General features: G+C 37.2%; 10 protein-coding genes across 15 annotated transcripts in view; 2 read left to right on the top strand and 8 right to left on the bottom strand.

The window, feature by feature from the left end:
* The window catches only part of LOC132848894 (protein mono-ADP-ribosyltransferase PARP14-like), a 12,444-nt gene extending 2,131 nt beyond the window's left edge, over nucleotides 1-10,313 (bottom strand). The window contains exons 1-12 of the mRNA XM_060874961.1: nucleotides 10,115-10,313; nucleotides 9,782-9,915; nucleotides 8,091-9,581; nucleotides 7,710-7,943; nucleotides 7,377-7,601; nucleotides 6,964-7,021; nucleotides 6,702-6,845; nucleotides 6,536-6,595; nucleotides 1,522-1,698; nucleotides 995-1,177; nucleotides 441-808; nucleotides 40-277 (exon numbers count right to left, since the gene is read on the bottom strand). Of these exons, the coding sequence (XP_060730944.1) occupies nucleotides 40-277; nucleotides 441-808; nucleotides 995-1,177; nucleotides 1,522-1,698; nucleotides 6,536-6,595; nucleotides 6,702-6,845; nucleotides 6,964-7,021; nucleotides 7,377-7,601; nucleotides 7,710-7,943; nucleotides 8,091-9,581; nucleotides 9,782-9,915; nucleotides 10,115-10,286 (3,484 nt within the window). The 5' untranslated portion in view covers nucleotides 10,287-10,313. The remainder of the gene's footprint in view (nucleotides 1-39; nucleotides 278-440; nucleotides 809-994; nucleotides 1,178-1,521; nucleotides 1,699-6,535; nucleotides 6,596-6,701; nucleotides 6,846-6,963; nucleotides 7,022-7,376; nucleotides 7,602-7,709; nucleotides 7,944-8,090; nucleotides 9,582-9,781; nucleotides 9,916-10,114) is intronic.
* Nucleotides 10,314-14,116: 3,803 nt separating this feature from the next.
* On the bottom strand, nucleotides 14,117-29,981 carry LOC132849241 (butyrophilin subfamily 2 member A2-like; the record flags this gene model as incomplete). The annotated part of the gene is made up of 7 exons (XM_060875498.1): nucleotides 14,117-20,302; nucleotides 22,973-22,999; nucleotides 24,137-24,163; nucleotides 25,162-25,188; nucleotides 27,055-27,081; nucleotides 29,315-29,416; nucleotides 29,672-29,981. Coding segments are annotated over 7 exons (1,083 nt in total), but the record flags the coding sequence as incomplete, so codon positions are not given.
* Nucleotides 29,982-40,028: 10,047 nt separating this feature from the next.
* LOC132848893 (butyrophilin subfamily 1 member A1-like) lies at nucleotides 40,029-54,043 on the bottom strand. Of its 3 annotated transcripts, XM_060874960.1 has the most exons (9): nucleotides 53,958-54,025; nucleotides 53,505-53,561; nucleotides 52,192-52,545; nucleotides 51,275-51,625; nucleotides 50,341-50,619; nucleotides 49,993-50,094; nucleotides 49,594-49,620; nucleotides 48,949-48,975; nucleotides 40,029-41,603 (listed from the first exon to the last, which is right to left on the bottom strand). In XM_060874960.1, the coding sequence occupies exons 3-9, from the start codon at nucleotides 52,241-52,243 to the stop codon at nucleotides 41,059-41,061; spliced, it is 1,383 nt and encodes a 460-aa protein (XP_060730943.1). In that variant the 5' UTR covers nucleotides 52,244-52,545; nucleotides 53,505-53,561; nucleotides 53,958-54,025; the 3' UTR covers nucleotides 40,029-41,058. The 3 variants fall into 3 exon arrangements, with proteins under 3 accessions (XP_060730943.1, XP_060730942.1, XP_060730941.1); XM_060874959.1 differs by lacking the exon at nucleotides 52,192-52,545 and having other exon boundaries at nucleotides 53,958-54,043; XM_060874958.1 differs by lacking the exons at nucleotides 52,192-52,545; nucleotides 53,958-54,025 and having other exon boundaries at nucleotides 53,505-53,639.
* A 3,998-nt stretch (nucleotides 54,044-58,041) lies between these two features.
* On the bottom strand, nucleotides 58,042-77,802 carry LOC132848892 (butyrophilin subfamily 1 member A1-like). The gene is made up of 8 exons (XM_060874956.1): nucleotides 77,716-77,802; nucleotides 76,951-77,007; nucleotides 76,044-76,394; nucleotides 75,385-75,663; nucleotides 74,989-75,090; nucleotides 72,071-72,097; nucleotides 71,332-71,358; nucleotides 58,042-58,858 (listed from the first exon to the last, which is right to left on the bottom strand). Exons 2-8 carry the CDS (start codon nucleotides 77,000-77,002, stop codon nucleotides 58,317-58,319), a joined length of 1,380 nt encoding a protein of 459 aa, XP_060730939.1. The 5' UTR covers nucleotides 77,003-77,007; nucleotides 77,716-77,802; the 3' UTR covers nucleotides 58,042-58,316.
* A 2,925-nt stretch (nucleotides 77,803-80,727) lies between these two features.
* On the bottom strand, nucleotides 80,728-88,163 carry LOC132848891 (uncharacterized). Its single transcript, XM_060874955.1, has 6 exons — nucleotides 87,964-88,163; nucleotides 86,024-86,169; nucleotides 85,875-85,919; nucleotides 84,733-85,785; nucleotides 84,568-84,612; nucleotides 80,728-83,703 (listed from the first exon to the last, which is right to left on the bottom strand). The coding sequence occupies exons 2-6, from the start codon at nucleotides 86,037-86,039 to the stop codon at nucleotides 83,441-83,443; spliced, it is 1,422 nt and encodes a 473-aa protein (XP_060730938.1). The 5' UTR covers nucleotides 86,040-86,169; nucleotides 87,964-88,163; the 3' UTR covers nucleotides 80,728-83,440.
* A 559-nt stretch (nucleotides 88,164-88,722) lies between these two features.
* Nucleotides 88,723-95,387, bottom strand: LOC132848004 (protein mono-ADP-ribosyltransferase PARP15-like). Of its 3 annotated transcripts, none has more exons than XR_009648695.1 (2): nucleotides 95,246-95,387; nucleotides 88,723-89,458 (listed from the first exon to the last, which is right to left on the bottom strand). XR_009648695.1 is itself a non-coding variant. In XM_060873507.1 (2 exons), exons 1-2 carry the CDS (start codon nucleotides 91,190-91,192, stop codon nucleotides 89,193-89,195), a joined length of 327 nt encoding a protein of 108 aa, XP_060729490.1. In that variant the 5' UTR covers nucleotides 91,193-91,475; the 3' UTR covers nucleotides 88,723-89,192. The 3 variants fall into 3 exon arrangements, 1 of the variants encoding a protein (XP_060729490.1); XR_009648694.1 differs by lacking the exon at nucleotides 95,246-95,387 and adding an exon at nucleotides 90,415-90,959; XM_060873507.1 differs by lacking the exon at nucleotides 95,246-95,387 and adding an exon at nucleotides 91,132-91,475.
* Nucleotides 95,388-96,753: 1,366 nt separating this feature from the next.
* f13a1b (coagulation factor XIII, A1 polypeptide b) lies at nucleotides 96,754-110,960 on the bottom strand. Of its 2 annotated transcripts, XM_060874953.1 has the most exons (15): nucleotides 110,803-110,960; nucleotides 108,427-108,620; nucleotides 107,516-107,704; nucleotides 105,867-106,115; nucleotides 105,557-105,675; nucleotides 105,168-105,275; nucleotides 104,653-104,830; nucleotides 103,954-104,092; nucleotides 103,649-103,752; nucleotides 99,487-99,575; nucleotides 98,594-98,747; nucleotides 98,167-98,442; nucleotides 97,579-97,739; nucleotides 97,284-97,420; nucleotides 96,754-97,130 (listed from the first exon to the last, which is right to left on the bottom strand). In XM_060874953.1, the coding sequence occupies exons 2-15, from the start codon at nucleotides 108,608-108,610 to the stop codon at nucleotides 96,989-96,991; spliced, it is 2,229 nt and encodes a 742-aa protein (XP_060730936.1). In that variant the 5' UTR covers nucleotides 108,611-108,620; nucleotides 110,803-110,960; the 3' UTR covers nucleotides 96,754-96,988. The 2 variants fall into 2 exon arrangements, with proteins under 2 accessions (XP_060730936.1, XP_060730937.1); XM_060874954.1 differs by lacking the exon at nucleotides 110,803-110,960 and having other exon boundaries at nucleotides 108,427-108,640.
* Nucleotides 110,961-113,761: 2,801 nt separating this feature from the next.
* Nucleotides 113,762-121,328, top strand: si:dkey-185m8.2 (trichohyalin). The gene is made up of 3 exons (XM_060874952.1): nucleotides 113,762-113,959; nucleotides 114,774-115,538; nucleotides 115,812-121,328. Exons 1-3 carry the CDS (start codon nucleotides 113,923-113,925, stop codon nucleotides 121,178-121,180), a joined length of 6,171 nt encoding a protein of 2,056 aa, XP_060730935.1. The 5' UTR covers nucleotides 113,762-113,922; the 3' UTR covers nucleotides 121,181-121,328.
* Nucleotides 121,329-138,376: 17,048 nt separating this feature from the next.
* ankrd53 (ankyrin repeat domain 53) lies at nucleotides 138,377-141,332 on the top strand. Its single transcript, XM_060875497.1, has 6 exons — nucleotides 138,377-138,390; nucleotides 138,537-138,654; nucleotides 139,660-139,859; nucleotides 139,989-140,153; nucleotides 140,565-140,685; nucleotides 140,781-141,332. Exons 1-6 carry the CDS (start codon nucleotides 138,377-138,379, stop codon nucleotides 141,330-141,332), a joined length of 1,170 nt encoding a protein of 389 aa, XP_060731480.1.
* Nucleotides 140,721-144,179, bottom strand: part of tex261 (testis expressed 261) — a 7,496-nt gene continuing 4,037 nt past the window's right edge. Inside the window, exon 6 of the mRNA XM_060874951.1 lies at nucleotides 140,721-143,833. Coding sequence (XP_060730934.1) covers nucleotides 143,718-143,833 — 116 coding nt within the window. The 3' untranslated portion in view covers nucleotides 140,721-143,717. The remainder of the gene's footprint in view (nucleotides 143,834-144,179) is intronic.

Genomic DNA, 144,179 nt, shown 5'->3' with positions numbered 1-144,179 from the left:
TGTGAATTTTGTTATTTGTAAAATCAAGTAGCCACATACCTGATGAGTTCTCCAGTCTTTTGAGCTTTGCCACAGCTGTAAACCCAATTGCTGTGGCCTCCATTTTCGTAAGATTTACAGTCCATTTTTGTGCTTGTGCATCCAGTATCCCTCCTGCAACATTTTTGTTTTCCAGCTGATGATGAGCCTCTTTAGGTAACCGCTCCCAGATTCCTCTTAATCCCAAAATGCACCAGCTGACATTGGAAAAAAGTGTGTCCTGCTCCTTTTCTTTCATCTACAATGACAGATTGATGAATGATCACACAGTAATCAGGCATTCCATAAATAAAGCAGACAGAATAACACTGAAATAACATTCCTACTGCTTGATAAATAAACAAAACCAGAAATAGAGGACATATATTTTTATTTTTGTTACATTCAAATCTACTACATACCTTTCTGACAAGAGCCCCTCGTATCATTTGCATGAATTTATTTACCCCTTTTGTCAGTCCATTAACCTCCATCCCATTAGGGCCTTGCTGGCTTATCTGAATACCCAGAGAATTCACATTATTGAGAATATCATCAATTTCAGCTGAAGTGAGTTGTTTAAGTTCATCTTGTGAAACATATTGAGAAGAGCATTGGCTTTGATATGCCTGTTGAAGCTCTTGACATGCCCTTGAGACATTATCATTAATTATCCCCACTACAAGAAATTCAGCTTTGATATGCTGATCTGGAAGAGACTGCAAAAGAGAGGTATGGTCTAGGGTTAAGGAAGATGGAGCTGCTCTGAAAGGTGTTAACGACAAAGGAGCTGGTAAAGAAAAAAGAAAAACAATGATCAGACAAAAGCATTGAAAATGAAGGTATTTCTGTGCATTTGTTCATGCTATGGCAGCTTTGAAATATAAAATATAAAATAAGACAGTGCTATGAAGACAGACATGTTTAATCTCAAGTTAAAAATTCTAATAATTGTAACTGATGTGTTTTTTCTCACCTGTTTTCTGGGTAAATCTTCCAAAAATCTGTTGTGCCATTGCTTTAAACTCCAAAAAGACATGGATTTTCTTCAGAACAATGTGAATTCTTTTAACATAGTTGAGGTTAGCTTGTACTGTAGCATCCTTCACTCCTTGGAGAATAGCCTGAGCAACCAGACGGGCATCTAACCCTCCTTTCCCTTCACAGAACACAGTATTCAGATAGTTTAGTATTTTCCACCAAGAGTTATATGTTATGCTTGTCTATGCACTAGTAGATCTATTACAACAAATTTACAATTTTTCAAACTAATTACACATGCACATTTTTTAAATAGAAAATAAACTGAATTGACCACAAGTGGATTTTAATTATAGTACTTATTAGTAAATAAAAAATCTTAAGGAAGATGGAAAATAATGGAAATTGAATGTATGGAGTTAAATAGATTTTTTTGTATGTCTTTGCAATCTAATCCAGCTTTGTTAATTTTTTAAATAAATATCCTTTAAAATGAAGATTTGTTAAAACATGAATACTGACCAGCACAAATAGCAGGAATGGCTACTGACTGGTAGCCACTTTGTTCACATTTAAGCAGGATATCTCGGGCCAGTGTTTTAATAATGCCTGTATCTTTTTCTCCACACACATGCATAATCTCCTTGCAAGGGAAATCTCCAGGCTGGGTGATAAAGATTTTTCCTTTCTCTACCTGCACTAGAATTAGGAAGAAGGAATGAATGTGAATGGGAAAGATCTTTGCCTCTTTACTCAAACACACTAAACTGTACCACTCACAATTTTGTGAATCACCTTCCCTACTTTGACAAAATCAGCCATATTACATGAAACTTACAGTGGGGCAAAAAAAGTATTTAGTCAGACACCAATTGTGCAAGTTCTCCCACTTTAAAAGATGAGAGAGGCCTGTAATTTTCATCATAGGTACACTTCAACTATGAGAGACAAAATGAGAAAAAAAAAAATTGTCTGATTTTTAAAGAATTTATTTGCAAATTATGGGGGAAAATAAGTATTTGGTCACCTACAAAAAAAGCAAGATTTCTGGCTCTCACAGACCTTTAACTTCTTCTTTAAGAGGCTCCTCTGTCCTCCACTCGTTACCTGTATTAACGGCATGTTTGAACTCGTTATCAGTATAAAAGTCACCTGTCCACAACCTCAAACAGTCAGACACCAAACTCCACAATGGCCAAGACCAAAGAGCTGTCAAAGGACACCAGAAACAAAATTGTAGACCTGCACCAGGCTGGGAAGACTGAATCTGCAATAGGTAAGCAGCTTGGTGTGAAGAAATCAACTGTGGGAGCAATTATTAGAAATGGAAGACATGGAAGACCACTGATAATCTCCCTCGATCTGGTGTTTCACGCAAGATCTCACCCCGTGGGGTCAAAATGATCACAAGAACAGGGAGCAAAAATCCCAGAACCACACGGGGGGACCTAGTGAATGACCTGCAGAGAGCTGGGACCAAAGTAACAAAGGCTACCATCAGTAACACACAATGCCACCAGGGACTCAAATCCTGCAGTGCCAGACATGTCCCCCTGCTTAAGCCAGTACATGTCTGGGCCCATCTGAAGTTTGCTAGAGATCATTTGGATGATCCAGAAGAGGATTGGGAGAATGTCATATGGTCAGATGAAACCAAAATAGAACTTTTTGGTAAAAACTCAACTCGTCAAGTTTGGAGGAGAAAGAATGCTGAGTTGCATCCAAAGAACACCATACCTACTGTGAAGCATGGTGGTGGAAACATCATGCTTTGTGGCTGTTTTTTTTTTTTGCAAAGGGGCCAGGACGACTGATCCGTGTAAAGGAAAGAATGAATGGGGCCATGTATCGTGAGATTTTGAGTGAAAACCTCCTTCCATAAGCAAGGGCATTGAAGATGAAACTGGGGCTGGGTCTTTCAGCATGACAATGATCCCAAACACACCGCCCGGGCAACGATGGAGTAGCTTCGTAAGAAGCATTTCAAGGTCCTGGAGTGGCCTAGCCAGTCTCCAGATCTCAAGCCCATAGAAAATCTTGGAGGGAGTTGAAAATCTGTGTTGCCCAGTGACAGCTCCAAAACATCACTGCTCTAGAGGAGATCTGCATAGAGGAATGGGACAAACTACCAGCAACATTGTGTAAAAACCTTGTGGAGACTTACAGAAAACGTTTGACCTCTGTCATTGCTAACAAAGTGTATATAAGAAAGTATTGAGACTTATTTTCCACCATAATTTGCAAATAAATTCTTTAAAAATCAATGTGATTTTCTGTTTTTTTTTTTCTCATTTTGTCTCTCATAGTTGAAGTGTACCTCTGATGAAAATTACAGGCCTGCTTCATCTTTTTAAGTGGGAGAACTTGCACAATTGGTGGCTGACTAAATACTTTTTTGCCCAACTGTACATACCAGAAACCCCTAAAGCATGTGAGAAATACAGAAAGGATGGTGCATAGAAGGTAAAAAGAAGCTGAATTAAAGTTTTGGGACTGTAAGATGTTCATGAATATTCAAGATGTCATTAATAAAAGATAATGCTACACTAAGTTAGCAGGACACTTTTAACAGAATAAATCTATAAATTTACTATAAATGAAAACAAATGTTTAGACAAAATCTAAAGGGTGGCATCTAAAAGTCTCTTAAAAACAACTAGTGCTTGAAGATTGGGGCTTATTTTATCTACAACCTCGACAGAGACACCTGAACCCTTGCAATCACTACTTCTACTAATGAGTATACACTCAGTAAGCTGCTTGACCTATTCTGGGTTTGTACTTAGAAACCAGGTTTCTGCTTTTTACTGGTATTTTTGTATTTTGTCCCTTTCCCAGCTGCCTTATAGCAATCATTCCTCTTTCCAACAAAACACAACATGCTTCTTCACCACACTCACTTTTTACCAATCTTTCCACAAGACAGTATTCTATCTCTACTGATCAACACCAAGATTATGTTACCAGGCATGACTCAAACACCACTATTTAAGTTTTTTGTGACAGCACAACTATTGGCAAGCATAATGAGAGAACATGGAAAATGAGATGAAATGGTACACTGACAATTTCTTCTGTAATGTCAACAAAACCAGTGGAATACCTTAGAAAGATTGTGTTTCCCATAAACGTCATTTCAGTTACACTTACAGGTCACTTACTGTTGACTTTTTGTTCTAAAGAACTGCTGCTGTATTCATAAAGACTGAACTTTAATATTCTTCATGGTATCCAGTAGAGAAATTATTTATAATCCAATTGTACAGTGTAGAATAACCAAGAATATCTCAAGAATGGTTTTCTTTTGGATCTGGTTCCTATCAAGGTTTCTTCCTCATGTCATCTTGGAGATTTTTTACCTTGCTCCTTTAGCCTCTAATGGATGTAGATATAAATCTACATCCATACAGTGGGGCTTGAAAGTTTGGGCAACCCAGGTAAAAATATGTATTAATGTGCATAAAGAAGCCAAGAAAAGATGGAAAAATCTCCAAAAGGCATCAAATTACAGATTAAACATTCTTATAATTTGTCAAAAAAAGTTAGATTTTTATTTCCATCATTTACACTTTCAAAATAACAGAAAACAAAAAAAATGGCTTCTGCAAAAGTTTGGGCACCCTGCAGAGTTTATAGCATGCACCACCCCCTTTGGAATGCTGAGACCTGACAGTGTCATGGATTGTTCTCAATCATCGTCTGGAAAGACCAGGTGATGTCAATCTCAAAGGTTTTAAATGCCCAGACTCATCTGACCTTGCCCCAACAATCAGTACCATGGGTTCTTCAAAGCAGTTGTCTAGAAAACTGAAACTGAAAATAGTTGACGCTCACAAAACAGGAGAAGGCTATAAGAGGATACCAAAGTGTTTTAAGATGCCAATATTCTCTGTTTGGAATGTAATTAAGAAATGGCAGTCATCAGGAACAGTGGAAGTTTAAGCAAGATCTGGAAGACCAAAGAAAAAAATATCAGAAAGAACAGCTTGCAGGATTTTGAGAAAAGCAAGTCAAAACTCACGTCACGATCACTCCAGAAACATCTGGCAGACACTGGAGTTGTGGTACACCATTCCACTATAAAGAGATACTTGTACAAATATGGTCTTCATGGAAGAGTCATCAGAAGAAAACCTCTTCTACGTCCTCACCACAAAAATCAGTATTTGAAGTTTGCAAATGAACATATAGACAAGCCTGATGCATTTTGGAAACAATTTCTGTGGACAGATGAGGTTAAAATAGAACTTTTTGGCCAGAATGAGCAAAGGTACGTTTGGAGAAGAAAGGGCACAGAATTTAATGAAAAGAACCTCTGTCCAACTATTAAGCATGGGGGTGGATCAATCATGCTTTGGGGTTGTACTGCAGCCAGTGGCACAGGGAACATTTCACAAGTAGAAGGAAAAATGGATTCAATAAAATTTCAGCTAATTTTGGATGCTACTGTAACTTTATGCCATCTGTGAAGCTGAAGTTAAAGAGAGGATGACTTCTACAAATGGATAATAATCCTAAATGATCCTCAAAATCCATGGTGGATTACATCAAGAGGCGTAAACTGAAAGTTTTGCCACGGCCTTCACAATCTCCTGACCTCAACATAATTGAAAATTAATGGATAGACCTTAAAAGAGCAGTGCGTGACAGACAGCCCACAAATCTCAAACAACTGGAAGACTTTTGTAATGAAGAATGGGCGAAGATACCTCAAACAAGAATTGAAAGGCTGGCTACAAAAAGCGTTTACAAGCTGTGAAACTTGCCAAAGTGGGCAGTACAAGGTATTAACTATGCAGGGTGCCCAAACTTTTGCAGATGCCTTTTTTGTTTTCTGTTATTTTGAAAGTGTAAATGATGGAAATAAAATCTAACTTTTTTTTTGACAAATTGTAAGAATGTTTAATCTGTAATTTGATGCCACACTGCAGCCACTGGCACACACTGCAGCCACTGGCTCTAATATCTGGGGAACAATACTAATGGGTACAAGCCTAATAAATATCACTCTGGATAAGGGTGTCTGCTAAATGCTATAAATGTACAGCAGCAAATGAATCTTGGTGTTCTTTTCCAGTTATCAGTAAATATGTACATCGACAATAACAGGTGATTGAAGAAATTCAACATCACCTCTAATATCTGGGAAACAATACTAATGGGTACAAGCCTAAGAAACAATTTCTACCGCTGTAGACACACACAGGGCTGCAGCAAATGAATCTTGGCCTTCTTTTCCAGTTATCAGTAAATATCATTTATCTGTTATTTATCTATATTATATGTATTTATTAAACTACTTCCATTTCTTCACACACAGCAAACACTGATCCTTATAATATGACTTGCTATTGTAAGTTACAAAGCTAATTTTCACACTTTGCCTACTTTTTTTATGCCCCGGGGAACAGGTTAAGCATGTTTCATCACACTGTACAATTATTTTGATACATATTGAGAAGACTTGAATTATAAACACATGAATTCAAAGATCTGTGTATTAAGGTTTTGTTGTTTTTCTTTGGTTTTCTTTTACCTCCTGTTATAGCAGCCCTGAGTTGTGGTCCAGCAATAGTCAGGATGTCATTGCACACATCTGAAATAAATTGTTTAGACATTTCATAATTAAGCAGTATTAACCCCATTTTTCAGCAAAATAATGTAACAAATGGTTGAATGCAGAGTTTAGGGTAAAACAGCACCTGTCTGTAAGTCAGTAAAGTCTGTGGTGTTTACAATGACATCAGTAGTCTCATTGCTAATGTCTCCAAATATCAGATGGACCTGACATCTGGCTAATGGGATGGTGATTTCATCAATTTCGGAGCTTAGAGACTGTAAGGCAGCTGTGGAAGCCAGTGAAATATGTTTAATGTAGTTAAATTTATATAGTAAAACATTCTGCCAAACATGCTGGAATAGTATGCCTAATAATAATAAAGATTCTTAAAACTAAACACTTACCCTGTCCTGTGTGATCCACCATTATTGCAGTTAACCCAGAACTAACTACCAGGTATATCTAATCGTGGAAACCAAAGTGAAAAAAAAAAAAAATCATATTTGTGACTTTAGTGTCACCTTGTGGTGGTATTTAGTAAGTTTCTTATGATATGGGTTGCAGAATATTATGACAATATCAAAATTTTAAATTCACTAATCAGTTGGATTATCTAACTTCATCTTGAATAATTTGCCATAGTTTAAAGTGTGTATATTTAGAGATTATAATTGAATACTATTTGCCATTGTGTTTTTGAAAACACTAACTGGAAAGAACAGGAAGTTAACAATGATAAGGAGACACAAATGTTGCAATTAAAACAGATCAAAGCAAAATAATACCCATGCCAAATGGACAAATTATATTCTCTTACCTTTTCGGAATCTGGGTAATTAGGCATTATTACAATTCGTATGGTCCTGAGAGAACTAGTGGATGCAGCCCGGCCAAAAGTCTCAATCTCTCCAACCAGAATATTAGAGGCATATTGTACAGGCATAGCCAGTGGCTCTCCAGTTCCAATTACCGGAAAAGCAACTGAGCTCCATGCCTGCTGTTCACAAAGTGCCAAAGCTTGTTTAATTCCACATCGTAATGCCTATAAAAAATAATTTGTGACAAAGGTGTCATATACAGTGTCTTAAAGCTTCATGAATTGCTGTAGCATTGTCACTGACAGGTGCTGAAACTCTTTCACTCTTCTGACCTGTTCACTGTTGTGTGCATGTCCAGCCCAAGATAAGCATTCAATAAAGAAAACCTTTTTGCACCCTAGTGGAGTCCCATCTACCTCCAGCACATCTCCAGGTCTAATTCTGAATCTTCTTTTGGCAGAATCAAAATTTCTCTTCAGTTGTTGCCCTCCTTTTTTAAGTAAGGCTTTCCCAACATTTGTTGAGGTCAAGTGTGTACTCAACATGGGGGCAACAAGTACATCGGCCTGTTCAGAAGAAATTGTAAATGTTATTTTGATACTCAGCTGTGTGTACAGATTATAGTAGATAAAAATTAAAACAAACAAACAAAAAACATAAACTACCAGATGATGTTTCATGATAGGGTTTCAATAATTAGTTATTAGCTTCACCTGCTGAACTTCAAGACCTCCAAATACAATTTCCACGGCCACAGAGTAATGTGGATGTGACACAGAAGCAGGTATGGTAGGGAGACTGCTAAATGCCATGCTTCTGGCTGTTGCAGCACTTGTTTGGACATTATTTTTGAGGGTTATCAAAACCTGACAGGAACTCTGTAGTGATCTCTGTGTGTTTAAACCTTCCTCTTGAAAGAACTGCAGGACTCCAGGACCATTGACTGAAGTTTTCTTCCATGTAAGATGGCTAAATAATGACTGCAGTTTCTTCTTCATATCAATTACTTTACACCGAGGTCCTGAGACATTGACACATGGGGACGGTGAGGATGAAGCCATTAGTTTTACACCAGATGCTTCCACATCTAGTAGTGACAGAAGTTCAGATAAATTATCCACTAGTTCTGCTGAAAATAGAGGCACAGTGTCGCTGTGTTCTGCATAGTTTTGCTTGTGGTCCTGTATAATATCTTTTAATTTATTGACTTCAGGGCTGTAGCCCACCAGTTGAACCCTCATTCTGGGGTCAGACACTGGTCCTGGCTCGTAGCTAATTTCCACTTTAGAAGTTCCATGATTAGCCTGTTGTAATGCAGGATTCAAAGCCTGTATCAAAGCATCGATTCCTGGTGACTCAGATTCAGCTTTCTCAAGCACCAGCATCTCCATACACAGATCTCTCTGTATTGCAGTTGCTGCTTCCTGAAGTGCACCTGTGGACAAACTCAGCAGAACCAAATCTGAGCCAGAGCCTGTGGCCTCAATCAAAACTGGACTGCAGAGATTCTCCTGAAATCGTGTCTGAAAGATCTGAATAGCACCACTAGATGACAAAAATGCTTTAATAGGATGAGGCAATGGGATTCTTTCCTTTTTAATCTGATTCAGCAACTCATTAAGCTTTTTTTCTGCTGAATGGACTTGATCTTCAGGACCCTTTAGGACATGAGTGCCAGGTCGCGCCTGTGTAATCCGGATCTTTGGATAATCGGACTTCATCTTCTGCTCAAACCGCTCCTTCACAAGTGCATAATGTGTCTCAAACTCTTTATAGGTTTGCTGTTGCAAATGAAAAGCATCTATATCATTTAAAAGCTTCTGCACTTCATTTTTTTCTCCAACTATCACTGCTAAACCTTTTTCTTTATAAATCCCAAGGTTTTGTGTGAATTGGAAAGATTGTTTTTGTAGAATCTCTAGCCTCTTAGGATCCACCTCAAAATGGATCATATAGCGATGCTGCAGGTCTGAGAACACTATATCCATCTTTTCTTCCCACTTCTGCTGGACATCATTTTGACCGGTTTGAACTGCATCCCTTATTACCACTACTGTCTCAGTAACCATGTCTAACTTAAAGCTGCTTAGCAAAGAGGAGAGCTGATCATTTAAATCTGACTTTGTTTTTGAATTGTCTTTCAGAAAGTTTAGTAAGTATGGGTCCAGTTTAAAAATTTTCTGCATAGGTGTATCTCCGGTGACCTGTAAAACACACAAAAGTACATAACCACACCACTTTTCTATGAGCGACTACAGATATAGATATTTTAAGAAAGCATTTCACCTTCATACTGTGATAAGTACAGTAGTTTTAAATGTTTAATTTCTACACATTTTTGAGTCAGGACTTTGCATTTCCTTACTGTCTTCACCAGACGTACTATTAGCAAAGCAGTACCTACTTGTTTTTCGGATGCGGAATGTAGCAGATGCTGTTTTTCTTTTTTAATATTATGGTGTTTTATGACGATGTGTACATCTCCTCGTCCAGGAAGACTGATTATGTGATCGGTTTTGCTTAATACTCTGTATTGTGCTGTAATAATAATAATAATAATAATAATAATAATAATAATAATAATAATAGTCATCATCATCATCATAATAATCATAATAATAATAATCATCATCGTCTTTTACACTACTTTCTTAAACACACTCTTGCGTATCTCTAATTTAACTAGGGCAGAAAAAAAAAATAATAATGCATTTTTCTCATAAAATTATTCACCCACCTTCTTTTTCCAAGAAGTTTATCTTATAGGTGTTGTCTCCCACCTTTTTCACTTCCCCACAGTCTCCTCCGCCAGACTGCCGCTTGATCTTAAAATAATTTCTAATCTTTTTCATTTCTCCATCTGAGAGGTTGTTTGCCTCAAAAAGCACAACATACTGATATTCTGCCATGCTGAATGAAAATGTTCAAACATAACACTTTGACTATGGCTTGGATATTTTTCATTCACTCCCGGATATAATGACAAACACTTTCACTTTCTGTCAAATTTTTTCTCTGCCGCAGGTTTGTGTGAGAGATCACACTCTTCTTTTGTATCTGTCTGTATGTAGCTTATTGCTGTAGTTACAAATAGTTAAAATACAACTTAACAAAATCTTTATAAAAATCTAATCTAAGAATGTGCTTTGACAGTTCCGCGATTATGTGGAATATTGTAATAAACAATTTACAAACTGACAAGCTGTTAAATTAAAGTTCTCAAGCTGAGAACAGAATCAGTCTCATCGCGCGCACACACCCACACCCACACCCACACCCACCCACACACACACACACACACGCACAGTGGGTTTAGTCTGAACTGAGGGTTTGCTTTACTAATGTCTCACTTCACTACAAAACAGATTAAAGTTACAGTGACTTATTGTCTTCCTCAGCATTTACCCCTTTATCACCTAATGACATTTTCATTTTTATTTAGTGAGGGAACTTTACTGCATATCTAGCTGGCTATATGGCTAAAATAAAATGTATATTTCCGGTTGATTAATCCTGTGTCTTGCTCTGTTCACTGTAATCATCTCACTGTAATTTTCGCAGAAATAAAAAAAACGTCAGAGCCGAAACGTCTCATTGGTCAATCAGGTAGCGTTTCCTTTATCAATATTAATGAGGCTCCCTCTGATGTCTAGCGCTTAAAAGTACAACATTGAGTCGAATGTTTTCTGATGGACCACGTAATTTCCCCCTTTCGACCAGGAGATGGCACACATTTGCTCGGTTTTGATCAAAACAGACATCAGCAGCTGAACTTAAAACAGTTTATTGATCATGTTTCCTTTTGCAGTAAAACTCAATGTGGACTCTGTTTTTATTAATATTTGATTAGCAACAAACGTACGCACGTACGCACATCTGTGGGTGATGTGATTTATAAAGGGAACATTGCTTACAGGAGTGCGTACGCACGGTTTTATAAATCGGATTTTTTTTTGGCGTACGCCATTTTTGGCTTTTGGGCGTACGTAAACTTTTAGTAGAGATCCTACGCACAGTTTTATAAATGAGACCCCTGGTCTTTCACTGTCATCTAGCGGGCAAAAATATAACAACTACTTAAAACTTTACATTTAAAAAAAAACTTCTCACAACTTAATTTCATTCATCATTTAAATTAAAAACAAAAAGATAAATAAATAAATAGCTCGTGGTGTTTTAAAACATATAACAACAGAAAACTGATAAAAATGTGGATATATTTTACTTATTTGGTAATATAAAAAGCGATTTTAAAACAATCTGAGAAATAAAATCTTGTTAAAAGGTTACATTTTCTGTTAGGTGAAAAAACCCACAAACTTAAATGTCCGCTTCATCATCATTGTCTTTGATAGATTGAACTTCTTTAGCTGAAAGTCACATCATTCAGTGGTACACCTGTTTAATCAGAGTTAATGTTCAACTGGGTTCTTCCTAAAGTCTGCCACTATCTCAACTGCATTGAGCGCCAGGTTGTTCTGACTGCACCAAGTCACCAGATGGTCAATCTCCCTTCTGTAGACCCATCCCGCTTAGAGATAAACCCTATATGTACTAAACAGAAGAATAAAATACTTATAACAACACTTTACTGCATAGCTATTTGGCTTTTCAAGCAGAAAAATGAAATAAAATGGATATTTCCAGTTGGTTAACTCTGTTTCTTTCACTGGTCACTGGAATCTTCTCAGGGTGACAATTTACATCAGTCATAAGATAAGATGGTCGTGTGCAGCAGCATGAAGCATCAGAGCTGAAACGTGTCACTAACAAATCAGGTAATGCTACATTATGAATATTAATAAGGCTAACTCTGTCATCCTACGTTTAAAAAATATGCTTACAGTGTGGAAAACATTTACACTTTTCTTTATAACAATGACATTTTTATTTCAAATAAAATATGGTTTTAATTGTTTGATGATGTTTTGGGGAGAAATATAGTTTTTCAGTTATATCTACACAGACATCAGCAACTTAACTTAAATCATTTTATTGATCATGCATATTTTTTGAAATGACAAAGTTCCACGTTCAAAATTAGTTAAAAAAAGAAGATTACAATGATAGGTTCATGAAAATCATCCAACCAACCAAACTAACAAGGTATTATTGTATTATTACAGTATTATGATGTATATAGCACTTTATGTATTATGGATTTTGCATACTTAAATTTACAGAAAAATCGATACATTCATTTATATTCACACTCTAACAGATGATTAAATTTCTAAAGGGAAATTCATTTAGTCTTTAATTATAGGAGAGATGATCAGTGGTGCTGAACTTTTCCCTCCTTCATTGGACCTAGGACTAAAAAAAGGGTAGAGGCTCTCAGTAAATATCTGACCAGTGAAAGAGTAGATATGAGAGCTGGAATTCGCATCATAGAAGGAGACCAGACCCTCCTCATGATCCACAAACACCCCCACCACTTTCACCTTCTTCTTCAATTTGAGTGGGAAAATGGGATATTCATGAGCCTCATAATGAATCTCACTCCACAGAGCCACAGTCCGCAATCCATTATGAGGATTCAGTGTAATCTTCTCCTTCTTGTTAATGTTTTCTCTCACAACTCTTAATATCCACTCAGTTTTCCCTCTGACCTGGACCTCGTAATAAAATCTCCCTGAAGAGAAACTTTGCTTTGCCAGAACTCAGAGATCTTTAAACCTCTGTGGTGTATCAGAGAGGTCCTGTTGCTTGTCTCCACATGTCACTTGTTTTCCATCATCAGACATTATGAATCTGGGAAAAGCTGTATCAGGATCAAGAGTCACATCCACTGAAAAAAAACACAGTGTGCAATAAGAAAGCAGGAAAAAAAAGATTAAATAATCATCTAGCGGATCATATTCCTTAGAATTTATAAGTATTTGTAGAATAACTTATTAAACATTTTTAATTATCTCTAGTAAAGAGAGATATCTTAAAATGATGATAGAGCCTGTTTAAAATGAGAAATAATTAATGGTTACCATCTAAAACTTTAATTTTGTCATTTATATGTAAGAATATAAATATAGAATTTTAGATTGAATTTTGAATTGAATTTTAGATTGAGATACATTAGATATAACTCAATTCAAGAAGCTTTTATTGTCATTTCAACCATGTATCCACTTGGTTATATATCATATCAACTTTTCTCCAGGATCATGACACTGTTTGTTTAGGTGATTTCAAATGTCAACATTGGCTTTCAGAGTTTGTGCACCCGGCCTTTAACAGTAAGAGGGTTGTAAACATATTTACACATGCAGTAGCATGCCTTGCCTTTCTGATTGCTCAGGACAGTTTGGCCCGTCTTGTCCCCTGAAGGAAAAGTCTCAAGACTTCAGCAGAGCGCACACCTTTGAAGTTATCCATGGCTTTTGGTTGAAGCGTGTGGTGATGATCTTGGAGACGGTCCTGTCATTGGCTCCATCAGATGTGGCTCCATCTGGCCAGGTTTTCACCTGTTTCAGAATCAGTTTAGAGTGATTGTTGATTGGTTTGTATGCTGGAATTAGCATATCCGAGATATGCTCTGAGTAGCCGAGGTGGGGGCAAGCTCCATGTGGTATGCAAGTAGGATGTTTATGTTCAATTCAATTCAAGTTTATTTGTATAGTGCTTTTTACAATTGACATGTCTCAAAGCAGCTTTATAGAACATAAACATAGAACAAATGGTTAATATAAAGAATAATATTGTCAGTAACGTGGGGGTAAAAACAGACCCAAATGCAGGATAGCATAAAAATAAACCGGTTTTAATGAAATAAAAACATGAAACAGGGACACAGGCAATACCAGATCGGACACGAGATGACATAAGACGACAACAGAAGACAAGGATTCCAAGGAACAGAGAACAGAAAAGGAACAGACAAGGAACAGAAGACACGTCACAGTTAAACAGAAAAGACAATGAACACATGAGGAACAGGTGTGCAGAGATGGGGAGGAGTAAACGGAGGGGTTTGGGGGGCTGGCAGACATATGACAGGGAACATAAACAAGCGCACGTGGCCAAAGTGCAGGCTGAGTCCTGACAGTACCCCTCCTCAAGGTGCGGCTCCCGACGCGCCAATCCAGTATCCATAGCAATATCCGAGGGGACCACAATCCCGACAAGATGGGGGGACCATACACGGCGGCGACGCGACATCCACAGCTGAGCTGAAGGGCGACGCGACGTCCACCGCCGAGCTGAAGGGCCAAGCAACGTCCACAGCTGAGCTGAAGGGTCAAGCAACCCCCTACATGAGTCTAGAAAACCAGAAAAAGGGAGGGGGGAAAATCCTCCACCATGGGGCAAATAAATAAATAAATAAATAAACAAAATCCCCCTAGGGCAAAACATGCGGGCCTGCAACCCCCAACCCCCCCACCCCACTTCCATGGGAAAACCAGGAAGTGGAGCGACGTCCCCCACTGGACAGGTGCGGGGCGATGTCGCAGGACACCGAGAAAAACAAAAAAAAATCTCGGCCTGGTGACATGAACCGCAACCAGGAAGTGAGGCGACGTCTCCCGCCGAATACCGGAAGAGGAGCGGCGTCCCTAACCGGAAAAAATGCGGACCCATATTACACACAAAACAAAAATCCAAAGCAAAAAAAACAGTCCTAAGAAAAAAAAAATTACTCCCACAGAAAGCCGGTCCAGGCTGACGCTATCCTGCTGAGTCTTGATGTTTCGGAATCCTTCTGCAAGTAACGCGGGGGTAAAAACAGACACAAATGCAGGATAGTATAAAAATAAACAGGTTTTAATGAAATAAAAACATGAAACAGGAACACAGACATAAGACAACAACAGAAGCCTTGATTCCACATTGCCTATGGCACAGTTAAATAGAAAATACAATGAACACATGAGGAACAGGTGTGCAGAGACGGGGAGGAGTAAACAAGGGCGGGGCAGACATGTGACAGGGATCGTAAACAAGTGCACGTGGCCAAAGTCCAGGCTGAGTTCTGACAAACATAACGATTAATAGAATACAAAATTCAAGATTAATATTAGCTCTATTTAGTTCACAATGTGTATGTATTTATCAATGAGCAAGTCTGAGGTGACTCAGGCAGCAGTGGCAAGGAAAAACTCGCTTAGATGATAAAGGAAGAAACCTCGAGAGGTACCAGACTCAAAGGGGAACCCATCCTCATTTTTGTGATTATAAATATACAGTCAATCAAATGTTGTAATGATGCAAAAGATCACATGGAGTTCACATCTCCTCTTTAGTATAGCAGAGTCCCACTGGAGCTGGTAGATCTCTAGATGCTTCAGGACTCGCAGAGTCGGCCTCATCTCAGTGGAGGTCCAAAATCTTCATCGCATGGAAGACGATCGGAGCTGGTACAATTTCTGGGTGCCTCGGGATGGGTAGAAAGAGAGAAGCAGTGGAGAGGGTTTAACATATCTGCTGTCCATGAAATGTGCAAGTCTGATGTAATAGAGCACAATATTATGGGATGTACAGTATTATGTGTATGCCTGACTAAAGAGATGAGTTTTTAAGCTACATTTATACTGGGAAAGTGTGTCTGAGCCCCGAACACTCAGGAAGATTATTCCAAAATTTGGGAGCTAAATAAGAAGAAGCTCTACCGCTTTTAGTAGACTTAGATATTATGGGAACTACCAGAAGTCCTGAGTTTTGTGATCACATAGAGCGTGAAGGATTGTAACGTGTTAGAAAACTAGTTAGATACATGGGAGCTAAATCATTAAGAGCCTTGTATGTTCGTAGCAGCAGTTTGTAATCAGTTCTAAACTTAACAGGTTGCCAGTGTAGAGATGATAAAATTGGGGTTATATGATCATACTTTCTTGTCCTAGTTAGAACTCTGACAGCTGCATTTTGGACTAACTGTAGCCTATTTTTTTAAAGATGCAGGACAATCACCTAGTAATGCATTACAATAGTCCAGTCTAGAGGTCATGAAAGCATGAACTAGCTTCTCAGCATCAGATACAGACAGGATGTTTCTCAGGTTGGCAATATTTCTAAGAAGAAAGAATGCTATTTTTGTAGTATGGCCGATAAGATTTTCAAAAGACAAGTTGCTGTCTAATATAACAAACAGGTCTCTCACTGTCGAGCTACTAGTGACAGAACATCCCTCTAAATGGAAGTTGAATTGTGAGAGTTTCTGTTTACGGGTTTTTGAACTGATAAGTAGTATTTTTGTCTTATCTGAGTTTAACAACAGAAAATTACAGCTCATCCAATCTTTTATCTCTCTAAGGCACCGAGTTAATTTGGACAATTTATATATTTCATCTGGTTTTGAGATATATAACTGTGTATTGTAAGCATAAAAGTGGAAATTAATTCCATGTCTTCTAATAATGTTCCCTAATGGAAGTATGTATATCGAAAAAAAAAGCAGAGGTCCTAGGACTGACCCTTGAGGGACCCAATAATTAACTGGCAATAAACTGGAGGATTCACCGTTTAATTCTACAAAATGGTATCAATTGGACAGGTAGGATTTAAACCAACTTAAAGCCTGTCCATGAATACCTGTGTAATTTTGTAAGTGATCTAGGAGAATGTTGTGATCTATAGTGTCGAATGCAGCACTAAGGTCAAGGAGAACTAATAGGGACATACAGTCTTGGTCCGAATGCTAGGAACAAGTCATTCGTAACTTTCACAAGTGCAGTTTCTGTGCTATGATGGGGCCTAAAACCTGACTGAAACTCTTCAAAGATATTGTTCTCCTGTAAGAAGGAGCTCAGTTGAACAGACTAAACGTTTTCTAGTATTTTAGACAAACGGAAGGTGTGAAATAGGTCTGTAATTTGATAGTTCATTAGGATCTAAATTAGGTTTCTTAATGAGGGGCCTAATAACTGCCAACTTAAAAGATTTAGGGACATAACCCAAAGATAGCGTTGAGTTAATAATGTTAAGAAGAGGCTCACCAGCTTTATGTAATACTTCTTTCTGTTATTTAGTTGGAATGGGGTCTAGTGAACAAGTTGTTGGTTTAGCTGTAGTAATAAGCTTATCTAACTCTTTCTGTCCTGTACTTATAAATTACTGTAGTTGTGAGTGTAGAACTTTAGGTGAGACTGGGTCACAAGGTGCTCGCACATGTTGAACATCACCTATTTTTTTCCTGATGCTTTCAATTTTATCAGTGAAGAAGCTCATAAAATCCTCACTACTGAACTGTGATGGAATAGTGTGTTCAGATTGCTGTTGTTTTTTTATCTAGCCACTGTGCTTAATAAACACCTGGGATTGTTCTGCCTGGTTATTTTCTATGAGTTTGCTCAGGTGCTCAGCCCTAGCAGCTTTTAGAGCCTGTCTATTCAGTACTGTAGCTGGACATACTGTTCTTATATGCAATTCTAAAAACCTCTAATTTAGTTTTTCTCCACTTTCACTCGAGGTTACGGGTTTCTCTCTTGAGGGTGTGAGTATGACTATTATACCATGGTGCAGCATTAATTTTGCTTAATTTTCTTCATCGCATTTTTCTTCACTTGTTTTTGCCTTTTTTGTCACTCTTTCCTCACTAACATCTGCCGGTCGTTTTAATAAAAACCTGTCCGGTCGGCATATCAGATGCGGTGTAGTCGCACAAGTTCAAATTTTTAACGGATCCAACGCTCAAAACGGATCCGAAAATTACGGATCCGCAGATGGTCGGCACCTCACGCAGATGGTCGGCACCTCACGCAGTGCCTTTGAGACTCTACATAGGAAATGAATGACTTCCTGTTTATCGGCCGTCGTTTGTCGTGTGCAGTGGAAAGGCGGCTTTAACCGAGTGAGACGCGGGAAGCTGAGGCGGGAGAAACAGAGCACACGTGGTTGTTGGGGATCTTTGTTTCGGCGGCGGCGGCGGCGGCGGCTTGGATGCTCGTATCTCAAAAATTTGCTCCTACAGACCGCTTTGTTTCTTTGTGCTTGGGTGTCATTCTCTCAAATAAACATTCAATCCCAAATTCTCATCTATTTCTTATTTTTAATTCATAACTGTTGTATGGCTAAATGTACTGAAGGTATAAGATATGAGGATAAGGTTGAATATGGACCTATGTTATATATAGACCCATAGGTATATGCTACCTATGGCATGACATCAACCTTTGTCTGAATCTGGCTCAAATCAGTATAGCGAAATGCTCAGCCATGAGATTCTGCAGGTTTTACAAGGCCACAACTTGCACAAATTTCAGTGGCCATAAAGTGAAATCAGGTCAATTTGCTGAGTTCAATATAATATTTCATAATTTCCCAAATTTTTAGCAGGTTGCCGTACAATATTCCTTTCTTCTGGATCAAAATGTACACCAAATACACCAAATTTAGTGTATATGACAAGAATCTATTATATTCTGAGTCTAGAAAGCCTGTGTATGTTTGTAGAAAATTTTTAATTCCCACCCGATTCTTTGGTCTAAAAGACCAAAAGTTTTCTCAGGTATGTTTCATGAAACAATTTAGTGCTATACAAGTCAGTAGTAGTATTTAATAATCTATGCAAAATTTCACATGAAACCAACAAAGTGTGGATAAATATGTTGATTAATATCTAACATTTTTAGAGAATGACTACTTTCATCAGCAGTAGGGTAATGTTAGCATTTTTAATAACTAAGTTATGGCTTGTAAATTAATGCTTGTGCTACAGAATGTTACACTCCTCATAAACTGGTAATAATTGTTTAAAAGCATCATAGTAAATTGAGGTAAATGTGTAAGAATCACATATGATAGTTTTGTTAGCTATAATCACTATCCTTTATACAAGTGAGTCAAATTCAAAATCAGAGATTTCAGCTGCTCTAACAGCTGTGAAAGCCTCCTCTCTCTAAAATCACTTTGGATTTCGGATTTGGATTTAAATGTAGCTCAGCATGTGTGTGGTGACTGTTAGTTACACAATTTATATTAGATTAGACAACTCTCAATGTGGGGTTTTCGTGTGAAGACGATGAGACAACACTTTTAAACATCACTGTACACTAAACCAGTAACAGTGAATAGGTTTTCTCTCTGTCTCTCTCTCTCTCTCTCTCTCTCTCTCTCTCTCTCTCTCTCTCTCTCTCTCGCTTTTTCTCTCAAAAACATTTAGACAAGAAAAAAACAAACAAATAAAAAATAATAATTAAAAAATCAGCAACTAAGAGCTGCCTTAACGGATGAGCCACCACTTCCCTGCACCAGCAATTGGCAGATATCAGATTTATTCATTTTTTTTTAAACAGTGCCTTTTTTATCTACATAGACATCAGCAGCTGAACTTAATACATTGTATTGATCATAATAAAATCTGAAGTAAAACAGAGGATTAAATTTGTAAGGCGAAAATTCATTTAGTCTAAATTACAGGAGAAATTTATTCAGTTATATACAAGATTATAGGAAATTATAGGAGAGATGACCAGTGGTGCTGAATTTTTACCTCCTTTATTTAAACCAGGACTAAAGAAAGGATAGAGTTTCTTCTCAGTGAATGACTGGGCAATGAAAGAGTATATATGAGAGCTGGACTTCACATCATAAAAAGATACCAGACCCTCCTCATAATCCACAAACACCACCACCACCTCTACATTCTCTCTCAGTGTGAGAAGCACATCAGTATTAGCATGAGTCCTGTACTGATTCTCATTCCTCAGCCCCAAAGTCCAGAATCTAGTCTGAGGTTTCATTGTAACCTCCCCCTTCCTGCTAATGTTCTCACTTACAACACCTAATACCCACTTAGTTTTCCCTCTGACCTGCACCTCATAATAAAATCTCCCTGAGAAGAAACTCTCCTTTCCTAGAACATAGGGATAATATGTAAACCTCTTTTGTGTATCAGCAAGATCCTGTTCTGTATCTCCATGTGTTACTTGTTTTCCATCAGCAGACAGGATGAGATATGGATGAGCTGTATCAGGATCCAAAGTCACATCCACTGAGAAAAATACACATTGTGTGATAAAAAGAGATTAAACAATCATCCAATAGATCATTTTCTTTTGGATTTATAGGAGGATTTGTAGACAATTAAATAATTAAATATTTTTAAATCTCTTTTAAATGAGAACTTGTTCAGGACATGTGTGTGTATATATATATTTTCAGCATTATGAATATGTTATGGTCTTCATGCCATATTTTTACCAAACATAACTTCTCATGTCAAGAAAAAAAGTCAAAAAAGATACAGAATGGAAGACTCAAACTTAAACAAAAATTAAAATAGCTAATGTCACGTTTAGTTCTCATCATCTACTAGCACTTTTAAAATTAATTCTTCTCTATGATTTTTGACTGGCAGTTTTTGTGAATAATAGATGGTGTAAACCTGGTCACATCACTATTAAAGAACAGATCTGCTGTAAGGACATTGAACTGTTAGCCGCTAGCATGAGGCCGTACTATCTGCCCAGGGAATTCTCGCATGTTATCGCGATAGCTGTGTATATGAATATATATGCTGCATATATGCTGACGGTGAATCGGCATGCGATGTCCTGCATTCTGTTGTTAACAGACTGTTAACACAGAGCCCAAACGCCCTTCTCATTATCTCTGGAGATTTCAATCATGCCCCTCCATCCTCCACTCACATTCACCCAGTACTTCTGTGTGGAGAATACTGTACCCACCAGGACTGTACAGTGTTTTCCCAACAACAAACCATGGATCAACCCTGATATAAAGACTCTCCTTAAAGAGAAGAAGAGTGTTTTTAAATCGGAAAACATGGAAGAGCTGAAAACAGTCCAGAGAAAACTGAGAAATAAGATCAGGAAAGGAAAAGCATGCTACAGGAGGAAGATGGATCAGCTGCAGCAGAACAACATCAGTGATGTGTGGAAGGGGCTCAAAAGCATCAATGGTCAGCCAAGGAGCCAAGCTCTCAGGCTGAGGTTGACCAAAAGTGGGTGATTGATCTAAATCTATTATTTAACAGATTTGATCAGCTACCCTCCCCTGCCCCCATCCAGTCTCCTCTGCTGCAACCCCCTTTCTCTGCTTCCACAGCAAGCTACTCCAGCCCCACCTCTCTCTGCACTGCTGTCAGCTCAGAGCCTACACACAACACACCTAACTCCCAGCCTGCCAATTCCCTCCAGACCACACTCCAACCAATACACACTGCCCCTTACAGAAGCCCAGGTGAGAATGGAGCTCAGGAAGATCAAAGTGAAGAAGGCTGCGGGTCGAGATGGCATCAGCTCCAGGTTCATTAAGACTTGTGCAGACCAGCTGAGTGGCATATTGCTGTACATGTTTGACCTGAGCCTGAAGCTGGGGAAGGTGCCACAGCTATGGAAAACATCCTGCGTGGTGCCTGTACCAAAGACGTTGCGCTCAAAAGACTTTGATGACTACTGACCAGTAGCACTGACCTCGCATCTGATGAAGACTTTGGAGAGGCTGGTGCTCACTCATCTCCGACCTCTGGTGAGCCCATCAATGGATACTCTTTAGTTTGCCTACCAACCTGACATTGGAGTGGAAGACAGATGATGATGACGGGGATTACAGAGGACTGATCCAGGACTTTGTGGACTGGTGCCAACAGAGCTGCCTCCAGATAAATGCGGGGAAAACCAAAGAACTGGTGGTGGATTTCCTAGGCACAAACAAACTTCAATACCACCAGTGAATATTCAGGAAAAGGACATTGTGAGAGTGGACTGAAGACCTTTTTTGACTCTGTGGTGGCCTAAGCCATATTCTATGGTGTGGTATGCTGGTGCAGCAGCATCTCTACTGCAGAAAGGAAGAGACTAGACAAGCTGATAAGGAAGGCCAACTCAGTCCTGGGGATTCCTCTGGACACTGTACAGGAGGTGGGAGAAAGGAGGATGGTAGCAAATCTATCATCATTGCTGGAGAACGACTCTCACCCCTGTACAGTTTCACCTCTGAGCAGCTCCTTCAGTGACAGACTGTTACATCCTAAGTGTCTGAAGGAGCAATCAGACTTTCTTTTCTCCCTGCTGCTATTAGACTTTACAATCAAAGCTGCTCCCAGTGAACCACTCACCATAATACACACTGGTATTACTGTTTAACTGCAATAATAACAATAACAAAGCATTTTAAACAACACGTGCAATAACAGAAATTTTAAAACTGTGCAATATTACCTGTGTGCAATATGTCTGTTAGTGTAACTACTTACTCGTGGTCTCTTTTTTCTTCTTTGTATTTATACATTGTGTTGTGTATATACTGTATACTATATTATTTATTTATATCTTTATTCTTTTAAATATTTGCATTTCATTTTCTTTGCTGCAGAAATTTCTTTGCACAGAAATTTCCCCATTGTGGGACGAATAAAGGTATATCTTATCTTATCTTATCTTATCATATCTTAATTCCAAATTAAAGTCCCATCTTCCTTACCACATTAACTGTAAACACACACAACATTATCATCCCAAAAATGTTTAAAAAAATGTCCTGTGCCATTTTTTTTTACTGTCAAGATTGTTTTAGTCTTAGGCCTTGCTACACACACAAACACACAAACACATACACCCCCCCCCACCCCCCCATACACACACTCACAATACAGTAGAGATTCAGATTAAACTGTAATAAAAATGAAAATTGTTTATACCTGCATACTGCTTTTTCTTTCCTAACTCTGTGAAAACAAGTAAAAGTAGAAAATATCAAAATTTACATTTACAGCAATGTAGCAGATGCCCTTATCCAGAGTGACAGACATTGATCTGATTTACATAGCTGAGCACTTGAGGGTTAAAGGCCTTGGTAGCAGTGGCAGCAGTGATGGCACTAGGAATCCAATGAATTAACCACTGAGCTACCACTTTTTTGTAACTCTTAATACAAATATGTTTATTAACCATTTATTATTTTTTTTATAACCAGATATTTTTTAGTAACCATTAATGCATTTGGGTTTGAGATCCAAAGGTAAATATGTAATGATAAACCAGAATTTCAGTTTTAATTTCCTGATGTTTACACTAGGATGTGTTACAAAATTTAAAACAACTTCTAGAACAACTGAAGGTAGGAGGAATGTTCACCAAAAACACACAGTCTCACAGTAAATTAAAATAATATACACTTAATATTTGGTTGCATATCCCTTGCTTGTAAAAAAAACTGCATCAGCCTACTAAATGTCATTCATAACCAAACTGTTGCATTATTCTTTCATGTCCCTTCCAGGCTTGAACTGCAGCTTCTTTCAGATGTTGTTCGTTTTGGGCATTTCTCCTTTTAGTAATTTCTTTCATCATTTTGAAGGTCAAATATTACTAAACTGGTTTTAGGGTTGGGGATGGACTTTAGTGGTCTTTAGTGATCCAAAACTTTTTAGCAGCTTAAGTTCTACCAGATGAAGTCCAGATGTTGAGTTGGCGGTATGTTTTGGATAATTTTCTTTTTGCATGATAAAGTTTCTACCAAAAACACTGGATGCACTGGAAACCAAAATTAAACATTCAGAGCTTTTAACTGTTTTAAAAATCTAACAGGACCCACCTGGGCAACAAAAAACACTTGACAGTCTCTGTCATGCACCAACATTTAAAAACATAACTTGAAATTGGTGGGTACAGACAAAATGTACATTAATTGAAATTCTGATATATCACCTCATGTTCATGTTTTTGATCGCAATCTTAAATGTGTCCATTGTTTAAAAATAATAGGAATTGGCCTTGCATTGCTATTCCAATACTTTTAGATGAAGACTATAAATTCCACTTACAGAAGGTCGTACAATTTTTAGAAACTCAGTTGTAATTACCTTGTTCCATGTTCTGTCTCTGCAGCTCTGAAAAGATAAAAATACTGATATTAAAAACACTACTTACATACTTGTAGGCTACTTTTTAATCAATTGTTATTTTATATTCTCTTTCTACAAGTTGTTGTGTAAAAAACATATTTGTCTCTACTTAATTTCTAACATTCTTCTCAAACGTTTTTGTAGACAGTGTGATGTGAAAGTATGGTGTTTAACACAGTATGCTTACCTGCATGAATTCATTATCAATCCCACTGACATGTGACATTATTGAATTGTTTGATGTTGTTAGTATTACAAAACATTCAAGTTGATTTGTTCAGCTTAGTAGTGAATTATTTGTAGTAGCATTTATTTGTGTTGTCACTACCACTGCACTAGAGTATTTGCTCTTTGTGTTCTTTAGTGGATTATATGGCATCTCTTCACAAGTTAGCAGTAGATAGTTTGCCATATATGACATAGTGGTTCTAATAAGTCATTTGTATTGCCTTCTAACAACACTCACACACCTGGAACATTTTAGTTATTAGTGTCTTAATCCTGTTTAAAACACTTTTTGTGTGAAATTGTCACACCGGGAGGAGGAAGACAGACCCAGATACAGGATAGCTTCAAATAAACAGGGTTTAATAAATAATAAACACAGAACAGGAACACAGACAAACTAGACTGGACAAAGGACGAGGGTACACTGACGATGATTCCGCACTGCCATCGGCAATGCGGCACTATTTAATAGAGAGGACAATGAACACATAGGGAACAGGTGTGCAGAGACGGGGAGGAGTAAACAAGGGCGGGGCAGACACGTGACAAGGAACATAAACAGAAGCACATGGCCGGGCTGAGTCCTGACAGAAATCTACATCACTACAGCAGCATAAACAATTTACAAACCCACCCAAATACATGTTTGCGATTAAATTTATTCAAGATTCACTGTTGGTTGGACTATGAATGTTTCATAGATATTAATCTAGAGTTTCCACAATTAAATAGTCAACACAGAATTTCATTCTCACCTGTGTACTGCTTCTCTTTCTGCATCTCTAAGGATAAAACAGATACATTTGTATTAAATATTTTTTGTAAATTCAATATAAACAAATGTGTAAAAAATTTTTTAGGTTGATTTAAATTTAAAACCCACAAAAGAAATATATATGGAAAAATTCCTTTTATAGAATCCTAGACGTTTCAATGTCATGCACTTAGTTAATGTTAAACATTCATATTTGTTATTACAACTGTTCCTTTAATGAGCAGAGAGCTCATGTGTCATTTTGGTATTGTATGATTAGTATGAATAGTCTCTGCTGTCATCCAGTGTTGCACATGTAATTTCACACTACTACTGACTACATGAATCTTTACAATGCACTGCACATGTATCAGTAAGGCCAGACAAAAAGTTTGAGGAAGTCTGGAATAGAAAACCACTGGAAATTGAGAAGTTGAGTTTGCTGATCTATTGAAAAAGGGAGCCTGCTCCTGTCCCTGTGTCCTTATCTTCTTAGGTATGGTGGCATTTTACTGTAGAAAATGAATTCCAGATTATTTAAAAAGAGAACCACCCCTCTACTACACTATAATGTAAGTGCACAAGACAAACAGAATTGAAATGAAAAAGCAAAGTTTTTATTGACATGAAATCTTTTGTCCCCCACTGTAGGATTGCCAAATCCTTACTTGCCCTTTATACAGATGGTTAAACAGAAATGTGGCTATAGCAATTGTAGCATAGTACCATGGTAGCAAACTGTGACCTATTGCCTATTGTTGTTAAGCTGCATCTCGTGTCAGCCTGCCTCCCTCGTTGTCTGTTAGCTGTTGCTGCAGTTGAATATCTGATGTTGTCCATTTCCCCATATAATCCACCCATTTGCTTATTTCTTAGTTCTCCAGGCACCTTTTGTTTGGTCAAAAGGTGGTGGAGGCACAGGCTCAATTAGACACCCTCATCCTTCTATAGCTCCATGTGAAGATGCTATGTTGAGATATTGTGCCAATTTGTCACCAATTTATTTTCAATATTGTGCCAATCAGTGTAAACATCAGTGTCACTACCAAGTCTTGATCTGTGATGTAACTGAACACCTCACTTGTTCAATGTAGCAAGCAAGAGAAGGGGGAGGTGCATTTTGGACAAATGTGATACTTGCACAAATGGTCAGTAAAAGGCTTGGGAGGCTGCAATGTCAGACTCATTGTTGAGCAATGCTCATTTGGGCCAAATCATGGCCTCATTATGGGAGCCCAATGCTGGAGGATACCTGTGGATCTCTAGCAGTCTCTGCATTGGATGCTGAATGGATGATCTCTGGCTATGGCCCTCCAGGTGGGGCTCAAAAGCAGAGGCCACCATGTTAGCCTCGTAATAGCTGATAAACAAGTTCGAGTTTGACACACAGTCAATTTACACATGAAATCAGATTTACAAGTTTTGTTCCACCTTCATCCACACCTTTAGTTCACGGAGACAGAGAACAAGACTTGCCAATCTAATACTGATTATATTTTTGTATTTATCATTTTAATTTAATGATAACATTAATGACAGTTATACACAATATTGAAATATTTATTATTGTAAAGCTGTATTATTCTATGCAGATACTGTGTTCATACAGTATCTGCATAGTTTTGTAGCTCACTTACCTTAAAATATCCAGTGCTACTACTCTACTGTTACAGCAGACACCTACTGTATTACCTCACCAGTCATAGCAACTAATAAGATTGAGGTAAAGGTGCAGCTCTCTCACAAACAGATTTCTTATAACTACAGTAACTCCTGATGAAGTCTCAGCATTAAAAGCAGTGGTATAACATACAGTACAGTGCTGACAGACAGAAACTATACTTATAGAGCTTTAGACTTTGTATAAATAGGTAATACGTTCTAGTGTAATTACCATATTCCAGCCGCTGTATCTGCATCCCTAAAAAAACAGACAATATTAAGATGTTAGCATAAGGGTTATTAATCAGCTATAGTTGAGGAGGTGACAGCAGAAATGTTTTGTCTAAAATATTTTGCTTACCTGATATGCAGTGCTATTATAAAATACAATATGTATTCCACTAACTAAGATGCAGGGGAAGTATTTGCCCCCTTACTGAGTCCTCTGTTTTTTGATGCAAGACAATTATTATCTATTGTGTGCTTCTGTTCTGTTTACTTTTATGGCATTAAAATAATTTCATTTGGCTGGCATAAGGACTTCATAAATAAATAATAAAAAAAAAACTATAGTAACAGTAAATGAAACATGAAATGAGTTACAAATATAAATGCAAATGTATTCCTGTTTCCTATTAATATTGATCAGATCCGCCAAAATGAAATGAAATTAAAGAATTCCTTTTTGTGGTGCAAGTTTCAAACTCCAGGACAAAATAATAAACTCTCTTTAACTGTACACAATGCTATTCAGCTAACCTATGACAAAAGAAAAGAAAAGAGAAATACACCTCCTTTCCTTGCTAACCAAAAACAGGAGAACCTGTTTTTCAAGATTTAAGGCTGCCTGGAGGTGAACATTTGTAAAAACAACCACATCATCAAGGTAGACTTCCCAGTTATCCACATTACTAGGACCTGAAACATTGAAATCCATGACTGTATACTGGAGGAGCATATATGGTGTAATGAAAGCAGAAATTTCAGATGCACATGAAGTGAGTGTTACAGTGTTAATTTTGTTGATGAATAATTTTCATCATAGTTTTTGTCAGCAACCTATTTTAAGACAAAAACAAGATGACAACTGAAAACTAATAACATTAACTAAAAACTAATGCACCAGGACAAAAACTATGACAAAATCTATTCACATATTTGTCAACAAATAAAAATTAGTGTCAGAAATGAGATCCAATCATAACTAATTTAGTCTGGGAAAGGTAGGGATTAGTCGGAGAATACAATACGGAGAATCTTTTTTCTTTCAATGTCTTGAACCATGATGTGTTTCATACTCCAATCCAGTAAGTGGCAGAAAATGCACCTTACAGGTGGTTTACCAAACGACATTTAAACAACAAGTGAATAAGAAGAGGACTAGTCGGACAAAGATGGGACAAGTTGGGGCCTATCGAATCACACCTGTACTGTATGTGGGGTGGAGAACTAGCCCTCATGCATACTATTTCTGAATGACAAAATGTCCATGCCTGGAAGGGAGAGAAGAGCGACCATATTTACACAATTTACATATAATGTCAGGGAAAATAAGACTCTTTGAATTTAAGCTGAAATAATTAACAGGGAACAACATCACTAATGTTGAAGCTTACCATTTCAAAATAATAAACAAAACTCCCAAAAACTATACAAAAAACTACTCAACTATAACAAAATAAAATAAAAATACACCACTTTCTTGTAGCTTTTTAGTTCTGACAAGGACTGGGTTCTATGAGGGGTTTTGAACTGTGGTCTCTGAAATACTAACTACTGAGCATTGGTTATTGGATTTCTGGATAATTGTAGTACTGTAGATTTGTTTGTGCACAAGGATTTGGAATTGCTTAGTGGACTTCTCACCATCAGTGTAATTTTGCAAAGTTTGATTTCTGATCTTTCCTCTCTGTATGTGTGGAGTGTTTTTCTTCTGCCCAGTGCACATCTGCTACTCTGCAAGCAAATATCTAAAAATTCATGCTTAACTGTTGGTTCCATTCCCATATATTTACCTGTGCTTCCCTTTCTCCTTAGAGCCTTCCTGGCTTCATACTCACCTGTCCACTCCACCACCAGCTCCCATCCCTTATAATTCTCTTAATAAATATAAACTTACACATGCTTATGCCTCTTCATTTTGATACTTTTAAACCAGCATTACATCCTGATCATTTACCCTGGTTTATTTTTTTTTCTTCAAGAAAACCTGCCATTTAAACAGGGTAGTGCTGTCTTGTATGTCCTTTTGTATATTATTATATAACAGTATATAATAATATACAAAAGGACATACAAGACAGCACTACCCTGTTTAAATGGCAGGTTTTCTTGAAGAAAAAAAAATAAACCAGGGTAAATGATCAGGATGTAATGTTGGTTTAAAAGTCACTTCCAGATTATAGGGAAGTGAATAATTTTATAAAATAATTCACTTCCCTATAATCTGCAGTATAACTTCTGTTATTAGAGAAAGTTATTTAAATTTTTACCTTTTTTGTGACAAACCGCTGCAGTAAATATCAATCCAACAGCAATAAGGCATGCTGAACCTAAAATTCCACCAATCCACTTCCAAGCATCAAAGACTTTACCTAAAATTAAACCACATTATAGATATTTTTGAGAAACCATACACATCTTTATAGTTACAAATCATCCTCTTACACAGAAGACTGTTGCAGGATTACCTGCATTATTTTTGCATATTTTATTTTGATTAAAATAAATAAATAGAATGTTTTCTTAATGATCATGTCATTATTAATTGCCTTAATGTGTAATGATATAGTTTTGTTAGAATTTAACAACCTAAATAAAGTGTAAAAGTTTTAGAATCAAACACTTACTATTAATGATAACCTCTGCCTCCATCATGTGATGTTTTTGAAGAAGTCTGCAGTAAAACCTGTTGGAGTCACTAGAATCATAAACAGTGATGCAGCGTTTCACACCGAAGCCCTCAGTGTCTCTGTGTATTAGCGTATGTTCAGCAGGCAGAGTGGCTCCTTCTCTGTCCAGCCACAGAACCTCAGGTTCAGGTTTCCAGCCTCTGGACTCACACACTAGATTAATCCCTCTGAAGTTATCATAACTCTCCATCACAATTACTGGGTGACTTCCCTGAGCTTTAATCAGCAAACACACACACAATAAATATTTATTTTTTTACCTTTCCAACAACTTCTAATTAGTGTAAGATCAAATACTAAAAACAGACAAGGCCTTTTTTTTTTGTAAAATTGCAGTTTGCTGAAAAAAGCATATGAGACAGTTTATTTGAACATTTATTTTCAAATGTTGTAGCTGCTCCTTTGTGTAAAATCAATGTGCATCAAAATGTACTTGAACAATCTGCAGGTATTGTGAGCTGTTATCATTTCAACATGGACCAGATTCTTAAAGGAAGGTTTCTGACATGTTATTGAACCCATGCCATGAAGATGCTTTAAGGGCAAAGACCTAGCCAGTATTTGTATAGTGTTCCTAATGAAGTGCTCAGTGAATGTATATCTGCGTGACTTCTTTTGGTAGACATTTAGTCAGAAAGTGGATTCCCACTCTAATGCCTGTTCAAATGCTACAGATTTAGAGGAGTAGGTAGCACAAACAGATCAATAATGTTAAGAGGATAAATGTTTATGTAATATACCACCAGCAGATTTGGAGCAGCAATCCACTCGGACAACATCTGCAGGGCGCTGAGCACCATCAGATATCTCAAATTGATACAAATGCACTGTTTCCCGAGTAGCAGGATCCAAGAGTAAATTCATGAAAAGTTCCATAACTTACCATAATTATACTATAAAAATGCCAAATAAATTAGCAAAAATAATTTCAAAAAGACTAAATGAGTCTACCCATTGGGATATATCTATAAGCATGAGCCTCGTCAGACTGTTCGTGGAGGTAATGTTGCCACTATCTTAGCGATTTTCTTAATGTTACTCAGAAAACTTCCTTTCTGAAAGCAGATTTTCTTTTAGACCTATTGGTTATTTTTTTGAAAGTGTTGATTGTAAGAGATTTTAAGGTTCACACTGACAATATAAACAATGCTTTAGGACTCACATTTATGGACTTACTAAACTCATCACTTGACCAACTCATCGATTTATTAAAAAAAGAAATTTAATAATATCTTACCTATAATACCTCAAAGTGATACCTCATCACAGACCATTACCTCATACTTTACACACTACCTGTAGAACAGACTAACTGTGTCTCACCACGTTATCGACTTAATAAAAATATTATTCTGACATTAATGACAGATTCACAAATAACCTACAAGATTTGTCTCAACTTCTTACTATATATAATATAGAACTGCGTTCAAGGACATTATGTAACAATGAGCAGTTAAAATGGGCATTATGTCATTAATTAATAAATTAACAATTGTAATCTTTGGCAAATTGCTGTTGTACAAAATAAATACTCAGAGTTTGTGCAGTAGAAAAGTCTAAACTGGCAGTGGGTCCACGTCTCATCCATCCATACTCTGTTTGTGTGTCCACAGTGTGTGATCTTATGTGCAACTTAAATCAGCACATTGGCTAAGGAAAAGGAGGAAGCTGACATGTACAATGTCAACTTTGTCATGAAAATAATTTTTAGAGATGTTATCAAAGATTGTGATTCAGAGTTTGAAAGCAAATGAATGGGTTAAAAATTGCACTGTAACTATCTAACCCGTCTCAGATACATTTTACCTATACCTTTGACTCCCTGTTAGGACATATACTAATATATACAATAAGTGGTCTGGGCATTGTGAAAGTGGATAGTGATCATTTATGAGCCATGTTCTGTGGTTCATAGGTGTTCCTTTGCAGAGGAATAAGGGAAGTGTAGTTCATTCTATCAGTAGTGTTGAGAATATCGTCGCTGTCGGGCAGAAACCTCGTATGTCCAAATTTTGTCAATTTTATATTTTTTCACATATCGATGCTATTTGTCAGTCCCCACGTGGGTCTGTTATTTTTACAAGTTATTAACCAATCTAAAGTCTTGAAAATAGCTTGAGCGCAAATCTCTTAACTCCATTGGACACTTCAACTGTCTGAGAAATCTCGTAACTCCACCTCTTCTTCACTCCGCGATAGAGCTTCGTGGCATATTTCTCCTCAAGATTAAGAGTCGCAACGAATCAACACTTCTTCTGCAACAAATCAACACGTCTACAGTCATTAGCTTTGGTTAACTATTGAAGCTTTGTCTCTTATCAAAAAGCTCATCATGACCACAGACTTTATTGAACACTGCTGGCTGCAGCGACTTCTGTGTCCGTACCATTCTTATCAATACAGCATAATCTCGTTTCTCCCTGCTCCCAAGTCATAAAGCTTGTATCTCCGATAAAACGTGACTTTGGGAAAATGTTGTGTTAATGTTGGTATACAAGAGTATATGATAGCAATATAAGGTATAATAACAACTTTAACGATACAATGTTTAATAACTCAAAAATATATGCCGTTTTTTTAATTTCCTGAAAAATATTAGTTTTGGAGATACGAGGATTCCGCCCGACAGCGACGATATGCAATAACAGTCTGCTGCTGGTGCTGCTGCCAATGATGATTATTATAAAATTTTCATGTAAAGGGCCTTTTTTCATTTAAAACACAGCACAGGTACTGGAAGCTTTGGCACTGTGTGCAGGTGCCAAGTCCTGTTGGAAAATGAAATCTGCATCTCCATAAAGTTGGTCAGAGCAGGAAGCATGAAGTGCACAGACAGCATCAGAAGAGTCTTGCCTGGGCTAAAGACAAAAAGGACTGGACTGCTGCTGAGTGGTCCAAAGTTATGTTCTCAGATGAAAGTAAATTTTGCATTTCCTTTGGAAATCAGGGTCCCAGAGTCTGGCGGAAGAGAGGAGAGGCACACAATCCACGTTGCATGAGGTCCAGTGTAAACACTGAGTGTTTCCACAGTCAGTGATGGTTTGGGGTGCCATGTCATCTGCTGGTGTCTGTCCACAATTTTCTGAAGTCCAAGGTCAACGGAGCTGTATACTAGGAAGTTTTAGAGCACTTCATGCTTCCGGCTGTTGACCAACTTTATGGAGAATCTGATTTCATTTTCCAACAGGACTTGGCACCTGCACACAGTGCCAAAGCTACCAGTACCTGGTTTAAAGACCATGGTATCCCTGTTCTTAATTGGCCAGCAAACTTGCCTTACCTAAACCCCATAGAAAATCTATGGGGTATTGTGAAGAGGAAGATGCGATATGCCAGACCCAACAATGCAGAAGAGCTGAAGGCCACTATCAGAGCAACCTGGGCTCTCATAACACCTGAGCAGTCCCACAGACTGATCGACTCAATCCCACGCTGCATTGCTGCAGTAATTCAGGCAAAAGGAGCCCCAACTAAGTATTCAGTGCTGTACATGCTCATACTTTTCATGTTTGTACTTTTCAGTTGGCCCAGATTTCTAAAAATCCTTTCTTTGTATTGGTCTTAAGTAATATTCTAATTTTCTGAGATAATGAATTTGGGATTTTCCTTAGTTGTCAGTGATAATCAAAATGAAAAGAAATAAACATTTAAAATATATCAGTCTGTGTGTAATGAATGAATAGAATATATAAGTTTCACTTTTTGAATGGAATTAGTGAAATAAATCAACTTTTTGATGATATTCTCATTATATGACCAGCACCTGTACTTGTCAGTATAAAATGTATAACTCCGGCCAGTCTGCAGTGCCCCCACCACAGATAAGAACAATGCACCCTAGATCCACACAGGCAAAGAGCAAGACAAACACCACAAGAACAAGACCAACAAATGAACACACATTTTATAGTCAGTTTAGCCATCTTACGTTGTTAAAAGCCGCTGAGAGACTGAAGCAGGAACTCAATGCATTTGCGAAGCATAAAGTATCAGTGAGGCAAACAGCTGTTAATAGTCCCTTTTTATTACACAGACAAATATTTCTTCATGTTTGAATGTTTGCATATATGTGTATATGGTCAACAAAGAATACATCGTCCTGACTCACCCCCTCTCTCCACCACACTAAGTGAGCAGGTGACTAATATTCCTATTCCCAGGTAATCCCGTGACCCTCCACCATGATCAGCTGACATTAATTTAACTCTTTCATGTCCCTTTCACAACTTTTTTGATCTATCAAATAACTGAAGGACACAGTAATATTTCAGTAGTGAAATGAGGTTTATTGGATTAACAGAAAATGTGCAATATGCATCAAAATTAAATTAGACAGTTGCATATATTTGGGCACCCTTGCCATTTTGTTGATTTGAATACTTGTAACTACTTAGCACTGATTAATTGGAACACACAATTGGTTTGGTGAGCTCATTAATCCTTGATCTTCATAGACAGGTGCATCCAATCTTAATAAAAAGTATTTAAGGTGGCCAATTGCAAGTTGTTGACTCTCCTCTGAAGTGTGGCAACATGGAGGCCTCAAAACAACTCTCAAAAGACCTAAAAACAAAGATTGTTCAACATTTTGGTTCGGGGAAGGTTACAAAAAGTCACAGAGATATAAGCTGTCAGTGTCGACTGTGAGGAACATAGTGAGGAAATGGAAGACCACAGGCACAGTTCTTGTTAAGGCCAGTAGTCAATAGGCCATGTAAAATATTGGAGAGGTAAAAAAAAAAAGGTCAAAAACAGCCCACCTCCAATAACCTACAACATCAACTTGCTGCAAATGGTGTCACTGTGCATCGTTCAACAATTCAGCGCACTTTGCACAAGGTGAAGCTCTACGGGAGAGAGATGCGAAAGAAGCCTTTTCTGCACACACACGACAAACTGAGTCTCTTGAGGTATGCAAACACACATTTGGACAAGCCAGCTTCATTTTGGAATAATGTGCTGTGGAGTAACGAAACAAAGATTGAGTTATTTGGTCATAACAAGGGGCGTTATACATGGCGGCAAAAGAACACAGCATTCCAAGAAAAACACTTGCTACCCACAGTAAGATTTGGTGGAGGTTCCATCATTGTTGCGAGGCTGTGTGGCCAGTGCCGGTACTGGGAATCTGGTTAAAGTTGAGGGTCACATGGATTCCACTCAATATCAGCAGATTCTTGAGAATAATGCTGAGGAATCAGACACAAAGTTGAAGTTACGCCGGGGCTGGGTATTTCAACAAGACAACGACCCAAAACACTGCTCAAAATCTACTCAGGCATTTATGCATTTATGAACAAGTACAATGTTCTGGAATGGCCATCCCAGTCCCCAGACCTGAATATCATTGAACGCGGGCTGTTCATGCTCGGCAACCATCAAACCTAACTGAACTGGAGATGTTTTGTAAGGAGGAATGGTCCAAAATACATTCATACAGATTCCAGGCACTCATTACAGGTTAAAGGAAGCATCTAGAGGCTGTTATTTCTGTTAAAGGAGGCTCTACTAAATATTGATGTGATTTTTCTGTTGGCATGCCCAAATTTATGCACCTGTCTAATTTCGTTCTGATGCATATTGCGCATTTTCTGTTAATCCAATAAACCTCATTTCACTAATGAAATATTAGTGACCTTCAGTTATTTGATAGATCAAAATGAAATTGCTGATCCAAACCCCAAATATTTATATAAAAGAAAATCATGGAAATTGTCAGTGGTTCCTAAACTTTAATGCTCTATCCGCCTTGAAATACAATTTTATTGTAACATTTCTTGCTCTCTTGTGTAAGTGGGCACAGCAGGTCTCTGATGAAGTGTATGTCACAGCCGGTCAAGATAACTAAAAAACCTTCTGCAACTCCATAGTTGATTTAGAAATATTTTAGAGGCCATTAAAGCCTTCAAGAGTTTAACTTTTTGTTTCAGTTGTTGATCTTACTGGTTCTCAAATGTTTGTTTTCCCAGAATAGAAATGATGACTTTTTATTTTGGTAGCTCCTCTAAGTCATCAACAAGAAATTTCTCATGCTTTAAAAGGGATTTGTAGAACTCTTTCTTATAATTTTGTTCTGCCTTTCTGTAATGTCGTAAAGCTGCCTCTGTTGCACATACTCAATTTTAGCTTGTTGAATCTTGTCATATTTATGTTGGCCAACATAATGTTGGCATCGAAGGTCTCTTGATATGTAATAGGACCAACGTTTATGTCCAGGTCACTTGGTGCCGGGAGTATTGAATTGGCGTTCGAGAAATTGGAATGAACATTGAGAAGATCTCTAAAGTAGTTACTCCACTCATCTCGTAGATCCTTTTTGTTGTTAATACTACTTCCGTCTGCTCTTTTCATTTTATATTGATGTTTTGACATGTTCTTCCCGCCAAGTTCATTAACGATCTCCCATGTTGTTCTAAGGTGACCAGAGGCTGCTGCTGATTTGAGTTATTGTAGCTTGCCTTCGAGATGTTGAACTTGGTCGTTTGCATAGGCCGATTCCAATTCTTGATTATGGTTTTGCTAAATTTCCTTATCTCTCTCCAGACGACTACTTTTAAAGGCCTTTTTCGCTCGGTTTCTCTTCTCTAGTATGCTAGTTGTTGCTTTTGAGACCCAATGCTTGGCCTTGGGTTTTCTTAGCTTTCCGAGCAGTTCGCTTGCTGTCTCCTCCATGGACCTTTCGAAGATGTTGTATTTGGTTTGTAAGTTGTTGACTTTGTTTTCTTCGTAGAGAGCATCGAATCGGTTTCTCACTGTTATGTTGAACTGGGCTTGAAGCTCTTGACTTGTTTTGAGCTTCTCTCAATCAAATTGGGATATACCCAAATATACCCACCTCCTGGTATAAAGTACTAGAAAGCAATACTTGAGTAAAAGTATCGTACAAGTATCGTACTAGAAAAAGACTTTGTTAGAAGTGAACTCAAGTAAAAGTCTTAAAGTATCTGATATATACTGTACTTAAGTATCAAAAGTCATTTTCTGATATTTAATGTACTTAAGTATTTGAAGTAGGGGGCACGGTCGCTTAGTGGTTAGCACGTTCGCCTCACACCTCCAGGGTCGGGGTTTGATTCCCGCCTCCACCTTGTGTGTGTGGAGTTTGCATGTTCTCCCCGTGCCTCGGGGGTTTCCTCCGGGTACTCCGGTTTCCTCCCCTGGTCCAAAGACATGCATTTAGGTAGGTTGATTGGCATCTCTGGAAAATTGTCCCTAGTGTGTGAGTGCGTGAGTGAATGAGAGTGTGTTTGTGCCCTGCGATGGGTTGGCACTCCATCCAGGGTGTATCCTGCCTTGATGCCTGATGACGCCTGAGATAGGCACAGGCTCCCTGTGACCCGAGGTAGTTCGGATAAGCGGTAGAAGATGAATGAATGAATGAACAACTTTTTCCAAAGTTGAGTAAACTCAAAAAGCTGTCCAGCAAGTTGCCTTGAAATTTTAAGTTGAGTCAACTTTTTTTTTTTTTACAGTGCATTTCACATGCATGGTCGATATGGTAACTGAACCACATTTACATTTCTGACATTTAGCAGACACCCTTATCCAGAGTGACATTTTATTTCAAACTGAGCAACTGAGGATTAAGAGCCTTACTGAGGGGCCCAACAGTGGCAGCTCGGGGGACCTAGGATTCAGTCACCTAGTCCGATCAGTAGTCCAGTGCTTTGACCATAAGGCTACAACGTCCGAACCACAATGAACATGCCTCAATGCTTGTTTTCATGAGGGAGTGTGGGTCAAGGTAATGCTGCTTTGAAGAGTTTTGGAACTTATTTAAACTCAAATGGGAGATTTTAGTCATTCTGGGGCACAGCAGATCATAAAATGGGTCTAGCCACACCTGTGCTTAATTATAACGATTGTTCTCTATTGCAGTGAGCTGGTGAGCTGAAGGTCAAGGAATGTAATAATTATTGATCTTACTTTCCTGTATCACATCAGTGTTTTGTTTATCTACAGTAGGCACAGGAAGTGTAAATACATAAAGCATCTAACTAGAAAATAAATCTTTAGTTTTATACATTGTGTAATTCATTGAGAAAAAAATTATATCACAATGGTCAGTGAAATCCAAAATCATACCCATTGAGGGATATATAAAACATGATCTTAACTATTCTTGTATATTCAATTTTTTTCCACATAGCCATAATCATTTAAGGCTTTATATGTCTAATATAAGAAGCACAGTTTCCTTGATCAAATCAACGTCAAAAATCTTATGAGTTATTATCTAACAGAGAAACGCGCTAATCGTTGGCGTGGTGAAGTTTTGTTTGTTTATGGGTCTTAAGTTTCAGTGCTTTTTGAAAGTTAAAAGGTTTCCTCACTTAACCGCAACTCTGCTTCCTGTTTGTGTCTTTTACATCAGTCTCTGTCATTTCCCACAACATTTTTAACATTTTTTCCTTCTCCAAATTAATGTAAAAGAAGAAACAAACTGTGTCTGTATTTTTTGTGGACTGCTCCTTTATGTCCTTGTGTACAGTACATATATATGTAATCTTTACATCTATGTAAATGTAAAGCCTTTTACCGTAATAATGAATAGATAGATGCTATTGCATTCTTCTTTCCTTTTTTTAATTTATTATTCACCGAAATAAGGGATTATCTTTGCCCCACCTTTTTTTAATTGTTAGGCTAGTAGCATCTTTCATCTACATGAAATCACAATAATCTGAAGTGAGACTAAAGCTGGGAGCCTAGGGTATGAAACAACGGTTATGGTGAGGTTGGGTTTCATATGCTGCTCCCCTTCATGGCGCATGGGCGAAATCCTCAGCTGAGGGGATAGTGCCTGCGTTATTATTGCGTACTTTGTACTTGTCAACAAAATAAATAAAATAAAGTATATAAAGTATATTTCACGTATATTAAATAAACAAAATAAAGTATATTTCACGTTCTTTGTTTAATAGCGTGGAATTAAATACATTCTCTTCTTCCAACATTTATCTATTTATTTATTTATCTATCTATCTATCTATCTATCTATCTATCTATTTATTTATTTATTTATTTATTTATTTATTTATTTGTTCAGACAACCTAAAGTTCTTTGCAGTCACAAGTAAAGTATATTGCACAGCACAAAACACAATCTGTTGTTGAAGGTTACTCATCAGTGTAAGAAATTACAGAAATTGCACCCAAATTCCACTCCAAGGTACACATCTAAAAGAGCTCATCCCTAAAAAGGTTAAGTATCATAAGGTAATACGTTTAGGACTCTAAATGTATAAACTTGATTCAATTATAAACATGGGAATGGCAGCAGGACATTAAGCATCACCAGTGGCGTGCACAGACCTGCAGTGGGGCAGGGGCGGAAGGACCAAAAAGGGCACTAAAAAAAAAAGACAAAAATATTACTTCAAAAAACATAACCAAATGTATTTTTGTACAGATTTTAACTTATTTATGAAATTATCTGTATTTAAATCAGTATTCGTCCATCTGTTGTCTTTTTCTTTTTTATTTGAATGACTTCACGATTAATTGGAATGTCTCGCTCAATGGAGAGCAGCAGTAGGTCAGAAAGCCTCTCTTCATTACACAGACATCGAAGACTGGATTTCACAAGTTTTAACTTAGAAAATGACCTCTCAACTGTAGAAGTGGAGACAGGCAATGTTGCATAAATTTTTAGGAGTTCAGAAAGAGATGGGAAAACAGACTCAATCTCATTGTCTTTTAGGCACTTTAGGATTCCTTGTGGATTTTTTGGAAAGCCAGCTACTGGCTGACATGGGCCAAGAGAGCAGCAGAACTGTATGTAGTTCTGCTGCCTGTATTTATTAACCTGTATTTTAAGCTGATCAACATGAGCTGGGTCTGTTGGAAACTGTAAGGCCAACAAGGATTGGTTAATGTCTTGTTCACTTGTACCCTGAATCTGGTATTCAATATCTGCTCCTGTAGCTCCTTCCTCTGTTATCTCTCTATCCTTTTCTTGACTCATCTCTTCTTGTACCTCCCTTTCCATCTCTTCCTCTTCCTCACTGAGCCTAATGTCTCCTTGTATTTCCTCACTTTCTTCCTCATTGGCTCTAACATCTCCTTCATCTTTCTCACTTGTCTCAACTGCTTTCCCTTGAATCTCTTCAATACTTTCCTTATCTGAACTGCAGCTCTCTATGAACTACAACAAGCTCTCTACAACATTGAGTCGAATGTTTCGACCAGTAGATGGCAAACATTAGCTCGGTTTTTATCAAAACAGACATCAGCAGCTGAACTTAAAACAGTTTATTGATCATATTTCATTTTGCAGTAAAACTCAATGTGGACTGTAACTGTTTTTATTAATATTTGATTAGCAACAAACATATAAATAAATACATAATGTATTTCAAATAAAACTTTACAGCACATTAAAAAGGAACATGCATATCTAAATTTAAACAGAAACAGTAGAAATTCTCATTTAATAGATTAATACATTTGTAAATGTTTTAGAGGTGAAAAGAGTGTCAACGTGATCAGTTTGAAGTAAGAAATTGAAGGGGTGATGTTGAATGTCGTCAGTGGTTATGCTACACAAGTAGGCTGAGAGTTAGAAGAGCAGGAGAGATTGTGGAGTGAGTTATAAAAGGTGATGGAGAGTATTCCCAGATGGGAGAGAGTAGTGATTGGAACAGACATCAACAGGCATGTTGGTGAAGGGAATAGAGGTGATCAGGGGCAGATTTGGTATTAAGGAAAGGAACCTAGAAGGACAGATGGTGGTGGACTTTAGTTAACACTTATTTCCAGAAGAGAGAGGAACACAGTTACATATAAGAGTGAAAGTAGGAGTATGCAGGTAGATTACATTCTATGTAGAAGAGGACATCTGAGCGAGATTAGTGACTGCAAAGTGATGTTAGGAGAGAGACAGCATCAGATGGTGACGTGTAAGATGTCTCTGGTGGTCAGGAAGAAGAGGAGAGGAAAGATAGAAAAGAAGACCAAGTGGTGTAAGAATGTTGTGAGGAATTCAAACAGAAGCTGAAACAGGCTTTGTGTGATCAGGAAGAGCTTCCAGCTGACTTGGAACCTACAGCAGAAGTGAGGAGGGTGCTAGGTGTGTCATCTGGAAGGAGAAAATAGGATAAGGAAACATGGTGGGGGATCAAGAAAGTACAGGACAGCATTTGGAGGAAGATGCTAGGAAGAGTGGGATGTAGAAAGCAGTTTTTATCTAGATTGCTCAACAGGTGAGAGAGTGAGAAGGTGCCTGAGGAATATATTTGTGGAAACAGATGATTTGCTTTGTCGACCTTTGACGGTTAAAGCCGAAAGTAGAAGAAGACATTTGTGAGGTGAAAATTCATTCAGTCTTTAATTATAGGAGAGATGATCAGTGGTGCTGAATTTTTACCTCCAGCATTGGCCCGAGGACTGAAGAAAGGGTAGAGATTTTCCGTAAAAGACTGATTGGTGTAAGAGTAAATACAAGAGCTGGACATCACATCATAAAAGGTGACCAGACCCTCCTCATAATCCACAAACACCCCCACCACCTCCACCTTCTTTCTCAATGGGAGGGGGACAGAGGGGTCTTCATAAGCCCAGTAATGATGCTCATCCCACATAGCCACAGTCCACAATCCATCCAGAGGCCTCATTGTAATCTTCCCCTTCCTGTTAACATTTTCTCCAATGACTCCTAATATCCACGCAGTTTTCTGTTTGACCTGCACCTCATAATAAAATCTCCCAGAGGAGAAACTCTCCTTTCCCAGAACATTAACAGATTCATTAAACCTCTGTGGTGTATCAGGGAGATCCTGGCACTTGACTCCACATTTCACTTCTTTTCCATCAGCAGACAGGATGAGTTCAGGATGAGCTGTATCAGGATCCAGAGTCACATCAACTGAGACAAAACACACATTGTACGATATGAGTATGCAGGTGAAAAAAGATTAAAATCATTATCCACTCTCTCACTCTCACTCACTCATTTTCTACCGCTTATCCGAATCATTATCCAATGGATTATATTTATTAAGATTTCTAATAGAATTTGTAAAATATTTATTTCTTAACTATAACTATATTAATTCAGTGGCTTAATTCAAATCTACGTCATCTTTTTTACTTCGACACAGACAGAAGACTTCTTGTATGAACAGAAAATTTAGAGAAGGAAACAAAACAGAAGACAATTTAAAATTAGATTTAATACAAGTAGCCAAAAAAACCCTACATATTTATTTTGCTTGTACAACTTTGTACAATATTTTACATTGTATGCTATTTTGTTTTTTAATATATACAATATTCTATGTGCAATAAATTATGTATGTATGTATGTATGTATGTATGTATGAATAAATAAATAAATAAATAAATAAACTCTACATTTATTTTGCTTGTCCTACTTATTGTTTTGTAATGTTTTTCAACATCCATTTATAATGGTTTATCAATAAGCTTTTATTTATTAAACTTACAGTCTGTACTTACTGTAGTTCATTATTTAGAGTCTAAATCCAATTCTGTGAGAAATAAATTCTCACTCACTCACTCATTTTCTACCGCTTATCCGAATTACCTCGGGTCACGGGGAGCCTGTGCCTATCTCAGGCATCATCGGGCATCAAGGCAGGATACACCCTGGACGGAGTGCCAACCCATCGCAGGGCACACACACACACTCTCATTCACTCACGCAATCACACACTACGGACAATTTTCCGGAGATGCCAATCAACCTACCATGCATGTCTTTGGACCGGGGGAGGAAACCGGAGTACCCGGAGGAAACCCCTGAGGCACGGGGAGAACATGCAAACCCCACACACACAAGGCGGAGGCGGGAATCGAACCCCCAACCCTGGAGGTGTGAGGCGAACGTGCTAACCACTAAGCCACCGTGCCCCCTGAGAAATAAATTATGAATATAAATTCCTGATAAAATGTATGATGAGCCTGACAGGTATGGGTTTTTTTCACCTAACAGAAATATAACCTTTTAACAAGATTTTATTTCTCCCATTGTTTTAAAATCGCTTTTTATGTTACCAAATAAGTAAAATATATGCACATTTTTATCAGTTTTCTCTTGAGTTATATATTTTTTTTTGTTTATTTAAATGATGGATGAAATTAAGTTGTGAAAAGTTTTTTTTTAAATGTAAAGTTTTAAGTACAGTGATGCCTTCGAGATACGAGTGCTTTGACATACAAATATTTTGAGATACGAGCAAATTTTTGAGATACGAGCACTCGAGTCCCCGCCGCCGAAACAAAGATCCCCAACAACCACATGTGCTCTGTTTCTCCCGCCTCAGCTTCCCGCCTCTCACTCGGTTAAAGCCGCCTTTCGACTGCACACGACAAACGACGGCCGATAAACAGGAAGTCATTCATTTCCTATGGAGAGTCGAAAAGGTGCTGCGTGAGGTGCCGACCATCTGCGTGAGGTGCCGACCATCTGCGGATCCGTAATTTTCCCATCCGTTTTGAACGTTGGATCAGTTAAAAAATTTGAACTTGTGCGACTACACCGCATCTGATATGCCGACCGGACAGGTTTTTATTAAAACGACCGGCAGATGTTAGTGAGCAAGAGTGACAAAAAACAGAAATTGTAGCAATTAAGTTCAGTTAAAAGAATTTCGGTTAAGTTCGTTAATTTTAGTGAAGTTTAGTTAAGTTCCATTTAAGTGTAAAGTATCATTAAGAGTGTACAGTAGCGAGTAAGTGAACGAAAGTGAGTGTAATTTCTCCTAACGCCTGTTTACTCCTCCCTCAACCTCCGTGCGCATCTTCCGTTAAATAAAACCAGTTTATTTTTTTAACATTCTCTTTTATTACTGTATGTTTTTATACAATATTTGTCATTTATAAATACAGGTACTGTACATTTTTCATATTCAAAACACAAACAAGACAACTGGAGTGAAATTTTGTGAGCTGGAACGGAGTAATGGGATTTCAATTCATATAAAATGGGGAAAATTGCTTTGAGATACGAGCAAATTGAGATACGAGCAAGGTCACGGAACGAATTAAACTCATATCTCGAGGTATTACTGTAGTTGTCATATTTTTTGCCCGCTAGATGGCAGTGAAAGACCAGAACACTATACACAAACATCAGGTAATAAAAAATCACTGCAAAATAAACAGATCAATCATTTACTAATCTGCTAATAAAAAAATAACATATATTATTTAAAATCTTATAAAATGTAAAGCCACAAATTCGCTGTGAGCTCTTGACAGCAAATATAAGAAAAAGAAGACAGAAAATTTCTTTCCTTGTCCGAATGTTTTCTTGTAACATGTGAGTGTTTGAGAGAAAGCATATACACTTTACTGTGATTATTAAGTCAAAAACTAAAAATAAATATATTTCCTCACACACATTCCATGAAATCACACAGTTACCGATACAAGTAAATTGCTTATCACATGCAGACAAACCAATAATAGCAGCATATAAAGGATTAAAACCACAGCCACAAACACCTCTAGCTGACCTGGAATCAGTAAGTCTGTTAATATCAAGAGGTTTTTACTTCCTTGCAAGGCAGCTTGAGCCAGGTTCATTAATATGATCCAGATTTTCGGTTCATCATAAGAGTTGAGCCATGTGGCCATGTTAAATATATATTGAACAAACTCAACTGTTGTCATTAAACAGATCTTTTTTTTAGCAAATAATATTTAGCACAGTATCCCACCTCACATTTAGACCTACTTTCACGCTTGTGTTTCATGGATGAATTTGTAATGATAAACCGTTTTTCAAAAAATGAGTCTACATAACCAGAGCAACAGTGAAGATCTCACACAGCATGTGCACATCAGGCTCTGCCATATCATACTAATTTTGAGGTTCTCTGCTTTTTCACTGACACGGTCCTAAACTACAATCTGGGCTTAACTAATCTTCATCATGTTTTACATATCTAAACCAGAAGTGTACTGGTCTCAACCCTACATGAATCCGAAAATGAAGAACAAAGGTTTCTCAAACTTAAATATCTAAATATTTTAATTGCTCAGGAACAGCATATGTGAGTATATCCATAAGCGCAGTGAGAAACAAAGACTTTTCATTCTATATCACACATGACTGCCATTGCGCCCTTTGGAATTGGCAAAGAATTTGACAACTCTGGACTACATAGTCCAAGGAGGGCATACAGTATATAAATAAATGAAGACTTCGTTCATTTGTGGTTGAGACCAATACTAGTACCACTGTGGAGGTTTGGATGTTACTAACATCCTGTGTAACCTTGTTGGATGTTGCTTCACTTGCAGATAGTTCTGACTTCCTTCAAATTCTCTTGTTCCTTTGACTGTGGAAGCTTTCCCATTCTCACTTTCACTTGGTTTTAGATCATAGGGATATCACTGGATTGCAAGCAATCTTGGCTTTTCTTGTAAGACACTTTACAAACTGGCTGAAACTAGGAAATGTGTTTGTTTCTTCTTCAATTTCCATGACCTCGCAATTCCATTTTGCAGTTAACCAGTCAGAAATGTTCATTACATTCATTGAGGACTTCATCAATGCACTATCTTTAAAATATTTGGCAATGAATTAAGATTATGTCTGAAAGCCTTAGCAACAATGAATGGGTTTCAGTAGTTTAATAGGATACACTGCTTTATCAATGGCCACTGTTAAATCTACTGCTGTGTCTCCACACTCATTGATTCTGCTCTGTCAGTAAAGATATAGGGCAGGGGTTGTGTGTTGCTCCTGTGTCTTTGCAGCTTTTTCAAATTTAAATTTTGTTTATCACATACACAATTATACACAGTACAAAATGTAGTGAAATGCATTTAAGGACTTCCCTTAGTATTAAAATCACTGAAGTAAAAGAATAAAAATAAGACACAAAAAAGTACAATAAAATAAAGTAGAACATATAGGGCATATAGAGAAAATATGGGGTTAAATTACAATAAAAAATAAATAAATATATGATTTTTTTTAAATGCTCTCATCACCATGTGTCACTTGGCTAGGGTCTGGTTGCTAATACTGTATATACACTGACTCTGATCATGGCATGTGTCATCAATTTGATGCTGTTTGTAAACAGGTTTTTGGAAGAGTGATGGATCCAGCATACCAATCAAATAGTTCAGTTGAGATCTTCCATGATTTATCTAACACAACTTACCATTGTTCAGTGTTAGGCTCCCAAAAAAGGTAATGGCTATTATTAATGGAAACAATGCTACAGATGTGAAAGCTAAAATGGCCTCAGGATGCCATGAGATAATTATGCCCCGATGGTCACCATACAACCTGATCCTAGCTTAGACAATCTTGTTCATATTCACTGACAGGCAACCCCTTAAAATAATTCAGTTTGAAGTCTAGGGGGATGTAAATGGTGTGTGGCATTCACAGAATTATGTAACTATCCACAGATGAGATGCTAACAGGATGACATATTCTTGTACCTTATCTTAGGGGTCCTTGCAAATGGAGCTAAGAGTATATATGCAACTACTAACTTCTATACATGAAGACATCTATTTACAGGATGAGAACAAACAGGTAAGACAGGAAGCATACGCTCCCTTTCCAGTGGTTCCTGGAGATCAAGTGTATATGAAGGTCTTTAGGAGAAAGTGAAAGGAGCCCAAAAAGGAAGGAGCTTACAAGGTATGTGTAATCCGTTACACTAACAGCTGTACAGAAACGTAGGGCTTAAAAGACAAGAAGACAATAAAGCTGTTGGCAAAGTGGGGAGTCAAGAAAGCACGAGTCAAGAAGAATGTACAAATGAGAGAGAAGTGGCAGGCCCAAGTCAAAAAAGAGAAGACGACTCAGAATGGCATAGAGCCTGATCAAGAGAGTGACTCTGGTGATAAGGATGATTCTGACATACCTGCTGCACATCTTGAAAGAGAAGAAGATGAACTGCTGCACACCCAAGAACCAGATTCTTTAAGGGGGTGGGACTTAGTAAGTCTTAGAGAAGGGAATGTATAGGTATTTCCAGATATTGTATGCTACTTTCTAACATTCTAATTACTGGATTTTCAAAAACTTCAGCACTGTTGATTTTGATCCCTGACCTGTGCTCCTGATCCCCCACCACACAATGTGCAGCTTGGACGATTGTTGTTAGAGTAGTGGAGGCTACAAGGCTTGCCTTAAATCTACAAGTTTTTCCAAACTATATTTCTGTTTTTGTGGCAAAATGAGCAAACAACTTTAATAAGTCAGTAGATCCTCTTCTTTCACCCAGTTCAATCACAAATGACAATTACTGGTTCATTCTGAAAGTAAGGGATTTGTTCAATATGTCCAACCAATGGTATTGCCTGGTTTTCAATTTAATTGGTGAATTGAGTTATATTGACTGGGATGTGAAAGGTGAAAGTCTGTGTGTGTGCGTGCGTGCGTGCGTGCGTGCGTGCGTGTGTGTGTGTGTGTGTGAGAGAGAGAGAGAGAGAGAGATGCAGAGACTGTGAAAATTGCGTGTAAAGTGTGGAAATTCAGTGCACATTAATTTCATATCAACCTCAAAAACAACTCCATAACATCATAACATTCCTAATTACAACTAAGATAATACAATAATTTATCTGATATGATAAATGACATACTATCCATCAAACATACCACCTTTTTAATGAAAATGCATAGATATGTATAGGGCTGGAGCTAAAAAGTTTACCATCACTATAATGTGTCATATCAGTCGATATCAACAATTATTGATACATTTTATTAACCTTTTTAAACAATGACCAATAGTAAAAAAGTTTCAATTTAACCACTGATTTTTTTTTTATTTACACACTTTATTAAGGCAAACAATAAATAATTTTAGTTTAACAGTCAAAATCAAATTAAACAAATATCTTTCTTATATCGTACATGAAGATCAAATAAGTATTAAACAAACTCAATCAATGTGAAATAACTTATAAGAACTTATAAAAAACTTATAACTTAAGATAATAACTAACACACTTTACAAAAATAACTCTCAAACTGAAATATTCCAGCTACATGGCTTCATTGTAAATTGTGATCTAGGAGGTCAAGTTGGTTCACTCTCTCTGATTTGAATGCTGCCCTTGTGCTGTACATGTGACCACATTACCCACTTTTTTGTTATGTAATGCCAGAGTAGCGAGCAATGTTCAAACCGGTGTTAACCAACAAAGCTGTTAAACCTACATGATCTTAAACAAACAAAACAATCCTTGTGTTAAAGTAACAGTGCAGGGTAAAGATTATATAATCTTTGTTAGTTCAGAACAAATACAGTATTATGTTTTGTGTGTCAGACACGAATGTCTGAGCAGGCAGAAGAACAACCAGGCCAAGACACAAACTGTGCACACTGAGCAACCAAGTAAGTCTGCAGATAAATTATGGCATCCTTAAACTTTGGGTTGCCACATTTTAGAAGTCACATTGCTAATTCCATGGCAGTAGAGACTGGATAATAGAAAACTCTCTCTATTTTAACTGTATGATCACAATCTACAATTGATAAAAACATGGTTTCACTGAATTCCTGAAAAGAAAATAGCTTCGCTGACCATGACACTGCAAAGCTTGCTGAGAGCCATCACCAAGGAAAGAAAAGGAAATCTGTTCAACTAAGAAAAAGAGGTTTTCAAAGTCCTCAATAATGCAGTCATAAATCAACTGAGAACTTCTTGAACATTCCAACAAACAACAAAATTTCCAGTATCTAGAGATTAGCGTCACTTAAGTTTTCTTTAGTATTAAAGCTTTGAGTTAAAGGTTATAAAATTGTTACATGTGCTGTCAGTGCAGACTAGACCTCTTTTCAGGATCAATTAGACACCAATAAGATTGTAAGCTTTACAGATATACAAAGTTATACCATTTGAAACTGAGTTTAGCTGACAAGCACTCCCTGTATTTTAGTGATAATACATAATAACGGTGGATACAGTGGATAACATTTTAGCTAATGACAACCACGAGCCTACTGGATTCATCAATCACATTATAACAAAGTAGCATCAGGTTGCTAGGCTACTCAGGCCTTATTGTGACCATTGTTTTGTTTGCAAATACCAAAGTGGTCCATATACTGTATAGACAACTACATCCCTCATCACAGCATGCACTGAATAACACAGGAGTAAAAACCAGGCCTCACATGGCAATGCTGTCACACACACTGACACACAAATACACAAATTACAGAATATGATTTCACAGTAATAGTAATAAAAATCTTTCTTACCTGCATACAGCTTTTTCTTTACAAAGTCTGTAAATTAGGTAAGTCAGCAATCATTTATATTGTTTTCAAGACTAGACATAGAGGTTTAATTCATTGCCTTTTTGTTCATGAGTTTTAAAAATGACCTTTTTTATTTATTTTTTCATATTTCTACTTTACTACTCTACATTTTTTTTTTTTTGAATTGCAGTGTTTAAAACATGAATTTTACCTTCGTTAGGTGAGTATTATTTGATAAATTAATGAATTAGCCTTCCAAATGAAATCTGTGAAATTACTGTTTAATGATGATTAGAAAGATAATTTTATAGATTATAATTTTTTTTAGTGAAATTGTTTTTTAAATTAGTAATTCGCCACCACCACACTTCAGTATTATGTCTATTTTTCTTCTTTATTGCCATTAATCAGTTATTATTGTCCAAATCTTGTTTCAACCCCCTTTCACTACAGCAGTCTAAACAACCTAACAAACCCCCTGATACCTTTGTGATTAGATTTATTCAGGTTGAAGCCTCAGTAAACTCTCACTGTTTAAAACATTTTTATTATGTCTCTAGGTTGAAGGTGGTCTGATGTTCTTTCTTTAGTTTGCCCAATTAAATAGTCAGCATGATCTTAAAAGTACAAAATGTTAATTCTCACCTGTGAACTGCTTCTCCTTTTGAATCTCTGTGAACAAAACAGATATTATTTTTACATATTTTGTATACATTCTATATAAATACACATTTTTAATCAGGGTATGATTTATAAGGTAAAGGGACAACAAAAAAGGATTTATCAAATATCACAGTCCTTTATATGTACATACTACCTCACCTGTCATAGCCATTAATCAGACTGAGGTAAATGTAATGGAATGGAAGTAATTGTTCCCTTCAGTAATCTTGGATTGTTTGAATAATTCCTTCATATCATTTTTTTCTGAATGTCAGTAATTTTTCATTTTGCTTTCAAGACGTATGCCACAATTTTCTCAGATATGGCAGAGGTAACAACTAGGTTCTACAGTGTTGTTAAAGAAAGTGATTTAAATTTTACCTTCCTTGTGACAAATAAATGCAGTTATCATCAATCCAACAGCAACAAGGCATGCTGTAACTGAAATGCTGACAATCCATTTCCAAGCATCAAAGAATTTACCTAAAATGAAACCACATTTACCTCATAGATATTTTTAGGAAATAATTCAAGAATTAATTTATAGGTACAAAGATCTTACTTACAGAAGTACTGTATTGCCAATAGATAAAATACAAATAATGTTGATGCAGAAATTGTATATGTTAATCATGCTCATGTGTCATTATTAATCACATTAATTTATAAGGATTAGCATAAAATAACAGTATAAACCTAAGTGTAAGTATTTTTGTAATGAACACTTACTATTAATGATAACCTCTGCCTCCATCATGTGATGTTTTTGAAGTAGTCTGCAGTAAAACCTGTTGGAGTCACTAGAATCATAAACAGTGATGCGGCGTTTAACGCTGAAGCCCTCGGTATCTCTGTGTATCTGTGTATCTTCAGCAGTCAGAGTGACTCCTTCTCTGTCCAGCCACAGAATCTCAGGTTCAGGGATCCAGCCTCTAGACTCACATACTAGATTAATCCCTCCTGAGTTATCAAAACTCTCCATCCTGATCACTGGGTGGCTTCCCTGAGCTATAATCAGTTAAAAAAATGTAAGCCTTTAAACAATCAAATACAAGTAACATAATCTGCCCAAAAGAGGTTCTAATTTGTGACAAAACAAATACTATCTACAAAAGCTTGTTTCTACAGTATACCAATTTTAATAAATTTATTCTGCTGTACATAGATCTCTATAGGTTTCTACAGAGATTTGGACAACTATGGTATTTGTGTTGGGCACAACAAATAAATATTTACTAAATTACAAACAATTATTAACATTTATACTGTATCAAATTTTCTTGCTGCTTCAGTGTGGAAAATCAGTGTGCCTGAAAGTACAACTGAAAAATCTGATTTGCATCATGAAATCATATCAGTATGGACCAGAATAAAAGGAATGTTTCCAATATCTGGAATCCATGCCATTTTGAGAGCAAATGGCAGCCCTAGCCAGTATTAGCATTAGTTCTGTAAAGCTGAGTTGAGACAATGTCCATTGTTAAATGTGCTATACAAATGAACTGAATTGAATTGAATAGTATACAGTTCCTAATTAAGTGCTCATTAAGTGACTTTTAAATATGAGATTAAAATTGTATTATGTATGAACAAACAGAATAATAAAAAAATTACATAGTATAATTGTTATTGTATAAACCTTAAGTGCAGAAACAGATCTTACCCTCAACAGTGACATTCACGGTGATGTCATCAGACCAGGATTTGTCCTCAACAAGACACTTGTAAAATCCTTCATCTGAGACCCGGAGATCTGAGAGTTTGAGTGAAGCATTGCCTTTCTGTAGCTCCTCTTTAAACATTGATGTTCTTCCTCTGTAGGACTGAGCCTGATTTTCATTTCTGTCTTCATGATCCCTATAGAGATGCACTAATGAATCCTTTACATAGAGTTTGAACCACTCCACTGTCATGTCCACAGCACTGGTGGTGGGTTTGATAAAACAGGGCAGAATCATATCTTCACCAGTTACAGCAACAAGAGATGCTTCTGGACCAACCACCTGTAATTGTTCTGTATTGTGGGGGGGAAAAAACAACAAATATTGTATGTCATTTTTCTATATTATATGTATACAAAAAAGGACTTTAAGAATGAAGGTCATTATTTTAAAGTCAATACTAATGCTGAATACATGTTAGCAGTAACAGCTTCTTATAGGATTCTGGAGGCTGAATAATGTTCTTTTATAGCCTATTACATAAACAACACCAGAGAAACATACTAAGTTAATAATTTATGGTGATGTTTTTCATGTAAAGATGTATAATAGAGATAAAATAAATCGACAAAATAATTACTGTATGTACAATCTACATTACATCTAAGACTAACTTCAACAATAAAACAATTATTTTGACTCCTCATGAATGTGTTGCAGTGTAACTACCACTATATACACTCACCATCAACTTTAACAATAACATCCGTCCAACTCAAAAATGCAGTTATCCAATTAACACACAATGCATAAACTATTATTATGGTTAAAAATTTCAATTAATGTTCACATCAAACTTTACAATAGCTAAAATGTGATCTCCACAATTTACCAAGAAGTTTAATGAAATAGAACATGCCCTTGTGCACGCAGCTGAAACATGCTCCTCGCAGGACTGATGCAGCACACATGTATACACATGCTTGCCCGCTCCTCAGGTAATATCCACTGATGAATGTGCTTTCCAGAGCTTGCTGAGGAAAGTGAAGGTGACCCTCCCCACACCTGCTGTGCCCTGTGAAGCTCCCTAGGTCCTGCCTCGTTTGCTCAGCCCTGCTTGGAAGTCACCTCCACAGAAAATGCTGCCAAAGACCAACGACCATTTCACCTACACCTCATCTCCATTCACCTCACCATTAACAATATGTGTAAAATAGCACTCCTGCAAGTCTGTAGCAGCTGTGAGCCCGTTGCAGCCGTGAGTTGCTACACCCTGTAAGATGTGAGGGATACATTGTAAAATGACTATATGATAGCTAAAAATCCCCCTTTAACGATTTAATCTGATTTAAATAAAAAGCACACAAGACATATATTATATCAGTAAAAACATTAACTTATAAGTTAATATATTTTAAAAATAAAACCATGAAGCAAAAGTGGTTGAATTAATTAATTTATTTATATACTTCATTGCTTATTTATCTCTCCGTGGAGGTTATCTATGAATTAGTAATAGTAATGTTAGTTCAGTCATACATGATCCTTTCACTGTTTTACCCACCACCTTTGGACACAAGCCGTAGTACATGGCAGAAATTGTCTAAAGGTACTGGCTAATCAGGTACCTCCTGATCTTCTCTGAAAGCTTCCTGAAGACAGAAGTAACCAACAGAGAGGTTCTCCATCACTCCTGCCTCCTCACTTTTTTCCATAAAAGGGAATTTACATGGCTAATGCAAGGAATAACATTGGAGTGGACTGGATTGGACATGACTGCTCAGGCTATATTTGCATTTAATTACACTATGGTAAAATGATACTCCCTTTATATCTTTCAAATTTGCAGCTGCTGTTTCAGAACGTCTATAAGGGTGCTGCCATTTTAATGTCTGTTTTATGCATTTTTATTTTGAAAGATCCTGCCACCTGTTGGCATCTGTTGTATCTTGTATACAATAACAGAAACGTGAAACAACTGAGCAACTGAGGGTTAAGGGCCTTGCTCAGGGGCCCAGCAGCGGCAGCTTGGTGGACCCGGGGTTCGAACCCATGACCTTCTGGTCAGTAGTCCAACACCTTATCTTTTTTACCTAATAATTTTTTCAGAATTGTGCGTCTACAACACACACACAACACAGAGACAGAGACAGAGAGAGAGAGAGAGAGACAGAGACTGAGACAGAGAGAGAGAGAGAGAGAGAGAGAGAGAGAGAGAGAGAGAGATCATACCTGATTTAGAGTCCACGCTGAAAAGAATCAGGAGAGTCACACACGACAACATAATCCCTGAAACAAGGGAAGAAACCATCTGTATTTTTCACGCTCTCGAGACTCTGAGCACAACTCGACCTCTGCAAATGGTCCAAAAACTGCGTCACTAGTTTTATGTAAGCTACACTAGGGCGTATGTAAGCATACAGGGCGTGTGCAATTGGACTGAGGCCGACGCTTACATTAAATGAAATAAAATTAAGAGGACATTAAAAGCATTGCAATATAGAGACAAAGCTAGTTAAAAGTAATGAAGTTCTCCTGTCTCCCTTGCGACATGAACATTGTATTCATTAATTATATTTTAATATCATATGACAAATCAAAAAGTAAATTAACCTCTACATCAAGTAAATATACATTTATATAACATTTAGCGACATAACAAAATATTTGCAAGGAGAAACGTACAGTTTACAAGCTCTTCAGCTTCAGACGCTTGTGGAATAAGCACAAAGCCCAAAAATCCTCCCCTTAACTTAACTGTTTCGTGAAAGGTTCATGAGTTGAGACTTTACAACACGGTGCACATTAGTGACATCTTGTGGTAAAAGGTTTGAATAGCTGTATTTGCTTCCCAGAGGAAAGTAATAACTCATCCGCTTTGAAAACCATAAAGGCGATAAAAATAATTAGTGATTCATCTGTGTTGATGTGCTACTTACTGGGAAGAGAGTCTGTGATTACATTTCTGAAAAAATCTTGAATGAATCCTTTCAGTGTGGCTGTTAGAGGAAAACAGAGGCTTTGCAATAGTGGAACAATTTTGTATGAACCTCTGTATAGGTTTACCATCCCCAAGAATTATTTTCCTCAGATTTTTTTTTTCAAATCTGACTCTTTTACTTCTCCAATAGTGTTGGCTTTGTCTGGGTCAGTCACCAAACCTGTGTTGTCAATGGTGTGCTGGAGAAATCTTCTGGAGAAATCTTCTGGAGAAAATGGCACTTTTTGGTTCCAGCTTTCACCCATGCACTCTGAATCTATTGAACACCATCTCTAGTCTCTTAATCGCTTTTTATTATGACTATTCTGATACCCAAAAATATTCATCATCAGGTGTAAGGAACTAGCAGGACTGTTGCACAACCTGTAAGAAAAAATAGGGTGTTAACGATCTTAATAAACAAGCAGTTTATTACAGCATAGCAGTGACAAAATACATGAAGTGATTTAGGTCAGAGTCAAAAAACTGTCATCAGAGTCAAAAACAACACAGGAAAATTCCAAACATTTTATACAGAGTGGCCCACTACAAGACATCCAAATTATCTCTTACACCTTCATCTCTGATAGCATTTCTGTATATCTGAATCATTTCATATATCTGAATCAACTGCAGAAGCTAGCCTTTCCAGTATCTGGTCACTTTGCAACCGTCAACATCACAGAGACCAAGCCTGAATACACTAGTAACATTAGGATTGGAATAACCCTTTGTACTAGTGATAACAGTCTGGGTTTGCATGTCCATGGGCTCTCTGAGACCATTCCCAGGCTGCACAGCCAAGGCTTCAGATGCCAGAAAAGGAAATCTATCATCAATTTTAGCATTCTATCTCCAAGTGAAAGATTTGGGTTGATTACTTTAACTCGTACCCATCTATCACCAGTTGATGTAGCTATAACAAACCCAACAACAATGCTTTTCTGTTTGTTTGTGCCTTGTGCATAACGACCCGAGTCAGCTTATCACTGACAACAGTGGAAGAAGTCTCTGAAACCTATAGTAAACTCATGCTCATCAAAAGCCTCTTGGACTTCCTCAATGACCATTTGCTTATGAGTTTCCCCCGAAACATTTAGGAGAGATCAGGATTAAGATTATTCCTGATGAATTTCATTGCAATTTCTGAGCTCATATTCTATATCTTTGATATCGATATCCACTATATCTTTGGAGGTGAGAATCAGCTTGTATAGAAGATAGCCAATGGCTGGCATGAACCAATTATCTCACTAAAATTGCTCCACAATTCATCACAAATAATATCAGGATAGAGTTTTCAGCTGAGATACTTTTCAGCTTGTTTTTTGCTTTACCAAGGAAATGGTTTAAAATTTCTTCCATGCTGTCTGTTTTAACAAATATACCTTCATTGGCTCAATTCATTCCAGGATGTAAAATTCATTGGTACCATCCCCTCTGAACATGGGGTTCTTTAACGTCAACATTGACAACAAGATTGAACTTGAATAGCTCAAGACTCACATATGGGTTGCTGCCCTAGATTGTTGCTTCTCAACTATTGGAGTTCAACCTCACGGTACAGGAGTTTGATTGGCTAAAAACCATATAACTCACTCAAAAATAACAAATATTTAGGTCAAATGTCATTTTAAAGACTGACTGTTGATGTACTAATACGTTGTGAATCCTTTGTTCTCCTGTGGGTCTTCAAGTACATGTGCACTAGAAGCATACCACATGAATGCATCATGTTTTTGTATAAGAATTTGTCATCACTATTTTATGCTTTGCTTTGTCCATAAGTTGGCAAATGAAGGATATTATAGGAATGAAAATGAAAATAAAACACACTCATCACCGGATTTGTTTATAAAAACATAGTTTAATAAATAATAGTTGGCTAGGCCCTGGTTGGGGCTGGCTAAATTTAATCTGAGTCTGATAGTTATAAAGTGAGGAAATGTGCAGGACCGGAAGGACTGTAATCAGTGGGACTTGGCACAAAGCTGTAGACAGATTTGATGAGGAGTCCTCACTTTAAGTCAGAACAACAGGCTTGGCGGGTGAGCCAGAAGGTGTGAGAGAGGTATAGCCTCTCTATGCATGTGCTACATTCACAAGTTGCAGGATATTAAGTCTGACGAAGTCTGTTAGTTTGACGGCCAGATGAGCCAGTAAGTGACGTAGGTAGTATAGTGGAAATTTTAAATATCATGAGTGTTTTTTGTGCTTTAATGGTAAGTTCTGTGTGTCAGACTAGGGAGAGAGAGAAAATGAACAAATGTCCCTACCAAAAGCAGTCCTACAACAAATGGTCCTGCCATAAAACACCCCTGCCTTAAACATTCTATGTGTTAAAAGAATGGGAACTAAGGGGAGTGTGGGTACACATGCTTGATAAGATCTAACCTTACTGGGGTGACTGAGAGGTCACATAAACACAGATGCACACACACATTTTAACACACACATACCAGGCTACACAAGCACACACCTAGGGTATAAAAGGAAGAGCTGAATCACTAAACCACAGTAGTATCCAAGATTAGAATGAGACTGCTAAGTGAAAAAGACCCAGTGATCGAAGCTGGTAGGAGATAAACAATGGGACATGTTACTAACTTACACAGAATGACTATATATAAAAAACCTGCAAACAACTCAAAAATAATGAGCAAAACATAATGTAATGCATGTGCGTGCGTGAGAAGGCCATGCCACTCACTAACACAATCTAACTCTAAAAATAGTGTACAATAGCAGACATTGACTAAGTTTTAATAAATACACAAATATAAATACACAGATACATTATAAATAAAAGAAATTATATTATGAATTTAAAAGGGAAAAGAGATGGGAAAAATAGGAAAAAACATACACATGATCCAAAAAAGGAGATTGTCCAGAGAAAACCTGCTCAATTTTGGGGTTGGATAGAAAATGCTGAGTAGAGCCCTGTTTCTTTTTTTGGTAATATGATAAAAGAAGTGAGGACAAAAATAAAGAGCTAATAAAGGAATAATAATAATAATAACGAATGGAATGAATAACAAAATTAATACAGAAAATATTGTAAATTTACAAAAAAAGCTGAAAACTTAACATTTTCAGGTAAACAACTTATGAGAGGGGCACTGGAGGCACATCTGTGGGCATACAGTACTGTATACTGTATATGCAGGGTAATTTCAGAGCTTTACATGTACAAGGAATCTGTCTTGGTGTACTGGTGCATATTAATAAGGAATAACCATTAAGATAAATATAATATAAGCTATGAAACTAGGTATAAACATAAAAATATAATAACAATTTAAGATAACAAAAATAGCAACATAAATTGTATATTAGTGCAGGATGTGCAAAAGTTGACCAGTGCAAATGCTATATATAATATATATAAAATATAATACATATAATATATACAAATTAAATACTAACTGTATATTAGTACAGGATAGTACAGGATTAGTACAGGATATGCAAAAGTGTACCAGTGCAAATGTTTAAAGTTTGAAGTAAGAAGGTGCATAACATATATAAAACAGCAAAGGGGGCTTATTCGTTAATATCAAAGATATGAGACAATGGTGGGTCCTGTTAATTGTTGATGAGGTCATATGGAACAAATCTGTTTTTGGGGCATGGGTTTTATACGTTTAAAAAATATGCTTACAGTGTGGCAAATATTTACCCTTTTCTTTATAACAATGACATTTTTATATCAAATAAAATATGGATTTAATTGTGTTTGATGACATTTTAAGAAGAAATAGTTTTTCAGTTATATCTACACAGACATCAGCAACTGAACTTAATTAATTTTATTGATCATGCATATTTTTTGAAATGACAAAGTTCCACATTCAAAATGAGTTAATAAATATAGGATTACAATGATAGGTTCATGAAAATCATCCAACCAACCAACCAACAAGGTATTATTGTATTATTACTGTATTATGATATATCATTTATTATAATGGATTATGCACACTAAAATTAACAGAAAAATAGATATATTCATGTATATTCACACTCTAACAGATGATTAAATTTGTAAAGGGAAAATTCATTTAGTCTTTAATTATAGGAGAGATGATCAGTGGTGCTGAATTTTTTCCTCCTTCATTGGACCGAGGACTGAAGAAAGGGTAGAGGCTCTCAGTAAAAGTCTGACCAGTGAAAGAGTAGATATGAGAGCTGGAATTCGCATCATAAAAGGAGACCAGACCCTCCCCATAATCCACAAACACCCCCACCACTTTCACCTTCTCCTTCAATTTGAGTGGGAAAATGGGATACTCATGAGCCTCATAATGAATCTCATTCCACAGAGCCACAGTCCACAATCCATTATGAGGATTCAGTGTAATCTTCTCCTTCTTGTTAATGCTTTCTCTCACAACTCCTAATATCCACTCAGTTTTCTCTCTGACCTGGACCTCGTAATAAAATCTCCCTGAAGAGAAACTTTGCATTGCCAGAACAAAGAGATCTGTAAACCTCTGTGGTGTATCAGAGAGATCCTGTTGCTTGTCTCCACATGTCACTTGTTTTCCATCATGAGACATTATGAATCTGGGAAAAGCTGTATCAGGATCAAGAGTCACATCCACTGAAGAAAAAAAAAACACAGTGTGCAATAAGTAAGCAGAAAAAAAGATTAAATAATCATCCAGCAGATCATATTCCTTAGGATTTATAAAAGTATTTGTAGAATAACGTATTAAGCATTTGTAATGATCTCTTGTAAAGAGAGGAAACTGGTATAGTTTATGCTAGGAATCTGTTGAAAATGAAAAAAAAAAGTTTACTGTCTAAAACTTTATTTTTTGTGATTTATTTGTGTATAATTTTTAGATTGAGATACATTAGATTGAATTCAATTCAAGAAGCTTTTATTGTCATTTCAACCATATATAGCTGACACAGTACATAGTGAAATGTAACAATTTTTCTCCAGGATCATGGTGCTACATAAAACAACACAGAGCTACATAAGACAGTACAGAGTTGCATAAAACAGAAACAGCACAGAGCAAGTCAAGTCAAGTCATTTTTATTGTCAGCACATGTGCCTTGGTGAGTAAAATTCTTAGGAGCAAACTCCAGAAATTGCAGAACAGTTACAGAGAAGGATATAGATAATGAGTTGACATGTGAAAATGTGCAAAAATGTGCAATTTGCTCATACATATAGTACATATAGTACAATATGTGTGTACAATATGTACAGTTATTAAACATAATGAAATCAACAAGTGAACATATGGCTGGCAGTTCGCACGACCCTTTTCAGAGCTTTATGGTTGCCAGCAGTGCTGTTTCCAAACCAGGTAGTGATGCAGCCCATCAGGATGCTCCCTATAGTGCAGGTGTAGAATGTTCTGAGGATGCTGGGGCTCATTCCAAACTTCCTCAGCCGTCTCAGGAAGAAGAGGCGTTGATGTGCCTTCTTCAATACTGCGTCAGTGTGTGTGTGGCCCAGGTGAGAGCCTCGCTGATGTTAATGCCGAGAAACTTAAAGCTTCTCACCCACTCCACAGGTGTCTTGTTGATGGTGATGGGTTTGTATTCACTCCTCTGTCTCCTGAAATCCACCCCCAGCTCCATGTTTTTGTCAATGTTGAGAGAGAGGTGGTTCTACTGACACCATTTAGTCAGGGTGCTCACCTCTTCTCTGTAGGCCGTCTCATTGTTGTCGGTGATCAGGCCTATCACCGTTGTGTCGTCAGCGAATTTGACGATGACGTTGGAGCTGTGTGTGGCTGCACACTCATGTGTGTACAGGGAGTACAGGAGTGGGGTTACTAGTGTTGAGGGTCAGTGGGGATGAAGTGTTTCTGCCCATTCTTACCACCTGACTTCTGCCTGTCAGGAATTCCAGAATCCAGCTGCACAGAGATCTGTTTAGTCCCAGAGTCTGGAGCTTCGCAACAAGTGTGGCAGGCACTATAGTGTTAAATGCTGAGCTGTAGTCCACAAACAGCATTCTCACATAGGTGTTCTTATTTTCCAGGTGGGAGAGAGCAGTGTGTAGGGTGAAAGCGATGGCATCATCTGTGGAACAGTTGCTACGATATGCAAATTACAGTGGGTCCAGTGAGGCAGGCAGCACAGAGCAGATGTAATCTCTGATGAGTCTCTCAAAGCACTTGCTGAAGATGGGTGTGAGAGCAACTGGCCTCCAGTCATTTAGGCATGTGATTTTATTTTTCTTTGGTATGGGCACAATGGTGGATTTTTTGAAGCACAATGGAACCACAGACAGACAAAGGGAGAGGTTGAAAATGTCTGTGAAGACACCGGCTAATTGGGATGCGCATGCTCGGAGCACACGGCCTGGGATGCCATCAGGACCTGCAGCCTTGCGGATGTTTACCCGTCAGAAGGATCGGGTTACATCCACGACAGAGACGGAGAGTGCACTCACATCTTCCCAGCAGCCGTGGGAGCGCTCTCTGTGTGGGCGGGGTTGTGAGCTTTGAAATGAGCATAAAAGTTATTTAGCTCATGCGGTAGAGAGGCGGCAATGTTCACAGTTGCTGGTTTGTTCCCTTTAAAGTCTGTGATATTGTTGATGCCCTGCCACATGCTTCTTGCATCGTTGTTGTTAAATTCTTCTTCAACTTTATTTTTGTATTGCCTTTTTGCAGCTTTGATGGATTTCCTGAGATCGTAGCTGGCTTTTTTGCGATCGACAGGATTCCCGGATTTAAAAGCGGATGTCCACGCTGACAGGGCTGCTCGAACATCGCTATTAATCCACGGTTTTTGGTTGGGGTATATGTGGATTGTTTTTGTCGGCACAATATCTTCTACGCACTTCCTGATGAAACACGTTACAGAATCTGAGTACGCCTCTGTGTTGTCATCAGACGCTGCCCGGAACATGTCCCAGTCCACGTGATCAAAACAGTCTTGTAGTATAGCGTCTGATTGGTCCGACCAGCATTGGATTGTCCTGAGGGCGGGTGCTTCCCGTTTCAGTTTCTGCCTATAAGCAGGCAGGAGCAGAATGGACGAGTGATCCGATTTGCCAAAAGGTGGGGGGGAGGGATTTGTAGGCATCCCAGAAGGGAGAGTAGCAGTGGTCCAGTACACGGTCACAACGCGTGTTGATGGTGATGTGTTGAAAATATTTAGGAGCTATTGTTCTGAAGTTGCCTTGTTAAAGTCCCCCGTAACAATAAATGCTGCATCTGGGTACACGGTTTCCTGCTCACTTATATTCCCATACAGTTCCTTGATTGCCTGGTCTGTGCTGGCTTGAGGAGGAATGTAAACAGCTGTGATAATGACCACTGTAAATTCCCTCGGTAACCAGAATGGTCGACACAGAAGCATATGAAATTCCAGATCAGGGGACTAAAGGACTAAACATGAAGTTGTTCTAGCCACATAAAGTGCATAGTGCAACTTAGTGCAAACAGTGCAAGAACAGAGTACCAACTGTATACACATTGTGCAAATAAGAGTTTAGTTAACAGTAAGAGGGTTGTAAACATATTTACACATGCAGTAGCATGCCTTGCCTCTTGGATGGCTCAGGACAGTTTGGCCCATGCTGTTCTTAAGGCTGTCTTGTCCCTTGAAGGCGAAGTCTCAAGACTTCAGCAGTGCACACACCTTTGCAGTTATCCATGGCTTTTGGTTGGAACGTGTGATGATGGTCTTGGAGACGGTCATGTAACGTCCCATCATGTAATTATGTAATAAGACAATCATGTAACCTCCCCTCAACCGTCCACCAGACTTGAGGTCTGACCTTTACTGCAACCCGAGGTCACAAAGCTTCTCCAGCACATGCTCCAGCGTGAGGGGCCGCCTGCTGCCAACATGTGGGGGTAACTGGAATCGGACTGGCCTACACGCCTACAGCCACTACTTTGCTGGTGAGTCCCAGCATATTGCGCATCAGCTCTCTTTGTCCAACATGCTGGAGTATGCCAACCTCAAGCAAGTGATTCTACAGCAGGTTGGCAGAGATCCAGAACAACATTGCCACCGCTTCTGGATGCTGGAATCCGTGGAGGTTGGCCGGCCATTCACCGAGAGACGAAGGTTGTCAAGTGTGTGGTGCTGGAACAGATTGTCGTGAGCCTGCCTGCTGCGATGGCAGGTTGGTCCCGTCTCTCTCTCTATCTTTCTCTCTCCCCAGTGGCTGATTCCCTGGCACCACAGCTGGCTCCCCCCTCCCTCACCTGTTCTGTGCCATCTCTCCCATGGGTGTGTGAACCTGGCCACCCAGAGGTAGGAGTGAAACCTGAGCTGGCTTGCTAGTGCTGCTAGTGCTGTTGCTAGAGCTGTGAAAGCCGCTGATGGAGGTCAGGGCCCTGGTTGTTCTTCTGGACTCAACACAGGCAGTCCTCAATTAAGTGTTCAAGGGGCACACACCACACTTGGGTGGATTCAAGATGTGAGGAGACCTCAGTCCACCAAAGATTGGTTCAAAATGAAGCACTGGGAGCTGCACATAGGGTGAGGGTTAGGTGTGCACACAGGGATATTCATGATTAGATATTCACTATTCCTGCAGTGGCAATCAATTTTGCAAAAAAGTGCAAAAGCATAGGTGGTTAGTCCCTTACTAATCTTGGTGACAAATTGAGCAGCATTTTCTTTATTAATAAGGGAAATATGAGGTGCCCTGCAAGAGAGGGAGTTACAGTGTGGGGTTTGTTCACCCTTGGCTAGAGAGATGATGCTGGACCCATCAATATGAGTACTGCACATGGGAGCTTGGAGGGAGAGGGAGAGGGGGCTGAATATCGTGCTTAGTTAGAGGTAGAATGCTATTTTAGGCGACTCACCATAATCCAATGTCCAGTCACTGATTAAAAAGAAAACATTGAACAAATTAATGGCCCGCTTTTATTGGTCGAGCATTCACAGTGATGTGTGAAGGTGGTGTGCAGTCAAGTCATGAATGTCTGCTGATGAATTCACCGGCTATACCAATAGCGCCATTGCACACGTTACCTCTAATTGAGGTCCCCTTCGAGAGAATTGGCATGGTCAATCTCCGGGCCTCCTGCCTTGATGCCTGATGGCGCCTGAGATAGGCACAGGCTCCCTGTGACCCGAAGTAGTTTGGATAAGCGGTAGAAAATGAGCGAGTAAGAGTGAGTGAGAATCTCCGGGCCATTACAGCGGTCATCACAGGGATATTGATTTGTGTTAATTCTGTTGGACTATGCAATGTGATATATGAAAGGCATGCCTCTGTGCACAATTTCTGCACACAGTGTGGCAGGCAAAGGCACTCTTCCACATTATCTCCTTATTCAGCTTTCTGAAAGAGACCTTGACTGATCAAGACACAGACACTGTGTGAGCTGTACGAATTGTTAAGATATTAAATCTAGTCACACAAGAGACACCACAAACTGACATCTTAGAGAGTGGTTTAATAAGATACTTTAAATTTGTTAACGACAATCCTTGCAAGTGTCTGGAACCCCAATAATTTGCAGTAAAAGAGGTCCAGCAAGTCTCTACAGGATTTTCCCCATTTAAATTACTCTATGAGAATAGGTTAAGCGAATGGATAGAGGGGAGTCACGACAAATTTATCACTTCAATCTTCTTAAACCATGGAGGCATTGGCAAATAATAGTCTCAAAGAGGGAGGTGCTAGTGATGGAGATAAATCTCAAAGAACACCTCATAGAACACCACATTGAGACACCCCCAGGCTGTGCCAACAGGCTTTCACTTAGGTTAAGGCTGCTCTTTGTGGTGGGCTGGTCTTTCATTCTAAAACTCTCTCCCTTTTATTTTACAGATTGACATGTCAAACAGGGGGCAGGTATAAGTGTTGTCCCAACTGGTGGAGGATTATTTTTGAATGTGTAAATATATGGGGTGTGTGAGTTGTTATTTTTAGTTTGGACTTTCAGAATATTTCAAAAGAATTCAGAATTTAAGTGTATTCACTGCTGTAACATAGCCAAGTAAAGCATTAACTTTTAGTAATAATGTAGAGGTGTCCTGCAATCTGGCTTTTTCGTCCACATTCTATAAAGTGAGGTCAGGTGTGGCAAATTGTTCCAATAATTCTTTTAAGTCATTGATGTATATGTTGAACAGGATGGGAATTAAACTACAGCCCTGTCTAACTGCTCGGTTTTGTGGGAGTAAATATGTTCTTATATAATTCTATTTTTAATCTGCACTTCTTGTCTGAGTAAATGCCATCATGCCAAATAGAATCAAAAGCTTTTTTGAAGTCAATAAAACAAGCATAGATTTTACCATTGTGTTTTTGATGTACATGCTGACTGACTATGGAGTATAAAGTGGAGATCTTTATACAGTAGTCAGAGTCAGTAGTGCAGTAGTTGGATAGAAATCCAATCTGACTTTTATTTAAAATGTAGGGTAATGGATGAATAGCTGAGTAAAGCTTATATTAGGGAAGAGTCAGAGCATGAGAGAACAGCAAGTTTTAGAAGGGTTGAAGTGCACAACTATTCTATGAATGAGGAAGAATCTGAAACAGCCAGGTCTGAGGATCAGATAAAAGAGCAATTTAAAAAGGCTTTTGACAGATATCTAGACACAGGTAATCTAGCCACAGGAGCCCAAGCCACAGGGGCCGCAGGAAGGGCATCCAGCATAAAACGTGGCACATTTAAACATGCATATAGTTTGTAGATAGAGTGAGAAGAGGAAAGGAAGGAGTATAGGTCTAAGAATAGGGACCCTTAAGTTTGGTACAATGACAGCTAAAGGTAGAGAGATGGTGTACATAATGGAGAAAAGGAAGGTAGATATACTGTGCGTACAAGAGACCAGGTGGAAGTGGTGCAAAGTACGTAGTATTGGAGGGGAATATACAAACTGTTTTAATATGGTGTGGATAGGAAGAGAAATGGGGTAGAAGTGATCCTGAAGGATGAGTTTGTGAGGAATGTTTTAAAGGGGTGAAAAATGTGTTCCTGAATTCACTATAGTGAAATCACTACTCTTTCCCATTTGGGAATACACTCCATCTCCTCATATAACTAACTACAGAATCTCTAATTCTCTTCTAACTCCTCACAGCCTACTCAACGAGGTAGGCTGTGAGGAGTTAGAATAGAATTAGAGATTCTGTAGTTAGATAGATGAGGTGATAGAGTGTATTTCCAAATGGGAAAGAGTAGTGATTGGAGCAGACTCCAACAGGCATGTTAGTGAGGGAACAGAGGTGATAAGGAGGTGATGGGCAGGTTTGGTGCTAAGGAAAGAAAATTAGAAAGACAGATAGTAGTGGTAGTGGAATTTGCTGAGGGGTGGACATGGCTGTAGTTAACCCTTTTTTCCAGAAGAGACAAGAACAGATACATATGGAGGTAGGAGTACACAGGTAGACTACATTCTATGCAGGCAAGGCAATCTGAGAGAGATTAGTGGCTGCAAGGTGGTGGTAGTAGAGAGTGCCGCCAGACAGTATTGTATGGTGATATGTAAGATGCCTCTGGTGTTCAGCAAAAGAAGGAGAAGAAAGATATAAAAGAAGAGCAAGTGGCGGAAGGGAAAAAAGGAAGATTGTTGTGAGGAATTCAGACAGAAGCTGAGACGTTGGTTGTTCAGGAAGAGCTTCCAGATCACTGGGAAAATAGAGTAGAAATGATCAGGGAAACAGGTAGGACGGTGCTAGGTGTCATCTGGAAGTAGAAAAGAAGATAAGGAAACATGGTGGAACTAGGAAGTACAGGGCATCATTCAGAGAAAGAGGCTAGCTAAGAAGTGGGACATAGAAAGGACAGAAGGAAGTAGACAGGATCACAAGGAATCACAACACAGAGTGAAGAGGGACGAACCAAACAGAAAGCATACAATGAGATGTATGCCAGGTCAGACATGAGGGAAGATGAGAAGAACTTGTACAGATTAGCAAAACAGAGAGATAGAGATGGAAAGGCGCTATATTGTAGAATACTGAATATTGTAGAGCAGTCAGCACACACCTTTGTTACATCTATTACTGGAGCAACATTTCCTGCCGCTAAGTCATTACCTAAAATAAAATCTACTCCAGCAACTGGTAGACTGCCTGAATTCCAAGCTTAAATAACCCATTCACTACATCAGATGTCAAAGTTACATAATGTATGGGAACACAAACATACCCCAAATGTTTGTTTAGTCAACAGAATTACTCCTTCACTGAACAGCTCCTGTTTCACTTAAAATTACAATTTCCTTTTTTTCACCTTCCAAAATACACACACTACCATTAGAAACAAAATGTTTGTAGCACTCATCGGCATTCACCATTGACATTTGTGAAATAGTTTTTACAATACCCACACTTTCTAGTTGTCGATCCTCATGACCAGAATTCTTTTCCAGTCTTTCCTGCTTCCATTTTAAGGCAAAACAATTAGCAGCCACATGGCCAAGTCTGTGACAATAAAAACACTCACCAGCTAATGATCTTGTTCTGCTATGGCCAGGGGGACTTACTGGTCTCTATTGCTCTGGATTGGACTTCTGTTCCACTGGAATTTGTTGCTTAGGCCTAGATAAGAACAACATCTTATGTGTTAGAACAAATTTATCTGCTAACACAACAGCTTTTAAAGTTTTTAAAGTCCTCTAAAAGCATTAATTCCCTCATTGACTCCCGATTAATAACTTCACTGGCTGCAGTCCACTTATCAAAAAGGAGAGCAAATTCCATGTTTGTATCTGTCCATTTTGAAAAGTCCAAAACCTCTGATGATAAGCTTCGGGGACAAGCTCATAAGCACAAAGGATCGCAGCTTTTACTGTGACATAATCTGTGCTATCAGGCACAGACAAAGATGAGGAAACCTCTTGGACTTTTCCTATCAGCTTTCATTGTACTGTAGTAATAATGTCCACAATTCCTTTGGCCACTTTAGAGAATTTGCAATTCTCTCAAATCCGCCAAAGTAGGTGTCAATTTCAGTTTTTCTAAAAGGCGGTACTAGTGCAATAAGTTTCGGAATTTAAAAAGAAGTGCTTGAAACCACCGCATCTCCTGGACTGTGTATAATTGGAGTGGGAGCTGGAGACTCAGGCTTAGGAACAGGGAGAGGAAGCTGACATGGCTGGGTAGTAGACTAAAGAGTGAACTCCTTCACCCTCATATCTAACTCCTGTAACCAAATTTCCCTCTCCACTTCTAGCTCCATCCGTTGGACCACGAGCTTTAACTCATGCTCAGCCTGTCTTTGGTCGACTAGCTCCTCCTTGTACAGTTCCAAACCTCGTATACACACTTTTATATGAGCATTCTCTCGAGACTCAGAGGTCTGTGGAGAGAACGGCTCAAACCCAGGTAGAATCACCATAGTCTTAAGAATGTGCAATGCAGACTCCCGTTTTCCGGCTTCAATAGGAGTGCTTAAGCAAATAACAGCTTCATGGTCAACTGGCAGACTTAAAATGTGTAACTCCATGAGTTTTTCGCCTAACAAGCTTTTTTATTTCTTTACTAATTTTCTGGACACCAAAATTTCAAAATTTGCAGCAATCTCCAACAAATTGTCCTTTCTACACTCATCCAACCTCTCAAGAGAGGGAGCACTTAAGAAGGCTTGTAGGTCAAACACAACCATAGTGCCTACAAGAAGCAGACCACGTTATCCACTTAGGATGGGGAAAAAACATTAACATAAAAATACAGGGGAAGGCACCCACCCCTTACCTAAGGTGAACAATGCATGAGCATGCTCCTTCTTACCTGGTCCAGCCCTGTACATAGAACAATTTTGTACACAAACAGTCCTAATAGCAATGCCTCAGCAACACCGAAATACACAGCAGGATCAATCACTTCCTTCACACAACATTCATGACACGCCAACCAATAACCCAACAATGAGTTGACACAGCGTTCACTCTTTTATTGTTGCGGGCCTCTTCTGGGGTGCTGTCCATACATTGTGTATCCTTCCCGCACAGACTGGGATTGGGCAAATGGCATCATGCCCCAATCCGCTGTAAGAGCATTTCAGACAGAACCTACAAAAGATGTGCCTTGGCATATAACAACCTTGACATCTGTGATGGGGTTGAGAATTGGACCACAGTGTTTGAAGAAAAGACAGATTACTTACTGTACTACAGAAGACATGAAAGCACTCCTTGCAATGATTTTAGGACTCAAGAAAGAACTGCATCAGTGTATACCAGCTATCAGTGTTTACCAGTACCTAGGCAATGTGAAATGGCAATGCCTCTACAAAGAGGAAGACCTAATTCTAGTCTTTAAAGACCATGCTGGGGATGTGATCAAAATGGATTCCCTTGGCATTTGAACACATTTGCATTTGCACACATGTACTCGCATTCAGTAACAGGAACCGCTTATGAGCATTCAATATGGCAGCCGATAGGTGTCACTACAGATGCCAGGGTGTGTGGTGTTCACATAAAGGGCATGCACATTTTAACCATTGTGCAAGGGTGGAGGTGATAAGATCAAACAACAAGGCTTCTGGTCACCATATATGCAGCAAAGGCAGAGGAGTTCTTAACTGGGGATAAACAATCAAAACAGTAGTCAAAACAATGTCAGAAAAAACATCACCCCAGTCAGCATACAGTCCAGTACCAGAAAGACTTTTCACTTTGTGATTAACTTTGTGGACATGGTAAAACAAGTGAGAGGAAAGAGGTAAAAGCTGGTTATAAACAGATTCAGTAGATGAATTTCTGCTTGAAATTTTATGAACCCTCCAAACATGGTCATTATTTTAGTGTAAAAAAATTAAAATAAGCTTATCAAATATACATCCAAACCCCAATTTGTAAAGGAGACTTTCTGTAAGATGGACACAAAAAAAGGTATATTGACATTATTTATTTCAACAAATACTTTTGTGTATTGAATGCTTTTACTTAGTAGCTTGTGGCATCTCCTTTTGCAGCAATTACTTCAGCCAAATATCTTCAGTAACCACTGACCTGTCTCTAACTGTCACGTTGGTTTTGGATTTGTTTCATGTTCTGGTATTCATGTCTTTTGTTTTGTAACCCATTTCGTATTGTATGTGTCTTGCTTCCCTTGCCCTCATGGTCTCTGACAATCGTGGTATTTTAGAATGTTAGAAATGAGGATCCTGTGTTTGTTTGAGGAGTGTTGAACACAGCCTCTAGGCTGCTAAACATATGGCGAGCCCTTTAAATTTCAATCGCTCCTCGTTCAGCCAGAGATGGGAACCAGATCGGGAGCTGGTGCTGTAGAAAGGCAATGTCATCATGCCCTTCAGTGATTTCTGGAAGATTAGTAATACGTAGATGGTTCCGGTCTTCAGTCTTCTAGCTCGACAATGCAGGTTTGTAATTTAGCAGTCACAGAGGTGGCAGCCTGGATAATGTCGGTGAGCTTGTGCAGGGAAGTGTTACTGTATTGTTCACTGTAGAAACTTCCACCTCAAGATTGCTAAGTTTTATTTAAAACCAGCAAATAGCTGTTTCTTGAATTTCTTTTTTGCAGATTTAGAGTATGGAGATGGGGAAGGAGGACACATAACCTGAACCTTTCTCTTTCAACTCCACTGATATTGTAAATTTGTATGATTATTAAATGGTCATTAAAATAAAATAAAAATACAGAAAGTGGTTTTGAGGGTTAAAATATTTTCTGGGACACACCTGGAAGGTCACTAGTATCAGGTAACATAGAGGGGAGTGAAATCTGCTCCTTGCAGACTCTCCACTGGTGTCCTACAGGGCTCAGTACTTGGTCCTCTTCTTTTTTCCCTGTATACTCACTCTCTTGGTAAAGTAATTTTCTCACTTGGGCTCTTTTACCACTGCTATGCTGATGATACACAACTTATAATTTCTTTACCACCCTCAGATACCACAGCTTCTGTTCAGATCTCAGCATGTCTTTCAGACATATCATTGTGGATGACGGTTCATTAGTTGAAACTCAATCCTAGCAAAACTGAACTGCTGATCATCCCAGGTGATTCATCTCCAGGTCATGATCTTGCAATATCCCTGCATAACGATCTGATCTCCCCTTCAGTCACAGCTTGCAACCTTGGGATAACCATGGACATTTACCTGTCCTTGTCCTCACGTGTTGCTAATGGCAACAGCATGCTGCTGTCGGTTTCTTCTCTACAACATTAGAAGAATTTGCTGCTCAGGTACTTGTTCAGTCTCTTGTCATCTCAAGACTGGACTACTTCAACTCACTGCTGGCAGGTCTACCTATGAACACAATTCGTCCTCTGCAAATGATCCAAAATCCAGCTGCAGGACTTGTTTTCAACCTGCCTAAGTTCTGACATACCACCCCGCTGCTGCGCTCCCTCCACTGGCATCTTGTAGCTGCATGCATCAGATTCAAAACACTCAAAAATGGACCAGTCCCTCCTACCTCAAAGCCCTCATCACTCCTTGCACTGCACCTCCCATTCTCAGAGTTACCAGCACTGCTTGACTGATCCCAACATCTCTCAGGGTGAGAGGTAAGTATACAACAAGACTCTTTTCTGTTCTGGCACCCAGGTGGTGGTATAAACTTCCCTAGGGGCCCAGACATCGGAGTCACTGGCTATTATCAAACGACGGTTTTTCTTCATGATATACTTGAACTAGCACTTTCTTCCCAGTTTGTTGTATGTGTGTATTTAAAAAAAATACTTCAAAAACATCTTTTTACCCCATAGCAGTAGAGGTCAGTTGCAGTAAAATGACAAATTCTTCTGTCAACAGTACACTCAAAATGTTACTTACCAACTCTCTTAAAGCTCTAGAGTCTGAAGTGATGGAGCTAGATAGTGACAGTCAAGTAGTTAGTCTACATGAACTACACTGAGGCTTGCAAAAAGAAAAAAAAATGTATTGACTGACCTGCTGGATGCAACAAGCATTTATACTCAGGTTCTAATCAAAGCTGTATACAAGCAAGCCATACAAGAGGTAAAAAAAAAGCTTTCATGAGCTATACTTACGGCCCAGAACAAAACCTTTCTTGGCCGATTGCTTCACCTTACCCGTAGACCTTAGTCTATGCAAAAATACACCCCCCCCCCCACACACACATGCACATAGAAAATACAGAATGATTAAACTGTAATAAAGACAAAAAGGCAAAATCTTTCTTACCTGCATATAGCTTTTTCTTTACAAACTCTGTAACGTAATTAAACAAGAATTTATATTAGTTAAAGTACATATTAGAGACTTGAATTACATTGCCATTTTTCTCTGTTCAAGAGTGTATTGAATAAAACTATACCTTAAATATTCTATTTCTACTCTTCTATTCTACATATTTATAGAAGTGTATTATTAACATATTTATTTTACCAACTTGAGATCAGTAATATAATTCATTCATTCATTCATTCATTTTCTACCGCTTATCTCCGAACTACCTCGGGTCACGGGGAGCCTGTGCCTATCTCAGGCGTCATTGGGCATCAAGGCAGGATACACCCTGGACGGAGTGCCAACCCATCGCAGGGCACACACACACACTCATTCACTCACGCAATCACACACTAGGGACAATTTTTCCAGAGATGCCAATCAACCTACCATGCATGTCTTTGGACCGGGGGAGGAAACCGGAGTACCTGGAGGAAACCCCCGAGGCACAGGGAGAACATGCAAACTCCACACACACAAGGTGGAGGCGGGAATCGAACCCCGACCCTGGAGGTGTGAGGCGAACGTGCTAACCACTAAGCCACCATGCCCCCCTAGTAATATAATAATATTGTTTAATGAAATAACCCTTTTGTTGTATAATATAATAAGTTGTATGTTGATGGACTTCCATTAGTTTGCTCAATTAAATAATCAGTGTGATTTTTTGAAAGTACAAAACATTAATTCTCACCCCTGTACTGCTGCTCCTTTTCAATCTCTGAAAATAAAACAGATAATATATTATTAATATATTATTAATATCTAAATATCTAATATAGATGTAATATCTAATATCTAATATAAATATAAAATCTAAACCAATGTACACCGCTAAGTGAAAATGTTCAAATTGGGCCCAAAGTGTCAATATTTTGTGAGCCCTCTTCCACTCCTCCATGATGACATCACCTTGCTGGTGTATGTTAGAGACCTTGCGCTCCTTCTCCTTCTGATTGAGGATGCCCCACAGATGCTCAATAACGTTTAGGTTCACCTTTACCCTCAGCTTCTTTAGCAAGGCAGTGGACGTCTTGGAGGTGTGTTTGGGGTTGTTAACATGTTGGAATACTGCCCTGTGGCCCAGTTTCCGAAGGGAAGGGATCATGCTCTGCTTCAGTAGGTCACAGTACATGTTTCCATGGTTCCCTCAATGAACTGTAGCTCCCTAGTGCTGGTAGCACTCATGCAGCCCCAGACATGACACTCCCATGTCCTCATGACTCCTCATGACTTGACTGTAGGCAGAACACACTTGTCTTTGTACTTTGTACTGCTTGACACCATCTGAACCAAAAAAGTTTATCTTGGTCTTATCAGACCACAGGACATGGTTCCAGTAATCCATGTCCTTAGTCTGCTTGTCTTCAGCAAACTGTTTGCGGGCTTTCTTGTGCATCATCCATGTAGACCAATTTGATTCAGTATGCAGTGTATTTTCTGAGCACTGACAGGTGGACCCCCCCACCCCTTCAATCTCTGCAGCAATGCTGGCAGCATTCATGCGTCTATTTCCCAAACACAACCTCTGGATCCTCAGATGCCCCTTTTCCACCGAGGCAGTTCGAGTGCTGGTTCGGAGCCAGAGCCTAATTTAGAACCAGTTCTTTCTTTTTCGACAGCCAAAGCACCGGCTCTGAATCAGGAAAAGTGGTTCTTAAGTAGCACCAAAACGCCTCTGGTCTAGACTTAAGAACCGCTTGTGTCAGGGGCTGTGGGCGGGGCTACTGTTAGCGCATTTGATAATGTACCTTAAGTATACTAATGTTTAATACACTTTTACTTTACCGCGATATGATACATTATCAGCACACATGATAGTAGGTAGCTACATGCTAAGGCTACCTTTTTACTGTGTTAATGATAAAATAACGTTATGTACTTTCTCGATTACAACCTCCGTTTATCCAGATTACATGGAGCTGTACGTACACGTTGGATTCGCCGCGTTTGGATGCTAATTTAGGTTCACAAAGCCATGAGCATTAACAGTAAAGCAACATCCGCCATTGTTGATGTGTTTGTGTTTGCCGCTGCTGCGCTAAAGTTGCTGGGACACGTCGGCTCTGTGATGGCTCTTTAGCCGGTGGAAAGGCAAACCGGTTCTTAGAAGGTTCGCCAGTGGAACCAACTTTGAACCAGCACCAGCACTAGCTCTGAACCAGCACCCGGTTCTTTTTGGTGGAAAAGGGGCAAGAGAGTTCTTTGTCATGAGGTGCCATGTTGAACTTCCAGTGACCAGTATGAGAGTGTGAGAGCGATAACAGCAAATTTAACACACCTGTTAAATTCACACCTGAGACATTGTAACGCTAAAGAGTCACGACACCAGGGAGAGAAAATGGCTAATTGGGCCCAATTTGGACATTTTCACCTAGGGGTGTACTCACTTTTGAGTGGTTTAGACATTAATGGCTGTTTGCTGAGTTATTTTGAGGGGACAGCAAATTTATACTGTTATACAAGCTGTACATTCTCTACTTTACATTTTCACAGTGTCATTTCTTCAGTGTTGTCTGAACAATAAGAATAATCTGAGGCTAAAATTGACATAGAATCACCAAAACATCTTTTATCTGAAGATTAAAAAACATTCTGATCCTTATCCTCTGATCATTCTGGTCAACAAGGTGTTTCAGCTTGCAAACCCTCCACTCAAAGGATGGTTTTTGTTTTTGTAACATTTTGCATAAACTTTAGAGACTGTTGTGTGTGAAAATCCTACAGTATGAGTTCTGCTCAACTGTACCAACAACCATACCACAGTTAGTCACAGAGGTTACACTTTTCCCCCCATTCTGATGCTTGATGTGAAAATTAACTTCAACTCTAGGCCAATCCCTGCATGATTTTTGCATTGTGACTACACATCAGTCAGCTTTGAAGTGCTTTCTCACATCATTAATACAATTACAGTATATTGTAAAAACACTTAAAAATGCAGCTTATATTGTTTTGTATTATGTTGGCTCAACACTCTCTCACTCACTCACTCATTTTCTACCGCTTATCCGAAGTACCTCGGGTCACGGGGAGCCTGTGCCTATCTCAGGCGTCATCGGGCATCAAGGCAGGATACACCCTGGACGGAGTGCCAACCCATCGCAGGGCACACACACTCTCATTCACTCACACAATCACACACTACGGACAATTTTCCAGAGATGCCAATCAACCTACCTTGCATGTCTTTGGACCAGGGGAGGAAACCGGAGTACCCAGAGGAAACCCCTGAGGCATGGGGAGAACATGCAAACTCCACACACAAGGTGGAGGCATGGCTCAACTTTGTTTAAGCTTAATATTATGTTGGCATGACAAAGCATATAATAATAATAATAATAATAATAATAATAATAATAATAATAATAATAATAATAATAATAATTGTGCCCTATGCCATTTCTAACTAATCGGAATTACAGTTTTCCATGTACAGTTATTTCCATTGACAACTTCTATACCTTTCAAGCTACATTCAAAAGATGGTGATTAATCGCAAACTGTCAAGCCAACATGTAAGTTTGTTCTGATGCATCTAATTATGAATATTTTCATTCTACAACTGTAAATGTGATCAAACCTGCATAGTTTGTTGTTCACTGACCTTACCTTTCTTGTGACAATTAAATGCAGTTGTTATTAATCCAACAGCCACAAGGCCTGCTGAAACTGAAATGCCGACAATCCACTTCCAAACATCAAAGATTTTACCTAAGTTTAAACAACATTATGGATATTTGTGAGAAACAATTGAAGAATAAATGTATAGGCACAAAGCTGCCTCTTACATAGAACAGTGCTGCAGTATTGCCAATAGATAAAAAGAAAATAAAGTCTTTTCTTTTAAAGTTCTAATGCATAAAAATTATATGTTCATCATGCTTATCATAGCATGTGTTCATTCAGTTATACTGTATAATGTAATGATCACAGTAGACTGAAGTACTCTAAATGTAAGTGTAAGAGTTTTTGTAATAGACACTAATGAGTGTAATGGACACTTACTATTAATGATAACCTCTGCCTCCATCATGTGATGTTTTTGAAGTAGTCTGCAGTAAAACCTGTTGGAGTCACTAGAATCATAAACAGTGATGCGGCGTTTAACGCTGAAGCCCTCGGTATCTCTGTGTATCTGTGTATCTTCAGCAGTCAGAGTGACTCCTTCTCTGTCCAGCCACAGAATCTCAGGTTCAGGGATCCAGCCTCTAGACTCACATACTAGATTAATTCCTCCTGAGTTATCAAAACTCTCCATCCTGATCACTGGGTGGCTTCCCTGAGCTATAATCAGTCACAAAATATATAATGTAAGCTTTTAAAGCAACACATAAATACATAAGTAACATAATCTACTTCTTTTTTTTTAATGCTGATTCACAACTATTCTTTTAACAAGCATCATCTTGGTAACAGTAATGACATTTACTTCATATTACATTACAAATCTACTTATATTGTGATTAACAGCTATGGCATTTGTGTTAGGCAAGTTTTTAAGCAAACAAATAAATTAGTAAATTACAAAGAATTATTAGTATTTACATCATATTTCTAGCTGCTTCTGTGTGAAAAAATCACTGATTATTTATAAACAAACAAATTAATAATGTTACATATTACATATTTTTATTGTATAACTTCACTGCAGAAACAGATCTTACCCTCAACAGTGAGATTTACAGTGATGTCATCAGACCAGGATTTGTCCTCAACAAGACACTTGTATGATCCTTCATCAGAGACTCTGAGATCTGAGAGTTTGAGTGAAGCATTGCCTTTCTGTAGCTCCTCTTTAAACATTGAGGTTCTTCCTCTGTAGGACTGAGCCTGATTTTCATTTCTGTCTTCATGATCCCTATAGAGATGCACTAATGAGTCCTTTTCATAGAGTTTGAACCACTCCACTGTCATGTCCACAGCACTGGTGGTGGGTTTTATAAAACAGGGCAGAACCAGATCTTCAGCAGCTACAGCAACAAGAGATGCTTCTGGACCAACCACCTGTAATTGTTCTGTATTGTGGAAAAAATATCAACAAATAAGCTGTCACTACATTTTGTGTATTTAAGAAGGTGGACCTTAGCAATACACGTCATTATTTACCTGAGACATTATTAATTAAAAATAATACTAAATTTCTTAATTTTTTTATGAACACTACACACAAAGCTGAAAATTAATGACTGGATTTTTCAGCTGCTGTTTGTGAACTTCCATGAGTTCCTGTCAGTTTAATGTGTCTGTTTCTTGCATTTGTATTTTGCAGCATCTTGGCATCTGTTGGCCACTGTCATTTTTGCAAAGAAGAATTTCTTCAAAATTGAGGATTGATCATGCAATTCTACATAAAATCAGCTTTTATGATTCAGCTAAATAAATGTATAAATTTCTGAAGGAAAAAAAAATATATGGAAGTGGTAAAATATTTGTGTGGCTTAAAAATCTGGGAATACAACAACACGAAGTCTACGACAGACAGACAGACACACAGACAGACAGACAGACAGAGACAGAGAGAGAGAGAGAGAGAGAGAGAGAGAGAGAGAGAGAGAGAGAGAGAGTCCATACCTGATCGAGAGTCAATGCTGAAAAGAATCAGGAGAGTCACAAGCAAAAACATAATCCCTAAAAGACAGTTTATAATTATTGCTCCAGTCTGTTTCACAAGAGAATAAAATAGTTACGGATTAAACAAAGTGAACTATTTAACACACTGGTTCTATCAAAATCTCAAAATACCCACACATTTTTTGAGAATAAGAAGACGCTAAAAAAAAGCCTCTTTCGGTCCATACTTTCAGTATGCAACCCATGTAAACTGTCCATAAGCCACACTTTTTTATTTTTCTACAGAAGCCTCTTTATAATTAAGAGAAGTAACTAGCTGTTTGAAGTAACTACCTTTGCTACACATTGGAAAGGTCCAAATGTAAAAATCAAACTGTCTTGTGCAAATAAGCACAAACATTTAGAACATGTCAGTCAACATGACACCCCATCACCCTGCCCATAGAAAAAAACAATAACACACAAACCTTTAACAAAAAAAACATGCTGTCATGGAATAAAACTTGGATATGAGAAAATGATTTTTATAGTGTAGGTTCCTGTATTTTAAGCAATATTCTTATCTTATAGTATGTTTTTCTGAAATCACGCCGGTAATAATCGTTTATAATGTTTTCTCCTTATTATACCGGCCTACCATTTGATGACGATGCTAAAAAATGCAACCAAGAAATCTAGTGAGAGAATAAATGACAGAATTGAGGGCGATAAACTCAGAAATGCGCGAAGGGAAAACAGAATTGTGAGATATAATGCTGTACTTACCTTTTTCCCTCTTTCCTTTTTTTTTGAGACGGAAAAAGACCGGGGTAGAAACCTGTATTCAGATTGCTACATACTGTACAACAAGAAAAAAAAGTCAAGTTCAACATCCGGGTTACTGAGAGTTAGGCAAAGGAAATCGAGCCTGGAGTTTGTTCCGTTACGCATCTCCAGCCTGTCCTTCTCTGGAGCGCGCGCCTGTATCACTATAGTGCGAAGCAGGGGCGTAGCCATCATCTAAAAAGTAGGGACGAAATGTCTAATGTTATCTGTTTTTTTTTTTCAGTTAACCCTTGTGTAAATGACAGGTTTTATTTTCAATCATGATTTTTTAAATCATGCTTTATATGCGTTATGATTATATATGATTATAAAACAGAAAGAAAGAAATAGAACAGCTTGCCACTGGGACAGTACCCTTAAAAGGACATATTTGTACCTTATTTAACCCCAAAAATTTATAGTTGTTAATTAAGGTACACATTGGTACTCTAAGGTAGTAATATGTACCCTTTTGAGTATAAAGTACAAAGATGTCCTTATAATGGTACAGTACTAAGAGTATATTGTTTACATATTTCAAATTGTATTTTGTGTATGCACAGTACATGGCACACAGTAATGGATACTTGCACATTCAAATAATACTTCATTTTGTTCTCTTCTACAGTCCATATTTCAGGAATAAAACAAGTAATTCAAAACAAACTATTGAAAGAAAATCTATATTGAACTCAACTGACAAACATGTCAAGACCTGATATCAATTATACAATTAGATGAAATAAAAATTTAGTGTCATTTCTTTTAAGCTTCCTGGCTAGTTTGTTTAAAATAGTAGCTTTTTACACAGTGTTAAAACTAACATTTATTTCAATATATAAAGCTACTTAAAACTGCCAAAAGTGTCTCTGCGACGTTCCTTCCCATCTATGAACAGCTGAGCAATCATTTCCCTATTTATATAGTCAATTTTGTCACTGTGAATGTGACACATAGCAACACTGTTTAGACGGGACTGTGTCATTGTGCTTCGGAGCCAGGTTTTTAATCTTCGAATGACTGATGAAGCTTCTTTCAGCCTCTGCTGAAGAAACAGGAAAAACAAGGAGCAACCTCATAAGTGTTTCCACTTGGTCAAAGAGTTGGCGGACTTCTGGTAACATATTCTGAAGATTACACTGCTTGACATTTTTATAAAAAAGGAGTGAAGCGTTTTTTGCCGCTTTGAGCTCATCGTAACCGAATGCTGGTCCGCGGGTGCGACTCGAGCTACAGTACTGGGGGCGCGTGATGATGACGTGACAAATGAGTGACTGATTGCCGTGAACGTCATGTATAGACTTATCTTAAACTTTCTTGTCTCTTTGAATTTCAAATCACTCTGCGTTTATATACATTGCTCCATTAAAACCTCAACATGTGGTGAACACAACTCTCCACTAAAAAAGTGAGGGGGACGAATGTACTTTTCATAAAAAGTGCGGGGGACATGTCCCCCGCGTCCCCCGTGTAATCTACGCCCCTGGTGCGAAGGATAACAACCAGATGAATAAAGTAAAGTTCACTATAACGTGGCATTTTTTATCCGGAATCTACAGCTGGAGGTACAAGAGATTTGTTAAGCAGTAATCTTTACAAACGTCTTGGAAGCATAAAAAGTATTGAAAGCAGAGGAGTGTGTGTGTGTGTGTGTGTGTGTGTGTGTGTGTGTGTGTGTGTGTGTGTGTGTGTGTTAACATGCCAACAATATTTGTAAAAAAAAATCACACCAAAATTCAAACAGTTTTGAATTACTATAGCCTAAGTAAAATTTCACACAGACGAGGCAAATTTAGTATCATTTAGTGGATAATCTGTCATTAATAATCCTACATCTCTAAATGCATATATAGCTGCAGAATTGAGGAGTCAGTTCTGAATCTCAGTTGTGTACAGTGATATTTAAAGAAAATATGCTCTTCCATAGAGTTAGCCATGTAAATTAACATAATTTTCTTTTTAACTATGCTATTTACTGCAGCATGAGAAACAAGCCAAGAAAAACTGACAGGGTGTAACCTGCTGCTGTTTTGTGAATGGTAGGACATAAAGCAATGAGGGGCAAGCCAATAAGTGGTGTTGCTATGAGCTAGTCATTTGTCGCTCCATAGATTTATCACACTAAAGAAAATGAGGAGGCAGGAGTGATGGAGAAGCCCTCTGTTGGTTACTCCTGTCATAAACAAGTTTTCAGAGATCAGGGGCCTATTGCACAAAACTAGGATAAGGGATTAAGCCGGGATATCTTGGTGATTCTGACTCAATTTATCAGTGAACTGGTTGCACTAAAGCTAGATTAGAGGGCAGGAGGATGTTATGGTATAAATTACCATGGAGATTTATTCTGTGGAGCTAGCCTGTTCCAGACAGGCTAAGTTCCAGGATCTATTTAATCTCATCTCTTACAGTATGTCAGTCAACAGTCACCACAAATGGAAACCAATAGTTATTCCACTGCCCACTATACATTGCTATCACATATAACTAGACCCACTGTCATTATTTAAATGTTTGTGATCATTAATTTCAATCATTTTGGATAAATGATGATTTTTAGATGATGTTGCTATCATTAGATAATTTACAGTTTCCCATAGACTATAAGGCTATATACAAAATGATAGAATATTAGGGCCACAGAGGAAAAAAAAAAGAAAATTCACAGAGTTCGAGAATGAAGCCATAATATTGTAACCTGTTGTTTTAGAGGAGGAAAGTTGTTAAAATGACAGCTGTGGGGCATTTCTTGGAATTGTTCTTCAGTATGGTTTCACAAACAAGGACATACTTAATCTTTTGGCACATCAGCATCACATTGTCATACTGTAAGTATCAGGACTGTAAAAAGAATATGCATCTTTTCCGCAGAAAGAACCAGCCTCATAAATTTGACTTTTTCCTTCTTCCTCAGTGTGGCCCTAATACTCTGTCATATAAAATACACATTCCATATAAATATAAAAACACAAAGTGTAACATTATGTTCCTTTATTGAATAAGGATAAAACAAAGCAGGTAAACCATCAGCTTCTTTCGAAACTGAAGTCACACAGTGACTTTACAAGATGGAAAGCACAGAATCAAAGCATATTATACAACAAAAGGATAAATACACATTCAAAGGTCTGTATATAACACACCCCGCATGTCTGCACACTGAAATAAATGCAGGACAAATCCATACACATCAACTGAACAGACAAATGAATGGATGCAGTAGCCTCCCTGCAAGCTTGTATTACACACAGTATACAGCACAAACATCATAAGAGGCCAAATCAATTAAAAAAAAAAATTGAACACAAAAAAAGGTTCTGTTTTAGGCCCTTTGCCTTTCTCCCTATATATGCTAACCCTTGGTGCAATTATTCGTAAACATGGCATTGGCTTTCACTGTTATGCTGATGACAGACAGAAATGTTTCAGCTAAGTCAGATGTGAGTCACCAGCTTAATAAGATTAAAGACTGTGTCAATTCAAGTTTATTTGTATAGCACTTTTTACAATGGACATTGTCTCAAAGCAGCTTTACAGAACATAAACATAGAACAGAAGATAAACATAAGGAGTAGTATAAAGAATTAATATAATAAAAATTCAAAATATATATAGTTCACAGTGTGTATGTATGTATGTATGTATGTATGTATGTATATATGTATGTATGTATGTATATGAATTTAACCCCAATGAGCAAGTCTGAGGTGACTCAGGCAGCAGTGGCAAGGAAAAACTCCCTTAGATTGGTAAAGGAAGAAACCTTGAGAGGAACCAGACTCAAAGGGGAACCCATCCTCATATGGGTGACACTAGATGGTGAAGGATTGTAACGTGTTAGAAGACCAGTTAGATACGTGGGAGCTAAACTGTTAACAGCCTTGTACTTAAGTAGCAGCAGTTTGTAGTCGATTCTAAACTTAACAGGTAGCCAGTGTAGAGATGATAAAATTGGAGTTATATGATCATACTTTCGTGTCCTAGTGAGAACTCTGGCAGCTGCATTTTGGACTAACTGTAGCCTATTTATTAAAGATGCAGGACAACCACCTAGTAACGCATTACAATAGTCCAGTCTAGAGGTCATGAAAGCGTGAACTAGCTTCTCAGCATCAGAGACAGACAGGATGTTTCTCACCTTGGCAATATTTCTAAGGTGAAAGAAGGCTGTTTTTGTGGTTTGGGCGACATGATTTTCAAAGGACAAGTTGCTGTCTAATATACTGTAACACCCAGGTCTTTCACTGTTGAGCTACTAGTAACAGTACATCCCTCTGAATGGAAGTTAAATTGTGAGAGTTTCTGTGTACTGGTTTTTGGACCTATAAGTAGTATTTCTGTCTTATCAGAGTTTAACAACAGAAAATTGCAGCTCATTCAGTCTTTTATCTCTCTAAGGCATTGAGTTAATTTGGACAATTTAGTCAGTTGTTGTGGTTGACGGCAAATTTATAAATGATTCGTTCAGCATGCAGGGCCTTCGCTTTTCGAGTATTTATGGCCAAAAGTTGCTGTTTCATGCAACAATAAAACAATCCAAATAATAAATATCTGAACTGTTCTGTACCTCAGGCTGAGGTAAGTTTATATTCTTATTTTCACTAGAACCAAAATCTGAATTAGAATACCAAGGTCTCTTCTTTGGCACAAGAAACCGCTCCATTTTTAAAATAAAATGTTATGATATTATGCCTATACCAGCATAACTGACACTAATGTCATTTTATGTTATGTTACACATGCATAATAAGTAAATGTTTTACATTTATTTCATTTGTTCTTTTAAATTATTAACCAAATTATTAATTAGAACACAGTATTTATATTATTGTGTTAAGAAAAAAATGACAGTCCAGAGTTCAAAAAGTGTCATAGTGCAAAAAAAAAAAAAAAAGGTTGTGCAGAAAAAAAACTGAAAATAGAGGGAAATGTCCAGAACTAGATCCTGGGTGTTTTCTGGTTTAAACTCCGAATGGCCTGTGAGAAGAAGGTTCTCCTCATTATCTCTGTGTTTGATTTCAAGGAGCGGATGCGTTTCCCTGAACGCAACAAAGAAAAGTTGTTGGGATGGCTCGTCTGTCCTGCATGGTGCTGTTCCCAAACCAGGAAGTGATGCTACCCGCCAGGACACTCTCAATGGTGCAGGTGTAGAAAGTCTTTAGCACCTGAGAGGGTAGTTTGAAGTCCTTTAAACAGGACATACAGACACTGCCAGGCCTTCTTCACCAGGGTGTTGATGTGACAGAACCAAGACAGATCCTGTGTGATGTGAACACCTAGGTACCGGAAACTGTCCAATGAAGGCTTTTGCTGGTATGGCTTACATAGCCTGCATGGCTACAGTGCCATCACAGCAGATAAGAACAATGCACCCTGGATCCACATAGCAAGACAAGCACCACAACTACAATCACCAAAAAAAAAATTAAACTTTTTTTTTCAATGAACAAAGTCAGTTTTGCAAGCTGTTCCTCAGCTTTTCACGAGTTTAAGGCTTTTAGTTTGTCAGATTAGGCAGTCTAATTAGACAATCTGCTTAGATAAAGTTTGTTTGTTTTTCTCTCCACAGTTTTCCCATTTTCTCAAAATAAAGTAGTTGTTGATCTCACTGGTATGTTTGTTTCCCCAGAAAAGAAATGATGACATTTTAGAATTTGAAAATTTCCATTCTTGAGGCTTAACAGGGTTTTTATTTTGATAGCTTCTCTTCTAAGTCCTCTACAAGATATTTCTCATGCTTTATAATGGCTTTGTAGAATGCATATTGTGATTTTGTTCCGCCTTTTTCTGTTATGTCGTAGAGCAGTCTCTTTTGATCATACTCAGTTGGAGCTTGTAGAATCTTCTCATATTTATGGGAGCCAATAATCAGAAACAATTCATCAGCAATGGGCTTCACTGCCACAATTCTATCAATGAGCTCGTTGCGGTTTTTCTTCAGAAATTGCACACCTGAGTAAAAAGAAGCCAGTCATGTGAGTGATGAAAACTGAAATGTTAAAATCTTTCTTTATTATTGAAGGAGTAACTATATTTCTACCAGTACAATTGTTTGATATTAAACCTATATTATTTACAGAATATGAAGAATACTATTTAAATGCATTAACAGTTAGACAGTTGAAATATAAAAGCTGAAGAGGTGAGATTATTTTCCACTTTACACTGAATTTCTTTACAACCTCTTTTTTCTGTTTTTCCCTTTATTTATAAATATACACAGTAGGACACCAATAATGCAATTATGAATAAGGATTCTTCAAATCTACTAACACTTCAGTTTTTAAACTAACACGTCAGTCATTCATAAATATGTCAGCAATGCTTTAAAATTCCTTGAGTCTAAAATGACTAAACACTAAACTGCATGCAGCCTGAAGATAAAGAATATACAGGTTGCCTAAAAATTTTAGTTTGTCAAGCTATAAGCTTCTCATGAGTTAAAGCAGTAGACTATCCACTATGAGGATTTATCTGTAGGTAATTTGCATTTATATTATTTGTACAGGGATGATTGAACAACAGTCACTGTAACAGTACCATGTATTATGCAGTGCTACACTGTGTGAAAGACATTCCTGTCTCAGCTGCTGCATCGGTATCACAGACAAGTTGCTTTCACAAACATATCTGTAAGTTTGATCAATTTTCTTGCACGTCTTTCTAAAATCTTTTGATTATTTAATCTGAACTTTTACATTACCCCTTTTATTTTTTTGCTGTCCATATTGAGAAAAGACTGAGAGGGCTCACTGGTCTAACTGTGAACCTATACATTTGTCAGGTGTCACATACCATAAGAAATATATTCTGTACCTCTTTTGACTTCACTGTCTTGATGTGCTTCACCATCCATTGTTTCTTTAAAAAATTAGAAGGAAAAGAACTTTATCCATTGTGTGTGTAAATAAAGTATTAAAAAGAGTACACAATATTGTCTATCATGTTATCTAATAATACAAGCATTTTTGTGTATCCCACCTGCTGGGATCAATGATTCTAATTCAAATGAATTAGTATCCTTCTTCTTCGGCCCACTCATGAATGATGTCTTTGCCTTTGTTTTCATTTTATTCTGTTTTTTCAGTTCTTGATTTTCCTTTTCCAGTCTTTCTATCTCTTCATCTTTTTCCAGAGGTTTGTTTTCCATTTCACCTATCTTTTTCAGATATTCTTCCATCTTTTGTTGACAATTTTCTGCACTCTTTGCTTCATTCTCAAGCTGTTCAATCCTTTTATGCAAGGCAGCGGGCTCTGCGTTATTTTGATTTGATTTTAATCTTGCTATCTCCTCCTTCTTGGCTCTCAGCATCTTCTCCTTTTTTGTCAGCAGATATTGTAGTTCATTTATTTCATCATTTTGTGAAGTTATTACATTTCTCATTGAATTATTTCTGGAAGAGAGAACTGATATTTTGTGTTTTAGTCTATCTACTAGCTTAGCCTGTTCCTGCAATTGCAGTTCAAGGTTTGGTGCCTTATTCTGCATGTCGTAGAAACGAGGGTCATTCTTACATGCAATAAAGTACTCAATTGTTTCAATAAATTTTATATTTTGTTTTTCACGTGTACATTTTGAAACGAACTTATATTTACACCTGTGAATGGTGGTTGTTTTTTCCCCACTGTGATAAACCACAATCTTTTTTGAATTCACTGAAACGATTAAAATATGTTGTAAAACGTTTTCACCCAAGAGTTGCTTTAATTTCTCTTGTGTTGTGTCTGCAGGTTTAGTGTTCATATCAACAACTAGGATAATAACATGGGGTTTTTCCTTAACTGACCACAAGCTGTCTTTAATCACTTGCCAATGTTGGAAATTCTTTGCAGAGCTTAAATCAGCATGCCAGCCAGGAACACGTGTCACAATAATATGTCTGCCAAATGTTGTGTTTTCATGCTTCAAGTAGTAGTCTATAGAGTTATCTTTGGATCTAAAGGCATTCTTCTTAAGAATAGCATTCCCAACTGTATTCTTCCCAACTCCATGACGACCCATAAGCACAACAGACATCTCGTCCAAGAGTGTGACTGTTTGTTAAGAAAACAGAAATTTACATTTGATTATAAATTATAAATGGTGAAAATGATGGCACTAATTCATTAATTTTGTTATTTACCTTCATCTATATCATCTAACAAAGGTTGCTGATCAGCTGCTTTGGCTATAGATTAACAAAGAAAAAAACATTGCATCATATTTTCTTTCATTTAAACTTCTTTAAACAGAATTGAAGCATTCATGGAGCAAGAAAAAATATATACTCACTTATTAGACCTCCCATATTTTCACTGACCTACTAAATGGATAAAATCCACCAAGCCCAGAAGTCACCTCACAATTTTACTGAATTTTGGTTGAAAAGCAGAAGCAGAGAGCAGTCTCCACTCCTCATTGTTGATCATCAGGTCAAGCTGTGTAATAAATATTTATCTTACTTGAGAATTTTCAAGTAGAATTGCTGATTACATACGTGATACTTATTTCATGTATTATCACACCAATGTATTTATCTAGGCATAGGAATTAGGAATTGTAAATATATAATGAATGTCTCTAGAAATGTATATATTCTCTAAAATCTCTCTCTCTCTCTCTCACACACACACACACACACACACACACACACACACACACACACACACACACACACACACACACAGAGAGAGAGAGAGAGAGAGAGAGAGAGAGAGAGAGAGAGAGAGAGAGAGAGAGAGAGAGAGAGAGAGAGAGAGAGAGAGAGAGAGAAACTATAGTATCATTTAAAAAAGGAAACACTTAAACATTTTATCTTAGATATAAAATCTTTACTTATGTACATTGTGTAATTTATTGAGAACAAAAGAATGTGACAATTGTGAATGGAATCCAAAATCATCAACTCACTGAGGGCTATGTATAACATGTTGGTCTTAACTATTATTGTGCATTCTTAAGTTTTATTAAGTTATGTATTAAGTACATAACTTAAGTTAATTACTAAATATTCCAATTTCCATGATCAATGCATGAACAGGGGAAAATCTGTGGAGTTAAATTTATTTATATATGTTCTGATGTGATTATCAGGAACAGTCTATTCTAGGAAAATGTATACCCCAAGAATACATCCTCTTCAAGGCTATACTTCATACAGAAGTAGCATGCATGTAGCGCAAGCTATGACATCACAACACAAATAAGCGTCAAATAGTTTTACTGATTAATTTTCCTCAACACCAGCTCTAACATTATTTACAGCAGGTTATCTTTGCTACTGCATAATAATAATAATAATAATAATAATAATAATAATAATAATAATAATAATAATACTTTCTTATTCATGAGAATCATGCATGGCAGACAGTAAACATAATAAATGGAATAAATATGTGTCATTATTTAACAGAGAAACATGTTTAATGGTTGGTGTGGTCAAGTTTTCTGTACCTTTATAATTATGGCACTTGAGTAGCAGTGCTTTGCAAAAGTCACTACGTTTCCTGTCTTAACCACATATTTACTTCCTGTTTTTGCTAAGTTTCATCAGCTCTGTATTTTTTTATCAATATAAAAAAGAGGAAACTTGAAAGGTTTCTACACACACACACACACACACACACACACACACACACACATATATATATATATATATATATATATATATATATATATATATATATATATATATATATATATACTGTAAATATGTGTGTGTGTGTGTGTGTGTGTGTGTGTGTATAGAAACCTTTCAAGTTTCCTCTTTTATATATATATATATATATATATATATATATATATATATATATATATATATATATATATATATATATATATATATATATGTGTGTGTGTGTGAGCATCAGTGTTGTGTGTGATTGGATGTAACTAATTGTTGTTGAATGATTGTTGTTAATTAATAAAATAAACATTGAGGTTGCAGGCAAATCGCTATAGTAGAAGCTGAAAATCTCAATCATATAAACACAAAAACTACTAAAATTGCTTATGTATATATTATACATTATATATGTTTTCCATGTTATGAGGCAAAAATGTTTAGTCAAGATGACAGGATAATTTTAGGAATAATAAAATAACTCTCATTATTATCGATATAATGTGGAAATATATATTAGAAATTATCACGATAATGGTTGACAAAACTGAATCCACAAAAGTTTAAATCCTGTATCATAAACATGAATATGAACTCTTCCTCTTACCTTAATCATAGCCAAAAGATAACCTTAGTCAAAAGTGTAGTCCTGCTGCATTTTTCTCTTCTTACTATTTATTTCCTTATTATTGTTTTCAGGTGAATATCATGTGAAATGCAAACTGAATGCTAGCAAAATAAGGGGTTTGCTTTGGCACTCTGTGTACCAAATTATTAGCACCTTTCATCTACATGCAATCATAATAGTCTGAAGTGAAACTATAGCTGGGAGCCTAGTTAAACGGGTTTTAAAAAAACAGTTGTGTGGTAGGGTTGCCAGATTTGACTTTTTACCACAATATGCAACTGATTTTTATTTGTGTGTGTGTGTTGGGGTTTGAAGGTTATTTACACACATTATGTTATTAGTCATATTTTGCAAACCAAAGATCATGTCAATGGATTTGTAAATGCTGTAAACAGCAAATGTATTTTCTAAATAAAAAGGCTGTTATTAAAATAAAGTTTAATTAGCATAATGGTTATAACTAATTAAATTGGACACTTAAACTTTAATTTTCTGTATTGTAACATATATGTATATAGCTATTTCACTACTCTGAATATCTTTGAATGGTTAGATCAATCAAGCCTTTGGTAGGTTATGTAACTTTCAGGGAAGTTGCATATACAGTGCTGTGAAAAAGTGATTTCCTTCCTGATTTTTTATTTTTTGCACGTTTGTCACTCTTTGATGTTTCAGATCATAAAACAAAGTTAAATTTTAGTGAAAGATAACACAAGTAAACACAACATGCAGTTTTTTAAATGAAGGTTTTGTTTATTAAAGGAAAACAAAATCCAAACCCACATGGCCCTGTGTGAAAAATGTTTGCCCCCCTGTTAAAACATAACTTAACTGTGGTTTATCACACCTGAGCCACACCCAGGCCTGATTACTGCCACACCAGTTCGCAAATCAAGAATTCACCTAAATAAGACCTGACTGACAAAGTGAAGTAGGCCAAAAGATCCTCAAAAGCTACACATCATGCCAAGATCCAAAGAAATTCAGGAACAAATGAGAAAGTAAGTAATTGAGATCTATCTGTCTGAAAAAGGTTATAAAGCCATAAGAAAAACAAAATAAAAAAAAATTCAAAGTGACTTTCAAATAACAATATTCACAGTACAGGTTCAGAACTAGTATTCATTGGTCAGGACTACCAGTAAAATAATCACTTCCTAGCCAAAAAAAATTTAAATGTTAATTAAAATAGTATGTTTTACTTGAGATTAATCTGTAAATGTGATGCAGTACTCAGGATAAGTCCTATCTGAACTAAACATGACAAATACAGTTGGATTGTCCTTGTTGTCCACCACACTGTGGTAAAGGATGCCTGGGTTAAAGGGGTCTACTGGAGGTGGCACACTGATCCCTTTTCGGCCTACGGTAAACGTGCCTGTTTCTGCTTGACCCAAAAACATCACCTTCTGTCCACTGGTATCTTCTCTGGGCACATGAAGCATCAACATAAAGTATATGCCTCTTCCATAAGCTACAAAACAGAAAAAAAGTGTACAATTGCTAAAAATCAATAAGGGTGAAATGCTATAGGCTATAGGTTTAGAGGAAAATAATGTTTCTGGAGGTCTGAAGAAGCCAGTTTTCTCTACTTGCTCTACTGTACATCTCCATGCTTGACACCATAAAACAAAAGCTTGACCTCTCCACTGATATCTAAAGAGAAATGCCAGATGTCACAGTGTCTTGTTCTCAATTCTCTCAATCTACACCAAAGGAAAACATAAAAAGTAATGCTTATAGTGTTTTTTTTAAATGAACAAATAAGAAACAGGGGTATAATCTATAGTCCTAATAGACAAATGAGCACTGCATTTTGTAGTTGAACATAGAAATACCTTAATAACTGACACTAATTGCTACTGTAACTTGTTGAAATAATGTCTTAGAACATTTTAAAAAAAATATTACCATATTGTTTTTTACATAACTTATTTTATTGTTTATCTGTCTATAGCAACCTTGTTATTGAAACGGTATACAGGAAGAAACTTACTGAACCAACTAAAAGCTTCTGAAATGCTGGTAAATACATTTTTGCATAACAGATATCAAAGAATAATGTCTAAAATATTTTCACATTTTACCTTGGTTATAGTCTTGTTGGATAAAGTCTCATTAAATCTTTGCTCAACTGACACATACTCAAGTGAATCTACATGTATTTTGATATTTTTGAAGGTTTTATCTTCAGTTATATCCCACTTCCCTGGGAATTCTTTCACTGTATAGAAATATGCAAGATACAAATTGAGTACATTCGAACTTACTCCATATTTGTGAAACATTTAATGTGCTTTAGTATAAAAGACTCATTTAGAAAAAAATATTTGGTTAACAAATTATTATAGCATGTCAGGGATGGCCGAGAATAAGGGCTAGGCAGGAAAACAGCACATCAATGTCACAGACAGTCCAATAATATGATACCTTGGTGAGCAGAGCAATTCAGGGCGATCTAAAACCAGCATCAAGAAAGGTGAAAAAACCAACATGGAGAAAACAGTGAAATGCAGGGCAGGCACAAAACAGATAAAAAAAACAAAAAACAGTCCAATTACCCAGAACACAGGCAAACAGAGCAATGCATGGCAGTCAGAAAACAAAGTAAATAAACAGTCAATTCCTCCAGAACCAGGAAGAGAGCAATGTAGAATCAGGCAGGAATCAGAAATAAGGAACAAAAAAAGTCAAACCAGGCAAAACAGGAACAGAAACAGGGTGCTATGACTGCAAAGAGCACAAAGCAAAATGAGGAGAACATCTGGTGAGGAACACATGCAGCCCGTAAATAGGGAAAAGCAATTGAGTACAACATGATGTAAGCCCCCCATATAGGCATATCCTAGAAATGGCAATGTCTATTGTTGAGCCTAGACCTCATTTTGTCAAATGTAATCAAATTTTAAAAAGTAATCTATTTTGTTTTGAAGCAAAACAAAACAAAAAAAATGAAAACATTTTTACGATAGCATAGCTACTTGGCTCATCTATTTCAAAACAGAAAAACAAAAAATACATTATTCTAGAGCATATAATATCGGATTGTCTAAATTGTTAATTTTAATAAACGTTATTTATTAATTAATGAATTTGTTTGTTTTTTATAACAGATGAAATAAATATTTTTTCCACGTTTCCACACACCTGTCATCTCTGTTCTCAGGACTAAATGCTCTTTGTAGGTGACTGTGTTAATAGCAGTCATGTCTGCCACATTAACAGAAAACGTTTCATTGGCAAGTTTCACATCAACTTATTCTTGGTGATACATGTACTGGAACTCAGAGCTGCACATTGCTCTCTTCCTCAATTTTAATCACCCACTGGACATTTTGAAACACTTTTCTCTTGTGATACAGCTCCTTTAGAGCTACAGCCTCTTGTAAAATGTTAATAGCCTCTTCTTTAGCTATGGATGTTTTAACACTAAGGCCAGTGAAGAGTATAGTTCCATCACATATAATCACATGCTTTTCCTGCAATTGGCGAATCTTCAGCAAAACTTGGTCACCACAAGTGTGTAAAAAAGGATAGAAAAGCTCGTCTGTTGAAAGGAATGCTGCATAATGATTTTCTATTGCAACTTTTGCCTTCTCAAGCAGCTGATGCTTTTTGGAGAAGATGTGAATTATAGCAGGTTCACAGAGATCCAAATGCCTGTGCAGAGCCTGAAGCTCTTTTTTCTCAGGTGGGCTACTGATGCAGCCTGTGATTCCAAGGGATGTCGCGTGGATGAAAAGCAACTCTATCAATTACAATAAAAAGTTTCATTAGGATGTATACACAAAAAAAAATTAATGAATGAATGAAAACTGTACTGTTTGTTTCATTTTCATTTCAATTTCATACTCCCCCTCCCTCTACATCCAGTTCCTCATTTCTGTGCCAACATCAAAACAGCGCTTTGCCAACCTTTACAAACTTTGCTGTTGTTTTGGAGGAGGCAATTGTTCTGAAGGACATTTCAGACCTTCAATCTGCTGTTTCATACCTGTTTGGCCTTGTATTTGCCTTGCATTTTGAATACCCCAAAGAACTCAAATATACTTTTGAGGTGATTGAGAAGGTGTTCATGGTAATGGGCACTCACTGCTCTGCGAGAGTACAGTCCTTGAAAACAAAACTCTTGCTGTGAAAGTTGAAATTGTGTGAGCATCTTTGAAGTTGATCAAATATTAGCATCTTAATGTTAAAATGTGAAATAGATTGTTGAACTGTGAATTGTTAAACTATGTTCAGAGATGTTTTAAGACTGTTTAATGTCATTATTTTTATTGTTTTGGTGCTATGCACACGGTCACTTTTCTGCTCCGCAAGGGTATTATTGCTGAGAATTGTTGAAATTTTGTTGTGAGCATCTTTTGAATTAAACGAATATTAACGTCCTAATGTTAAAATGTTCTTAATGTAATTACTCAAAGGGAATGTTAAAGTTGTTGAAATGTGATTATGATGTCTTACAATGTCATTTTGATTTTTTTTTGTTAATTTGTATGCTTATTTTTCATTGTTTCAGATTATTTATTGTCATTTTATTTGTATTTTAATTTAATTTGTTTTTGTTCATTTTTTTTTACAAATACAAATACTTTTTCAAAAGTGTATTGTTTGTGGGGGCACGGTGGCTTAGTGGTCAGCACGTTCGCCTCACACCTCCAGGGTTGGGGGTTCGATTCCTGCGTCCGCCTTGTGTGTGTGGAGTTTGCATGTTCTCCCTGTGCCTCGGGGGTTTCCTTCGGGTACTCCGGTTTCCTCCCCCGGTCCAAAGACATGCATGGTAGGTTGATTGGAATCTCTGATTGCGTGAGTGAATGAGAGTGTGTGTGTGTGTGTGCCCTGCGATGGGTTGGCACTCCGTCCAGGATGTATCCTGCCTTGATGCCCGATGACACCTGAGATAGGCACAGGCTCCCTGTGACCCGAGGTAGTTCAGATAAGCGGTAGAAAATGAGTGAGTGAGTGAGTATTGTTTGTTTGAAAAATTTAAATTTAATTTAATTGCAGTATTTTTTTTTTTGTATTTAAGAAATATGATGACATTGTTGACAATTTTACATTGTTAAAAGGTGGGCTTACCATCCAGTGTTGAACTGCAAAGTTTTACATTTTTATTGGTGTTTTAATGTATTAAGCATTCTAGGGAATAGAGTCAAAGCCTTTACATGTTACAGGTTAAAGGTGATACATTTAGCTTTAGTTTTTATGTTTTTAATTATTATTATTGATTTTGACATTTTTCCAGGATTTCTTTATTTTTAATATATTGACTGTCAATTATATGTATTTATTTTTTTGTTCTGTTAGAAAGTATGACTATTATTTGACCTTGTTTGTTTCTCTTTGAACATTCAGTAAAATAAACAAAACTTGAAGCATGCATTTAGTTTTATTTTATAACACTGTATAAATGTAAACTAGAACATAACATCTTTGTCCATTGAACTCACAGAAAAAAGTTCACATAACAATTTATTGAGTTGTGTCAAAAAGGATTTAAGTCTATTTAACTAACAAAACTGAGTTAGCTGAACAAAAAGAGACCTTTGACCTTACTCAGTGATTTTAGTTGAGATAACAACTTTTTCCAGGGGGCACGGTGGCTTAGTGGTTAGCACGTTTTATTTGTATACAAATACAAATACTTTTTCAAAAGTGTATTGTTTGTACAAATTATTGTAAAGGTGGCTTATTGGTCAGCATGTTCGCCTCACACCTCCAGGGTTGGGGGTTCGATTCCTGCGTCCACCTTGTGTGTGTGGAGTTTGCATGTTCTCCCTGTGCCTCGGGGGTTTCCTTCGGGTACTCCGGTTTCCTCCCCCGGTCCAAAGACATGCATGGTAGGTTGATTGGAATCTCTGATTGCGTGAGTGAATGAGAGAGTGTGTGTGTGTGTGTGTGTGCCCTGCGATGGGTTGGCACTCCGTCCAGGGTGTATCCTGCCTTGATGCCCAATGACGCCTGAGATAGGCACAGGCTCCCCGTGACCTCCCCGAGGTAGTTCGGATAAGCGGTAGAAGATGAATGAATGAATGAACAACTTTTTCCAAAGTTGAGTAAACTCAAAAAGCTGTCCAGCAAGTTGCCTTGAAATTTTAAGTTGAGTCAACTTTTTATTTTTTTTACAGTGCATTTCACATGCATGGTCGATATGGTAACTGAACCACATTTACATTTCTGACATTTAGCAGACACCCTTATCCAGAGTGACTTACATTTTATTTCAATTTACAACTGAGCAACTGAGGATTAAGAGCCTTACTGAGGGGCCCAACAGTGGCAGCTCGGGGGACCTAGGATTCAGTCACCTAGTCCGATCAGTAGTCCAGTGCTTTGACCATAAGGCTACAACATCCAAACCACAATGAACATGCCTCAATGCTTGTTTTCATGAGGGAGTGTGGGTCAAGGTAATGCTGCTTTGAAGAGTTTTGGAACTTATTTAAACTCAAATGGGAGATTTTAGTCATTCTGGGGCACAGCAGATCATAAAATGGGTCTAGCCACACCTGTGCTTAATTATAACGATTGTTCTCTATTGCAGTGAGCTGGTGAGCTGAAGGTCAAGGAATGTAATAATTATTGATCTTACTTTCCTGTATCACATCAGTGTTTTGTTTATCTACAGTAGGCACAGGAAGTGTAAATACATAAAGCATCTAACTAGAAAATAAATCTTTAGTTTTATACATTGTGTAATTCATTGAGAAAAAATTATAATCACAATGGTCAGTGAAATCCAAAATCATACCCATTGAGGGATATATAAAACATGATCTTAACTATTCTTGTATATTCAATTTTTTTCCACATAGCCATAATCATTTAAGGCTTTATATGTCTAATATAAGAAGCACAAATCAACGTCAAAAATCTTATGAGTTATTATCTAACAGAGAAACGCGCTAATCGTTGGCGTGGTGAAGTTTTGTTTGTTTATGGGTCTTAAGTTTCAGTGCTTTTTGAAAGTTAAAAGGTTTCCTCACTTAACCGCAACTCTGCTTCCTGTTTGTGTCTTTTACATCAGTCTCTGTCATTTCCCACAACATTTTTAACATTTTTTCCTTCTCCAAATTAATGTAAAAGAAGAAACAAACTGTGTCTGTATTTTTTGTGGACTGCTCCTTTATGTCCTTGTGTACATATTTAATTAGAATCTTTTAGTAGTTACAGATTTAATTGCATTCAAATACATGTTGAATATCGAAACCCACACTTCATGTGTTTTTAGATTCATCTATGTAAATGTAAAGCCTTTTACCTTAATCATGAAGAATAGATAGATGCTGTTGCATTCTTCTTTCCTTTTTTTAACTTATTATTCACCGAAATAAGGGATTAGCTTTGCCCCCCTTTTTTTAACTGTTAGGCTAGTAGCATCTTTCATCTACATGAAATCACAATAATCTGAAGTGAGACTAAAGCTGGGAGCCTAGGGTATGAAACAACAGTTATGGTGAGGTTGGGTTTCATATACTTCTCCCCTTCATGGCGCATGGGCGAAATCCTCAGCTGAGGGGATAGTGCCTGCGTTATTATTGCGTACTTTGTACTTGTCAACAAAATAAAGTATATTTCACGTTCTTTGTTTAATAGCATGGAATTAAATACATTCTCTTCCAACATTTATTTATTTACTTATTTATTTATTCATTTGTTCAGACAACCTAAAGTTCTTTGCAGTCACAAATAAAGTATATTGCGCAGCACAAAACTCAATCTGTTGTTGAAGGTTACTCATCAGAGTAAATGTAAACAATGAATTAAAAGGATTGTAAGCGGATTTATAGAGCACTAAAGTGATGCTAGTGATGTATGCAGTCTCAAAATCTGAAGTCTTGTGGGAACAGACTTTACTGGGGACCTGAGAAATGTGTGCCTTGATATATATTACACTGTGAGCTTAAAAGAGGTGCTGTGACTGAGACTAAAAGTACTGTGACCAGAGGTGCTTGTGACTAAGGCTGGAGGTGCTATATTTTTCTGTACAGAGTCAAACATTTGGAGCTATTTAAGTAGTGGTAATAGCCACTACTTAAATACAATAATTGCCTTTTCCTTATTTCACAAGCAAGTCACAATGCGTAGTAGCATGCGTTAATATATTAAAGCCAATCAAAGATATGATCTAATCTGAAAAAGAAAAAAGCACTGCAAAGTGGGTGGACCTTAAGTATGATGCCTGTCTTGACAACCAGTGGATTAGAGAAACGTGGATTGTAGTTTCAGTTCAAACCACACCTTAAACCGAAATCCATTACTTACACGCCTTCATATTCGTAATTAAATATTTAAATTCATTCAAACATAATTCTTTTAAAATTAACTTTTAAAAATCTTTTTTTTTTACACTTCGTATCATCTCTGTCTTGGCGCAGGTGGTTGGAAGCAGTGGTTGGAACGTTCTTTGGGAAATTTTACACCACTAAGGGTTAATGTTATTTTACTTTCACCTGGATTTTTCTTATATGTTATTTCCTATAAAACACTGACCATGTGACGTTAGAGAGAGATGTTGTGACTTGTCACCTACCACCAGCCCTGCTATGGTATGTGAATAAATCTTGTGTTGCAAAGCTTATTGTATCATAAAAGTGTTCAAATGAACATAAACAGTGCACAAGTTTCTTTAGCATGATAGAATTCTTACACTGGCATTAGTTATCCCAGAATACATTTATAATTGTTTTCTCAATTAAATGCAGATATGTATTGTGCAAATCAGATCAATAAATACTGTATTTATAAAAATAACAGGAGAAAAAAAGGTGTTTCAAATGCTCTTTATTTCCAGAATCAATTGTTTACATAATGTGACTTTCTATCACTGCTGTATGATTTTTACTAAAGCAGATTTTTGCAAAATATAGACAAGATATAGCATAGAATACTGAGTACAGTGTCCAATGTATTCATTTAATTCAATGTTAACTCTTAATTTGCTCTCTCTCTCTCTCTCTCTCTCTCTCTCTCTCTCTCTCTCTCTCTCTCTCTCTCTTTCTCTTTATGGCTGAATGGTGACCTCCACCTCTCCATATACCTGCCTGAGAGCTGCACAGTCCAGGCTGGCCATCAGTTTGGTGGTTCCTGCTCTTCGAGGACTAAAGCTCTCAGTCCATGTGATAGAGTTGCCTGGCCCAATTATGCTGCAAATCATACAGACATACAGATTTTAAGTATCATGATTATCAGAATACATTTTTTGCCAAATCGCTGGATGTTATAACTGTCATATTCATATATTCAACAGAGAACACTGATAAAATAAATACACTTGAAAAAAACTTGACTTTGTTTACCTGTATTTTTTTGTATTAATAGACATGATACCAGGCCCCTCCATTCGCACATACACATTTTCCAAATTGGATTTAAAAGGGTTAGTGAACTCCACTGTCACATACATCTCTTCAGCCACTCTGGGAGATCCAGTCACCTAAAGTAGGGAGAGAGAGAGAGAGAGAGAGAGAGAGATGGAGAGAGAGATGGAAGAGAAAATAGATCATAAATTATAGGCTATATATTATCAGACTTTGGTGTGTAAAATTAACAAATCAAATGTTTATTATTGTTCAGTAGGGTGGTGAATCACACCTGCACAGTGAGTTTGGGATTGTGCACAGTGACAACACTCATGGTGGTTATAATTCGCCCAGTCTCTTGCACTTTTCCTGTAGCGATGAAGTTCAGGTTCCCCTGTTCCACCAGCTTACTCTGATAGTCCGTATTGCGTACCACAATTTTTTCCTTTTTATCTGGAACCAATAGGGGGCAGTGAAGCAAGCATAATACAATTATGATATTTTAATTTAGCCATGATACACATAAGGATGCTTTATGATGAAAGTCTGACGAACCTAATTAGATATTGAGATATTTTTTCTAACTCATGAGAATTTGCTAACCGTCAAATTTATTTTCTATTATTACTAATAAGTCATTATTATAACTGCACTCCAATACAGACACAATTATGTTAATGTTGAAATAATAGGTCAAAAAGTAAGGTTGTAAAATTAATTTTACCAGAAGTTTGGCTCTTAGACAAACGCAAAGACAGAAACAAAGACAAATAGACACACACATGCAAATACACATACACACACACTCACATGCACACACACTCACACGCGCACACACACTCACACACACACACACTCACACACACCTCCACATACTCACTCTGCTCTGGTTCCAGTGTCACCTCCAGGGTCTGGAAGATAACCTCAGCACTTGGCACTCCTGTGTAGTAGACCACATTACCACTGATGTAGATGTCCACCACACGTTGATGGTTGCTGTGGTTGGTGAAATTCAGCTCTAGGTCAAAATCTTCACCCCGCTGCACCTCTCGAGCAAGGATCTCTACCTCTACATCTGCTTGAGGCACAACAGCTTTCTCCCGCTGACAGCCAAACTCCTCAGCTTTCTCCAGAACTCTGCGTTCCTCTGCAGTGCCTACAGATAGACAAAGACAGTGGCATTGTAGCACTATTAATTTATCTTGTATGTTTTTAAAGTAATTGTTGTAAATAAAAATTTGTCATAATTATGTGGAAGTCATACCAGACATAGTTTATAGTATGCAGTAGTGTTCTAGCTGACCTACCCTCAGGGAACTTGTAATGGTCAGTAATCTCTCTCCGTCCTTTATCCAGCACTGCTTTGGTCAGTACCAAGCGACCCACATAGCTGGTGTTCACCCTCACTGGATGCAGTGTGCCATCTTTATTTCTGGTGTAGTACACCAAGTCACTGTTCACCTAAAGGGCATCAGTTGAGGTAGAAAGGTAAGAGCATAAAAAAGTATAAAAAAGTATAATAATACTACTACTACTACTACTAATAATAATAATAATAATAATAATAATAATAATAATAATAATTCATTCATCCATTCATTTTCTACCGCTTATCCGAACTACCTCGGGTCACGGGGAGCCTGTGCCTATCTCAGGCGTCATCGGGTATCAAGGCAGGATACACCCTGGACGGAGTGCCAACCCGTCCAGGGCACACACACACTCTCACACACACTCTCATTCACTCACACAATCACACACTAGGGACAATTTTTCCAGAGATGCCAATCAACCTACCATGCATGTCTTTGGACCGGGGGAGGAAACCGGAGTACCCGGAGGAAACCCCCGAGGCACGGGGAGAACATGCAAACTCCACACACACAAAGCGGAGGCGGGAATCGAACCCCCAACCCTGGAGGTGTGAGGCGAACGTGCTAACCACTAAGCCACCGTGCCCCCCTAATAATAATAATAATAATAATAATAATAATAATAATAACAATCTTTATCATTATCATCATCATGAGCATTTTATAAATTGACCTTTGTGATCAATGGCTACACAAATGGTTCTTAGTTAAATTTTCTCAAACTGTTATCTATTTTCCACTGGATAAGATTTATAAAAACAGGGTATGGGCATAAACCATGATTAAAGAGATGCAGGATTGTTAAAATTAGAAGCTAATCTACTTACCTCTGCAAACACAAATGGGGCATCAAAAGGATAGCAGACCTGGCCATGTTTAATGGCTGCAACAGATGCAGGTCCACACCGGTACATACCTGTAATACAGTTTGAATCTCTAAAATTGATGAAGAAATGGATATACATGAAGCAAGATACTTGCTCCTAAGGTGGAGTCCTGCATGCATGATGCATGATACTGCCTGCATGATGTTGGGATTTGGCACTGCCTACTCTCTATGCTCTTCCTGCTTCTTTTTCTCAGAGCTATATACATTTTTGAAACCTTACTGACTAACTGTACAGACTGCTGCCATGGACACAAAAACTATACTCTGACTATAAGAAAACTAAAACATTCTTAAGTTTATCTCAGGACTCATGTAAAGTATTCTGTAAACTATTTATTTATTTGTCAGCATTTTTATTCGCTATATGACTGTACACTGTAATGAGAAGAAACATAAGATGGGTTCTATTGGTCCCTCTCCTGGTTTCTTTCTTATGTCATCTCAGGGAGTTATTACCTGAGTCTGTCACCTTTTACATGCTAATTGCTAATAATCAAGTGAGACAGATGATCGAGCAGTTGTTCTGGATATAGTTGTGTAGAATATGATCATCATGTGAGTCTGTGACAAAGTGTATACTGTATCTGATTTGTGGTGATAGGTTTCTTTCAGACTTATTGGTTCATTTTAATAAAGAGTTAATTGTACTAGATTTTAACATGCACATTGACAATACCAACAATGCTTTAGGACTCACATTTATGGACCTACTAACCTCGTTTGGGCTTAAACAAAACATCACAAGACCAAATCATCCTCTTAATCATTCATTCATTCATTCATTCATCTTCTACCGCTTATCCGAACTACCTCGGGTCACGGGGAGCCTGTGCCTATCTCAGGCGTCATTGGGCATCAAGGCAGGATACACCCTGGACGGAGTGCCAACCCATCGCAGGGCACACACACACACTCTCATTCACTCACGCAATCACACACTAGGGACAATTTTCCAGAGATGCCAATCAACCTACCATGCATGTCTTTGGACTGGGGGAGGAAACCGGAGTACCCGGAGGAAACCCCCGAGGCACGGGGAGAACATGCAAACTCCACACACACAAGGTGGAGGCGGGAATCGAACCCCGACCCTGGAGGTGTGAGGCGAACGTGCTAACCACTAAGCCACCGTGCCCCCCCTCTTAATCATACAATAGATTTAATAATATTACCTAGAATAGATCACTGATATAGAGATTATACCTCAAAGCGATGACATCATTACCTCATACTGTAAGGCCATTACCTCATACTGTACACACTACCTTTTGTTTATGTCTAAAATACTAGAAAAGTTTGTGTCTCTCAACCGTGCTACTTTTAGGCAGGAGAACAATATCTTTGAAGAGTTTCAGTCAGGTTTCAGGCTCCATCATAGAGTTCTTAGCTTCGGACCAAGACTGCCTGCCACTATTAGTTCTACTTGACCTTAGTGCAGCATTTGATACTATAGATCACAACATTCTCCTAGATCGCTTACAAAATTGCGAAGGTATACAAGGACAGGCTTTAAGTTGGTTTAGATCCTACCTGTCTGATCGATACCATTTTGCACATTTAAATGGTGAATCCTCCAGTTTATTGCCAGTTAATTATGGGGTCCCTCAAGCATCAGTTCTAGGACCTCTGCTTTTCTCAATATACATGCTTCCCTTAGGAAACTCGCATGTAATTGGTCTGTGCGTTTCCACTACCTTTACCGTAGTGGAAACGCACAGACCAATTGCATGCGAGTTAAGCCATCCCACGTGATACCACTCAGCCAATCAAATCTGTGCATTCCTGAAGTAAACCCTGCGACTCAACAGTGCGAGACAGATGAGAGAGAATTAGAGTAAAGTTACACATGAAAGAAAGATAGCGATACATGTAGAAAACAAAGGGAGACAAACAGACGAGTGAGACGGAGAAAGGGAGAGAAACAGACGAGTGAGACGGAGAAAGGGAGAGAAACAGACAAGTGAGACGGAGAAAGGGAGAATAAAGAACAAATGGCGCTCTCCAAAAAAAGAAAAGTGGACAGCGAAAACATTTAATCCAGAATATACAGACTCATTTCTGTTCACACTTCCCACTTCACACTAAACCAGTGTGTCTCATATGTTCAGAAACCGTGGCACTTATTAAAAGTGGCATTGTGAAACACCATTATGAGACAAAACATAAAGGGTTTGAACAAACATTTCCACTCAAATCTGAAGACAGCATCCCTGAGACAGCTTTCCCAGGTCTGAGGGAAGTAGCCCTACACATCCTGACCATGTTTGGCTTTACATACAACTGCGAGGCAGCTTTCTCTACAATGTACATAATCAAAACTAAATATGGTTCCAGGCTCACTAATGAGCACCTCCACATGTGTATGAGAGCGGCCCTGACTCCATTCAAGCCCAGGTATAACCCTAACCCAAGCCAAGCTAGAGCTCAGTTCTCTCACTGAGATATAAAAGCGAAAGTTAAGCACTTTATTTAAACATACACAGTTTTCACATTTTATTTCTTTTCTCTTCTTTTGAAATGTAGCCTTACTTTTATTTATTTAATGAGAGGATGTTATACATATCTACAATCATACATATGTTCAGTTCTATGTTATGTGTCAATAAATATTGTCAAAAAGTTTTTGAATTGTACTGAATTTATTTGATTTGACAGTCAGGTATTGATTGCTTGCAGATGTTGATACAACTACTAGGCTACATAAATATATATCACACTAACTAGTTAGACATTATGATCTTCCGGACCTTCGCTTCAAGAAATTTTCTCTTACTGGACCTCTTTCAAATTTAGTTGAATACCTCTGATTTAGAGGGATGTACTGTAACTACTAGCTCATCATTGAAAGACCTGGGTGTTATATTAGACAGCAACTTGTCTTTTGCCTTCTTAGAAATATAGCCAAGCTAAAAAACATCCTGTATCTGATGCTGAGAAGCTAGTTCATGCATTCATCCCCTCCAGACTGGACTATTGTAATGCATTACTAGGTGGTTGTTCTGCATCTTCAATAAATAGGCTACAGTTAGTCCGAAATGCAGCTGCCAGAGTTCTTACCAGGACAAGAGAATATGATCATATAACCCCAATTTAATCATCTCTACACTGGCTACCTGTTAAGTTTAGAATTGATTACAAACTGCTGCTACTTACATACAATGCTCTTAATGGTTACATCGCCCATGTATCTAACTAGTCTTCTAACACGTTACAATCCTTCATGCTCTCAGCTCACAAAACACAGGACTTCTGGCAGTTCCCAGAATATCAAAATCTACTAAAGGTGGTAGAGCGTTTTCGTATTTAGCTCCCAAACTTTCGAATGGTCGTCCTGATAGTGTTCGGGGCTCAGGCACACTTTCCCAGTTTGTAGATTAAAAACTTATCTCTTTATCTTAGCATACACATAATACTTTCCATTATCTTGTGCTCTAGTACATGCACATTATCATCTAGTGCTTGCTAATATTATGAACAGCAGATATATTAATCCCTCTCCACTGCTTCTCTCTTTCTACCCATCCCGAGGCATCCAGAAATTGTACCAGCTCCGATTGTCTTCCGTGCCATGAAGATTTTGGACCTTCACTGAAATGAGACCAACCATGTGAGGATGCTGAGACATCTAGAGATTTACCAGTTCCAGTTGGACTGTGCTTCAAAAAAAATTTGGATATATTGTACTAAGAGGAGATGTCAACTACATGTGGTTTTAAGGGCAACAAACTCCTCATCAAATGTCAGATTGTATATTGAATTAGAGTATATTTACAATCACACCCTCCAGTGTCACCCAAATAAGAATGGGTTTGCCTATGAGTCTTGTTCTTCTCAAGGTTTCTTCCTTTACCATCCAAGATAGTCTTTCCTTTCCACAGTCGCCTCAGTCACCTCAGGCATGCTCATCGAGGATAAATACAAGCACATTTAAATATATTTCATATTAATCTTGAATGTTTGTATTATATTAATCTTTATATTAACTTTTTGTTTTATGTTTATGTTCTGTAAAGCTGCTTTTGAGACAATGTCAATTGTTAAAAACTCAATACAAATAAAATTGAATTTAAATTTGAATGTGTTTTTGCATGAGTTCCCACCATCACTGGTCTCCTGAGGTGTAGCATCCACGACCTGCCAGCCTCCAAAGCCTTCAGGAAGATCAGGTCTTGCCATGAAGCACTCATTCCAGCAATGATAATTCCTTTATGAAATACAAATTTGAAATCAAATTAAATTTAAATCCACAACAAAGTTAACACCTTATAAACTGCTGTAGCTAGGATATGAAGCCCTACAAACTCATTTCCAGTCATCTGAACAATAACGGGATGTTATGCTGATGTGTAGAATTTTTGTTAATCATTTTTAATGTGGATTTTATGGTTTAATAATATATACTGACCAGATGGAGTCCCTGGTGCGGCTTCTGTCCACTTTGCCATTATCATCTAGTATGATGTCCATCTTTAGGTTTCCATTGTTGTCATGGGCAGAGAAAAAGTTAGTGACCACTCTGCTAGGGATACCCAGACAGCGTAAGACTGAGGCAACAAGAGAACACATACAATTTTTAAACAAGGGTATGTTGATTAAAAAACATAAATTGATAACCATACAAATCATTAACCCAGTTTTACAATTTGGCATTTCAGTTGCATATACAGTAGGCCCTATAGGCAAAGGCATTAGAATGAACATTTAATCATTTGTTTAAGGGAAACTATTATAATATTTAGCAAGTACTTATATCACAATAAGTACTATATATCTATCACTTAATTAGATCAACAGAAGTATAAAGGCTGTTTTTTAATAGATTAAGTACACTAAGTACTATTAGGATATTACTTCTGTAAGTTGCTCTGGATAAGGGTGTCTGCTAAATGGTGTAAATGTAAGTATTACTGTTATATTCATTTGCTTTTAAGAATTTTACTCATAAATATAAAAACTAAGGAGAGCATTCAGGACCCAGAAAAAGTTTTAAGTTACTAGTTAAAGTAAGCATTTATATTCAAAATAAGTAGAAATCACTATGTGTTCTATGTGAAAACAGTGTTTGATCAGCAGAGGGCAGTAAAAGCATATTTCATGCACTTACAGGTATTAAACACTGCAGCATAGACCCAGCATTGGGCATAACCAACTGATTGTCCACCACTTCCAGCGTAGTCCAGCAGGATCTCAACACTGCCTGTCCAGGAGGTAGGAGCCACACCATACAGGTAATCACCACTCCAGTTTCCAACCAGTACACCATCATCATCACGTGAGTTCATCTAAAGCGCCAACACAGTAGCATGGACAATATTATATTATGTATTTGAACTACTATTTGAACTACTAATTGATAATTTGAGCTACTAATAATTATTATTGTGAGCAAGTTGTGAGCATAAGGTTATAATGTTACTTCATTTCGTATAAATACACATAAAATCCATAAAATATCATATATATATATATATATATATAATATATTACATATAAAATGTATGTGTGTGTGTGTGTATATTAGAAAGAACTGTTTGCTTTTCCTGTAATGCTTCCTTAATGGTGGACTGTTATCTAACAGCCCTGATAAAGCTTTTATGGGGTCTTGTCTTAACATCTCACCATAGCAGAGGCCACCCTGCTGATTTTGATAGGATCCCCACGGTTGGTGAGGGGCATTTCAGCTTTATCCAAGACAAACAGACATGCATCCAGTATCCCGAACTCAAACTAAAACGGAATAGAAAAAGCAAAATAGCATTACAAAGGCCCTAAGTCACTTTGACAAGGGGGCAGCATTTTTTTTTCAACTGATTAGTAATTAAACATAAATATTGTTATATTATAAACAAGCTCAAATGAGCATATATTCCTGTCTACTATGTGATAAAATGCAGGTTGAATTCTTTGTAAATAGCCTACAATTTCATGTTACTGGTTTCTGTTGCATTAATCTGTATGGTTGCTGTTTCCAAAGACTCGTATTAATATGTGCTCTAGACCTTATGTACCTGTCCATAGTTCCAAGGACGTTCAGAAATATCATCATACGTGCCATGATAGATGATGCCTAATTCATTTAGCACACATTCCTCTCTCTCCTCTTCATCATCAAGGAACACACTATCACCTACAATGAGCGGGACATGTCATACATGTGTATATAAACAGTAATCTATATAAGATCATTTAATATAATAAATGTTGTCATGTATTCAAATAAACAAGCTTTAATGTAATTCTGTGATTTGCTTTGCAGCCAGAACTTCTGAACAATTATAAAAAAGATCAGCTTCATATAACATAAGAGCCACTCCTGACCTGGTGACCAGGGGTTGAATATTATATACGTGTCCAATCTTGGGTCTCTCCTAGTCCTCCGAATGCCGTATGGAGTGACCACAGCAATATACATTCTGTACTTTCCCACAATGCAGTCAGAAGCAGGGGTGATACCCATGGTGACAACATTTTCTGAGCTCTCTAAGATCTGACCACGCCACACACTCTGCCGTTCCAGAGTCGGGAAGACAGGGATGTATGTGCCTTTGCTGTACTGTGCGCCAGCACCTAGTAAAGAAGAAGTCATGTAGAAATTATACCTGCACACACTGTTGACCATAACGATAGACATATAGTGAACATAGCAAACTAAGTAACTGATATAAGTGACATTTGTTCAGTTATTCTTATTATTGTTGTTTATGGAGTTTTGGGAAGATTTTTTCTTTTGGGTGATCTTTGGGTGACCACTGGGGCAGCTATGAAATATACAATAATCCATGGCAGATAATGTATAAAAAAATGTAAAAAAAAAAAAAAAAAAAAGCTGAAGAAGGAAATATGTTGAACACCTGTAAATGTAAAAGCTATCACTTGAGTTATAGTTCAATTACAATAAATATATTGTTAATATATATATATATACATATGAGCTTGTTCTTTTTTATCTCTAGTGTACAGATGGAGAGGACAGTACCACAGAGATAGTACATTTGAGAGTGTAAACTGGGCTGTTTGGTGTGTAGATCACAGCATTTTATATCAAGCCATTTCTTCCGTATGCTCTCTATTGTTTATATTGGAATATAATCAATTAATCATGTCACCAGTTGAATAAACATTTTTCACTTTTGAAAATTCATGAATTAGGCAACTACCAAATGCAAATACATCTCAAATACAAATACTCAGTTTCTTAAGAAGAAACATGGTATTAAAGTTTAGTGAACCTATAGAAAGAAGAAGGATATGAGGAAGTAGAGAAGATGAGGAAGCAGAACAAGAAGGGAAAGGAACCAAATGGCAATGTTTCCTGCTCACTCTCTTACTCGCATCAACAATTTGTTCTTGATTGCAAAGTTGCTGCCATTATTTCTCAACACACCCTCAGCAAAATACTATGAAAAGAGGAAGACAGCAGAATTAAGTGGAATCTGTAAAACTTAATACAGTACTTTCAATTCTCTGGGCTAAATATACATTTTAGGAAATGTTTTGAATAGTGCATTGCAATAGACATTCAGTGTCTTAAGATTTCTTTGAGTGTTTGTGCATGTAATTGTTTGTGTTTGTGCATGTAATATGTGTTTTGGCCAAGAGAGTCTTGACTTAAACCCAATTGCGAGGTAACAGAAACAATTTTGTGGGGAGAAATGGTAGTAACATTCTTCCTCATCATTGTGTCTTTCTTGTAAGCCACTGAAGGAAACATTTGGTGAAGTTTGTTGCTGTTAGTGGAGGCTCTACAATTTATTAAATTCATTAGTTCACTATTCATTTTGTCAGGCCTGCACTGTAATAATTGCTCAGTGTGCTCAATAAAGATTTGAAAAGTACTACAGTTTATGTGTTAATAGTTTAGCCAGAATGTGTTGGTCTATAAATGGCAAGTTCATAGGGTTCTCAGACTTTTTCTTGCAACTGTAATTTAACAATAACTAACTATGATTTAAGTTAAAGTAACACACCAATAGAAAACTCAACAGCAAACTTGTCCTGTTCAGGCTTGAAAGGACGGTTGAAGGTGATTTTGATGAGGAACTCCTGCGCTCTGCGCACAATCAGGTGGTCACAGTGGTAGAGGTGTGTGTGATGCCTTTGCTTGTTCTCCTCATACGCCTGTTTGAGCATATTAACATCCCAGACATCCAGATACTCTGCAAAAATGAACACAAGGATAGAATATCTGTAAATTGAAATTTATTATTACATTTTTATAATTGAATTATTAGGTTATTATAAGTTTTGAACCATTATGGAATTATGTCATTAGGAAGAGGTCTGTAGAATCATTATGCTGCATTCACCAGGAAATATCGCAAGCATATTATTAAAATATCTCAAGATTCTAACTAAAAAATGTAATATATATTAGAATAAAATATATAACTTAATATATAAAATATAACACTATGTAGACAAATAAAAATCTTGGGACAATATAATAATTAAGAATAAATAAAGAACATGCATACAAGGGTTTAACTATTTCAAAATGCTACTAATGATCTTTACAGGGAAGCATAAAGACTTTGCTCTGATGAGGTGGGGAATAATTTTCTCTGCAGGAATTATCTCTGCCACAAGAAAAGAAGCCTCTCCAATCAGGAGGAAGCAGTAAATGTAAAGCAGAGTGAATTAGAGGAAACATTTAAACAACACAGCATTTCGATGTTACACCACTGGGCACATTTGTTAACCAGTTAAGAGCAGACATTTCAGTATTTTTCATATAATATGTAGCCTACACACCATTTTATTGCAATAAACTTTAAAGTGTTCATTAATTCTATGTGTTAGAGTTCATCATTACCTGCATCATAGATTATAATTTCAGATTAAAAAAGTGGTTTCATTCATGGGGTTGGGTTCAGCTCACCAGTAAGAGGTGGAGGACCTCTAGGCATGAGCATAAAAGGCTCAAACTCAGGGATCTCTTCATGTTCTTTATTAGAGTTGGCTATTGGGCCCACGGTGCGCCCACGGTGAGATGCCTGTTTGGGGCGAACAGGGGCCTCTGCGGGTGTTGAGGCCACATTCTCAGGTGTCTCCTGGTCAGTCATGTCTAGTATACTGAAGAAAAAATATTTCTGACACTCACTCCTAAACTTTTATAGAGGAATTAAAACAATTAATGACACAATGATGACATGATAGTAATGCTAATGATGTATTTTAAGGTTTTAGTGTCTGTAGTGTTTCCTCAAGCCTTTCTGCCATTCCATTTGTATGTGTTACTAAAACTGCTGAAAAAATGTCACTTTATTTACCACTTTAAGTGAAAAGAAAATCATCTTATATGGAGAATGCTCAAATAAACTGTGCTTTATTTAGTTATCACAGTGTTACATTTTATCAGGGAAGCTGCACATAGCTGTGGCTACCACAAGTGTCACTGATGATGGATGAGCTGGTCAACACATCTATGTCTTAATCAACTCAAGCCAAAAGTTACACAGTAGTCTGAGTCAGCAAATATGTATGTGCAATTCTGAACTATTTTTAACTTTTAATGGCAAATGAGGAACAACTAGGCTAAGTTATTTTTGTAGTAGAAATGTGCTATTGTATGTAAGGTTTTGTATGTATGTAAGAGTCTGTAACCCAGCTTCAAACATCTTAAAAGTTTGCAAAATATTTCCCCACGTTCTGAGCAAACCAAGAAGACTGACCTTTTTTAGCTTTTATTTGTCACCTGGAATTCATTTGAATAAGGGCATCTGCCAAATCCTGGAAATGTTCATTTACGATGGAAAATTATTTTTTTCTGCATACACTTCATCTGCTTTTATTCAAAACGATATGAACACTTATGAGCTCATTTTAACATCTGTTGCATAAAGTCTGTGTGTGTAAACATGTAGAACTGTGGGCACTATGTTAGCACCTCCAAAACTCTGGAACAGTGAGTCATCTTAAACACAGTAAATGCCCTGTTTTCACTCAGAGCATTCACAAATTGTTGATGATGCCACTTTTTCCACCGTTATGTTTGGCAATTGGTACAGGGTGGAGAAAATATCTACCAGCACTAAAATGTTTTCTTAGGGTAGGGTATTTAGTCATTTTGGACGAACATATTACAGCTGAAACACCATATACATGCATACACACACACACGCATACACACACACACACACACACACACACACACACACACACACACACAAAAAAAACACTTGAAGTTTGGAGAAAGAGCTGAATTCTCAAATAGCATCTTCATATATTTATAATAGTTTCTAAAATATAATGTATTAATTATTGCAGAAACTAAAATTATTTATTAAAAATATGCTTACATCAGATATATTTGGTATTCAGTAAAACATTATTATCAATTTATTAATCACTATTGTTATGTATTAAAAGTTTGAGAATTTCAAAACATTTGACAGGTGTTAAGTTTGCGTCATTAATTCTATATTGTTGCCCTGAAGTATGAATTTAGGTCACTTGATTGACCAATGGTATATACACTAAATAGTCAAATTTATGTGGACACCTGACCATCACATCACCATCACATCCATATATGATTCTGTTGTAGGCACACAGTTGTATTTCTGATATTGATATTAGTTGTTTACACAGTTGATATTATATATCTTTCTTTGCTGTTTCATCATAAGCAAGACCCTTAACCATTGATTTATTAACTTGAATGATTAACTTGGTTAGATTTATTATAAGATTAATTAATCATCACCATGTGTATGTTTCTGTGACCATAATGGTTCAATTTAGCTGAATTCCTCATCTAAATTTAACACCACAGGCACCAAATAAATTTTGAAGTTTAATTGTGGCCTTAATATATTCATCAGGTGCAACACCTTCTTAAAAATGAACCACCATGTCCCTTTAGTGGCTCTGTAAAAATCTTCCAGGTATTTAATGACCTTGAATACTTTAGACATAATTGTTTAATAATAAATAAATAAATAACTTTTTAAAATTAGTTTATGCATATTAATGACCATTTACAAAAAATGTCACTGGAAATGTTTGCACTATTCATCAATGGAATTAAACTGTGCATTGTTTTATTGCAATCCTACTAACTAACAAACTAACAAACAAAACAAACAGATAATTATACACCAAATCATAGTTCTTTATAATACAGCACTCATAAGATAACAGAATAACAGAAAATGCAGATCACAAATAGTCTGAATCTGAAAAGCTCATTTTGACATTACAAAATAAGACCTTTAAATGAAACTGCTGTTGAAACTGCTGGTGGTTCATTTACCTGATCTGTTTTTTGGTGTAGATGCTGGACGATTCTTGGACTGCATACACAAACACACTTCAGGCTCCTGAGGCTGGCAGGACAACTTCTCTCTTTCCTTCTTCCATTTATATGCAGAAAAGGAGTAGCCCACCGTGTGTGTGTGTGTGTGTGTGTGTGTGTGTGTGTGTGAGAGAGAGAGAGAGAGAGAGAGAGAGAGAGAGAGAGAGAGAGAGAGAGAGAGAAAACCAAGCAGCCTCTGGGTATTGCAAGAATGTGTGATATTTATTTATTTATTGCTTAGCATTCAGCACACAGTGTGTTGTGTGTCTTTTGAGTAAAACTTAGGAGATAGGGGTGTGACCAAAAAATAAAGAGCAAAATGAAAAAAATCTTTTCCATCTATACAGATAACTATTAATCAAGTGCAGTAATTATATGCATGATAAGGTACTCAAAAAAATTACAATAAATAACACATCTAATAATGTCTGAAACACAATTTGTTGATGTATGATAAGATTTATAACATTGTCAGAGATCACAGGAAACCATAAACAAAAAACCAAAATGCTTATTATTATATTATTTATTTAAATAATATGCAATATTATAACATAGTACAGAGTGTCTGTCATTTTTTTGTATGTCCTTCAAACAGTATGCATCATTCCTACAGGCAGCCAGCTGGGAATGCTCCACTTTATGCATAACACAGGGGAACAGACCTTCCTTGTGTCGAGCAGCTCTTATACTTAGGAAATACTGAGTCAGAAGCATGATCTCAGTAACATGCTAAGTAAATCAGACTACCTGCGGTTTTAAATAGAAGGCTTTTAAATATATGTAGTATCCAAAGCAGATTGAAGTACATTTCAGTTTGCCATGAAAAACGTCCTGAAACATAAGCAGGCATCATAAAAACTATAAACACTGTTCTCCTATTCTTCTATTAAATATGTGTAGAGATGTGCGAAAAACTATTGCTGCAGTTGATTTCTAAAAAACAGCCAAAAATTATGAAAAATCAGCTGTTGACCTTATTTTAGAATTTTGCCAATAATAAGTTATGCTATTTTATCATTTTACCAAAATGATGTTCTTTTGGCTACTGTATAATCTTGCCTTGACATATGCCTGCAAAGATCGTATGATTTAGGAAGTATGTTTAACAAATACAGCTGTAAAAACAGTCAAGGAACTGTGTAAATTTGTCACATAAGATATTTCATGCAATGATCATGGATGATTAATATATTCAATTTGAAATAATATACCAACTCCCAAATTGTCAAGTGGCTTTTTACTACAGGAATTAATGTGGATGTGGTTGATGTTGACAATTTAAATGATAACTCATCCCCCATGGTAAACATAGGATCATTTAAAAAATTACATTGTTTTTGCATGAATAGATTATTTCACATTTTCACATTCACATCATTTACATAGATTATCTCAAATTCCCACTCTTTATTTACATAAAAACACCACATGCAACGTAATTTAAACTTGATACAACACAAACAACACAAACAACACATAAACAGCTGGAAACCAAAACACAACATGCAACAATGACCAGCAAAGACAGATACGAACGGGTGGGTATAAATAGAGCAACACATTAAAGGTGGGGTTTCTGTTGTTTGATAAATGCTTCAGAAAACTGTGTTGGGCCACCAAACAAAACAAAAACAAACCTAACATGTAGCCAATAAGCAGAAAGGGGCGTGTCTTGTCAATATGAGAGAGTGTTCAGTGCACATGTGTGACATTAGCAGAAAGCGGTTTTAACATAAGACATAAAAACAAAGAAAGAAAGCGAAGAAAGGCTTACAATAAGGCAAGAAGCAGGACCCGTGTTAATATAGGATCAGATTTTCAGCGCTGGAGAGAACTGAACATCTTCCGCGTGAAACGGAGATTCCTTTCATGGTACAACACACAGTACTACAAAAACACATTTGTATTACCATAGTATTACTCATTGAGTTCATTTATTGATAAAAATATCCCCTCCGTCAGCTGCTCAAACAGGTTCCGCCATAATACTGGGTTATACTTGGGTTATACTTGTCTGGTGTATGTGTGTGGCAGAGCTATCAATACTGGGGTGGGACTCATTTGGGATAGGGGCGTGTTTGTTTTGGTGATTTCAAATGTCAACATTGGCTTTCTAACAACGGAGACCCCACCGAGAAACAGGTGACAACAGTTGGGAGAACACATGACCTTAAACAAGCTAAAACACACCTGTCCCTCTGGTGGTCTGGCAGGGAATTGTCCCAGTAATTTCTAACAATTATGTTGTAAAGGTAAAGGTAGACACTTTATCTTTGAGTAAAATTGGAATGTAATCTTTAAATGTGATTTTGTCCCTTAAAATTTTTTTTGGGATAATCAGATTTAAAATGCTTAAACTTTACTGATTTAGAATCACGCAACAGACAAACATATTTTAATTCATTACAGCGTTGTTTTCAGGACGGTTTACTAAACGGTCAGAAGGGCACTTATTCTCTGTAAGCACTTAGTTTATTTACTACAGTGAAACATGTGATTAATTGTACTGCACTAGAGGTTCACAGTTCTAGTCCTGGAGTACTGCTTGTCTTGCACATGTTGCACTCCTAAAAACCTGATTCATTTAATAAGCTAATTAACAGCTTAAGATGAAGTGAGTGTGTTAGAGCAGGGGAAACACTAAAATATGCACGACAGAGGGTATTACAGGAATAGGGTTGGGAACCTGTGTACATGCTAGTACACTATAACCTGTATGTACAATGTGTAACACAATAAAGTGTATAGAGTAAAGTGTGTACAATAAATTTTAAAAGAATCTGAAGTAGACACATAGCGTGTGAAGATGGCACTCTTTACTAAAGAACGTTTAACCACCAAGTTTTTATGATTTCCGCTCTGTCTGTGTCTGTATGCAACACCCGTATATGCTGTTTCCTGTGTTGTATTGCAAGTCAGAGAGAAACCACAGGTTAATCACGTGACATTCTCTTGTTCACTTGTCGAAAGTGAATGGTCTGTTATAAGAAGATTACATTAAAACAATGGTGAGAATAAAGCAATAAGTGGATCCAAATCAAAGAAAAGACAACTGAGGCTGGACGATAAAGCAGAATGATGGAGGCAGAGAGCTCCCACCCCTTCAGTGCTGGTAAGCTGTATAAATAGTGCCATAGTTTCCTGTAAAATAGATTTCTGGGCTTTTATGACATCACACAGGATATGAAAAGATATACGGTATTAAAGTATATAAAATTAGTATATGCACCTAAAGAAATTGCTTGGGGAAAAATTGTTGTGTCACAGTTGCACGCAGAGAAGGATTTTCTAATATGAATACAAGCAAACTTCTGTCCTTTATGAAGCATTTTATACAAGGAAGTAAGCACTACAGCCACTTGATGGGTGGGCTATTTGTTTCTGCTGCTAGCATGAATTAGTCTGGAAGTCTGGAAGCAAATTGCCTACTCAGAAATTCTTTTGTGTGTGTGTTTATGTGTGTGTGTGTGTGTGTGTGTGTGTGTGTGTGTGTGTGTGTGTGTGTGTGTGTGTGTGTGTGTGTGTGTGTGCGTGTTTGTGTTTTTTAGTATTCATTACAACACTAGCATTCTCTTTTGTATTTCATTCTGAGAAATTCCACATCCTGTGGTTTGCTCATATACTGGAGATCTTACTCACAGCTCCACAAGCACTATAGCACTGATGCTGGAGTGTTTGTTGTAAAGCTTCCCTAATGAGTGAAGGATTAATTTCCATCATGTACAGCATGCTTCACATTGTACTGATGTATGTTTATACAACATTTACAGAAAATCTTGACTTCTGCTATTTAATTAAAAAGATACATACATACATACATACATACATACATACATACATACATACATACATACTGTACATACATACAATTACATAGTAACTGCTAGTTTAAAGACATTTATTTAATTTTTCGTTATCTCTTGCAGAAGCCAAACAGCAGGCTGCAGAAAAGACAGCAGAGGGCCGTAATAATGATAACCCACCTCTTCCAGAGCTGCGTATGGTGCTACTAGGCCGCAAAGGAACTGGGAAAAGTTCTTCAGGAAACACCATTCTTGGAATGGCTGGAGGATTTGAGAGTGGAAAGCCGACAGAGGAGTGTGTAAAAAGACGAGCTGACATAGCAAGCTATCGTGTTACAGTTGTGGATACTCCGGGGTGGGAATGGTACTATTCTAACAATGGCACTCCGGGCTGGGTGACAAGAGAAACAATGAGAAGTGTGACAATCTGTCCACCTGGACCCCATGCTTTGCTTCTGGTGATACGGTCCTCTGCCTCGGTCACAGAGGACTACTATAGGCAGGTTGAAGAACACATGGAACTTTTGGGCAAGACAGCGTGGACTCACACTATGCTGCTATTCACACGTGGGGAGGAACTAGGCTCCATTCCCATTGAACAAAGAATACAAAATGCTGGAAAATCTCTTCAGAAGCTCCTTGAGAGGTGTGGAAACAGGTTCCATGTGTTTGAAAACAAACGCTGTGGCAAAGATGGTGCTCAGGTGAAAGAACTGATAAGGAAAACAGAAAAGATGGTAAAGGAAAGAGGAGGAAGACATTATGAATGTGACCCTTTACTACTAGGGATTGAGTTGGAGGGGAAACGGAGAGCAAGAGAAAGAAGAAAGAAACAAAGAATAATGGAGACTCAAGCACAAAGAGGGATCATAAAAGCTGTGCTGACAAGTAAGGCAATCTGATATTCTCTAAGTACATAATGTATATAATGTGTAGTGTTATTGTAAGTATGTCTAATAGTACACTGTGTGTACTATGTATGAGCATTTTGCACATTTTCACATTTGCACATTTTCACCTGTATGTAAATTGTCTCTGCAGAAAATTGTCTTCTGGATCGCACTCCCAAGAATTTCACTCACCAAGGCATATGAGCTATGGTGATGTGACAGTAAAAGTGACTTGACTTGATTTATTTATATGATTTCTTGTCTCACACAGCTGATATTTCACTGCCTGAGGACCTCGATGAAGCGAGTTTGTTCTCCAGGGGATCTCGGCGTCTCCCAGATCTTCGACTCATCCTCCTTGGAGAAAGAGAGACTGGAAAAAGCTCTGCTGGGAATACCATCCTCAGGGGGTCTACATTTTTCCTAACAGGCCAGGCCACAGAGGAATGTTCAAGGCAGCAAGCAGAAATCTCTGGAAGACTGGTAACAGTAGTGGATGTTCCTGGATGGGAGGGTGGTCCTGAAGGAATCACAACAGAAAGAATAAAGCGTGAGATCTGTGCTAGTGTGACACTGTGTCCTCCTGGTCCCCATGCCCTTCTGTTGACGCTGAGGGTGGATGCCTTAGTCAGAGCTACAGCAGTAAAAGAGCACTTGGAGTTACTCGGGGAAGGAGTATGGAGATATACCATACTGCTATTCACAAGAGGTGATCAGCTGAGAGAGGGTGTTACTATTGAACAACACATCCAAGGAGGAGGGAGAGATCTTCATTGGCTGATTGAGAAGTGTGGACAAAGATATCATGTCATCAGCAGCATTGTCTTGGAAGGTGACAGCTCCAAAGCTCAGGTAACTGCACTTTTAGAAAAGATTGAGAAAATGGTTTCACGTAATCGATGTGAGGCTTTCTCACCAGTTGTGCAGGAGATTCAGGAGCTCGGCAAGCAAAAGAACGAAAGGGTCAATGTAAAGCTGAAAGAAGTTAACGAAAAGCTTCAGCGTCAAGAGCTGGAGCTCAAGCGAATGAGAGAGAGGGAGATGAAAAGCATCAGGCGGATTTTTGACTGGAGGAAAGATAAAGTCAAATCACCAGAAAAAAAAAACAGAGAAAGGGAAGAGGGAATGGAAAGAACTGATGATGACAGAAAGAGCATCATGAGTGAGCTGGAAGAGAGGATGGTTTGGTTAACAGAGGACAGGGAAAGAGAGATTCAGGAGCTAAGCCTGGAAAACAGCAGACTAATTGCAGCTCTCAATCAGGGGTTTAGAGAGAGGAAAGAAATTATAATGAAATTAGAAGAAACAGAAAAAGAGAATGAAGAATTAAAAGAAAAAGTGGATGAGCTGCAAGTTAATGTCATTGAGCTTAAACGTGTCAGCATTTTAAAAGAGCAAGAAAGAAAACATAGAGAAGAAGAGCTCATAAAAAACCATGAGGATACAGAAAATGGGCTGAAAGGGCAATTGGATCACAAAAAGAAGGATGAAGAGGAGATAAGAAGAACAAATAAGGAGATGCAGAAGATGATGGCAGATTTAAAACAAAAATATGAAGATGTTTTAAATGAAAATCAAGAGCAGGAGAGACGGCTAATAGAGAAAAATGAACTTGAGAAAATTCTTGAAGAGAAAGAGAAAGAGATGGAAGTAATTAAACTGAAAACTGAAAATAAAGTAAGAGAGCAAGAGGAAAGATTGAGAGAAATGAATGAAAAGAGGGAAACAGAGAATACTAAACTTATTGAAATGATAGAGCTGATGACAAAAGAAATGGAAGAGCTGCAAGTTGCTTATAGAGAAGAAGTGAAAGCTTCTAAAGCTGTGAGACAAATACATGAAAATGCTGTATTTAATTTATCTAAACTTGCAGAGAAACTTGAGGGAAAAGATGCAGAAGTTGAACAGGAGATGGCTAAAAATGTTGAAATCCAAAATAAACTGATAGAGAAGGATGCAGAAATCAGTGACTTGGTTAAAAAACTCATAGACAAAGAGCAGGAGATTGAAACACTGAAACAAACTATTGATGCTGAACATAGAACCATGGAAAATGTGCAAAATGATAGTAAAGCAAAAATGGCTGAATACACTTCCAGGATAAAATATTGGGAGAATGAGTACAAAGAGATGGAGGAGTTCTTAAAAAGAGAAAATGTGTTTATAAAAGAGGAACTAGAGGTAATGAAGAATCTAAATGAGGAGAACGCTAGAAAAAAAGATGACGACACAAGGAAGATCTTAGAGGTGAAGGAGAACACTATTAACCATCTGAGACAACAGAATGAAGAGAATGGTGCCCACACAGAAGAATTAAAAAAGCAGCTAAATGAAGTCCAGGTAAAGGTGAAGAATCTAAAAAGTCAGAATGCAGCACTCATTCAGGAGTTAGATGAAATTCACATAAAATGTGAGGACTATAAAAGGAACCTGGAGTCCCAGATAATAAAAAATGAGAGCAGAGAGAAAGATATTAAAGAAATACTCAACCAATCTGAAGAAATGGGAAAAATCAAAGATGCACTGAACCAAGAGATCATTGAAAAGATGGAACATGAGATTTGTTTGTTGAAACAGAAAAATCAAACACAACAAATGGAACTGGAGGTTATGAGTGAAATGAAAAAAGAGCTGGAGAAGAACACTGAAGAGATGAAAAAATACTATGAGGAGAGACTTTCGGAAAGGATTGCGGAAATGGACATTAAAGATGCAGAGTGGGAAAAAAGACTTCACAACAGAGAGCTGGAGCTTTGCAAAAGAGAGCAAATCTTAGGTAAAAATATGCAAGAGTTTGAAAGAGGAAAAAAAGAACTAACAGATGAAAAACAGCAGCTGGATATAAGAGAACATGAAGTTAGTGAAAAGGAAAACAAACTGAAATGCCAGTGCCAAAACAACCAGATACTCCAAGAAAACTTAGAGAGAAGAGAAAAGGAGCTGACAGAAAGAAAAATGGAACTTGAAAGCAAGCACAAAGAACTGAGGGATTTATCTGAAAAGCAGGAAGTGGAAAGAAAAAATATCAAGAAACAACTGGAAGAGAAAGAACTTTTCTTGAAAAAAATGGAAGAGGAACTTGTAGTAAAACAAACTGATCAAGAACAAGAATTGAAATGCCACAGAGAGAATTTAGACATCCAAGATAAGGAATTCACCATAAGAGAGCAACAGTTAATTGAATCAGAGCAGTTATATGACTTCAAGATGGAGAAACTGGCAAAATGCATGCAGGAACTGGAGCACAACAAGCAGGATTTCGAAACATGGCAAGCAGAACTAACTATAAAGGAAAATAGTCTGATGCAAAGATCAACTGAATTTCAGAAAAAAGAAGAGGAACTTTTACAGAGAGAAAATGAACTTCAAATTAAAACCCAAGACCTGTTAGAAACAAATAAAGAGATTGAAGCACGTGAACAGGAGTTTTTGAAAAAGCAAGAAATACTGGCAGCTGCAACTGATCAAATGAAAAATGAATCAGAGACCATCAAAGATTCATTACGAATAAGGGAGCAAGAACTGAAGAATTTGGAGGATTTGCTTTATAAAAAAGAGCAAGAATTTAAAGATAGAGTAAAAGACTTGGATATGAAGGAAAAACAAATTGCGAAAAAATATGCAGAGTACAAGGCTGCAGAGAAAACACTGGAAAGTAAGCAAAAAGCACAAAGAGATTTTTCTGAAAAACAGGAAAACGAACATGAGAACATTAGACAACACCTTGAAGAGAACAAAAAAGAACTGATAAAAATGCAAGATGAACTTTTGGTAAAACAAAGTAATCTTCAAAAAGAAAAGAAAGACTTTGAGAATCTCAGAGAGAATCTTGACAACAGGGAAAAGGAAATTAAGAAAATAGAGCAAGAGCTCCTGAATTCAGAAAAGTTGTGTGAAGTCAAGGCACAGGATCTGGAGAAAAGCAAACAAAATAATGAGAAATGGCAAACTGAATTGACTAATAATGAATATGATTTGGTTCAGCAGTTAAATGAGCTTTATAAAAAAGAACAGGAGCTTACACAAAGAGAAAATAACCTTCAACTAAAAAGTCAAGAGCTACTAGGCACAAATGAGGAGGTTAAACCAGCTCAGCAACAGCTTTTAAACAACCAACAAAACCAGATGACTGAAAAATGGGAAAGCCAATTAGAAGATTTCAGAGAGACCTTAGCAAAAAGGGAGCAAGAACTGAATAAGAAAGAGGATGAGTTTCAGAAACGAGAGGAAAATATTAGGAGTTCAGAAATATATTTGGAAAAGCGAGAGATAATTGTACAGAAAAGGGAAAAAGAGGTACAAATGAGCAAAGAGCAAAATGACACCATGATAAATGATCTTAAGACAAAGCAAGAAAAACTTGAAGAAATGAATCATTCTTTAGAAACCAAACAGCTTAAATTATGTGACCTGGAGAAAGAAATTAACATCAGAGAGAACAGCATCACAAACAAAGAACAAGACCTGAGTAAGCGATATAAAGAATTGGATATAAAGAAGCACAACATAGAAAAACGTGAACTACATCTAAGGTCGAGAGATCAAGCATTCAAGAAAACAGAACAAGAGTTGAATGAACTCAATGTAACACTTGAATCCAAGAAGAAATATCTGGAAAATCATACAGCAGAATTAGAGAGCCAGAAAAGTGAGATAAACATTGAGAAACAAATGTTGCAGATGAAGTCCTTGCAATTGGAAAAGTGGGGGAAATATCTGTATAACAAGGAGCTTAAAATGATCAAAATTAATCCCAGTCTTGATTTTAAACCATGGTCACATAAATGTGAAACAATGTGCCAAGAGGTTGGAATCAATAGTAGAACCTATGATGGAGAAAATGGAAATTACAGTGCAGCAGAGGATGACCACAGTGTGGAAATGGATTCATCATCTGAAATCACATACAGTGAGAAAGAGGAATTAGCATGCTCAGTTAAAAGCAGTGGACCAGAGGATAAGATGGAACCACAAAGGAATGGAGCAAACAGACAGGCAACAGGCACAATTAATAAGGAGGTTGAAACTGAGGAATTCTTTGAACCAGCCAGTTCTGATGGCCAGGAGGCTCAAGGTTTATTCTACCCACTTACTGAACTCAAGTTGATGCTCATAGGAGAAGCTTGGTCATCACGCCAGTCAGCTACACACACCATACTGGGGCAAGATGTCAAGGTTGGCAACCTATGGAGAGGAAACATATCTGGAAAACCCTTACTAGTTGTGGAGCCCCATGGGATAAAATGGAGATGTTCCAGAGAAATAAATATGAATTTTCAAAAGGATCTCATGCACAGTGTTTCTCTGTGCACACCTGGACCTCATGCCTTCATTCTACTTCTGCCTGCTTATTTAACCTTCACAAGTCAGTACAGGAAAGCAGTGGAGTGCACAATGGCCACACTGGGGGAGGCTGCATGGAGGCATACTCTTGTTCTGTTTACATGGGCAGAGGCTCTTGGAGAAAGTGGACAACAACACATAAAGAGGAATGGAGACTTGGAATGGCTCATTCAAAAATGTGGAGGTAGATATCATGTGCTGGATAACAGACATAGGGAAGCTCATGTAGTAGAACTTTTGGACATGATTTATGAGCTGGTTGCAGCAAACCATGGACATTATTACCAAGCACGGTGACTTAAATTATTGTCACCACAATGACACCAAATTAAATATATTCCGGGTTGAAAAAACATTTGTAAAGATATTAGCAGCCAAATAAGGTGTAAAATCAGGATCTGTGTTTTCATGTATTTTGTATTTGTTAATAAATAAATGAGTACTGTGTGGTTGTAAGTAATACTTTTATATATCTTGTATAATTCCTAATCCTAATAATGCCAAGAAACCAATAAAGTGATTTATACTATATATGGTTTAGTGCTGACAGAGTTAACCCTTACTGCAGTTTCTAGATTTTGCTTCAAATGTCTTCAAATTTCAGTCTGATCTATATTCTGATGGACATTATTATTTCTCAGATTGCAATATATATTTCAGCACAATCAGAACATGTCAGACAACAAAAACATAATGTCAGTTGTATGGACACAGAAGCTGAAAGGGTTAACATTCTGGCATCATAGAGCCACTGCGACATCTGCTGGCTCCTCTGCAATTTTAATTCTACATAATTGTAAAATTCTACTATGATACAAATAAGAGCACTGTTGAAGCTTCAAAGTAAAACAAAATCCTATTCATTCATTTAGTCATTCACTCAAATTCAGAATAAAGTTCAAAGTACTGACCACATGCTATTTGGATTAAACTATTGCTGTACAATCTATGAATGTCCAATTGCAAACAAAACTGTAACTGCATAGAAACTGTGAATGTGATCAGTGCAATTCTACTTTCAGCAGTACATTTTCATGTGTTAAAATAAGTTTCATGTTTCAGTACTGTGATAGCTTTTTTCGTGCACTTCCAGTTTTGTCTCAACAGTTTGGGGAAGAACCACATAAGTGTGTCATGCGAGGCAGGCTCTACGCAGGGGCAAGAGGGGGACACTACACACAATACGGTATTAGATTTCCCTCGTGTCTCTGTCCCTCCGCTGTGTGTATTCATTCACAGGCTGCAGCGCGCGCACGCACGCACACACACGCACACACACACACACTCTCCTCCCCTGAGCCCTCGGTAAACATCCAATGACCGTCCGTATGCAAGTGAGTCAAGACGTAGCCTAACGTAGTGTCGTGTCGGATTTCAGCACGGTCACGGAGTGGAAAGGCTTGGAAGAAGCTGCAGCGTTTTTTCAGTTACAACAAGCACAGCGATGAGTCCACGTGCGCTGAATTTGTCAGACTGAAGACAAATTACCGTTGTCTGACAGACCCATACGTAAAACCCCGCCCCACACTGTAGTTCTAAGCACAGGGTAAAAAACAGTGCTCGAACATGATGTGTACACATGATGCCCCCTTCACATTTCTGACTGCACCCCCCATATGTGCCTGTCTAGAACCGGCCCTGGTGTCATGGTCAGCTGTCTGCATTGTACTGGACATGTAGCTTACACTGTATATGCATTTTGTACAGTAGATAATTAATTACTGACTACAGTCTGTTTATTGTTATCCATAGTAGTCCATAGTACTTCAAAATAAACCAAAATTAAGAAGCGCCACTTATAAGGTATTATTTTAGTGATAGATCATGCCAAAGCAATATTCATTATAACTAATACCTTATTTGTTGCTTCTGTTAAAGATAGCTTTAGATATACATTGAGAAAACTTGTAAGTTGAGCAGTGGTAATACATTTCATGCAGGGGCCCAGTTTTCTACATTTAGATGTACTTACTTAATATCATTTGAAATTAAATGTGTATTGTTATGGATGGATTTTTTGAATTGTGTTCTCAGATCACAAATTGACTGGTGGCATAAGTAAACAGATGATAAATATAAGAATTAAACCTATTTAAATTATTTTGTTTGTAAATGCAAAAAACAGGGGCACCACTAGCAATTTTTTCGCCCTATGAAAGAAAATGAGACTGGGCCCCCTACCACACTTATTTCGCATCAAACATACAAGCCTCTGGGGCCCCAAAAGTGCGCGGGCCCTTAGAATCGTCCTAACTTTTCCCCCCTTAGTGGTGCCCCTGCATAAAAGCCAGTGGCAGAGAAGCAATTGTACATCTATTGTGAACTCAATGGTCTAACAGATTTGGCTTAACTAGTTGATTAAATTCTAATTAAATTCTTTATTTGAGGAAGTTAAATAAGATCAGGTTAGCCATAGACACAGTCTATTAAATATTATTCACAGAGCTAACCACCTGTGTAAGACATTAAAAGGAGAAAAAACATGTTTTTTATACAATTCCTTCAAACACAGCCTTAAGTGGCAACATAAATATAAATGGACTTGCCATTAGCCCTGGTAAAGTGGTCTCTTGTTGGGTTTCCACTGTTCTACTGACGAGTAAATTATTATTTTTAATGTTTCATTTGAAAGAGTCCCATTCAGTCTGGGAAGCAGAGTTTGGAAATAGAAATCTCTGTCAATGGCCACACAGACAAGCATGACGCTCACATGTAATCAGCAGTAATTGAAGCCTGTGGCTGTCTCTTGTGTGACAGATATCTGTTTACCATATTTTTACACCAGCCAGGCTGTCAAATCAAACAGCCTGACCATGTGAAAGTGCTCATCCATAGCATTTACTTTTCACGGTGATGTTGATACCTCTCAGCAGGGAGACTATTTGGATGTTTGTAAAGAAAGAAAAGTAGCACTTACCATTCATGCAGTAAAATACATAGTTTATATTTGGCTTTCAAAGAGCACATTGTTAGATTTAAGGCAAATGCATCACTTAGGTGAATGTAACATGCAATTAAATAGCAAATTTGCTTTAAATGCACGAGTGCATTAGCTTAGTCCATTAAATTGTCCATTAAGCTAACTATTATTTTAATTTAGTATCTGTTCATTTATTCTAAATTAGAACCTTGTGGTAATTCATAAACCCAAGCAACGTAATTTCACTCGGAAACTTAATAAAATCCATTTAATTGCATCAAATGTTAAGAACAAAGCACAATATGTTCATTTTGTCGATACAATAAATAATTATACTGCAGCTTTTTGTGTTATTTATTTAGTTATTTAGTTAGTCTCTCTTTCATTACATTTAGTAAACAAAGTAGCACTTTGGATGGCATATCTGAATACATCTTTGCTTTTATTTGATATATCAAAAAGTTACTTTGTTGGGACATTGTTTGAAACATAAGCATCACAATCTTGATAGATATAGGCCTTTTAAAACACTTCCAACCGTTCAGAGTGGATTTAATATGTTAGTTCTATCAGTGGCTAATAACTAATTTGAATAATGGATTTTCTAATGTAGGGTTTTGGTTCTCAATTGGGTGTATGAATGTCTGATTTAGTATGTCATTATTATTCAAGAGGTTTTAAAAACAGTCGGCAGAGTTTTATAGTCCATACAATAATTTGCTGTGAATATTGACCATGCAGAACATGTATTCATCAAAAATAATTATTACTTGTCCATTATCTTGCCCATTTAGAACACAATGAAACACTTGTGAGTCCTCTGCAGTCATTTAAGCTGTAAAGTACAGACTCTAGCAGTGATGCACAATACATATATAACAGGATATGAGTTCACAGAGGTCTGTGCCAGGTCACCCTCCACATGGCCTTTTCAGGATGCCATTTTGAGAAACACTGACTGCACCCACTTCAGAAAGGTCCAACATGTCTCTCCAAGGGTGGACAAAGAGGAGCCAAACTTAAATAGATGATGCACGTTAAAAGTAATTTAGGATCATCTCCCATAGACTGTGTTCTGACCATAACCACATCATAGAAGCCACAAGATTAAGACAAGAGCTTATCTCCACAATGTGCTGGATGTTTTTTTTTTGAGGTAGACAAGTCACAGTTGGAGAGGAACGCCGTAACACGCAGACCATAAAGCATACATAATCTAAGTACACATTAGCACATCTAAATCAAAAAGTGAAGAGATAAAAATAAGAAGACACAAAATGCTGCTTCACTATGAGCTTTAAACATGTATGAAAATGAACTTAATGGGTGTCTGTGTTATTGTCTGTTTTATAGCTCTCTACTATACATATACACTACATTTGATCTTTTGTTAAACTGTTTTTGTTTAATCATCATACAAATGTTTTATCTTATTTAATCACTAATTCTCTTCCAATAGTCTTTATGGAGTTCGAAGTACAAACAGACTGAGATTCTTCCTAGCAAGCTTAGGAGATACAGTATAATCCATCAAGCAGGCACTGGGTGTCTCAGCACCCAAACCACCTCAGCACTCAAACCACCTCAAATGGCTTTACTCAAATTGAAGGCTATACTCCAAGGCACTCTAGACTGCTGAGTTCCTCCCACTATCATAAAGAGTAAGGCTCACTGGAAAAAATGCAAAGGAGCCTCAGATCAGCATAAATGTCTTCAATGAACTTACTTTGTAAAATAAAGGCTGACTTGTTTCATCTTGGTGAGGCTGGATGTGTTATGCTCACTATGCTAATGAGACACACAGCCAAGGTTAATGACATCACATTGACTGATTAACAAATTTGGGTGAAAAATTATTTGAAAATCAAATACAATTGATCTATGTCACAACGACTATTAAACTGACAAATCCAAGAGAGCGAAGAGTAGCAAATTTAGCAGAATAGAATAAATAGAGCTTAATATGTAGAATGTATTTTACCCCAACTAAAAGAAGATAAAATTCTTATACATTGTAAAGTGTACAGACTGCAGTAACTTAGTTTTTTCTTTACACTAAGTGATCAGCAGAGGGAGCTCGTGTAGTACAATTTTAGCTACGACGGTCTACTTTTTGGGTGTTGGGCATGTTTAATATCTTGATGTGGATCAAAGATTAATAAGTCAGTATTGAAACTATAAATCTATTGGAAGTGATAAAAAATATAAGGCATAAAATATAATAAATAATAAATAAATATAAAGAGGTCAGATTTTGTTTGTAACCTAAATGTATACATATAGAGGTTGTGTTCCTAATATTCTTACCAACTGATCAGATGATTCATTAAAAATTTACAGGCTCCACCGAGACAACCAATGTCTCAGGGACTTGTTTTCATTTCTCTGAGGTTTTTGACAGGTTGCTAAATATTAAATATTCACTCCTGTTCTAACTTAATAGTGCATAATCTTGTGTGTTTTATTAGGTTTGCAGGAACAGACAAAACAGTTAAATGCGAGCACTGATGATATACACGTAATTTTTCTTTACAATGCACTTACATTGTATGCACCTTTAAAATTCACCATCACATGCAAGCATTTATGTCTCAGAGTCTTATCCATGTAACTGTTTTGACACATAAGAGACTTATAAAAGTTCTCCCAGTTAATACTGCACTCAGTCACATGTCTTCATCCACATTAAATACAAAACAATCAACCAAGTCTATTTTTCTGAAGTTGTCTGGCACTGTCTGACACCCAGGCATGTATCCACAGGGGAAAAGATTCTCTTTGGTCAGCAGAAGAAGATGAGAAATAACAGGAGGGAAATATGACCCATTTTAGCTTTATCTCTATTACTTCTATGAAAATTTGATTGTGGCACATGAAGTGTAATGAATAAAGCACTGTGTTTTAGAGGAAGAGATTAAAGATTGATCACGTATATGAGGAACACTTGCCTGAAAGGTTGTCTCTTTTACCTTTTGTGAACATATATATATATATTTGGACTTTCAGAGCTTTTGTATAAATATTCAGCTTCATGAATTTTTCTGTGTTATGTAGTGTTACATCCTGGACCTGATTTATAATGAATGCTGTAATATTAAAAATAATATTGCTTTTGTAACTAATGACCCTTTCATTCACTTAGTGACTTTTGTTCGACAGCTTCCTTTAGGCAGAGTCATGGTTGTGCCATATCATTTCCATTGGACTTTTTTTTTATTACCAAACCCTGATTTATCATTTTCTAGTACTTTTCTAGTATTTTGTTTTCCAGTACTTTTCCCACAATTGTTGTGATAGCTCTCTGTTCATCACAATGCTGTTTGTTTACATATGATCTCTAAAACTCTGTGGTCTATAATACAATAGGTACATGAGTGATCACAACAATATACATTTAGTCTTAGAAAAGCTATCCCAAATTAAATCAAAGCAAATTAAATGACAAAATAATTTAAGATATTAAAAAAATTAAATACAATCAAGGCTGTTCTGAATGACTTATTGGATGGTTACTTCTTTTGGGCAGACCTTTTTGCCAATTTAACCCAAGATTGAGTTTGAATAGTGAGACTCTCTCTTTTGTGCTTGTGCTTGAGCTGTGCAAAAAAATGTCTAAAATTCAATGCTGTCAGTTCAATCATTTTCAGGTACTCCACTTTTTGATCATCCACAAACTCATAATCAACGTAGCTTCACAAAATTCATGAATAAAGCCAGTGTGTGTTGTACCTTTTCCTACAGCAGACCACTACATGACTAGTACAGTATCTCTAGTAGTCATATTCTTTGAAATGCTGGCTCCAGATGCATGTGCTGCCTCTTAAAATATTAAAATGCTCACTTTCATCCCCTCAGTAGCACAAACACATCAGTAGAAAGGCGTGAAAGCATAAGTATGGATGTTTGCTTTAATTATTTGTGCATTGAGGAATGACAGTGATTGTGAGCTGTGTTTGCTGACATTTTTCTCTATTTTACTGGAAGTTCTGAAAGTCTACTACTTTGTAAAATGGAAATGCACAAAAAGAGGTCAGTGATAATGATTAATGACAGTGACTATTTTATATATTTTTCTGCAGATTCATTTTTTTCTTTTTTTTTGCATGGGTGCATCAAGGGATGCACATCTATGAAGGAACTTTGGTAATCACTTATTTGTCTTCAAAAAACAATAAATCTATAACATCAAACAGATCAAGAGAGTTTATTTTCTCCTTGAATTTGATGGTTGTCAACATAATATGAACACTGAGTAGAAATTTTCCCCAAAATTGCCTGCTTAATAGAAGCAACACTGTCAGGATTCTCCATGACTTCCAGTTCAACAGGTCATGGTGTGCAAATGCTGTCTAACACTGTTCCCATGGTGATTCACTCATGGACCAAGTGAGATAAACATGCCCTAAAGTTTTTTTTTCTTCTTCTTTGGACCAAAGAGCAGTTATAATTCACTAAAATCTAAATATTTATTAATGATTGCAAATAAAAACAAACAAACAAACAAACAAACAAACAAACAAACAAATAAATAAATGATGGTTTTTGCTTTGATCATTTACTGGGTAAAAATATTTTTGCTCAGAAAAATAAAAAACAAACAAATAAATAGCATACAATAAACAATCAATCAATGAAACAAACTAAAAACTAAATTAATGTGATGACTTAGATTTTGAATAATAAATGTAGTGTGATTATTCTAATTATTTTTGGTTTTAAATGTGTAAATTCAAACTTCCTAAGGCCTAAACGTTTTGGCATAAAATACAAAAGGTCTATGAGAAAATAAAAAAATCCCCTGTGCACTTTATATGATCTAATTAGACTGTGCATCTGCGGAATGAATTCTGGGAAACAGCCAAGAGCAGATTTAAAGAAGAATCTCTACATAAAATAAGTGGTGTCTTTCCAGGAAGACCATTTTGCTGCTGTTTTTTTCCATACTTTTTCTTACCAAGCCTCATGCCACATACATTTATACAAAATGGGTAATTATAGATAAAGAATTATTGAATATCTGAATTTTGAAAAAAAATTAATAATAAATAATTTGCTTGGTTTTTTTTTTTGCAATTAGCTCTAAATATATCAAATACATAGAAAGAATTTCTATACATGTTTTCCCTATACATGTTTTACAGCTGTAGACTATAAAAAAAAACATTTTTTTAATTTTTTTTTTTTTTTGACATTTTAATAGATATATAATGACACCATATGATTTTGTTATTTGTAGCAGACATAAAATGTATCCTTTTGAATAATTTATAAGCTCACACAGAAAAGGAAAGAGGAAAAAAGTGATTGGAGTCCAGGCAGCTTTCTGTGAGCTCAGTGTCGAGCGTTATGACGCAGCTGGAGCGCACATGGATGAATAAGGTAAAAATTCTATTTTTACTCAACATTTGCTTTAAAAAAAAGTGCGTTTCTTTTGATTTCAAACTTGAAATATTCTAATTCTAATAATAGTTAAAAATATATATATTATAGTAACCTATATCCTATTATAGTAATAGGATGATCATGAAGGTAAACTCGCCTGTGTTTGATTTTAACCGTATTATAAAATGTAGTAAAAACCATAATATTGAATTATTACAGCCTCCTCGAGTACAAAAAAATTGTAAATACTTTTATTAGACTATTTGCTTTTTGACATAAACAGGAGCACTTTTAGGACCCCGCGAATCCCGCCGGCTCTGCCCCCTCCTGCGCGCGGTGCATTCACAGTTCACGGGCCCGAGACGTTAACGCGACTTGACAGGAAAACCTTTACGGAGACAAACGGGAGTATAGTATCAGGGAAAGCTGACCGAGCTGTGAACCGCAGCCACAACACGGAGCAAATTAGCATCATCCAAAATAGCAGCGAGCTTCCAGGCCACTTGTGTGCAATGCAGAATATGTATCTCAGCTCAAGCAGCCTGTGTGTTCAGTGCGCTCTCACCAGGGACATACTGTAGTACATCATTTTAGATAACATTTAGGCCTACGGTAGGTATCTACCTAGTTTTGAATGCCACACATAAAACCAATTTCTGTGTGCATATTTGTAATTTACTGGGCTTTAAACTCACCAAGAATACCGACAGTGTTGTACACATTCCATCTTACATTTTTATTTTTATTTTATTTAGTAAATAATTTGATTTTATTTACGTTTTTTATTACACGAGGCATGGAAACTTTGCTTTGACCATGTTCAGGACTTGTACATTAGCACCAATTTTAGCAACCTTTAGCAAAAAGAAAAAATACAAAGATCAAAATTAGAAGCAAGATTAGAGTTCATACATTTTCTTATGAATTTCTATGTAACCATAATCTAACCATCACCCTCCCTCTTTTAATATGTATTAAGCTAATTCATATTCAATAATCCCCTCAACAATTTCTTTACACCCCCTTTCACACACACACACACACACACACACACACACACACACACACACACACACACACACAGACCCCAACATCACCACCAGATCCCCTGTAAATCCTTTACTCTCACAAATCCTATGCTTTCCTTTCTGTAAGTGTCAGAAGTACCATGTTACTAGTGCTGTGAAAGATGACTAAGAACTGGTGATGAAACTAGTGGTGTGACCCAGTGGTGCCATGGGTAGCTTTGACACCTCACAGCCCCAGGGTCAGTTTTATTGTGCTGAGCTTGTCCTATGTTTTTATGTTCTTTCCATGTTAACCAGGGTTTCCATTATTCTCTCTGTTTTTCTTCCCATCTAAACATGCAATTAGGCAGATTGGCTGTGCAGTACCTGTATGCCACAAGGTGACCATATTGTGTTGTTGATCAGCATCATTAAGATAAGATAAGATAAGATAAGATAAGATAAGATAAGATAAGATATACCTTTATTTGTCCACAATGGGGAAATTTCTCTGTTACAGCAGCAAAAATATATAAAAAGAATAAAGACATAATATAATATACAGTATATACAAAAACAAAAATGTATAAAAATAGTAGTGGTTACACTGAAGACATATTGCACATAGGTAATATTGCACAATTTATCAAAATTTCTGTTATTGCACATGTTAAAATACTTTGTTGTTTATTATTGCAGTGAAACAGTAATAACGGTGTGTATTATGGTGACTGGTTCACTGGGAGCAGCTTTAATTGTAAAGTCTAATAGCAGAAGGGAGAAAAGACCGTCTGTATCGCTCCTTCAGACACTTAGGATGTAACAGTATGTCACTGAAGGAGCTGCTCAGAGCTGAAACCGTTTCATACAGGGTTTCATTAAGGTGTTCATAAATGAAGATTTTATTACACGTTGTGGAATTGGACACCTTTTACAAGCCAATGGAATATGGTGAATGGTAGCAGGTTCGAGCAGCTTAGACTTTGCAGACTAGACCACCACTTAGATCATTTAGCCAGTGACAGGATGCTAAGACATAGTGATCTAAAGTGTTAATTTAGTCAAATAGCACTCTTTTGAGTCATTTAGTGGTGATGAAGTGAATAAAATTTTTGCTAATATTTATCCAATTCTCAGAGGATCTTTGAGAATCTTCAGTCGAGTTATAAAGACATATTATAAGCAATGTAAACAAACACCGAAGTGGTCAATGTGTGCATGGGCTGGTGTCATGCTCAAGGTATGCTCCTGCTTTTTGTTCAGTATTCTGACTCCTTATTAGGGAAAGTTCCCTAAAGTATTAGGGAAAAGAAATAAGACTCCTTATTAGGGAAACTTGCCAGATGTCCTGTTTATGGACATTAAGACACTTCTAACAGGTGTGAGTAAGTGTCACTGTTCTAAGTGTCATCATTATAGTCAAGGAGTCTCAGTGCTTATATAAATCACTACAACAAAATAGGATTTTTTATTAAAATAACTGCATGTAACTTTCTCAACTTACATTGTAGTCCTTGTTGAAACAAATATTATTATATTATATGTTTACAATATTGCGCAGACCTAGTAAGAATTGGTTATTAGACGTACTGTAAATAAAAATGGTCTGCATGATCTTTCAGAACTAATTACACTGCTATTTACCACCCCCTCACAACTTCTCGAGGAGAGCCACCATGGGAACATCATGGTGGCTCTCCTTATATAAAGGCAAAACTTAGTTAATTATTTACTGAATGGGAAGAGCTCTGCTTCAGCTCTGCATCTTAGAAATACCTTGAAGTGCTTTTAAAGTTATGTATGCTAATTAATCCAGAACACAGAGCTGTGTACAGAAAGAGACAGTTTGTGCTATGCCTACATTCTCTACACAGCCACCCTCTTAGCCTCATCAGGTATTTCATTAAGCAGGCATGGAGTATTTAGTCTAGTTAATGTTTGCTTTTAAATACAAACAGCTGTCACCCAACTAAAATGGGCTGAAAGTGTTGTTCACAAAATTAGGAATATTTACAATTGTGTTGCAGATGAGTCAAGTAAGTATAAGCATCATTTAATGATAAAACCTTGGAATTAGGAATGAAGGAGGAAAATTGTATAAACTTGAATCTGAGCACCAGTCTACAGAGAGCAATGAAAAAACATTTAAGGAAAAGATTAGGAGACAAGGGTATTTTTTTTTTTTAGGTTTATGCAGACTGTAGTCTAGAGGTGAAATGTAAGTGTTTAAATAAAAAAAGAATGACACATCAACATAATGAACCACTGAGGATATTTTACTCAGCCAGTTTTTATGATTAAAAATGCATAATAATTTCCATTGCTGTGGATGTGTAGTATTAAGAAGCATGTCTAAAAATGTCCATGTATGTCAGCATGTATTATGAGTGATCCTAAATTAAGAATTAATTAATTAATTATAAGTATTAATTTCCCAACATTAATAATAGCACACATTACATATCAATAGACCAAACACAAGTATGCACATGACCATCTTGATGATTATTTACAACACTCTGCTCCAACTATTCCTGCTATATATTTGCACATAGGAGAGCCACTAAACCTACTCCAGTTTTGATTAATTAAAAAGTTTAATAAACTAAAAAACTAAACTAACTGTATTAGAGGGATGTGTTCTCAGTTATTATGACTTTCTTTTAATATGAATACAGATTCCAACACAGTAAACTAACTCTTTGAGATTGCTCTTTTGTACATTCTAGCTGAATAGCAAGCTTTTGTATCCAATATAGTTTTCTTTAGTTGTGAAATCCTTCCACAAATTCTAAATTCAAGGTCACCTTTGCCTGAGAGAGTCCCTGCTACCTTGCTGGCCCACACAAGGCACAGCTTAAAAAACATCATTCAATGATATTAGGCCTGAGTCAACCTGCAGTTTTTTGAGACAGGTCAGTCAGCAAGAACGATGCTACAACATTGTATGAATGTTTTTTCAATAATAAATTGTCAGTGTTTACACAGGCCTGTGGAATGTTTATTTTTTTCTGTCAATCAACTATCTTCTTTTATCATCATTCCAGCTGCCATTTATCCACAGCCTTGGTTTCATTTTGTGTGCAATATCTCTGTGCTTATGAGCTCTGAATGCATACAGCATCAGATTCAAATACCAAGTGAACTCATGTGACAAAAATGCAGTGGGTTCATAAGTCATTCTGCGCTCATCTTTATGATTAAAAAAGTTCAGTGCAAATGAATAAGTGACTTAAAATATAAGGCTATGAATTTGAATCAAACCTGAGCCTTATTATTGGACTAAAAATTTCTTGTGTATAGAAAGGATTTGTCCATTCTTTTAACTCTTTACCTTTAGATCATACCTGAGATATCAAGGCATAATACTCCCTGGCTCGTAGACACACATAGTTCGTAGTTCACATGTGTACACAGAGCACAAAGATGCAGAAAAATGGTCTACACTCTGAAATATAAATCATTAAACTAGAGGATGTCTGGAGCGCTTCAATCGGCTCATCGTCCTCTTGCCATTACATGCATTAAATGTCAGAAATCAATTTAATATCAAATATCCTCTATAAGTAAGCTGCTATAAGTAAACACCTCAAGTATATCTCAGACCAATATTTACCATAAAACAAACTAATTTGTAAAAATACCCAAAACTGCATCATTATCCTTGTACACTTTACTATTTTACTTACCTACCTCTCTTTCAATCCTTCCATCCTTCGTCTCACTTATATAGTGCAGTCTGTGTGAGCAAGGTCGTGATGCGGTCATTGCACACACCCAGCTCACACTGTGACTTGGAGCTGCAGAATATGCCATGGTGCATTAGTGTAGGGTTGCGGGAAGAGAAAGACAAAAATTGAGAGAAATATAGAGGAAAGAGAAAACCAACTGAAAGACTGATGTCTAAAGAAAAAGAAAGCTAGCGAGAGATACAGAATAATCTATGGAAAAAAGGCCAAGATACAGATGTGAGAAGAGAAGGAAGGAAGGGAGAGTTTGTCAGAGAAAGCTAGGACATCAGCGCACTTACACTAACAGCTCAGAAGTCTCCTGGGCATGAGGTCTTCACAAGGTGGCACATTAAAAATGAATGCCATGTGAGGATTGTACAACTCTTTCTTCTCAAGTCTCTCATCTTCTTGCTTGCTCTTATGCCATACATTTTTTCAAGAGTTCACGGAGTCATCGTTCAACTCAGCTTCAGCTCTTATCATGAATGGGCAAAGAATTAAAACAGTATATTTCACTGGAACACCTTACAGCTTTCTCCATTTCCACTTGTTCTCTGTGAATAATATTGCCATATTCATGGGGATCAAATTTCAGTCAGTAGAAGAGGGTGTTAATGAGCATGAGACCTTGCAGTTTATATAGACATGTATGGCATGTATATGAGTAAAGAATGCAACATGATGGGGTCCCTCATGCTTGAAGGCCTGATTATATTATCATCAAAACATTACAGTGACCACCCTAAAGTCAATTATTTTCCTACAAATGAATGCCCAGAAAGGTTTTATTCATATTATTCTGCAGTAATTTTCCAATGATTAAAATGGCATGACATGTTTTATAGTTACAGTTGATGTTGTGGAACATCTGCAAGACAAGTTATCATTTACTATATAGTAAAAAACACAGCTTGTTGTGTTACAGATAAATCAGAAAGATAAAAGCAGTCTGTCATAAAGACTTTCCCATAATGAAAACTGGCAAAGCACTAACACAGGAAACCTTTAAAAAATGTATTTTAATGACTGCATACTAAGAATGTCAAAATACCAATAATCATATTTTTTAATTTGTTAAATATCGTTTTTCACATCTAATCATTAAGTAGCGTGTTCACCATACATGTAAATTATATAGATATAAGATCAATTTAGATAGATATAAGATAAAATATCAGAACAAATACATTAGAACATGCAAGTAATTATAAAACTGTTTTTGAATTACAACCAGTACTACTGTCATACTGTTGTTATATCAAATTAATCCTCACCAATTAGATTTGAAAAGCAGCAGTGCAGTGGTATAAAGGAATATAAGTGCGAAATACAGATATATAGAATGTGTGGAAAATGTGTAGGTGTATTTAAGGTAGGACACAGTTTCTTGGGATTTACTTTCTCAGGAATATAAAGATATTTACTGCTGTATAATTATTATATTTTATACAGGTACAGAAGCATGTTCAAGATTGTTGGCTGGCATCCTAACTCCATGCACACATACTTTTATTAGTTCACTGCTAAGCCAATCATAAAGCAGCACAGCAGTTGCATCATGAGAAGCCTATGAGCTTATTTTCATGTGTGCCTAAACTTCAGAAACATCAACTCTTCTGTTGTCTTTCATTTTCTCTGTCCTGTGTTAGTCCTCATGGTTTCTGACCCCAAGTCAGCATATAATTTCTTCAAAAATAAATAAATAAATAAAATGAGTATTAGTTGTTTGCAGTGTATGCATTATAAAAAAAAGGCATATGTACAGCGGGTAAAATAAGTATTGAACACCATTTTTCTCAGTAAATTTATTTCTAAAGGTCACCAGATGTTGGTAACAACCCATTCAATCCGCACATGCAAAGAAATCAAACCATAGATGTCCGTAAATTAAGTTATGTTTAATAATGTTAAATGATACAGGGAAAAAGTATTGAACACATTAAGAAAGGGAGGTGCAAAAAGGCATGGAAAGCCAAGACAATCAGTAATTGGAAAGCAAAACTGCCACTTGTCAATGCAAATTAATATCAGCTGGTTCTGTCCAAACTGATAGCCTATAAAAAGGTCTCGTTACCAAGGTATCACACAAGAAACATCTCATGATGGGTAAAAGCAAATAACTCTCTCAAGACCTTCGCAACCTTATTGTTGCAAAACATTCTGATGGCATTGGTTACAGAAGGATTTCAAAACTTCTGAATGTTCCAGTGAGCACTGTTGGGGCCATAATCCATAAGTGGAAAGAACATCATTTTACCATAAACAGGCCACGACCAGGTGCTCCTTGCAAGAAAATAATTATCAGAAGTGTAGTCCAAGAGCCAAGGATCACTTGTGGGCAGCTTAGGAAAGACCTGGAATCAGCAGTTACAGTTGTTTCAAAGAAAACAATAAGTAATGCACTCAACCGCCATGGCCTGTATGCACGCTCACCACGCAAGACTCCACTGCTGAAGAAAAAACATGCTGAAGCTTGTTTAAAGTTTGCTGCACAACATTTGGACAAGCCTGTGAAATACTGGGAGAATATAGTCTGGTTAGATGAGACCAAAATTGAACTCTTTGGATGCCATAATACACACCATGTTTGAAGGAGAAATGGCACTGCACATCACCCCAAAAACACCATACCGACAGTAAAGTTTGGAGGTGGGAACATCATGGTGTGGGGCTGTTTTCCAGCATATGGTACTGGCAAACTTCATATAATTGAAGGAAGGATGAATGGGAAAATGTACAGAGACATTCTTGATAAAAATTTGCTGCCATGTCATCATCCTGGTAGATGGCAGCAGATTTTTATCAAGAATGTCTCTGTACATTTTCCCATTCTTTCTCTGAAACAAAATAAAGCTGCTAGAATGGCCCAGCCAATCACCTGACTTGAATCCAATTGAAAATCTATGGAAAGAACTAAAGATCAGCCCACGGAACCTTCAAGATTTGAAGGCAAAATCACACCTCAGCAATGCATGCAACTCGCTTCTCCATAATGACGCTGTCATTAAAGGCTTTTGTACAAAGTATTAAATATGTTTCAGTAAGCGTGTTCAATACATTTTCCCTGTGTCATTTAACATTATTAAACATAACTTAATTTACGGACATCTATGGTTTGATTTCTTTGCATGTGTGGATTGAATGGGTTGTTACCAACATCAGGTGAACATTTCATGTCGATAGCACCTTTAGAAATAAATTTAATGAGAAAAATGGTGATGTGTTCAATACTTATTTTACCCGCTGTATGTTTATTTAAGTCATCAGAGGTACAAGCTGTACCCTATGTTTAGGATCAATAAATCATCAAATTAATAACGTATTTGAGAATATATGAGAGAACCAATCTTGGGTCAAAAAAAGTTCACATGGTCAATACCCAACATTTGATACTTCCTGGGTATTTAAAGTATCGACAGTTCATGCTTGACAGAGACATGGAGAAAATAATCATTACCCATATCATGACCAATCATGCGTCACTCCTGTTGGCAGGCCTGATCAATAATTATTGATCAAAATACAGAACAATTAAAAGCTGTCAGACTGACATTTCACTTCACAGTAGCTCAAATCAGAGGCACTAATCATGTAAAGCAATATACATAAACATTATTTACTGACTATGTGTATTAAATAGTAAATTAGTCAATTTATTTGTAATGTTTCAGGACAGCTGATGAGCTTAGCCAATTTCTCCATTTCTCCAATTTCTCCATACACACACAGATGTGCATGTGTACATTTAATTAACTTTATAGTAACGTTGTTACAAGGTACATCCTTAAATCTTTTGTACATTTTGTAACCTTTGCTTACAAAATGTACAAAAGATTTAACGATGTACCTTGTTGTAATCCTTTTAGCAGGCAAATCTACTATATAGGTGCATGTAACTATGCATGAAAATGAAACTGCTGACTCTATTATATTAGGTGAAGGATACCTGAATGTACAACAGATCCAAGGTTTCTTTTCTGTGTATAAATGTCATTGGTGTTCTTGAAGCGCTCGTGCTTGCGCCATCTACAGACTGAACAGATTTATGTATTGCTTTTCACTAATACCTTTTCAATAAGACTGCATTTTCATAATGCTTAATAAATGAGATACAGATGGTGAGGCACAAAACATTTGCAAGTTATTTTCAGTCTCTACAGGCAAAATGATCAGAATATTGAAGTTCACTCAAACCTAATTATTTCTATTTGTATGCCTCCACCTTATGTTTATATTTGATTTATCTGACGCTTTTATCTGAAATGTGGCATAATAAAATCCAACGTTCTGGAGTGTTGCGTTCCGTTTTCCCTTTCTTTCCTTTTTGTAGCTTGTTATTGCAGCCTATATTTGTAATGATTTGCATAAACACCCTACAATTTAGCCTGATTCTGTAGGTTGCTTATGCACGAGTATCACCATAGTAACAGCAGAACAGGTCAACAAATCTTTCATGGAGCGCGCGTGGTAAGTTATTGGTGTTTTCTTACTTGTTACTGCGTTTACTTTTATTACTAGTTATTATTTGCGATTATTTGCGACATAAACAAATTGGAAAATTCCTTTTGTTTTCGCTGAAAACTAAACTTTTCCTGTATTTGTGCCGGTTTTAGCCCCCCTCGTGCGCTCCCACCTGGAGACTTGTTCCATGCAGCAGTGTCTGGAGATCCCCAATGGCTGTGTTTAAGTCTGGAGAGAGTGCATGCACCAAGCCAGCAGCAGAACAGACAGGTGCGAAATTAACAATCACACCGCAAGTCTATTCAATGATTAAAAGGAACAAAGGTCCCCTAGTATTAGAGTTCATTATTGTTGCTAATCTGAATTACACTAATCCGAGTTATCCCTTATTTCTCCCAGGGTTGCCAGGTCTGTGTAACCATTAATCATTAAACAAACCAGCCCAAAATGCAAACCAATATATCAAAACTCCCATTCCCAAACAACACCCACTAACACCTTGACTTTATCTGAAAGATGTATTGGAACATCAAACAAAAATAACCTGAACTGTGAGTTGTCAGTGCTACCTACTGCACAATAGTGAAAAGCTTCTTTGGAGAAAAAAAAATAAAAATGTAAGTTCTTTCACCCATTACCTAAAATATAAGCTAGTTAATTCTGATAAAAAGATAATTCTGGCACAGAAGAGTATATTTACAAAAAACATAGGCTGTTAATTGCACATTGTGTTCATTTACACTACATTATTCTGATTTCTGCACCTGTTCATCTATTATATTCTTATGAAAATCACAATAGCCTTTGTGTAATGCTAGGCTTATACTGTTGTAATAAATATTTACTTATTTGTTCAAAATTAGCAATTAATTTAATGTATCTAAGAGATTTAATCCATTGACAAAAGAATAAATCCACATAATTTCATTTCAAACTTAAAATGACTTTCAATACAGGCTTTCTCCTTGAATAAATTTACATGTGGAAGCAGGAGTTCTTTTTTCTGGATGATGACAAAGAACGGGCACACTCACTATAGAACTATACAAATATAATGAAAATAAAATAAAATATTGCTTTACATGTTCTTTGACATAAAATATAAATGTGAGCAAGTGTCACTACCTTTATTTAAGCAGCAGACTCTGAGTTGGTTGTAACAATTTCAGCACAAGTATTTACGTAAAGTAGATGCCACTCGACATGTTGAAAAGCTTTATTTTAGTGTTGAGTATTTGTGTACATTTTTGTAAAAACCATGCCTGTGTGTGACAGGGTCTTACAGTGTTCCACGTGGCTGCTCGACATGGTCAGCTAAATTGCTTGAAATTGCTCCTGGAATCTGGTACTGTGGATGTCAATGCAAGCTGTCCGCATGGCAGGAGACCATTACACATGGTGCTGAGCCCAGAGAGCAAGCCAAACACTTACAGCTGCCTCACATTTCTGCTGGAACATGGAGCAGAGCCCAATGTGTACTAAAAGGCATTTATTCAATAGCAGGGAACACCTGTTTTCATGGCATAAAGGTTATTGTTAATTGCAGTGTTTAGTTTCTAAAGTTTATCAAATTAGAGTAAAGGTTATATCTGATGTGCTGCCAGTTCAACAGATGAAGGATTGACCCCACTGCACATGGCTGCAGCCGAAGGCCTGAAAGAGTGTGTTGAAGAGCTGGTTAGAGTTGGTGCAGATACCCATGCACATGATAGCCGAGGACATACACCCTTCGAACTGGCTTGTTTGTGGGGTCACAGAGTTGTTGCCAGGTAAAGATCAATGTAATTAAAAGGCTTGGCAAAAGGCAAGAGGTTTCAGAATCAGGAAAATTAATGTTTTTTCTCATTAACACATTACTTGCTGAATATATAGTATTATAAACAGTATTATAAAATTAATTAATATAACAATGACATTTGTACAAAAATGAAACATTATTAGTTTTACTGCTGATTAAAATTAAAAATATGATAAAAATTACTTATTTACCTATTTTATTAAATAACTGTATTAATTACCAATATGGCCTACTAACTTTATTTTTGCTTTCACGGTTATATATATCCTTTTTCAGTATCAAAACAACAGAACAGTAACAAAAAAATCACTGTTTAAAAAGCTATAAAAGATAAGAATCTTTTGAAGTCTGCTCTAACTGTTTGCATGTTTGTATATAATAGGATTCTTAAAAATGCAATGTGGCATAGAGATAAGAAGGAGGACATGGAGAAGCACCAAGAACTGCAGAATCTCAAACAGAATATGATCAGAATGCACAGAAAAGCAGAAGGAATACAGAAGGTTATTTTTTTAATGATTTATTTATGTTTCTTTAGAGTCATTTTGTACATCTTTGTAAACTATGCAAATAACACTTAAATCCTTTGTGCTTTCAGTTATCCAGAGAGGCAATTAACAAAGAGAAAGTGTCCAAGTGGGCAGAGAGGAAGGGTCTTCCCTGTCTCTGGTCTCCTACAATGGGCATGTGGACAATAAGCCATCACTGCTGCCATTCTACCAAGCCTGTCAAAAAACAGCATGCAAGCAAATCAAGAGAAATATGGAACATCTCATCAAATCCGTCAAGACCTCCTCCAGCAAACATCAGCAGATCTGAGACAGTGAGAATCGGTGTCCATCCAGAGGAAGTAGCAGATGAGCCTGATCTAAGCCAGTGTGTGACACTCCATTGTTTCAGAAATGGGCAGGTCTGTTGCACTGCATCATGGAATAATATTCCACAGCCAGTACCTGACCTGCCACTGGATGTCATTCAGAAATGCCTGTTTCCATCCAAATTTCAATCCCGAATTTCTGGTCCACTTCAGCTCCAGTCCAACAGTGTGCTGGATTTACCTCATCGGGGAGGTACTCATGGTACCGAGGCTTCTCCATGGACCGAAGTGGCAATGCATCTGGCTGAGGAGCTCCAGCCTGGCCATTACTGAACACTACAGTTACTGGAAAAACTATATAAAATACTACATACTTAGTCCTTTTAGTCAATCAATAAATACAGAACATGGACAAAAATAATAAAAGTTTATTGCCAAGAAAAAAAAAATGTTGTTTGTACCTTTGATAGATTTGTAATATAATTTAAATAATCTATAATTATTTAAAGTTTTTTTTCCTTAATATATCAAATGCATCTTTTTAGTGAATTTAGCCAAATGTTTGAACTAAAAATGGCAAAGTTCTTGTGCCTGTGAGAAATATTCCAATTATAGTCTAATTAAAATTGAAATACATGCATAATCCAGTAAAAAGCTTTGAGTGTTAACAGATGAACATTATTCACCATACTCTACAAGTCATTTGTATGCTTTGAGATAACTGTGCTGTTAACTGTCAGAGTTTTTCAATAAATCTACCCCCTCTTTCAACACCATATTCTGTCCAGGCATTAGTAATTAGCGTATGATTTGAATTAGGGGCCAATTTGCATTGTGTATCAGTAATCAACTGTGTACAATTAGGACTGTCATATGCACAAGTGTTAACAATGTGGCTTAATAAACACCATTTTTCATAGGTTTTTCACACATGCATTTCACTGCTCATTTAAATACAGACAGGCACACAATTTCTATATATGGAATGTGGACTGCACCTCCAAAAAGGAATTTGACATTTTTCTAACGCTACTGAGATGCAATTTTTTTTTGGAATTTTGATTTTGGACAATTAAGTAGAAAATTATTAAGCTGTTTTGTGTTGTTTTCAATAAAGTTAAAATATAATTTCTTCCAGGTTAACTGCATCAATAATACGGTCACGCTACTGATGTAAATAAAAGTTGGTAATTAGATGAAAACCTACTTTTTTGCCTTGCACACACTATAGAGCATAATCCTTCTTAATAATAGATGGAAATAAATGTTATGGCCTTATTCCCTCTAAAATGTGTCTTACACAAAAAGTCATTCTCTCCATCATTAGAAGCATAACCATAAATCTGTTTGTATTTAACACTAATTACATTTAAAGGCTACTTTCACTACTTGAATTTACACCTATTTCTGCATATGAAGAGTTGATAAATGTGAGCCCAAAGTGTGACACCTTGACCCAGAGGATCTCACAACTCACAAAATCAAGATTTCATTGTCCTTATTTTTTAGATCAAACTCTGCAAAAGCTTATTTCACCTCAGTGTACATTACCAACACCTCCTCTCTTACTTCTGTAAGTGGTGAAATCCCCAGGTGAGAGGATGTTGAACTGAATGAATGTAATGGTGTGAGACAGATTAACCTGGCCTTTCACTGACCTCACACTCTCAACACAACAGTAGACACTTCAATGTAAAGGGCAACAATTCATAGACGAGAGTGACAGGGTAGATGGAACTGGATATGGTCTATGAAAATCAAATTTAACTGGCATTTTATTGTCTGCATGTGTGAAAAAACATCTGAAGACAGACCATTGTGGTGAAATTCACTTTGTTTCTAAAATAAAAAAAAAGAAAGAAAAAAGAAAGAAAGAAAAAATAAAAAGCAGTGTTAATGCTTTTGAACATTATGAAGAATGTAATGAGACTCCATATATGTACTAAGCATTTTTGATTCTTCAAAATAGATGTAAGAATCTGTTGACACTCTTGAGATCTTTTAAACACCATTCCATCTTGCAGGTAATCTCAACTGGTCTTAATTCAGAACTGTTTAGGCAAATGTTTTGTTCTTTACAGCTTACAAATAATAAAAAGCCTTGACCAAAGACCAAAGGCCTTGATGACTGTAGTATGACAATTACATCAGAATCAGCATCAACTAGTGACAGTAAAATGGTCATCAAATTATGCAAAGAAGCTCACACCATTAAACATCCAACTAAAGACATTGCTTCACATGTCTATGATTCAAGCCTTTAAAAATGAAAGGCATTTTGGACAAAATTCCAGACACAAATTAAACAAAAGTTCTACACCAAAAACTGACATTTGCCACTCCCAGTGATTTCATTCACAAATCAGCCTTCATAATGCCTCTCAAGGAAACAAGACCCTTAAGGCATTCCACGTATGAGGATCACTTATGGAGCGTTAATTGGCTGTGTTCGTTTAAAACAGATGGACAGACAGAGAGACAGACATATCAGTTCAGCCGAAGAGCCGGTATGTCCGTGGCAGGTTGTGTGCATCCGTCCAGACATGGTACTCCACACAGGTTCTCTCTTTAGTTCTTTTACCTTTCACCCCTAAACATCCCCCTCTCCCTTCATTCTCACGAATCCAGTTGACTAAGACATCCGGAAACCCTGCCCATAACCCATCGCTCAACCTTCCTGAGCCCTCCGTCTGTCCGCTACCCTTTAGCTGTAGTGCTTCAGTACATTTTCTGGCGGCTTGGCAAAACAGCCTCTTTCAGGAAGGAGAATATCAGGAGGATCCCAGAGCGTTTGCCCCTCTTTCCTTTGGTAAAGTAGTTAGATACCACATCGTCTGGAAAAAAAAGCAAACAGAGAATAAAATGAATCTGACCATCCAAAAGACCCTCCAACAGAAAGTAGGTGAAAGTGAGCAAAACTAATAGTAATAAAACTAAAGCAAAGCCAGTGTATTTTCTATTCCATTTAATTTTTGAGTTGTTTAATTGTTGTTGGTCAGATAACTGGATGTCAATTCACCAGATGAAAGCATCTTGGGCAGACATGTGACTTTTCAACTAGGATTCATGCTTAGCTTTAGCATTTTTTCATACAAAGTCACCAAGATTGATGAAACCTGACACGTACATTTTGTGTAGACAATAACACACCAGTAAAACAATAGATATGCAACAAAACAT

The sequence above is a fragment of the Tachysurus vachellii genome, chromosome 7 (assembly GCF_030014155.1).
Source record: "Tachysurus vachellii isolate PV-2020 chromosome 7, HZAU_Pvac_v1, whole genome shotgun sequence".
In the NCBI taxonomy this organism is placed as follows: domain Eukaryota; kingdom Metazoa; phylum Chordata; class Actinopteri; order Siluriformes; family Bagridae; genus Tachysurus; species Tachysurus vachellii.
Note: the sequence above shows the minus strand (reverse complement) of the source record. Positions and strands in the feature narration are given on the sequence as shown.

Bases quoted from the DNA above. Each gene is read 5' to 3' on its own strand.
- LOC132848893 (XM_060874958.1), bottom strand. From the start codon at position 53,583: ATGGTTTCTTCCCTTGTTTCAGGGATTATGTTGTCGTGTGTGACTCTC. The intron at 51,626-53,504 runs GTATGATCTCTC...CCCACAATACAG, and splicing joins CAGCGTGGACTCTAAATCAG to AACAATTACAGGTGGTTGGT. The intron at 41,604-48,948 runs GTAAGAAAGATT...GTTTTGTCTCAG, and splicing joins AAAGAAAAAGCTGTATGCAG to TTGATGTGACTCTGGATCCT.
- LOC132848892 (XM_060874956.1), bottom strand. From the start codon at position 77,002: ATGTTTTTGCTTGTGACTCTCCTGATTCTTTTCAGCATTGACTCTCGA. The intron at 76,395-76,950 runs GTATGGACTCTC...TCCACAATACAG, and splicing joins CAGCATTGACTCTCGATCAG to AACAATTACAGGTGGTTGGT. The intron at 75,091-75,384 runs GTAAGTGTCCAT...GTTTAAACTTAG, and splicing joins GGCAGAGGTTATCATTAATA to GTAAAATCTTTGATGTTTGG.
- LOC132848891 (XM_060874955.1), bottom strand. The intron at 84,613-84,732 runs GTGGGATACACA...AATTTTTTAAAG, and splicing joins AGAATCATTGATCCCAGCAG to AAACAATGGATGGTGAAGCA. The intron at 83,704-84,567 runs GTACAGAATATA...CTTTTTACTCAG, and splicing joins AGACAGTGAAGTCAAAAGAG to GTGTGCAATTTCTGAAGAAA.
- LOC132848004 (XM_060873507.1), bottom strand. From the start codon at position 91,192: ATGACTGCTATTAACACAGTCACCTACAAAGAGCATTTAGTCCTGAGA. The intron at 89,459-91,131 runs GTGTGTGGAAAC...TCTGTTTTGTAG, and splicing joins CCTGAGAACAGAGATGACAG to CTTATGGAAGAGGCATATAC.
- f13a1b (XM_060874953.1), bottom strand. From the start codon at position 108,610: ATGACTGACCAGGAGACACCTGAGAATGTGGCCTCAACACCCGCAGAG. The intron at 105,676-105,866 runs GTCAGGAGTGGC...CGCTCATTGTAG, and splicing joins ATTCAACCCCTGGTCACCAG to GTGATAGTGTGTTCCTTGAT. The intron at 103,753-103,953 runs GTCAGTATATAT...TATTTCATAAAG, and splicing joins CGCACCAGGGACTCCATCTG to GAATTATCATTGCTGGAATG.
- si:dkey-185m8.2 (XM_060874952.1), top strand. From the start codon at position 113,923: ATGATGGAGGCAGAGAGCTCCCACCCCTTCAGTGCTG. The intron at 113,960-114,773 runs GTAAGCTGTATA...TATCTCTTGCAG, and splicing joins CTCCCACCCCTTCAGTGCTG to AAGCCAAACAGCAGGCTGCA. The intron at 115,539-115,811 runs GTAAGGCAATCT...TGTCTCACACAG, and splicing joins CATAAAAGCTGTGCTGACAA to CTGATATTTCACTGCCTGAG.
- ankrd53 (XM_060875497.1), top strand. The intron at 138,655-139,659 runs GTGCGAAATTAA...TGTGTGTGACAG, and splicing joins GCCAGCAGCAGAACAGACAG to GGTCTTACAGTGTTCCACGT. The intron at 140,686-140,780 runs GTTATTTTTTTA...TTGTGCTTTCAG, and splicing joins AAGCAGAAGGAATACAGAAG to TTATCCAGAGAGGCAATTAA.